This window comes from Lepidothrix coronata, unplaced genomic scaffold (genome assembly GCF_001604755.1).
Source record: "Lepidothrix coronata isolate B3197 unplaced genomic scaffold, Lepidothrix_coronata-1.0 Scaffold28, whole genome shotgun sequence".
Classification (NCBI taxonomy): domain Eukaryota; kingdom Metazoa; phylum Chordata; class Aves; order Passeriformes; family Pipridae; genus Lepidothrix; species Lepidothrix coronata.
The window spans coordinates 2994184-3133751 of record NW_016690208.1 but is presented as its reverse complement, the minus strand read 5'-3'; the positions used below and the strand labels follow the sequence as shown (position 1 = coordinate 3133751).

General features: G+C 46.9%; 6 protein-coding genes across 15 annotated transcripts in view; 3 read left to right on the top strand and 3 right to left on the bottom strand.

Moving 5' to 3' along the window:
- The window catches only part of DDX31 (DEAD-box helicase 31), a 47056-nt gene extending 33391 nt beyond the window's left edge, over positions 1 to 13665 (top strand). For 2 of the 3 annotated variants that reach the window (XM_017810009.1, XM_017810010.1), the window contains exons 19-20: positions 4596 to 4776; positions 13307 to 13665. In XM_017810009.1, coding sequence (XP_017665498.1) covers positions 4596 to 4776; positions 13307 to 13445 — 320 coding nt within the window. In that variant the 3' untranslated portion in view covers positions 13446 to 13665. The remainder of the gene's footprint in view (positions 1 to 4595; positions 4777 to 13306) is intronic. The other variant, XR_001873994.1, reaches the window with a different exon arrangement.
- Positions 13666 to 19711: 6046 nt separating this feature from the next.
- On the bottom strand, positions 19712 to 27202 carry BARHL1 (BarH like homeobox 1). Of its 3 annotated transcripts, none has more exons than XM_017809938.1 (4): positions 26985 to 27202; positions 24929 to 25652; positions 21542 to 21764; positions 19712 to 20006 (listed from the first exon to the last, which is right to left on the bottom strand). In XM_017809938.1, the coding sequence occupies exons 2-4, from the start codon at positions 25377 to 25379 to the stop codon at positions 19712 to 19714; spliced, it is 969 nt and encodes a 322-aa protein (XP_017665427.1). In that variant the 5' UTR covers positions 25380 to 25652; positions 26985 to 27202. The 3 variants fall into 3 exon arrangements, with proteins under 3 accessions (XP_017665427.1, XP_017665426.1, XP_017665425.1); XM_017809937.1 differs by lacking the exon at positions 26985 to 27202 and adding an exon at positions 26035 to 26565; XM_017809936.1 differs by lacking the exon at positions 26985 to 27202 and having other exon boundaries at positions 24929 to 25983.
- A 3879-nt stretch (positions 27203 to 31081) lies between these two features.
- On the bottom strand, positions 31082 to 91308 carry CFAP77 (cilia and flagella associated protein 77). The gene is made up of 6 exons (XM_017809940.1): positions 90895 to 91308; positions 55489 to 55588; positions 54719 to 54947; positions 42473 to 42575; positions 41234 to 41329; positions 31082 to 31298 (listed from the first exon to the last, which is right to left on the bottom strand). The coding sequence occupies exons 1-6, from the start codon at positions 91018 to 91020 to the stop codon at positions 31230 to 31232; spliced, it is 723 nt and encodes a 240-aa protein (XP_017665429.1). The 5' UTR covers positions 91021 to 91308; the 3' UTR covers positions 31082 to 31229.
- A 347-nt stretch (positions 91309 to 91655) lies between these two features.
- Positions 91656 to 100715, top strand: TTF1 (transcription termination factor 1). Its single transcript, XM_017810376.1, has 12 exons — positions 91656 to 91760; positions 92092 to 92191; positions 92370 to 93249; positions 94041 to 94291; positions 94651 to 94836; positions 96228 to 96306; positions 96577 to 96707; positions 97222 to 97450; positions 97732 to 97821; positions 98029 to 98094; positions 98683 to 98768; positions 99165 to 100715. The coding sequence occupies exons 2-12, from the start codon at positions 92122 to 92124 to the stop codon at positions 99323 to 99325; spliced, it is 2229 nt and encodes a 742-aa protein (XP_017665865.1). The 5' UTR covers positions 91656 to 91760; positions 92092 to 92121; the 3' UTR covers positions 99326 to 100715.
- A 2626-nt stretch (positions 100716 to 103341) lies between these two features.
- On the top strand, positions 103342 to 132170 carry SETX (senataxin). 6 transcript variants are annotated; one of them, XM_017810218.1, is made up of 26 exons: positions 103342 to 103363; positions 104490 to 104677; positions 105807 to 105987; positions 107713 to 107923; positions 108118 to 108227; positions 108470 to 108689; positions 108975 to 109094; positions 110105 to 110276; positions 110545 to 110635; positions 111516 to 115745; positions 116577 to 116676; positions 117131 to 117307; positions 117940 to 118169; positions 118660 to 118827; positions 119368 to 119524; positions 120374 to 120475; positions 120741 to 120850; positions 121468 to 121539; positions 122385 to 122534; positions 123021 to 123128; positions 123828 to 124015; positions 124644 to 124736; positions 125354 to 125518; positions 125988 to 126125; positions 128482 to 128569; positions 129033 to 132170. In XM_017810218.1, the coding sequence occupies exons 3-26, from the start codon at positions 105808 to 105810 to the stop codon at positions 130038 to 130040; spliced, it is 8388 nt and encodes a 2795-aa protein (XP_017665707.1). In that variant the 5' UTR covers positions 103342 to 103363; positions 104490 to 104677; position 105807; the 3' UTR covers positions 130041 to 132170. The 6 variants fall into 6 exon arrangements, with proteins under 6 accessions (XP_017665707.1, XP_017665705.1, XP_017665708.1 ...); XM_017810216.1 differs by lacking the exon at positions 103342 to 103363 and adding an exon at positions 103426 to 103567; XM_017810215.1 differs by lacking the exon at positions 103342 to 103363 and adding an exon at positions 103824 to 104073.
- Positions 132171 to 137601: 5431 nt separating this feature from the next.
- The window catches only part of NTNG2 (netrin G2), a 47782-nt gene continuing 45815 nt past the window's right edge, over positions 137602 to 139568 (bottom strand). The window contains exons 7-8 of the mRNA XM_017810220.1: positions 139059 to 139193; positions 137602 to 138750 (exon numbers count right to left, since the gene is read on the bottom strand). Of these exons, the coding sequence (XP_017665709.1) occupies positions 138527 to 138750; positions 139059 to 139193 (359 nt within the window). The 3' untranslated portion in view covers positions 137602 to 138526. The remainder of the gene's footprint in view (positions 138751 to 139058; positions 139194 to 139568) is intronic.

Genomic DNA, 139568 nt, shown 5'->3' with positions numbered 1-139568 from the left:
AGTGTAAGACTCTTCCCTTCTGCCTCTCAGTTTGGAAAATTCAGAGGAAAGTATATATGAGAGAAAGATGAAAAACTTGCCAGGGATGTGGTAGGAAAATAGACACTGAACAGTCGCCAGAGAGGAGCCAAAAAGGTGGTGCAGGGTGGGCACCCCTTTTCCATGTGCTGTTGTGTTTGGAGTGGGTGCACCTGAGAACTTGAGAGCTGCTGTGAGGGGAATATGGAAACCCCAAAGCTCCTTGGCAATTACTTGGAATTTGAGTTATTGAGACGAGTCCACAAAACACAAACTCTTTATGTGCGAGACTAAACCACTCTTGCTCACAATATTTAGGACCAGAGCCTTTCCCCTTTTTTGAATCTCCTCTTCCCACATGTCTCCCTTCCTGATTGTTTTCTTTTTTACCTCATTTGTCGCTTTGATCTGAGTCAAATTCTCCTCTCTCAGCTTGTGTAGAAGTCCTGTCATGTCAGTTCTGCAGCATTTCCAGTTGAGAGGGGTCCTGTTGAGATGGGTTTTAATGGTCTGCATCATTTCTGTTTACCATTCTGTATGCACATGCATACAGGTCTGGTGCAGGTGTACCACGTGTGCTAAACTACTTAAATCACTCTCTAAGGGGTCCAAAACCAAATGGGGAAATTGGCCTTTGAGCTGTACAATGTCTGGAGAAACTGGAGAAGGGGAGACTTTCCAAGATAAAAAAATTATCTGGAGTCCTGAGAAGTGATTGTTCAAGAGGTCAAAGGTGCTGTTTTTTCCTGAGTGTTGTACTAACTTATTAGGTGATGACATGGAATAATTAAAGCAGCTACTGGGACTGCCTGCTTACCCCAAATTAATCTGCAATGCTTTTAATGATGTGAGGCTGTGCTGATGGGCAAAGTATTTGAAATTCTACTGTTTCTTTCTTTGCTCTCTCCCTGCCACTGCAAGTCACTGGGCTGATTTCTCACCCCACCTCCAGCTGCTGCAGTGCTGATTTTAGTCCCTTGGGATTTTGAAACACCTTTTTCCTACAGTGAAAGTGTTGGAGACTTGCTACACAAGCAGCTTGCACCCATTTTCAGGTGTGTTGTTCTACTTGCCTGGTGCAATTACTTTTATAGCTTTTAAATCCACAGTCTCAAAGCATGTGGCTAATATGATCACAGTCCTTCATTCTGCCTGGATGAGCTTCTTGCTGCTCTCCTGGGATTTCATATACCCCATGCAAACTTCTAACCTGAGATGTCTGTGACAGGGACAACCACTGTGGTCCCACCTAGAAAACCTCAGTGGTTTCTCTCTACACAGAGAGTGTCACTGTGTGTGCACACACCCACCCACTCACACTTGTTGCTGAGCTCAGCATTAATAACTTCTTGAGCCACAGACAAGAAGTGCAGAGAACACATCAGGAAATGCTGAAATGGTGTGCATCCCATTTATCTTGTAGAGGAGCACTCCACCTCTTTTTCCAACTCTGCTATCTACATATGCAAATTTTCCACTGCTGAGTGGCTTCCATAAGCCCCCTCTTCCTCCCCTCTGAGCCAGGCATCATGAATAATTAACATGGCAGCTGGCTTTTGCTTTCATGGCAGACAATCAATTGGAAACTGTGCCAGAGATGCATTTGTTTCTCTCTCTTTTCCTGCTTTTCCCCATTTTCTGACCCAGTCAATGTTAATAAGCAGTGTTTGCTCTGCAGCCCTGCTTTCAAAAGGCGAGTGGCTCCCTGCCCGCTCTCCCCTTCTGGCTCGGGGTCCCGTGGTTTTCCCACTCAAATGGAATGGTTCAGTGAAGGTGCTGCCCTTCAGACTTGATTGACTGATCAGCAGCAGTGAGGTGGGTGGGAGGAGGGCTCTGGCTGGGCCCTGGCTACTTGAAGGATGAATTGATCAAGTGTGGAGCCCCTTTTGGGAAGTGGGGGATTCTCGTCCGAAGGGTTGTGTGGTGACAGGCGCTTCCTTTTGGAGCTGTGGGGACAGACAGAGCTCAGGAGACTGTGATCCTTTGTGCTCCTGAGAGTGCAGAAAGGGTAAGGAAGCAAACCCTGCCATCCTCCTCCACGTTTCCCAATTTTACAGCCAATAGTTGAGCATTTTGCCTCCTCCTTTCTGTCCTCAGCACCCGTGTGTGGAGAGGGACAGCAGAGTTGCAGGATTCCACTGCTGGGGCACAGTGCCTGAATCCATGACGGGTTTGGGGCATTCTTCCCTCCTGTTCCCACTCCAGCAAAGTGCCTCCTGGTTTATCCTGTGGCTGAGGCTGTGCCCTGGGGCCAGTGCTGGGAGCTCTCACCTGGGAACACAGGGAACAGGTTATGTCACCTGTCTCACTTTCATATCTCATTACCCTCTTGTCCCCTGGTTAAAAGAACAACAAACCAACCCATCTAAACCCCCATCATATATAGCACCTTTTTTTTTTCTTTTTTCCTCTGACTTTCCACACTTCCATTTCCTGTAGAAAGATGGGGATGCACAGGTGGAAAGGACTAATCTAAATCCATTCTCTTATATGAGCCCAAGTCTGAATCCCACCCCAAGCCAGTATATGTTACCTTAGACTCATGTTGGTGTGGCAAAAACTGTAACAGCTCAGGCAGTTTGCTCCTATGACTTTCAAGATGAGGAATCCTTTACATGAATTATGGCCTGACCAGCACTGTTACCAGTCTTTGTGAGTTGTTTTTATAAAGCTCTGTCTCTTTGATCACAAAATCATAAAAGAATTTGAACTTTAAAAAAAAAAAAAAAGCTTTTAGTATCTGGCCACTCTAATTGCACATAAAAGCCAGAAAACATGACTCTGACAACACTGAGAGGTCTAAAGACCTGATAGTAAAGATTTTCACATCTGCAAAGGTCTTCATTTTAGTCTCGTGGGTGCTGTAATGAACATCAGCAGCTCTGAGCTCCTGGGGAGTGAAGCAGTTTTCTGGGCTGGGGTTTTGACCTGTTGGTTCAGCTCTGGGTTAGTGTCCTGCAGCATTCCCTGACTCAGAGCTGAGTCTGGCAGATGCCTGTCAGGACTTTTTGGGAAGAGGGGGGCCTTTGACACTTTGATTATTTAACTGATCTGGGGAGTTGGTACCAGCAGCCTTTCCTCTCTGCACAGCTGTGGGAGCTGAGCTCAGCCTTCATAATAACAGGATCTGTAGTATCCACCATTCCAGATGCTGTGAGACAGAGCTGTACTGGCTCCGATGGGACTGAATTCAGAGCGGGAGCAAGTTCCTATTGTTCCTTTTGAAGAGTTACACCTTCTCACAGGTGAATTTGACCAATAACTTTATGAAAAAAAGCAGCAGAATAGGGGTTTTTGAAGGCACTTGAGCTACTTTATAAGCCCTCAGCAGGATGGCCTTCAGAAGAGACACCGAGACAGAGTGTTTGGAATTTAGCATTCTCTTTTTTGGGAAAACACAGGTCTCTTGGTGCTCGGGTGCCTCTGAAAGAGGAGTTTTGTGAAATTGGGAAGAAGGTACAAAAAACTCAATCTTTTCTTCCCATCGATTGGGAAAAGGAGTTCGCTTTGCTCAGTAAACAGAGCTTTGATGGATTCCCTGGGTCCTTCCAGGAGCTGATCTGCTAAAATGACATTTTTATTACTGTTCATAAACTCCAATCTCCGGCTGCTGCCAAGAGATTAGACATAAGCTGTGGGCAAACTTGCTGGTCTGGTGGCTCAACGGGCAAGGGCAGGAGAGGTGAGAGTTTAGAGCTTGCTGCTGCCAGGAGTGAGAGGGAGAGAAAGAGGCAGGTGCTGGTTGGAGTGAGGGCTTGGGGGGGACACAGGAGGTTTAGCAAGCAGGGGAGCAGCAGGGGATTGAAGGGAGGCATTTTCTGAGCTGTAGAGTTTCCTTGCTGGAAGTCCCTCTATTCCCAGAGCAGAGGGGACAGCCTGGGTGGAGTGAGCGTTCCGGGGAGGAGCAGAGGTAGTGCTCATATTAGTGGATGATTGTCTTTAGAGCAATGAGCCCTGAGGGGAAGGGCATTACAGGAGTATAAAGATGTGAAGGGAAATTTGCGCACAGTTCTATTATTTTTCCCTTTTGAGAAGGTGAGCTCTGTTCTCAGTGTGCTGATGAGTCAGGAAATCCATCCGGCTCTCAGATATTTATAAGGGACTAGCTGGTAACTGGTGAAAAATGCATGGACTACTGGGACTCTAATATCAGAGGAGCCTTCCTGTGCCATTTCCATGCTTCTCTTTCCCTCTCTTCATCCCTGTATCTCTGTTCCCTCTCTCCCCTCCTCTGTAGCCATTCATTGTCAATGACTCTTATGAGACGAGCTACAAACATCACCTTCTTGGGCTGAAGGGGCCTCCTTGCAGGAGGCAAACCCAATGCAATTTAATGTGCCTTTGTTTCAGTTCCTGACACCTCTCCAGCACCCACACATTCTCCTTTTGGGATTGTACTATTACTATGCAACCTTCACAGATTTTTAACATGCCAGCCTTTCCTACCAGCTGCTGACCAGAAGGTGTCCCAAAGGACAAGACCGATGTCCCTTCAGCTGGAACAGCTGAATCTTTAAGTGTATATATATAAAAATGCAGCAGCAAACAGAATTCACCCTTTTTTTTCTTCCCCTCAGCACTGCAGTCTTTCCTTTGTGCCTATACCACCTACCCCAGGAACCTCAAGCACATCTTCCACATCAAGTCTCTCCACCTGGGTCACGTGGCCAAGAGCTTTGGCCTGAGAGATGCCCCCCAGAACCTGACTGCTCTTCCAGCTGCAGGCTCAAAGAAGAAAACCAAGCCAAGACCAAAAAGGTGAGCCAAGCTGAGCTGGTTCCTGAGCCAGGGAACACCACATGACACACTGTGGTGTGCTTTGCTCCTCAAGGTGGATTCCTGGTGCCTGCTCCAGGACTCGAGTGTAAATCAAAAGGCAGATCTGCTGGTAGAAATGATCCTTCTACAAACCTGTGCTTTGCTCCCTGTAGATTTAAGTAGTTCTGGCAAAAGCATTTCTGCAAAATCATGTGAGATCTTCTCCCAGGAAGAGTCTGCAGCAAACTTGGGAGTTAGAGCTCCGTCCCCTCTGGTGTGTGCACCAGGGATGTTCCTGGGTAATCCTATTCTCTGTAAGGAATTGGAGACTCCCTGATGGAGGAGCAGAGCCCTAAATCCTTTTCTGTGCTTGAAAGGGAGCTGAAGATGCTCAGTACATCTGATCCTGGCTACTCTGGGTTGGTTCCACAGGACAGATAATCCTGATATTACAATGTTAAGGACATGCTCTCTTCCCTCAATGGCAGGGTGGGAACCTCTGGCTTGCCAGTAAAATCACTGCACTAATTCAAAGGGGGATAATATTTTTTCTTTATCAGCATCAATTGTGACTCTTTCCATGTAATTGTTGCTACAAACTCTGTTAGCAAACCTTAGCTGTGCAATTAAAGCACTAATCCACATAATTGTTCCTGGGCTGGTCACATCTCCTGCACATGTACGTATCTTGTGGAAAAAAAAATGCAAGGGGAAGGGATTTTAAAATAAAAAGTTGGAGCCTGCATTGTCCTGCTTTCAGAAGCCACCAGGGACAGGCCACTGCTCTGCCTCCTGCTCCAGCTGACCCTCCTCAGCAGATGGGCAACAGGATGGGAATGCCCCTGTGAGCAGGGGATTTAACGGAGCTTTATTTCGGGAAGAATAGCCTGATTAGCTGATAAAGAGCATGTAAGATGGTATGGGGTGGGCTTTGATGTCTTGCTGGCCCAGCAGGGTGTCAAGCTATGACTGACAGTAGCGTGTCACAGGATTACTTGGGCTGTAACAATGCCGCTCTCTGTTCCTGTGATGTTGCTACTCTGTTAGAGCTACTTTTTCCCTTGTTACAAACCTCTTTTAGACTCGGGTTCCTCCTCCCCAAGTCTTCATCCCATTATAGCACAGACAAGCTCAAGATACAGTAGGTAGTTTATGCACAGGATGTGTGGGGTTGGGGGATGTGGAGGTGTTGGAACAAATGGTCTGAGAGTGATTTGAAAGCTCATTTGCACGTGGATCATATAATTGCAGCTCAGGGAAAGTGGGCAGACTTTGCTCAGGTTTGTCACGGCTCAAGCTCCAGATTTCAAATCCAGGAGCATCTGGAAAGTTAAGACCCTGCAGAAGCAGCCAAAGTTGTGATGTGCAACAATTGTTCCTGCCTGTGAAACTTGTTTCTAATCAGCTTTCTCCGTGTGTGCTTAAAAAATTAAATAAAGAGAGAGGACAAATTAGTATTTATAGGATAGTTTAGAGAAAGTGAATATAGATTGATATTCAGTCTCCACTGGCACAAATCCAAGATAGTGCTGTTAACTTAGAGAATTGCTTTTGATTTCACACTGACAGAGCAGAAAGCAAAATTCAGCCTGCCATTTAGAAGACAAATGGGTTTTAGTTGTAAAATGCAAGGCTTGAAATTATAACAGCACAGTCTCAGAGCAATCTTTTTAATTATATTTCTCACGTGATACTGTGAGTGCCGGTTGTCATATTACACATTGTCTCCCAACACCCGATACTTGTTTTTGATCAGGCTGCTCACTAAAGCCTCATCTCTCAGCACCTGCCTAGAGAATAAAGAACAGGCAGTCCAGGGTGAAAGTGGGGTAAAGGCAGTCGTTAAGTGTTTCCTTAAGAGGACAAAGAAAACTTTTCATTTCTTTTGAAGTCTCCTTTTGTGCTTCACGCCTCCTTGGAGAGCCTGCTTGGGGAAGGTGAGACAGCGAGAGGGAGCAGCCAGGTGTGTGATGTTTCAGTGCTGAAATGTGGGAGCAGCCCTCTCCTGAATGCCCATGTAAACTTCCATGTATTTTTTAAAGCTCTTTGTGCAAACCAGCTGTCCCCTTTGCCGCGGTGGGTCTTGCAAAACCCGATCTGAAGAAGGAAAAAAAAATAACCGCTCGCGACGTTTGTGAAAGTCGAAATGCTGTGTTTAGGTGAGAGAGGAGCACACGAACCAGATACTGTATATTGAGTTACAGTACATCAGCTTAGTAAGTGTCTGGGCTCATGCTTTTACTGCAGGGTGGATGCAAGGAAGCTGATCCCACTTCCATTGAGGGATTAGCTGTCCCTCCTCGCTGCGGAGGAGCAGCGTGCCGAGGAAGTCCTGACATGCCAGATAGACATGTCTTTTGACTCCCTCACAATGCAGATGCCAAAGACCTACTGCCATTCCACCATGCATCCCTGTGCTACTCAAGTCTTTTGCATTTTGGATCAGTGGGCTTTTATGGGCTTCTGTGGCGACTGATGGTCTGTTTTCTCCTTTTGAACTCAGGAAGCCCAGTGTGTGCCCCCAGAGGGTTCCACTGCAATGAGGAGTTGCAACTTAATTTGCCTTCTTTGTGAGTTCAAGCCATTACAAAGAAAGAGACGAATCTTTAAGTTCAGTAGAATCTGTGAAACTCCTTGCTAGAGGAATCTCTGATGCCAGAAATGCTCAAAAAGATTGAGTTTAACATATTAGCTGCTACAGCACATGCAGAAAGTGATATAAAAACTAAGGTGAAAATCCCCTCATGCTTCAGAGCTTAAGTCCAACACAACTAAAATGGGATCAAGAAAAGGTGTCCAGGGTGCTTCTCCAAGGTATCCAGTTTAAGGGCATTTATGTACATTGTTATTACAGTGCCATTGCTCTGAATATGGAGGTCAGCATGCCCTGAAGGTTTTGGCTGCAAGATCATTGTTTTAATTCATTCTTCAGCATTTAGTGGTCAGATAGAATTAGACAACTCCTGGGAAATACACCTTGTAACCCTGTGTGTCCTCCTTTGCATGGCCAAGGCAGCAAAGGGTGAAAGCTCGTAGCCTTTTATCTTCTCTCCCATCTCATATCCTTGATTCCACTTTTGAACATCTTGGCACTGACAATTATGGAAAGACTAATACAGGGCTTGTGACTCAAGGCTGCAGCTGGGCCTCCCTGAACAACAATTGTCTAATCATTAGAAGCAGTTTGCCTGCCAGTTTTTACCTGCACATTTAGAGCTTTCTTAATATCACTTAATTAGTCAAAATGCAAGTTTGGAATTTTGCCCACTGGGAATTTCTCTTGGTTTGGGCATTCTGCTCTAGAAAGCCAGACTGGAGCTCAGGTAAGAGTGTGTATCCATGGGCTGGAGTGCAGATGGATCCAAAAATTAGAGTAAGAGACGTGGCTGCTGCGAAAGGAAACATCACCATCACTCTTCATTAGGGCAGTTCAGGGACACAGATGAGTCCTGTTTACCACATCATGATGTTATAAAAAAGTCCTGTTATGGAATTAAAGTTTCATAGTTGTAAAATCCATCTGATTGTTATCTGCACACTGCAGTGCCCTTTATTACTGTCCTGTTCCACCGTGGCCACAGCACAGAGCCTTTGTTCCATCTCTGAGCAAGCAAATAGTGCTGGAAAACCTCTGTGCTGTGTGGTATGCACCAAAAATTACCTCTCTGCAATTGAAATATATTCTGTCCTTTAGGCTGGGAAAGAGCCTGACAGAAACAAGAATCCTGGGAGGTTTCCCAACCTTCCAGTGCTGCTTTTCTTTTTCCATGGGGTGACAGCCAAGGGATGGTAGTGAAAGTGAAACTGGGGGTTTGTCCCTTTGTAGCTGAAATACAGTTGACTTCAGTAGGGTGAGGTGGGCTTTGCTGTTCAGCACACCCTGGCATGAAGGCCACCCTGCTCTGGGTGTTGTGGAACAGGCTTGGTGCTCATTCTGGCTGGGTAATAATTTTCCTCGATCTTCTCAAGCATCTGCATCAGCTGGGAACAGAGGACCTGGGCCATCTGTTGACCTGTCGAGAGCAGTGTAGGATTGCTGATGGATTTCTTGCCCCCACTCTGCAAAAACAACAGCAGAAAAACCAACCCAAACAGGGTTGCATTGGCTGCAGATGGTTCATCCAACACTATAAGTAGAAAAAGCAGGTGTTGCAGCAGCCTTGGCCCAGAGGTAACCCAGCTCTGCTGCTGGCACGGTGTCAAAGAGCTGTTGGAGATGCTGTCAGGCAGATTGATAGTGCAATCCAGGTTGAAATGTTTTCTGATAAATGAAACAGCCCACTCCTGTCTCCTCCAAAGACACACCATGAGCTCTGGGGCCGTGCGTCACAACTTCCTACTCCTTGTCCCTCAGCTGGAGCAACTGGGGAGCCTTTGGTTGCTGCAGATGCTGGGAGTTGGTTAAAGGTCACCACACTTGCTGCACTGCATTGCAGCAGCATTTCACACAGCTCAAGACAAAGGAACAGGCAGCAGTGCCAACCAAGTTGAGGGAGACACCTCTAACAAGCTCACTCACCACCGAGGTAAAAAGACGAGCAGAGGCGTCTTCTGAGCCAGCAGATGAAACCCAAGGAACCCTTCATGTATATGTGCCACTACTGTGGCATGAAGGAGTTTTTGGCTTGGAGATCAGCTTGTCATTCAGTTCTCTAATGAGGCAGATGTGCCAGTGAGACACACGTATTGGGATTTTGAAAAGAACTTGAAAAATGGTGTCATACTTCTCCCTTTTCTTGTTGTTACTTGGTCCCTGCCCACTAAAAGGTTTGAGTCTCCATATCCAGGATTGTGGTTTGCATATTGTAACAAATGCATTCCAACTAAATCAGGTGAAGCCTGATCATCCTTATGATCTGCTCAGGAATGCTTGGGAGATAAGGGGGATGTTAAATAGAAACAGAACAGTTTGTGTGTGCTGTTCTTCGTCTTTCCTCTGTGCCTTGGAGCTGTCCACAGCCTCTCAGCTTTGTGGAAAACATCCTCAGGGCTTAGTTCAGTGTGTTTGGTTTTTTTCTTTGCCACAGTACAGTCTCTGTTACTCCACTGTCTTGTTGTTGGTGGCTGTGGAATTCAGTGGATGGTACATTTGGAACTCACAAAGCCATCAATCACCCAAGGTGTGTGGAAGTCACAAACTGAGTGTTAAGGTGATGCCTGTAAGTTGGGTGGGACTTCTGTGGTCAGTTGGTATCGTGTAGCAGAGCAGGAAACAGTTGGAGACAACAGAGAGGATTTCATACTCATCACCTGTGCTGTTTTCACCCCTTGTGGGTTTTGGTTTGGTTTTTTTTTTTTTTATGATGTGAAGAAAGATTTACTGCAAATCTCTTCTGAGATAATTCTGTATTTAGCAAGATTCACGAGTTTCTCATCTTTAAAGAGTAAATAAATTCATTCCTCCAATTTTCTGGAGGAGGACAGGAGGACAGAGCTTTTTTTTACCATTAAAACTCTGTCTCTGACCTGGTCTTTTCCAGACTTTCAGGATCTAACAAAGTCATCTGGGGACAATTTCTCTGTTGTCTCTCTGCTGAGGGTCTTGCTACCACCTTTTGTGAGGTTGCAGCTTAATTACAGATGTGCTCAGGCAGCTCTAAACCGAGTTATGACTGTTTCTGTCTCATTTACCCCCAGTTAATAAAACTCAATATTCTCTCATCTACGTGAACACTCCCTTCTCCTTTAAGCACTGCTGAAATCATGGCACTGTAGCACTTTGGGATGGGTCAGTCATCAGAGAATCTTTTTTGCCCTGTGACTTCCCAGTAGCTGCACCACCCAATTCAGTGCGATTCCCCCCTCCCAAACATTGCTGTGTTTGGAGGGAGGGATTTAAAGGGTGGGGATTTCTCTGCCCGTTATCAGCATGATGTGTTCTCATTAGGGCTCAATATGATACCTAGACATGAGATCACAGACAGAGATGCTGACAATCCATGTGTTTATCCAGTGATGGGAACATGGGTTCTGTCTCTGTTGCAAATGCATCTTACATTTGCAGCCTTTCTGTGAAGCTTTTTGCCACAGTATCCAGTGTCACCACACAGCTCTCCTGCATTACCATCACTCCAGCCTTCAGGAGCAGGGAAAACCCAGCCATCCCGGGTTAGGAGGTGGGAGAAGAGACATGGAAGCCAAAGAGATTAAATACTTTGCCCAGGGATGCTCAGGGGGTGAGTAGTAGGGTCTCCCTCTGTTCTCCTGGGCTTTGTCTCACCTTTCCTCACCAGTGTTATCTGGAAGGCTCTGGCAGAGCCCCAGAGACTGTCACCAGCTGAGCAGAGAGGGGAATTTACAGGTTTACAACAGGAATCAGGATCCAGCCAGGACTCCTGACCTGGTGCCCTGGCTCCACACTCTTCCTGGTGTGCTGTCACTGCAGGCTGTTGCTGTTGCCTGTAGCTCTTCCATCTCGTGGTTAAACGGGGCCTTGACAGCTGCTTTTCTTCTCTCAGTGATCAGCACAGGTTCCACAGCACAACTCCATTGATTTTCGTGGCCCCGGGTTAGAGGGAGAAGCCTCCCTTTCCCCTGCATCCCTGCTTTTCTGTGTGCAGCTGATCACCTCAGCAGGGGGTATTGATTTACTAATTGGGCAGCGATTTCACCTGATTGATAATAAAGTGTCGGACAACCCCCCTGCTGAGCTGCAGCTCAGCCTCCGCAGCTACTGGTGGATTCCTTGTCCTTTTGCAGCAGATAGTTCCCTGTTGTTAAGTAAACTGTTGCTTGGTAACCCTGGAATTACTGTAGTTAAAGCTTGGAGACACAACCAGAGTGTCAACCAGGAACTTTATCCAGTGATGGAGGGGCCGAGCAGAGGATACACCTGCCCTGGCAGAGCTGGGCTGGTGCTGTGTGTGCACCCACAGGCTCCCTCTGCACTGCAGCCACTTTTGAGGTGTTTATGTCCTTTTGCCTTGGTTTCTGTGAGTTCAAACCGTGTGGTGGCCGTGGGTCTGATTTCTCTGGCACGTCCAGTCCCCAGCCCTTCTGTGAATGCAGAGCTGGACTGTTTGATTCGTGTGAGAATGGAGGCTGCAGGGAATGTAGCAGTGTCTCTGTATTCCAGGCTTTCTGTTCTAGGGAAAACTTTCTCTGGTAACCATCACACCATCCTTCTTATCATTCTGATCCAGCCTTCCAAACCCACCCCAGCCATGAAACCTACACAGGGATGGAAAACAAGCTGTGGAAAGGGGGCAAGGAAATCCCTCAGACAGCTGAGAGTTTGCTCCCCTTGCCTTCTTCATGTGCTTGGCCTGCTGAATGGGTTGATTTGTTGCTGCAGCCAAAAGTTCTTCCTTCTCCTGCAATCCCCAGCATGGCTTTGGACACCTGAAGGAATTATGAGGCAGTGCTATAAGGTGTCAACCTTTAAGACTGCTGAGGTCCCTGTGTTGTCACCAGAGCATTCTGGTGTGGATGTGGGGCTGCTCTTCAACCCTCTGGTGTTTAGAGGGAGAGACTGATTTCTGTTCACTTCTCTGAGATCTGTTACAGGTCCTTTTGAGGACCAGCTGCTCAGAGAGGTGCACCCTGGAAGTGTCCAAGGCCAGGTTGGGCTGGGCTCTGGTTGGACCTGGTCTAGTGGAAGGTGTCCCTGCCCATGGCAGGAGGTTGAAACTGGATGATCTTTAAAGTCCCTTCCAACCCAAACCATTCTGTGATTCTGTGTCTATAAAGAGGAGAGTGTCCAATACCTGTGGACACCCACTGTGTCCAGGAACATGGGAACATGGTAAGGAACAACAGGTCCTGCACCCAAGAGATCACAGGTTAGATAAGTGAGGGCAAAAGCAGCAACCAGGACCAGATTTGCCCAAGGTTATGGATCAGGACAGTGGCAGAACTCGTGGTGGAAAAATGCTGAGTGGGTCTTTATATTTATAGCTGGCAGTTCAGGGCTACAGAGAGATCCATGTTGGAGTTCAGGGGATGGGCTGAATGCAGCTACCCTTGCAAAAGGCAGTCTCTGGAGGGGTGGCTGTGAGGTGCCTGTGATGGCTGCAGGACACTGCAAGGAAAGACTCTGTTGGGTTGAGACTCCTGACATTTTCTTTTTTTTTCCCTTGTTTGCTTTCCCTTGTTTTCAAGCTCTGGATTTCAGCTCTGTTTATAAAGTGTTTCCATTGTTCAGTGTCATGAGGCTGTTAGGTTTTTTTATTATTCTTATAATTTTCAAACTGCTGTGTCACCTAATTCATCAGCCTTCAGCTCACAACCCTTCCCTCCTTCTCCCCGCCGCCCCTGCAAGAGCATTTGTACAGAACAAAGGCTTGCTTTTAAAAACGGCGTGATATTTTGCCACCTTTGTGAAAACCTGTCACAACAATATCTAATTTTGCATGAGACAGAATTTCAAATCAAGCCTGGAGAAGAGGAAGCTGTTCCTTCGCTAATGCGCAAATGTCACTTTTCTTCGGCGCCGCTCCAGTCGGTCCCACCCAGCGGGGAGAAGGGAATCATCTAATCCCTCTGCTCTTCCCTCTGCTCTTCCCTCTGCTCTTCCCTCTGCTCTTCCCAGGTCTGACCTGCTCAAGAAGACCCACGGCAAACGTCGCCTTGCCGAGATCCTGCGCTCTGAATATTCCAGTGGGATGGACACCAAGGTCAGGAGGAAGAAAAAGCGGAGGAAACCTGGCAACCAGCAGATTCCAACATAAGCCAGGACCTCCCAGCCATTGGCTGTAAAACCTGCTTGAGTGCCTCAGCCGGGGGGCAGGGTGACCTGCCAAACCAACTGAGGAGTGTTTCAATTTATCAGGCAAATGTGGGAGGGATCTGGGGCCCGTGGCCTCCTCCCCTTCATTCCATAGGTCCAAGTGGAATCGAATCCAGGCGTGTCCTGTTGTACTGCTGCAATTAAACGTGGCCTCCTGAAGATGTGCCGTGTTTCTAAGGTGTTTTTTTTATTTTTTTGCAAGAAAAATAATTTTAAAAAAGGTTAAATATGGTTTTCAGAGAAACGTGATGCCTGTGTAACATAAGAGTGAGACGACTGTGGTCACACAGGAGGTGCTTTTCTGTTTAAAGACCTGCAGAAACGCTCCACAATCCCTTCACTTGCTATTTTGAGCCTGGTTAACAGTCGTGGCAGGGGAGCACGTTGAAGAGGAGAGGGGAGGCTGCCCCTTCCCTGTCACTGTAAGGGGGCACTTTGCTCCTGGCTGAGGTAACAAAGCCACATTGCTGCATGTTCTCTCCTGTCCTCTGTGCACTGGGGCAACGTCTGTCCCTGGGCAGGAATTTGCCACCTGTAATGAGGCCGGTGGTGGGATTGTGGAGAAATGACACGTGGTCCCTTTGGGACGGGGCTCGTGGGCACGAAACTTCATGTCAAAACTTCATGTCGGGCGTTCCCAAACTCCTGAGTTTGGGAACAAACGTCACTCTGGGAAGGAGCCGGTGTGGAATCCAGCAATCTCCAAACTTCTCCTTGCCCTGCAGCGCATTGTCACACCTAATTATAGAATGCAGAGGGTGTATGGAATGTTTCACCTCTCTGAACATTAAAGATTTGCAGGCTCTTGCCAGTAGTAACCCAGCCTTTTGGGGTTCTCTGCCTTGCCTGGGCCTATTTGGAGCACATCCCAAGCTAATGGATTTCTCTTCTTGCTTTTCCCATTTGCCTTCCATCCTGTTCTCCTCAGAGAACTGGGACACTGAGAAAAGGGATGCAGGGTGGCCCCAAATGTGCTGAGACTGGTGCTTGTTCACCATTGCCCAGTGTGTGAAATGGAACCCAAACTCCCCTTGGAACTGATGAGGTGTTGGGGAGAGCAGGTGCCCCCAAAATCCTGCACTTCCAAACTCCCCCAGGTGAGCACCCACCTCCCTCTCCCTGAGTTCCTCACTCTGCTCCTTCCAGCACCTCCTGTAATACACACACCAAGCAGTGCACAGGAGAAAACACTGCAAACCCTGCCAAAACACAACTCCTGCTACCTGCATGTGTCTTCCTTGAGAGGGATGAGGAAGGGCAGCCCACCTGTGCCCCAAGCCAGGCATGTCTAATGCAGAAGCAGAAAGTGCTCCAACAGTGGCAATTTCAGATGTCAGAAGGAAGAAACTACTGAAAAAGGAGTATAAGCAGATGAAAATGATGCCTGCTTTGTGAATGCAGAATTGAGGGCACCTACTTTGGGCTGTAGTGAGTCATACAAAGGATTGTAGGAGAGAAGCCATCAGCCCCAAAGTATTTAATTTCTGAAGTGGATGTAACTTTTTAGAACCAGAATTTTTTTTCCTCCCAGCGAATTATCAAACACACTGATTTCACTGTGATACTCTTTTGAACACTTCAGAAAGAAGCTAAGAGGGCTCCAGTATCAAATTAACCATGATTTTGCAGAGAGAATGAAGTTACCAACATTTATTAGATTAAAATAAAATAACAACAAATCTCACCTGATTTTGTTATGAAGACTATTTGGAAGAGCAATCAGATTTTAAGGCAAATGTCAACTTAAACAGAAAAGAAACGCCTGAGGATGAAAATGACTCAGAGTGATGCAGGGAGTGCAAGTTTGGGAATGATCTTGTGCATAAGGGGAAAATATGTGACCTTCTCCTGGCTGACTGTCACGTAGGAATTAATAGGGGCTATTGGCAAATTGATAACGGTAGGAATAAAGGCCAACAGCACATGGGTGAGAGACATCAGGAAATCTCATTGCTGCCTGCATTAACTGGGCATGGAATGTTACAAACATGATGAATAATGTGATTTTTAAAAAAGGTAGAATGCCTTTTTCTTTCAGCTTCACCATCTTTTAGCAGATAGTGCTGGATTACTGGTGTGATTAAGGGAAGGGAGAGGAGGAGATTGTTAAATATGAAAGAAAAGATGTTAAAAGGTACATACATGCACCTGGAGTTAAGCTGAGTTTGCCTGTAATAAACTTGAAGGCTGATGTGCAAAATGTGTTTGAATTGTGGCTGGGTGGGCAGAATTTGATTCCTTGTTTACACTTGGGCAGCTCTAGATTGGCTCTGAGGTGGCTTTACCCCTGTGCACCACTCGATTCAGGAAGAACCTGGTAGGTTTGGAGTTACTTTGTACTCAAATCACCTCTAAATTGAGGCAGGGCAGGGTGTGGTCCTTGTGGTGGGGCAGGGCTTGGGTTGCTGTTGGGTTCCATCACTGCATCACCTGCAGACCATCACCTGCAGCAGGAACAGGGTGTTGTGGGTGCAAAGGCTCCCAGGTCCTCTGAGCACCCAAATGCCAGAGGAGCTGCTGGTGGATTCCTGTGGCGTGGAGCAGGTGGATGTCACCTTGAACTGCTCCTGGATTTGTCCCCTCCTGCTCTGAGGTACGTGGTGGGCGTTGCAGGGGGCTTGGTTGGGTGGGAGCTCCCCTGGGAGGGGAGATGAGATGAGCTGTGGGCAGTGTTTGGTGGGATTGCAGCTTTGTTGGGCTGTATGGGTGTTGGCTTTGGTCAGGTTTGCTTTCTTGTCTGCATTGTGGTGGGTGGCAGGGGCCTTCCTGCCCTGCAGCCTGAGGTTTCTGTGTTTGGTCTGGAAATGATGGCACTCTGGAGCTTTTCTGTAAAGCTGCCTGTGAGTCAGACCTGGGCTCAGTTTGGGTTTGCCTTCCTTGTTGGTCCATTCCCTGCTCTCACACCCAGAGTCCTGCCTCTCCCAGGAGATGTTCCTGTGCACTTTCTCAGCTCTCTTCTGGCTCTTTGTCCTTTACCTGTAGAAGGAACCCACATCCTCCTCTCCTCTGCAACGGGAGCATCTTGAGTTCACACTTCAAGGCTTTGGAGTAGGAAAAAGCAAGGAGGTTACCTTGGGACAAGGGTCACAGTTAAACACCCACTCCCAGGGTGTAGGTCAGACACAAGACATAGCTCCATAACTAAGCAGGGTAGAAAGCAACAGAACCTCCTGCTTACAATTTGCTTTCTCCACAAACCTGGGAAGAGGGCAGGAAAAGCACCTGTGTTCTGGGCTTTCCATTCTGACATAGCTTTGTTTGGTGTTCAGAAGAAGCCATGAAATATCTTGGCTAGAAACAGTTCAGATTTCAATGAATTTGTGTGTTGGCATGTTCAGCAGAGCAGCTTTTGTTCTCTCTCTGTTCCAAGGGTGGTGGTCCTGGTTAAAGCTCTGTCAGGAGGGGAGGAAGGTGGACCTTGAGCTGGGTAAAAGCCCAGAAGGAGTTTGAGAGCCAGGATTGCGTTTGGTCCTGGCAAACCCACTGCACTATCTGGTCTGTGTGTTGGATCCAGAGCCTGACAAACCAACCACCAGCAGCCTGTCTGTTGGACTTTGTACCCTGGGAGAAGTCAGTGGAGCAGAACTGGTGCAATGCTCCAAAGGTTTCCTTCGTGGCACTGGTGCTCCTTCTCAGCTGTGCCATTTTTACTGCTTCATCTAATTTCAACCCAGCACAGCCTGTCCCACGCCTGAGGCCTTGCCAGGATTGTGCCTGGCACTGCCCTCTAGGAACAAGTAGTTTCCAGCCTGGTCAGGGGCTGCTGTAGGTACAGGACCAGTGCTGGTGGGTTCTGCTGTAGGACAACAGGTCTTATCTCAGTCCCTGGAGGTGAGGTTGGTCCTTCAGTGACTTTCGAGGCTGCTGAGATCCTCCCACACGAGATGCTGTTCGTGTGGCAAGTGCAGTGCTCTCTGAGAGCCTGTGGTGTCTTCCCTAAACTGATTTATCTCAAAGCTTGCCTTGCGTGACTCTGCTATGAGATCTCCCTGGAAGCGACAGCTCCAGCCCTCACTTCCCCTCTGCTTTTTCTTTCCCAGCCAGACATGGCACAGCCATTCCCCCTTCCCAGAGAGGAGGTTTCCTCAGGGCTCTGCCCTGCTCTCTCCTTCCATCCTTGTAACACGAGCCGGACTCTGTCGCTGTGTTACAGCGTTGGCTCAGTCCCGCCGGTACAGGGGAGTTTCCAGCTCCTTCCAGATGTGAAATGGCAAATTTAAATATTGCAATTACAAACTTGTAACGAAGCCTTGTACTTCATTAATGTAAGAGGAGGAATCTGCTATGGCTACAAGGACAATTAAATATTAGAGAATGTCTTTGATTCACATTCCTGCTGTGTAAATGGGAGGAAGGTTGCTGTATGCTCCTTGCCTGCGCGCTCACAAAATGAAAAGCACACCCACTGCAAGTTGTCCTTTGATAGATTTTTAATATGATTTTAAAGAGTTTTGTTTGGCCTCATTCTTATTCAATGAGATTAATTTAAAGCACTTATCCCCTGGGTTTAAGTCAATCCATGTAGGATTTGGGACGGGGGGTTGTTGCCCGGGGAGGGGGTTGTTTGCAGGCCTCTCTGAAAGACTCCTTTCCCACTTCATTAACCGTGAGCTGGGAGCGACCCCCCTTCCTCCTCCTCCTCCTCGCCCAGCCGAGGCCCGGGGATTTACCAAACTCCCCCATTCACATGCAAAGGACCAGCACCGTCCACAAAGGCCGGGGGCTCTTTCCCCCAGGCGTGGCTGTGCATTTGGCCGAGCCGACAATCCCCCTCCCCGCGGGGCTCGGGGGGTGCCGGGGCAAAGCCCCCGGGACGGAGCCGGGCCGGGGGCACCGGGCTGGGACCCGGCCCCGGGGAGGGCGATCTGTAGGGCCGGTGGGTGCCGGGGGGGGATGCTCCGCAGACAGGCGGGCCGGGGGAAGCGGAGGGGCCGGGGGAGCGGCCGGGGGGACCCGCAGCCCATCTGTCGGCTCCCCGAGCCGAGGAGCCGCTGCCCGGCTGTCCCGGGGACCAGCTGCCGGGCCCGCTGGCCGCGGCCAGATGAGCGACACTTTTAAAGGGTGGAAACAATCCATTTTGCAAAGCGATCATTTAAAGCACTTAGGCAATTATACACTTAAGATTAGCGTCATTAATTCGCTATCGCCGCGCCGGGCAGCAGCGCCCCGGTGCCCCCCGACGGCCCCGCGGCCGGTCGGTCCCGCATACCGGCACTGGGGACACCGGGGGGACACCGGGACCCGGGGAGGGGGGCGAACCCTGCCATGGGAGGTGGGAAAACTCCTCTTTGCTCTTCCCTTTTCCCCTCGGCGGCGGCGGCGGCTGCTCCGCCAGAGCAAACAAGCGGGAGGGGAAGAAGGGGCCGGCGGAGGCGAGACCCGTTTGTTTGTAAAGAAGTTTTATTTCCACATTTAAAAAAGGGGGGAGCGGGAGCGGCCGCGGCGCCCCGAGCACCCCCCCCACCGCGCCCCCCGCCCGGCCGGGCCGGCCCCGGGATACAGACTGACAAGAATCACTTACACAAATACGCCCTCAGGGTTCACAAATAAATAATTCATATACATTTTGCACCGTATTTACATTCCACCGCGCTTTCCCCCCCCCTTTTTTTTTTTTTTTTTTTTTTTTTTTTTTTTTTTTTTTTTTTTTTTTTTTTTTTTAATTTTAAGTTACGGACGTCCCAAAGTCTCGCTGGGGCCGTCAGCCCGGGCCCCACCGCGGCCCTTCCCGGATGGTGCCCCGGGGTCAGGGAGCCGGGGAAAGCGGGGAGGGGGCTCCCCGGAGCCGTCCGTGGCAGGTGTGGCTCGGTCCCCCCCGACAGTTCCTGGGGAGGGGGCAGAGAGGCAAAGCCCCCACGGAGCATCCGCCTCCCCCCGTGCTCCAGGCGCCGTCCCACGCCGGGGTGGGGGGACCCACAGCGGCCCCGCTGCCCTTCGGGGGCACAAGGGGGTAAAAAGGCGGCGAGTGCCCCGCGGGGTTGGGGGGCAGCTCCGCCGGCTCCGTCCTGCCAAGCCTGCCCTTGCTTCTTGCATTCTTTATATATATTTTAAAAAAGGAAGGGGAGGTCTCATTTATATTTATATATATATATATATATTCGGGGATGAGCGGGAGTCTGTCGCTTGCTCGCGGCCCCAGAGGTGGGGTGGTCCCCTCCAGCCCCCCGGCCCGGTGGGTGCCGGGGGCGTCTCCCGGGCGGCCGGGGCTCACCGGGGCTGCGCAGCCCGGGGCAGGACGCCGGGCAGCGGGGGCAGGGGCGGCGGGGGCTCGCTGCCGCCCTGCAGTCCGTGGATGAGGATGCGGGGCACCAAGGGTCTCTGTAGGGCGGGGGGCGGCGCGCTGGGTCCGCGGTACAGGTAGAGGGCGGCGCCGGGGTCCAGGTTGGAGACCAAACTCTGCGGGTAGAAGTAGGGCGAGGGGAACATCCTCTGGAGGGCCGAGTAGTTACCGGCCTCGGCCAGCAGCTCCAGGCCCACCGCCGTCTGCCGTTTCCACTTGGTCCTGGGGGGGACAAGTCGAGACAGGGGGTCAAGGAGGGAGGGATGCTCCCAAAGCCGCTCCCGAGCTCTTTTTACCCTTTGCATGCCCCCTTTCCCCGGACTCTGCTCTCCTTGTGCATCCCCGCTCCCACCGCTGGCTCCCAGGGCCAGACTTCCTTGTGCGGCAGGCACGGGATGCAGACCCCAATAATCGGAGCAGGGGGCTTATCTCCCTGCTGTTCCCACCGCGGCGGCCCGGCGTGAGCGCCCACGGAGCCTTCCCGGAGCCACCGGAGCCACAGCCCGGCTGGGATCCACGGGCGGGGCGTAAATCGCGGCGATATAAATCGCGACCATCATTTCAGTCCCTTCCTGGGGGTGTAAGTTCCAGACTGTCACACGACCCGCCGGGGATCCTCTCCCCTCAGTCCCGCGGGTGCTGCGGCCACCGCAATGCCCCGGCCCGATCCGCCGCCCGGGGCTCCGGGACCCCCTCCCCGGGCCGGGGCTGCCGGGGCCGGGCCGGGCCCCTCGGGGGGCTGCGAGGGTCCCGCAGGGGGACACGAGTGGGGCAGCGTCCCGGGGCATTCGTTTGCGGCATATATATGTCTCTCTGTATATACCTACATATATATATATATATATATATATACGCACACACGTATATATTTTATATATGCACACATACGTACATAGGGTATGTGTGCATGTGTGTATATATATATTTGTGTGTGTGTGAGTGCCGGATCTCGTGGAGAAGCCCCGGCCCCGGGATCTCGCCCACGTCGGGGCCGCCGGCGGGCCGGGTTGGCCAGGGAAGGGGGCTGGGGGCACCAGCTCGGCTCCGGCGCGTCCTTGCGGGAGGGATTTTGGGAGCGGAGAGGTGATCACACAGCCCCCAGCGCCCCCAAACACCCCCAAATCACCGACGTGGGGGGATCTTTGCAGATGGCGAAGCGGGACTGGAAATGACGGGGAGGGAGGGTCAAACCCCGGGGTGAGCGGGGGGACAGTGTGGGGGCTGCAGCCGGGGGTCCCTCGTTTGGAGGCGGTGGCAGTGGTCGGGGCTCGGGTTGTCCCGATAAACCCACTGAAGCCACCACACGTCTCCAGCCCTTTTACAGATTTGTCGCTGAAGCGCTAAACCTATTTCCACCAGTAAATTATTCATCATAATAATAATTGTGTAATTACTGTAAAGGGTGTTAATTATTGATGCCCAAAGCAGTAATTGGTATCTATTATTAATGGGCCGATGTGTTATGCTGTTGTGTTTAGCTGGAAGCCCGGTCCTGCCTCCTCGCCTTGCCGGGGCTGGGGGCACGGATTGCCCCCCACCCCCCGCCCTGCCCCAGCATCGCTTTTCTCCTCTTGACTTTGGGGTAAAAGTCCCCGGGGGAGGCGGGGACGGGACGGACATGGCACCTCTCCTGGTGCCAGGAGGGACGGGGTGGTTGTGGGGTGCAAGAGCCCTGCCCGGTTTGTGGGTGCGGGGCCGGGGAGAGGGGCAGGGTGGGATCCCGGCGCTGCGGGCAGGAGGGAACGGTGCATTTTTACCTTCTGTTCTGGTACCACGTTTTCACCTGCGTGTCGGTGAGGTTGAGGGAGGCGGCCAGTTCCATCCTGTCCTGCACGCTCAGGTATTTTTGCCTCTCGAAGCTGCGCTCCAGCTGGGCCAGCTGATGGTCGGTGAAGGCGGTGCGGGCTTTGCGCGGCTTTTTCAGCCGCACCGGGGGGCTGTCCCGGGAGCTGGAGATCTCTCGGTCCCCTTCTTCTTTCACTGAGCCGAGAGGGAGGAAGAGAGGCCAGGTCAGGGCAGGAATGGAAATACCCTCAAAAGAAGGGGGTAGCCCCCTGCAGCCGTGAGTCAGGGGCTCAGGTCCGAGTCGGGCTCACGGCACATTTGCTCTGTAACCTCGAAAATTTTAATCTTGGGGGGGACTCGGGGGGTCTCCCCGAACCGGGCCCGGCCTTTCCCCTTCCCGAGGGCCTGGGAGCGGGGCCAGAGCGCCGGGATGTGCCGAGGAGACCCCCGGCCCGGCCCCGCCGCCCTCCTGCCCAGACCCCCCCTTATCCCCTTCACTCCTCATTTCTCACGGGGCAGGGCCCTCCTCTGAGTTTATTCTCCCAAACCCAACAGATTTCTCGATGCTTGGATAATTTTTATTTCCTTTTTTTTCTTTCTCTCTCTCTCTCTTTTTTTTTTTTCTTTTTTAAACCGAAAACAAAACCAACCAAAACTAAAAATTTTTAAGTCCACATTTTTTGGAGGGGAATGTCGCTGGATTGATCCTGCTTTTCCCCTCCGCAGAGAAGCCTCCGTCCTCCCGGGGCACGGAACAAACCTCCCTTCTCCAGGGCGCACAACGAAATACTGGGGAAGGGACTCCGCCAGCCCCTGCCCGGGTTGTTATTTATCTTAAAAAATGCCGAATGAGAGGGGCTGGCGGTGGTTCGTTGGCGCTGTCGGTACCCACGCGCCGGCGGAGCGACGCGGGAACTTACGCCACAAAATGTTAGTAGGTGATGGAAAAATTATCGAGCAGAAATAAAAATAAAAGGGGAAAAATAAACCCCTGTTTGTGCGCGCCTTCTCCACTCTCCTGGAGGAGATTATGGAGCAAAAAGGCTCGGTTTATACAAATCGGCGGCGTTTGGTTGTTTTGTTTTTTTTTTTTTTCACAGGGGTTTATGTTAAATTTGCTGGTGGCGGGGGTGAGCAGGGACAGGGCTGCAGCCGAACGCGAGCTGATTTCTCTCTGTAGGAAGACAATAATCCGGTTAATTGAGCCACCGGGGAGCGAAACCCTTCAACCAGAAATCCCGGCTCTGGCCGAGCAGGCAGAGCCCGAGCCGGGGACGAGCCTTAAGCGGGGAGATTCGGCCCCAGATCACGGGAAAGAGGCAGCGCCGGGACCGGGTAGGGGAAGAGGGGCGGCCCCGCTCCCTCCCGGGAACGGCCCCAAAGTTTGTGCGGAGTTTTTCCGCGGAGTAAAGCGGGTCAGGCCTCGAGCATCCCGAGACGGCAAATCCCCCCCGGCCCCCGGGCTGATCCTCGGCTCCTAAAAAAGTTCCTGCTTTCCAAAGGGCTGCAGGAACGGCGGCAGCGGCTTCCCCAGCCGGTTCGGATCTTTCCCTGGCTATTCATAGCTTTAAAAAAAAAATTATACATCTCTCTCTATATATAAATATATATTATGGATTTTTCGGCATTTTGGCCGCTGCGGGTTAGGCCTGGCCCCGCAGCTCCTTCGCGGAATAAATCAGGGGCGTTTTGTCCCAGGAAAGGCTATTTCCAAAGCAGCAAAAAAATGATCGTGCTGGAAGCGAGGACCTTCACCCGCTCCCCCATTAATGCAGGGATTTCCCTCTGATTCAAGCTGTGTTTCCCCCCCCATTTAAATTGTAGTTTTTTTCCCCCATTTAATCTGTTTTCCCCTCTCGTTTAGGCCATTTTTTCCTCCACGATTAAAGCGGTGTTTTCCCCGCAACTTAAAGGATTTCTTCCCCCCATTTCAGCGGCGTTTGCAGCGTGGCCGTGGCAGGGACAGCAGAGGAGCCAAGCGTCAACGGGGAACGGCCCCCCCCAAATCCATCCCCCCCTGCCCGGGCTCGGCCGGCTCTGGGGGATGCGGAGAACCCGCTTTTCTTCCCCCCCGCCCGCCGCCGCTTCTTTCGCGTCTCGGCGATTTGGGGGAAGGGGAGAGGAGCTGAAGAAATTTGGGGCGGATGTAGGAGGTGAAAACAAACCACCAAGGTGGGAATCGCAGCTGCTTTCAACGCCGGCCCTGCGGAGCAGCGGGGCCGATGATTCCTCCCGGGGCACTTCCAGCCCCGGCACCGACCCCGGGCTCCGTCCTTCGTTTGGAGCGAAAATCCCCTTGCGATGCCCAGAGGTTTTCGCCGCCTTTTGAGGCTCCTTTGGGCGAGTATTTTTTCCTCCATGAACCGGATTTCAGCCCAGCCTCTCCAGGCGGGCCAAGGGTGCATTTGCAGCCAGGACAGGGCTCAGCGCCTCCTTCGCTTTTTTCTGCCAAGCCCCCCAAATCCATCGGCCCTGCAAGGTGCCATCGCCTCCCCTTTCTCCCCCCAGCTGGGTACCCTCGCCTTCCCCTCTCCAACAGCCGGCGAACACTTTTCCTGGGTAAAAGTTTGCAGGAGTGGTGGGGGTGCGATGGGCGAAAGCACCTGGGATAAACCGCTCCGGGGGGCGAGGACCGACCCCAACCCTCCCGTGCTGTTCCTGTGCCTCTCCCTGCCCCGGCTGCCGCAGGGGAAGGCCGGGAAGGGGCTGCGAGGGGCCCGGGAGGCCGAAGCCCCCGGCCTGGGGCGAGCAGCGGCCGCATCCATCCCCAGCCCCGCCGTGGATGCAGCCCGGGGCTCCCTGTCTGTCGTGCTCTGTTTTGAACCATCCCCAAAATAATAACGCAAATAATACATCGAATCAAACCCCGCCGACTGGCTTGTTCGTTTCTCAGCGGAGCGGGGGAAATACCTGGCGAAGTCGTGATCATTTTATTATCGTTTTCTTCCTTTTTTTTTTTCCTCCTTTTTTTTTTTTTTTTTTTTTTTGTTTGTTTATTTTTTTTTCCCAGGCAGAAATCCGTCTCCGGTTCTCCTCTCCCATATCCCCGCGGGTAGGAACGAAACGAGCCGGATCTTTCCCGCGGAAAACAGCCCGGCGGATCCCCCGGGCGCGTTTGAGGAAGCGCCGATCGCCCCAACCCCTTCCACCGGGCCGAGCCCCACCGAGCCCCGAACCCCAAGTTTTCCCAAGTTGGTGCCGACCCCGTGGTCGTTTCGGGGGCGATCGATACCGCGACCCCCCCCCATCAGCGGGGCCGGTTCCGCAGCGAGATCCCGGAGCACCGGGAGACCCCCGGGCCGCCCGAGGCTTTGGGTCAGGGCCGCCCTACAAAGCCCAGCGGGGTGAGCGGCTCTTACCTTTGTACTCCGAGTCCGAGGAGGAGCTGCTGGTGTTTTTTTCCATTTTCTCCCTAAAATCCTCGCCGGGCTTGGTGGGCATCCTGCCCGCCGGCTCCTGCCCACCGTGAGGTCCATTGGTGCTGGAGTAAGGCGCGCAGGCGGCCAGGGGCTTGCAGTCGGCCAGGATGTCTCTGATGAGGAAGGAGGAGGTGACGGTCCGGGACTGGGAGGGAGCCGAGACCTGCCCCGGCTGGAGATGCGCATCCAGGCCCGGCCGCGGCACCGCCGCCTCCAGGCACTCGCGGCCCGGCGAGCGGGGCGAGGGGCACCCGCTGCTGCCCTCGGAGCGGGGGCTCAGCTCCAGCGGGGACCGGCCGTCGCCCACCAGCGGGTCCCCCTTGGGCACGGCCGGGCTGCCGGCTCGGTGGGAGAGGATGGAGTCGATCCCAAACCCGGTGGAGCCCTCCATGGCCCCCGCGAGGTGCCGGCGCTCACACGGGCATTGGCGGGGAGGGCGCGGCGGAAGCGGTTTGATAATGATAATTAACAATAACGGGAGGGGGGGAAGGAAAAAAAAAAGAAGGCAAAAAAATAGAAATAATTTAAAAAAAAAAAAAAGGTGAAAAGGAAAAAAAAAAAATGAGCAAAGTTCAGTCTGGGATCCGGGCAACAATTGCTGCAAGGCTCTCCGAGGCGCCGCGCGTTAGATCCAAGGCTGCTCCGTCTTCAGCATCGCGCCCAGCTGCACTCACAGACAGACAGACAGGAGAGGGGGGGGAGAGGGAGGCAGAGTCAAACTTTGGCCGCGAAGGGGGTGGGGTGAGGGGGGACGGACCCCAACCTCACCCGGGGTCCCGGCCACCCCACCCGTGCCCGGAGCCGCGGCGGCGCGGGGCTGGGGGGCAGCCCGGGGGGCTCCCAGCCGGAGGTGGGGAGGCAGCGATCGATAGTGGAGGCTTCGCAGCGCCTTAACCACTTAATGATCCAGAAATCAATGGGGAAGGGCGAGGGGAGGGCGGAGGGGGTGGCCAGCCGTCGGGGCCGCCGCGGCGCCCCCCCTTCCCCGCCAGCACCTCGGACACCGGCGGGGGGGAGAACCGGAGTGACTCCGGAGCCTTCAGCACCTCGGACGGAGCCCGCGAGCCGGAGTCGCTCCGGAGCCGGAGGCGCCTTCAGCACCTCGGACAGCGGCGGGAGCGCCGCGCCCTCCCCGGGGGGGGAACGGGGGGAAATGGGGAGAAAACCTGAACTTGGGCCGCTCCGGCTGGGGGACCCCGGCACCCCCCACCCAACCCGTGGGAACGCGCCCATTGGCCGCCGGGCGTTTTGGGGGATGTCACTCCCCAGCAGGCGACACCTCGGAGCTTGATTAACGGGAATTAATTGCCGCCCGCGTCCCCGCGCTTTCCGGGCGGTTTCCGCCCTCTTTTGCCGTCATTATCCCGCTGATAGGGCTCGTAATGGGATGATTAGCCGCGGAAGGGGCGGGGGGGGGAGGCTAGTAGGTTGGGTGGGTTGTCGAGGGGTTGCTGTTTTCTGCTCGCCTCCCCCCGCAGCTAGCCGATCTGCAGGTCCCTCTCAGGCAGGGAAAGTTTTGCTGGGCGTTAAAATAATAATTAAAAAAAAAAAGAGAAAAAAAAAAATTAAAGGAAAAGGGAAAGCATCGAAACCCTCCCCAGGCTCCCAGCACAGGGGCGGCTGCTCTGAGCCCGAGGTGAGCCTCAGAGCTGCGAATTTCGTTGAATGCTCTCGAAATCGGTTGTGACCGAGCAGAGAGATCCGCGAGGCCGCCGGGCAGCCGCCTCCTTAGCCCAGCGCTGCCCGAGCGGCGAGGACCGGGCACCGCTCTGCCCGCTCTCCCAGCGCCCAGCGGCGGTACCTACTGGTGCCACTGGGAAGGGGCCGCACTCAGGGTGGATTTTTCCTGCCGTCAGTCCCGTTTTAAATAAAAGCCCGATAGCCCCAGCCCGTTTCTCCCAGAGACACCAAGTTTCCTCCCTCCCGTCCCGTCGGGGGGTTTTGCCGTTGTTGGTCTCCCAGGCTGGAGAGGGACCGGCTCCCGCAGGATTCCCACCTTCCTCCCGGTCAGACCGGCTCCTGCCTCCTCGAGGGTTTATTTAGGGGCTTTTCCCGCGGGCAAACCCTTCGCCGCGGAGACGAGGAAAATGTCCACACCCGGGCGTGTGAGGCTGTGCCACTTTAAAGCGATGCCGCCGGTTATTTCTCAAATACTCGATTTCTTCCGTTCGCCACCTTCCCGGCCAGTCAGCTGCATCTTGTCCATCTTCCAAAGCCGCCCTTGGCCGGCAGCTTGGAGGCGACCAGCGAGGGGAGAGCCCCCCCTCGGGAAGCCCGGCTGCCAGCTGTCGGGCAGCGGCGCAGGCAGGGCCCCCAGCACCTCCTGCCCTCGGCCCTGCAGGCTCGGGGCCGGCTGGGATCGGGGCAGCGGAACAAAAGAACCTCAGAGGAGGACAAGCCCAGGAACAAAATCAGCGTCAGCCCCGGTCCCAGCCTGCCCCCACCTCGGGGATGCAACACGGCCGTGCCGGGCACTGCCCGTCCTTCCTGTCCCTCCCTGCGCAAAGGATTCCTGCTGCTGCTCTGCCCTGTCTCCCTCCCATCACAGCGGTGCTGCTCCAGCACCTGGGGCTGGAGGCCAGGCTGAAGGGTCCTGGTCTGTCCAGGGGCAGTTTTGCAGCATCCACTACCCATAAGGCCGGGCCAAATGTCACTTGGAGCTGGACCAGAGCGATGGATGTGCACAAACTGGTCCCGGTGAGAAATGAGGGTGAGACTCTGATGGGGTTTCCCAGCTCTTTGCAGTGTTTGTGTTGGTTCTTGGGCTCTGGCAGCCTCCCTGTCCCTATCCAACCAGGAGATCCCATTTGGGATGGAGATTGGCAGTGGGACCAGGAGCAGCACTGAGGTCATGTTTGGAACCGGAAAATGGAGCGGGGCTGGGAGTGGGTTTAGAATCAGGATTTGGATCAGCCATGCAGGGACAGGTTGGGGCTGGTGAGTTTGTTGCTGTATTTCCTGCTCTTGAATAAAGCACCTGCCTTCAAATAAGCACGAGGAAGTTTCCAGATCAGACCAACTTCCTGATGCTGTGCAAGATTTTGGAGGGGGGACGTGAGCTCATCCCTGAGCAGGTGCTGCATTGTGCCATCCCCAGCCAAGGCCCTGGAGATAGAGACTGTCACTCCTAGGCCACACTTGGAGCTCCCAGCAGCTACAGATGCACTTGCTACTCATGTTCTAATGTCAGTGTGGCTGACATTAATATTATTCTTACTATTCTTACTATTAAAGTTATTGTTATTGTTGTTTCAGAATTAGCCCCCCCCAGGAAGAAACGTGCCTCACTCTGCCTATATGTGGTGTCCCCCCCTGTCACCAGACACTGGACAAGAGGGGTTCAAATTATTTGTCTGTAGCTCCCAGCACAGGTAGGAAATCCTGTGTACAGACCACTGACTGGTCTGTATGTGGAGCAGATCCCCACATTTTCAGTTCCCTCCTCACAAGCCCCACTCACACCCCAGGGTTGGATCCAGGACTTTGGCAGCTTTGGGAGCTTCCTTGCATCCCACCTTGCTGGGAGATGCTGATGGACATGGCCAGGCTCTCCTAGGACCTGTTCCCAGTGTGGGTTTGGCCCTGAGGCCACGGGACAGGGCTGATCCAGGTGTTCCCAGAGGCTTGGGCTGCGGGACACCTCCACAGCTGGGCCAGGGGCTGGAGGGCACGGACTGCTGAGCTGGGATGATGATTAGTAAGAGCTATTTGAGAAATATCTGCCAGTGAAGCACGGCCCGGTGTCCTGCAAGGGTCTGGCTTTGGGAGGAATTCCCAGGAGGCTCTGCTGCACTGGATTTCTCACCGAACCCCAGCTGGGTGCTCGGAAAAGCCGTGCCCAGCAGGCGCCGGGAGGGACGCTCAGCAGCGACAGGCACCGGTGGGATGCTCCGGTAACGAAACGAACGCACTTCCATGGGAGGGAGAGAGGAGGGTTCGGGGTGGCGGGAAACGGCAGGAAAGGGGGGGACATTCAGCCGGGGGGGCCGCAGTGCCGGGGAGGAGCCGGGCCCGCGGCGGGGAAGCTGCAGCAGCGGTAAAACCCCGTTACCGGTGGGTGTCACTGCAGGACAAGGAGCGTCGGGGGCGGCGAGAGGGGGGTCGGGACCCCGCACCGGGTTCCGCCGGCACGGGGGGAGCGGGGAGGACACGCCGGCTCACGGCTGGGTTGGGTCGGGGGCAGCCCGGGGGGGTCCCCCACGGGGGGGTGCGGGCGGTGCCGACGCCCCTCGCTCCCCCCGGGCAGCCCCCCCGAGCTGTGAGACTCGGGGCATTTGGGGCACCGCCTTGTCCCAGGATTTCGGGGCGCAGCGGGGCAGGTCTGTCCGCTGCAACCCCCACTGGGAGGCGTCTCCTTCTGAACGTGGCTGGTGCTTTTTTGGGTTTCTGGTCTCTTTTTCTGGCTTCTTCCTCTCCTGACCCAGCAGGTTCACAGGGGCTTGGCTCACACGTGTTGTGTGACAGCCCTTTCCAGCCAGGCAGGACTCTGCTTCCTTCCCTGTGTGCATCCCAAGGACCTGAGTGGTTGGTGCAGGTGGACACAGATGCTGTGGCTGGACCAAGAGCTGGATGTGGCTCCCACCAGGCAAACCTTGTGCCTGGGCTTCTCACACACTTGTAAACAGTGTCATTTTTAGCAAGATAAGTATTTAAGGGCTGGCTTCCTCCCTCCCTGGGGAGGTGGGAAAGGTCCTTGGTTAATAATCCTCCTCTGCCAGCATTGCAAACCCTGCTGTTATCCTCCTCGTTATTTTAGATGGGGTTTATTTAAAGGCCTGTACTAAAAAGAGGCAACCACATCCCAGGATTTCCCCGGTCTGAAGCAGGTGATTTTGTTCCTCCTTCAGCTCAGGTGTGGGCAGGGTGGAGTTTGTTATGGCTCCTTCCTTATATAAAGGGCAGGTTGGGGCACAAGTTCCCCCTGAGGAGGGGATGTGGGAGATGCTGAAGCAGCTGGTGGGGAGCCTTCCTTGTCCTGGGAGAGGTAAGAGAATCTGCCCAAGCAGTTTACTTTGTTCTTTCATCTTGAGTGATACAGTTTAATGTTATGAAGAACTTTTCTCTTTGAGGTTTGGTCTTAAAAGTTTGGCTGGAAATCCAGTGGGCAATGAGCCCTTGGCTCAACATGAATTCTTTATGTCCTTTGGCTGCTGGTGGGTCTATGTAGGAGGGCTGGGCTAGTCCTAGTGCTGAGGTGTGAGAGGTAGAATTCTGGGCACATGCACCCTCCAACTGCTTGTTCCCAGCCCTTTCCTGAGCTGGGGATGCAGTTGGGCCTGCCCAGGGCAGCAGATTTCACCTCTCAGAGTGTGGCTCAGAACATACCTGAGCTCTCCAAGTGCCAGTGGGATGATGGATGTGAAAACTGAAAGCTAATTTGACTTAGATAGCTGGTACAATCTGAGCTCTAACAGTAGATGTGAGAGGCAGACTACACAAGAGTAATTAATTATTCCTGTAGCAATAATGGAGAGGCACAGTTAAAGTAATCACTCTTATTACCAAGTGGTGTTGCCTTGAGGTGAAATGCTCTGTTGGGAGGAGATGGATTCCAGATGTGCTGGTAACTGAGCCTCTGCTGTCACCTGTGGGTGACCAAGCTGGGGTTTGGGTGCTGTGATGTCGAGTTGTTGTTGGAGTTTGAGTTTGTTCAGCAAGTGCTTGAAGAGGCTCAGCCCTGAGGGACATGAGACACCAGCAGCTCTTGGAGGGTGAGTGTGGAGCTGGCTGGAGTCACCTTCAAGTGGAGGCTTTTCTCTGTGGTGAGGCCTCAGTTTGGCAGAGTGGTTAAAGCAGGTGTTTGGATTCCTTCACACAGGCAAGGGCTTTGCTGCATCAGGCAGTGATTTGGCAAAGAAATGAGGAGGACTGATGGAGTATGAGATACTCTAGATTTGATATCGACTGCATTTAATGTAATTGTTCAGAACCAGCAGTGAAGGAAACTGCCCTGCTTTCCCTGTGGGGCTGTGCTGGTTGAACACTGCCCTGCTCCTGGGGTACCCTGGGCACGATGAGAACAGTGGTGTTCAGACTAAGGTGCTGTGCCCTTGACATGAAGCAATGAATAGGCTGAGACAGAATCATTCCTGTTATATTTGTGCTTTATTTGGCTGTATCTGCATTAGCATAACTCTGTAAAACCTGAGAGAAAGTCTGTGTGGGGTCACAGGGCAGTGCCCAGCACGGTCCGTGATGGGTGGGTGCTCTGGGGAAGGGCAGCACCTCTGGCAGGCACTTCTCAACGGGAGGCACTGAGTGCCTTTTCACGAGCTTCAGGGTCTGGAAAAGTACTGAGATGAGGCTCAGCCTATGAGGGAAGGAGCAGAGAGAGGATTGGTTACAGCCAGCAGTCAGCCACCAAAAGTAGGTTGTAGCACAGAGAGGGAAGAGACTGCAGATTGCACGAGGGGTTTTGTCTGATTGGAAAACGTTGCTCCAGCTCAAGTTAAACACTTAACCTGTTTAAAATGAGGAGTAGTTTTCTGATTGACTTCAGGAGGTTCTTATCCCGCTCTAGTAACAAAACTCTGTAGTCTTACTATGGTGTGTTTGTTGTCCGACACTTTCAAAGGCTGGCAACGCCCTAAGGTGGACCCTGAAATAAATATGACTCGTTTTCTACAACACAGGACTTGTGTCCTTCACTGAGGGGGCAGGGTGGGCTCAGAGCTCTCAGTGAAGACACTGTTGGGATCAGGATCTGGCTGACAAACACAGAAGCAGCATCTCCCCAGGAATCACCTTCGAGGTGGGGAGAGGGTGAAAAAATGCCCATGACAACAAACAAAGGGGGAGAAAGGTCCCAGGGCTGTTTGGTGTGAGCAGTGGGGCTCACACACAGCACCCCTGCACGGGAGATGCAGCTATTGAGATGTGTCTTCCTGCAGGGAGTGGGTTTGCCATGGGCTTTACCTGCCCCAGCCCAACTCCCTGTGCCATACGTGTGCCTCGTGTGGATGTGCTGAGCTGCCTCCCGCTTCCCCCACCCTGCTCAGGTTGGCTGGATGTCAGGTTTTGCATATGTAAAAATACAGAGCAGTCTTTGCCCTGAAAAGCTTGCAAGTGATCTCATTAATCAAGACAAACAAAGCGTATTTAGCTATTCCCCCTCTCTGGAGGAAGGCGTTCAGGTACTTAAATATGCATTTGAGTGCCTAACTTCAGACAGCTGTTTCTGGATGTTTTTGCTTTCTCACAAGTAGCAGCAGTGACATAACCCCTCTCTGGGAGGGAAAGGTGGGAGAGGCAGAACCAAGGGCTGCTAAAAGAGGTGGGTAGCCCCGGGGAGCTGGCAGGAACAATCCCTGGCTGTTCCAACTCCAACCTCCCATTAAAGATGCACACGTTTTTCCCCTCAGAGCTGGGATTGTTGGAAAAACCCAGTGCTCACAAGTAAGGACAGTTGAGCTGCTTCTCTGGGATGTGCCTCTGCCTTTCTGTTGTGCTCCCTTACCCACCAGTGCTGGGAACTGGGCAGAGAGAATTTTCTGCCTGGGACTGGGTTGAAGCCACAGGAAAGGACTCCAAACTTGGTACAAAGCTACGGGGTGAGAAATGTCACACTGAGCCACAACTGGCAGTGATTAAAATTAGCAGAGCCTTGACAAAGTTGTGAGGGATTCCAGCTCCTGCCCTCAGCATGAGTGAGTGGGAAGCACCAGGTGTAGGACAGGGACAAGTGCTATTTTAAAAAATGAGAAACCCTCTCATAATGAAGGCCAGTAATTAGAGCCCAGATAAGGGTGTCCCTGGGTCAAAGGTCTTATTATGACAGAGACTGGTCTTGAGAAGTCAATGCCAGTGATGAATCCTCATCTCGGATTCTTCTAATTCATATTTTAAATGATGAACCCAAAGGTACTTCCTGATGATTTTTGCCATTACTCTGATGTGGTAGTGGATTGTTATGTCAGGATTTTGTCTGAATCATGGATTTGGAGCATTGGCTGTAGCAGGACAGGAATATAGTTTGTAGGTAAAAGCTGGGTGGTTTTCCTTGCAGATGATGGAGCTGCAATGGGCTTCAGCTGCTGATGAGGAGCAATGTTTTTGCTGCTGCTCATTGCATTCGTTACTGACAAATGAAAACTTGCAGGACCCTTGGAGCTGGGATGTCATATCTGTGTTTGCTTCAAAGAATTAGAGGTGCAACAAAAAATACCACTCCTAAAACTTAAGTATGTATTTGGGGGGTATTTTAATTTGGGTTTCTTAGTTATGGAGGATAAATTAAAGCAGGTATGTCAATGGAGGGCTCAGAAATCGCATATGAGATGCAGACATGCTGAGTTGGTGCAGTGGGAAGGCAGAGCTCCCCTGATGGCAGCAAACCCCAGAGACTGACCAGGGTTTTGTGGGTGCTGTGGGTGTTGGGTTTGTCCATGTTGAGGTTGGTGCTGGGGTGTGTGTGCTGTAGGTGCTGGGCACTGTGAACACCCTTGGGTGCTCAGTAAGCTCAGCTCATGTGGGAGGAGTTTTAGTTAATAGGATTTAATGGACTGTGATGACTTGTAGGAGCTGTTGAGGAAGAACCCATGAAAGGGGCTGAAGCAAGTTAGAAGCAGCACCAGGCTGTCCCCCTGCCCTGGAGGGATCCACACTGGGCTGCAGGGAGATGCAGCTTTACCTGCTCCTCTCCCAGCACCTGCCTGGCTCTGCCCACCTGCTCACAGGCAGCTCCCCAGCCTCGCACGATTTTTCACTTTAACACCAAAGCTGCACCGGGGCTCAGCCTGGTTTTTCCATCATCCATTTGATCGAATCCTTTTAGCGGGTGACAAAACACTTTGCTGAGCTCTCTTTACGGGAAACCAATCCCTATTTTTTTTTTCAAAACCTCCCTCATTTACAGGAGTCTAACAAATCCTGGGCCTTTAAAGTCTTATCCTGTTTGTGGGTTTGGTTGTTGGTTTGTTGGTTTTCTTTTTTCTTTTTTTTGTTTTCCCCCAAAACAACACAAATCTGTAGATTTTTTTTTTTTTTTCCAAGGAGGGGGGAGGAAGGAGTAAAATAAACAATGCAGAGGGGGGAGTAGGGTGTTCAGGGCGTGCACACCGCGCCGAGCATCCCCCTCGCACAGACAAAAAACCCGCGCGCATCGGGATGCAAATGATTTTTCCCGTGAAGCTATCACTTGTAAAGCTTGACAGAAAATAATGAGAAACACTAAATCTTTTATAAGGTCAACACTCAAGCAGCTGTCAAACAAGAAAAGAATTTAGCGAAAGATCCGCGAAAACTTCCATCGCCTCATTAAATCCAACAGGGCCGGGGCCCGGCGTGGTGAGGAGGCACCGGGGCGCCTCCGTTTTGTGTCAGTAATTTGCGGCGGAGGAAGAGGGAAGACGAAACAGCCAACGCCGAAGGGGCCTTGGGGGAGGCTGGGGAATCGTTAGTGCGCCAGGAGCGGCCTCGGCTCCTAATTGGAAGCATTGGGCATTATCAACGGAGGATTTGCCTCGGCTCCCTGACAGCTCTCTAGGCCTGGAATGATAGCCCACTTGTCAGTGTAAAAGACCATTAAAAACAAACCATTTTGATTTAATTGGAGGCGGTGTGCTGGGGGCCCAGGTGAGGCGCTTCATCAGCCGATGTTGGCTGCTGATGCCTTTTTCCCCCTGTATTGATGGCTTTTTTCTTTTCCTCCCCTCCCTTTCAAAAACTGTCTAGGAAAGAGAAAGAGGTGCTGAAAGATCCTTCACAGCCGCATCGAGAGCGGCTTTCAATAGGGTTGTCAACAAATGCCATGACAAGTTAGAGAGAGGCAGGTACTTTTAAAACAGACGTTATTCTGTCCAAGATGAGCTGTGCTCAGAGGTGAGCGTTGGATTATTAGGGTTACAAATACTGTGGCTTTTCCTGCCACTGGCACGCTTAACTGGCTTAATGAATGGGGTTGATTTTTCTCTCCCCACCTTTCTAAGAACAGAGGGGAATGCAGGACAAGGGAGCCTGGGCTAAATGATCCTTATTTGCTTCAAGGCCAAGAAGGTTTCAAACAGTGCTCAGCAATTTTTGGCTGCCGTATTTTAAAAGTCCCATGGAGATTTGGGATTTTGTTTCTTTTTTTTCTTCCTGAAAATAATGTCCACAGATATTTGCTGGAGTTCACTGGTCACTTGGTCTGGGCAACAGTATGAGGAAAGGAGAATTAACCCACTAGAGCTGTAACCTGGCACGTGCCCCTGGTGTTTTTGGTCAGACCAGAGCCGGCAGCTTTCACCTCATGTGCTTGAGATCTGCATCCTGACCCTTCTCGTGCCAGGCAAGAGTTTTACTTAAAGTTGTCTCTTGATAAATAGCATCTCTGCAGAAGTCAGAACAGGTCCACAAATGAAATCCCAAACCCATTTCAGAAGTGTTTCTGTGGATTTGTGTAGGAAGTAGGTAGCACTGAAAGCAATGGTAGGTGCTCACCTGTAACCCAACACTGTGTGTGTGGTTTTACTCTGCTACAAGCCATGAAGCTGTGAGCACCCAAATCTGTTCCTTTACAGCAGAATATCTGTATTACAGCAATGGGAACTGGTTGCCAAGAGTTTTCCTTGTGCTGCCTTTGGATGCTGGGGCTTGGATGTAGGTGGAGCCTGCCCTGGAGAGGGTCCAGGCTGTAAGGCTGCACAAGGAGGGTGGTGTTTGGTTGTGTCAATCAGGAGATGAAAATGGCAGAGGGAGACACAAGAAAGGGCTGAGCAAGGCAGGTAATGGTTTTAATTGAGAGGGTCGATTTAGGTGAGATATAAGAAGCGTGATTGTGTTTGGATTTTTTTGGTTTTTTCTTTTTTTTTTTTTTGCAATGAGAGTGTTGAAATATTGGCACAGGTTGCCCAGAGAGGTGGTGGATGCCCTGGAAGCATTCAAGGTCAGGCTGGATGAGGCTCTGAGAAACATGATCTATTGAAGATGACCCTGCTCACTGCAGGGGGGTTGTACCAGATGTCCCTTAAAGGTCCCTTCAAACCCTGAACTATTCTATAGCAGAGGGCAGCACTAGGGTGGAAGGGAGAGGTTGAGTGTCCAGGGCTGAACCATCTTCATGCTTTGCTGTGATTTGAGCAGTTTTATTGCTGGAAGCTTCAGCTATCAGGCAAACCAAGGAAACCTCCAGAATGTGCAAGGAAACGTAGTGATGGCAAGAGAGCCCAGAGCCTGCAGTTAGTCCTGGAATGGCTGCAGTGTGGGAGGTGACATCTCTGCTCTGGTCCCAGAGGAGATGTGCAGGGATCATAGTCAGGCCTGAGTCTCTGCTGCCCATTTGGAACCCTGAAGGGTGTTGGGCTCTTTCTGCATTGTGCCTGCTGCAAGCCAGTGATGCTGGTTTGGATTGTCACTGCAGGGCTGGGACCCACCAACTCTTGTCACCTGTGCCACTGAACAGCCATCTGGTGACACTGATTTTAATTTTTTTTGGTCAGCCAAAATTCCAGCTGAAGGGAGGTTTGATCTGGTACTATGGTGGAACGAACTCATTGCTTTATTTTTTTTAAGCACTACTTAGGCCCCAGGAGAAAAGTTACAAAAATAATCAAAGTCCAGGAAGTTTTTCTGCCCTCAAAGCCAGGAGGACCAATGCTGTATCTGAACAGCCAGCCCACCCTGTGCTGTGTGCATCAAGCCCAGGTTATTTAAACAGAATCTATGACTTTTCTGACAACAGCTGCAAGATTACATGAGCTGTGCTTGTCAGTTCAGCTCTGTAGACAAAAATAGAGGTAAGGCATTAAAAAAAAATGTGGAACACTTCTGTGTGTACGCGTTAAACCTCCACTGTTAATTCTGACGAAGGATCAGGCTGCGAGCAGATATCGGATCCCCGGTGAGAATCAAATTCCGGAGCCCAGAATTTTTTGCCGCAAAGTTTATGCGGTGGGGATTCCTCTAATTACTTTCAGTGGAAATTTACCTGACAGAGCTTTCCCAGGTAACGCGAAGGCAGATGCGGGAGAGCCGCTCAGCCGCTGACAGAGCCTTTGATTTTGTGCCAGGTTGCAAATTAAGTCTTTTGCCAAGGTACCCGAACACTTGCTCGTCAATGGCTTATCGCTTATTCATAGCGCGCACCCAGCGCCGCGCGTTTCATCTGCTCGGGGAGGCAGTGCTGGTGACAAAAGCCTTGTCCAAAGTTGCTGCATTTTTCTTCCCTCCCCCCTGTTTGGTCAAGGAAACGACCCACCTCAGTGTCTGTGCAAGCTGGAATTCTCTAATGAGCAAAGGGGAAGGCCTGGTGTGTCCGTGACGTGGTGCACGGAGGTGTTTTGACACACGGGTGGGTTCTGTCCTACAGCGCTGCTGTGGGAGGTGTTGGTACCTGAATCCTTCTGGATTGACTTGACAGAGCCCTGGAAATCTATCACAGAGTGGCCAGCACTGCCCTACTGGTTTGGGTAGTGTAGTGGGTTGACCTTGGCTGGACACCAAGTGCCCACCCAGCCCCTCGATCACTCCCCTTCCCAGGCAAAGCTGCTCTGGGGAAATGAATTCCATCTCAGCCAGACCCAGTACAGGCAGTGACCATCAAACGTGCAGATGGAGGTAACTGGAGCCTCACCCCATGCTGGTACAGCCATGGCTGTGGGGATGCTGCATTTTGGTAGCAACATCCTTTCCAGAGTTTGTTTGACACCAAGGATACTGTTCTGCCTGAGCCAGCAAGTGAGGAGTGACACAGGGATGGGACACATCCCATGAATATGGGGAACAGGAGTATTTAAGGCTGAGAGAATTGGGATTGTTCAGTCTGGGAAAGAGAAGGCTTTGGGCTGACCTGATTGCAACCTTCCAGTACCAGTGAGGGAACTTACAGGAAAGATGGGGCAAGACTGTTTACAGGACATGTAGTGACAGGACAAGGGGAAATGGTTTCAAATTGAAAGAGTAGGTTTAGATTAGATATTAGGAAAAAATTGCTCACTCTGAGGGTGGTAAGGCCCTGGCACAGGTGTTCCATCCCTGGAAGTGTGGCTGTCCCATCCCTGGAAGTGTCCAAGGCCAGGTTGGAAGGGGCTCTGAACAACCTGGTCTAGTGGAAGGTGTCCCTGCCCATGGCAGGGGAGTAGAAACAAGATGATCTTTGAGGTCCCTTCCAACCCAAACTATGCTATGATTTATGTCCATGCTGAGTGCCCAAGAGTACAGTCCCTAGGGAATGTAGTCCCTCATCTACAAATAAATTAAGTTTTGGTGCACAGTCCCAGCCATGTTGGCAAAACCTGAGCCCAGGAATCATCACTGCAGGCAGAGCAAGGCAGAGGCTGTTTGCTTTGGGGGATGACTGAGGAAGAGAAGGGCATTAGAAGCATCTTGCTGAGGGTAGTAAGGAGTTAATTTGTTTGGTTTTGTTAAAACAATATAAAAAATAATTTAAAAAACCCCACTACAACACTTTCCCTAATGAACTGCCCATCAGGAGATGACTGGCTCCCTGTGACCTGTCTGTCTTGGTGAGCTGGGGGGCCCAGGGGACCACGGGTTGGTCCTCCAGAGCGGAACAGGAGCGATCACCCAGTGTGGGAGAGCCTGTGAACCACCCGGTTAGCTTAATAGTGTGGGCCATTATTCTAAAGCAGTGGGGCTGAAACCTAAATCCAAATGAAAATATAGTCAATTTGTCTGTACTTTACTGACTGAATGGCTATGTAATGCCATGCAGCTCTGGCAAGGCAGGGAGCAAGCAGAGGCAATTAGTGGGGAGGGAAAAGCTCCTTTGTTTTGTTCTCTTCCACTTCCTGGGCAAGCTCTAGCAAGGTGCCAGGAAAGAGTCTTGGAGGGACTGAATGGAAAGTCCAGTTTAAGAGCCAGTAGTGACATCCATGCCCAGTTTCTGCAGCTCTTTGTAAGGGGTCAGGATGGGAGTAGAAAAATCTTCCTTGTTGATTTTTATGGGTCCAAAGGAACAAAGTCTCACCTTCCTGCTGCTGCCTGTTTTGGGTTATAAACCACCTAGGTGGCTGGGTGCTCTGCACTGCTCCCCTCAGGCCCAGAGCAGGCCAGACTTAAAGGTATGACACCAGATGATGGGGTGAGTGTGACAAGAAAGGACAAGTGGCTTGAGAACATCACACTCCTGCAGCTCACCCCAGCCTCAGGTCACATGGAAATAAAGTTCAAAGTGGGGCTGTGCTCAGGGCAATGGAGTCTCTGAATATTCTTGTCCAGGGTTTGGAGTATTTCCCAGGTCATGAGAGTTTTCTGTACTGGCCAGAGCAGGACAATATCACTGAAGGCTGGTAGGAAATAATATGCAGTTGGAGTCTGCTAACAAGCTTTCTGTAAAGTGGTATTTTTGTAGTTGCTTTTCCTACTTTTTTTGCACAGTAGGATGAGGGTGTTAGATGGATTAAAGACAGTGTTTTGGTTTATTGTCACCTTTGTAAAGAAGGGACTGACATTGACTTTAGGAGTCCCTGGGTTTGGTTGAAGGGTTAGGCCAGCCTGCTTTCAAGACCATTCTACCACCTTTTGTAGAACCCATCTTTACACTGGTAGTTAAATAACTGTTCAGTGGCCATCAAGTGTCTTTGAGAATCAACTTTCTCTGGGTTGTTGCTGCTTTTATATGGAGAAGCATTTATGGATGTATGAAGTTATTTTTCCATGGAGGAAGCCATGCACTGAAAGTCAAGTGAGTAACAAATTCCCTGATCCAAGTTCTATCGTGGGCTGTGCCTGTTTAGATCTGCAGCTGGGGAAAGGCAAACCTTCCAGGTTCATGTAATGAGAAAGGAGGAATACAGAAATCTGCAGAGGCTGTGCAAAATGAGCTGTCCCTCCTCTCTGGATGCTGCTCCTGCGAAGGCAGGGAAGAGGAGAGGAAGAAGAAAGGCACAAAGAAGAAAAGACTCTGAGGTCTGAGAACTGTGGCTGGGGGAGGAACCCAACCACAGCCATGGATGAAACAAAAGGCAAAGCACGAAGCAGAACACAGGCTGAAAAATGAACAGTGATGGAAAGGTCTGGGGTGAGAGGAGCTCTAAAGAGGAGGCTTGCCCCAGTATCTCGTGTGACTTCCACAATCTGTTTAACAGCGATCGGTCATGTTCTCTCGCTGACACTCGCCGCAGCAGCAGCTCCGAGCTGACAGGCAGTGGGGATAAATGATTACTGACATATGCTAATCGGACAGTCTGAGACAGGACAGAAGAGGAATACATCAAGGTGCTGCAAAACACATTTCTTGGGCAAAACTCCCCAACTTGTACGAGTAAATCAGCTTCAGGAAGTCACGAGGCTTCTTGGTTGTTTTAAACCGCGGTTAAAAATCGGCAGCGTGGCAAAAAAAAGTAACCCCATCAGAACAAGGGCTGGGGTGGGGAGCTCAGAGGCTCTTTGCAGTGGTGTCTGTCAATGCCAGGTATGATTTTGGCCACGTAAATTCCCTGCAGGGTTTCAGTGCTTTCATTTTCTGGTGCCTCCTTTCCATTCCACTTGCCCAGCTCTTTCCCCTTCCTCCCTAAAATGCCCCCTAGCTCTTCACTTGGAGTTTCCCTGTAATTTACACCACAGATAAAGGTAACAGAACTCAAACAAGCACCCCAGAGCACAGCAGGTTGCACAGATGAATTCAGGGAGGTGTTTAGATCCCAGTGCTGGAACAAGAAACCTTCACCTTGGCTCTTATTTGGATCAATTAAAGGAAGTGTCATGCACATCTACAACCTGGCCAGACCCTTTGCTTAGTCTCAGGATAAATATTGTCAATCAGGCAGTTTAGAGAGGTATCAAGAGTGCAGCTTTCTGGAAAGCTGTAATTCTTGGGTGGGAAAGCCTCCTGAAACATCTGGTGTGGTTTGAATGAGTTGTGGTGAGAGCTGATGAAATGTCAGGGTACCAAAATGCAGGTGTGACTGTCCTGTTTGTGTAGGGCCATTGTGGGGACACCAGCAGAGAACAAAGGCCACCCCTGTTCTAACAGTGATACATAAAAAGATGCTCCTCATCTCCTTGTGAGTGAAAGTGCACACAAGTTAGAAAATAAGTTAGCTGGACAACTGCTGCCTCTCTTCCAGGGCTTATGGCTGGCAAAAAAATCCTACCCTAAAGTGCAAAAAGGGCTGATGTTTGAACCCATTTGGGACCACTTTAAGGTTTGGGTCTCAGGGAGCTCTGAGCTAAGAGCCTCATTGGATGTTATTGGGACATGTGGGCTAGAAGGTGTCCCTGAGTTCACTCAAGTGCTTGTAGAGCCCAGAAAAGTCGAGTTTAGCCAGGGGGTGGGTTGTGGTGGGATGTCAGAGTGTTCCATACCTTCTCAAAGCGGGCTGGGTGCCAGAAGGACTCCTCCTTGACGGGGGGCGGGTGCGTGCGCAGGTACGTGGTGCGATTGCCACGCACCTGGTCCAGCTGAAAGCAAAGGGAAACAACAACGAGCTCAAACGGCTGCACAGCCACAGCAGCAGCCTGGTGTCATGCACTGCAGGGACACTGGGGTGGACAAGGCTAAAAGTCACTTTGGCCTGATGACCACAAGTACCTGATGTGGGCAGTTTTTCGTGCCCGTGCAGCTGATACTGGTATTAAAATGTAATGATGAGGAAAACATGAGCAGCTGTCAGCTCTCAGTGCCTGCTTTATACAGCATCCCAGGGAGATGGCCACTTCCCGCAGGAAGGCCTGTGCCCTGAGCTACAGCAGTGGCTCACCACCAGCTGGGAAAGCCACTTCCACCACCCCCACCATGGTGGGGTTTGCTGGTGTGTGTTGCTCTCTGATTAATTGCAGCTCACAGTGCTTGATAGTCCCAGCACAAGCCAGTGCAGGTACCTGGTGAATGTTTTGGCCACTGCATGAAACCCTGGGGAGTCTGTCTGCTCTGTGGTCTAGGATGTAGGTTTGTGTTGCTTAGCTCAGTAACTGGTGGCTGCAGGCTTTGGGAACTTGGTGGAGAAAACTTAGGGACTAAAAACATCAGTCATTAATAGATAAAGTAGGGATGCACTTTCCAACATCCCAGGCTGGTGTATTCATAAAGGAGCTGCTAATTAAGGATACTGTTTTCCTGCACTTCAACTATAAAGCATAGTTTGTGATGGCAGTAAGCCCATTGAAATTGGTCATTACCATATTAGCTTGACTCTTCTTTGAGCCATTAACTAATAAAACAGTCATTGGCTGCTTTTAAATGATATTACAATGTTGGTGTGTTTAACAACCCAGTGTTATACTCCAACAACTGCTGTGGGTGCTGCCATCAACCACACCATGCCAGGAGCAGGGCTGGTCCTTCCAACATTTACTGGCTGTCCTCTTGTTGTGGCCACTGTCACAGGTAACCTGAGCAGAGCTGATGCTGCCCAAAGGACAGTTCAAGGGGCTCCTGGCATGGGATGCTCACCTTTGTTAGGCTTCATCAGCCTTTCAGTAGTCAGGGAGGATGTTTTCCCAGCTGAGAGCCCTCCCCATCCATCGAGGGGTAGGGCAGTGGGGGGTTCTGCCCAGTAGCAGTGCAGTGCACAGCAAGGGGAAGCATTGCTGCAGTATTATCACCTTTTTCTTTTCGATTTTCTGGACTCTTGTCCGGGCTCTCTGGTGCTCCATCCACATCTCCTTGTATCTGTGTTGGATGATGTCATAAATGGGAGTGGAAGGCCTGGAAAACATTGAAAAGACAACAATATAATCTCCAGGGGTAATGCCTCTCTTTACCTCCCCGTGCTGGTTCACATCTCTGCTCCTGGAAAGTGTTACTGGTGAGAACAAGAACAAAGCCTTGCACTGGGAAAGGCTTTTTCTTCCTCAAGAAATCTCAAACCCACATTCATTTGCAGTTAACACACCACAACCTGCACACACTTGGGCACAATATCTATTTTTGCATAACCTTTTACAGCAGTTCTGTCCAGACCCTGGTGTGCTGGAAGGACCACGGAGCACCACAGACTTCAGCTCAGCCTTGGGCTGGGTTTTGGTGTTGCCACCCTGGAGCTCAGAGGAGCAGCTCTGGCTGGATCCCCTCCAGTGGAGGAACCACTGGGTGCAAAGTGTGTTTTACTAAGATGACACTGCTTTTGCTATTAAAATCTCTCTCATGTTTGCACCAAAGGCTGCAAACAGATGCAATGATGGATTGGGTGAGAGGAGTAAGTGCTGTCCTAAGCAATCTGAATAGGGATAAAAATGGACCCAATGCAGATGGTCAGGTGTCTGCAGCAGAAAGCAGAGCTGAAATGCTGAGCCCTGGGTTAGTTCCTGAGCAGCACAGATCAGATATATTTGGCCCTTGAAACAGGGTTCCAGGGAGCAAGGGTGAGACAGGAGTGGAGAGGAGCTGCAGATGACTATGTTTCTAGAAAAACAGGAAAAAAAGGCAGTGGCTTATTGGCCAGTGTCCCATTTAGCTGCTCTGAGCTGGCATTAACCTGACCAGCTTGTGGCAGAGCTGCAGCCTGAAATTGTTGAGCCTTGCTCCTTGCAAGTGAGGATACTTTAACTTCATCAGCCAGTGTGGGAGGCAGAGCTGGCAGTGGCAGCAGCAGGACTCCTGCCTTGAGGACAGCGTATCAGTTATTGCCGTGGTCCTGCTGCTCTTCTTTTCCCCCAGAAGCAAACACTTGAAGGTGATGGAGGACCTCGATCTCAAGTTTTATGGGTCCTTGTCCTTGCACACCTTGCTGAGGAGGGACTTTGCTGATCTCAGCAGCAGCCGATGACTGTGGAGCTCCCACCTGTGGCCTGCAGTGCCTTCAGCTGCAGCTCCCATAACAGGGACAGTGCTTTCCCTGCCTGTCCGGACCAACTGCAAGGCACTGGGGATTTGGGATAACTTCTGGGCCACCAGTTCCACCAGAAGGTCTTTTTCTGCAAAGAGCCCATGAGCCACAGAGTGAGCTGGTGCTTTGTGGCTCTTGGCAGGAGTGGGTCCAAAATTGACAGCCGCCAGCTTTTAGCAGCCTGGAGAATCCGTGATGATCACAGAGGGCACCAGCAGCGCGTATGCAAATAGTAACTTTTCTGTTTCTTGTTCCTTCACCCCTGTGGTGACTTTTATTACTTAATTATTGCACACCACATGCTTCAAAACAGCCTAATCTATGGTCGTGTTTTCTAATGATACTAGATGTGCAATCCAGCAATATACATCCCAAGGGGGCATTCATATCAGAGGAGACATCCTTCTGCAGACCTCCTGTTTCATAGATCACATGCTGCAGGGCTTTTCAAGCCTTTGCTTACAAATCAGCTCTGCTGCTCCAGACAGTTATCTGGAGACACCCGGTGCCAAAGGCGACACTGACATTTACCCTTTGTCCCCTCTTCTTCCCCCTCCTTCCCTTCTATTTTGGCGTTTCACACCGATCAGAGCTGGGCAAGATATTTAGAAAGGTTAAAAGATGTGGTGAACCTGCAGTCAAGTGTCTTATTGTCTGTGTGGGGTCTCCAGTCTCATTGTGTGGTGTAAATTTTGGTATTCCTGACACATGGTGAGCATTGCACATGAGCTTCTCTCCTCCTGCCCCTTTGCTCTCCAAGGCAGGAGCCTTCCTGGTGTGCAGGAGTAGCAGGGAGGGATGCAGGAAAGCACCGAGCCTTTGTAGTCCTTGATTATTGATTTTTGTGGAAGTTGAATGGGTTTTCACATCTCTATGGAGGTGACTTTTACCTTCTCCAGTGGACCAGCCAGTTGGTGACTGATTAGTCCGCAGCTGGCTTGTAAGTAAATGCTTGAAAGGACACATTTGGGTTGATGCTCTTCAGAGGTCCTTCCCTGCCGTGTGATTAATCGCATTTAAGTCCCGATCCAGCAAAGTATAGAGTCATGCCTGGAATGGTACACGCATGAACTGCCTCTGAAATCGGCGGGAATGACTCGTGTGCTCAGTTATCCACGTCAGCTCTGGTGGGGCTGCAGGACATGAGGCTTCATCTGGCTTTTCCTGCCTCCTTTGAGAGAAGCACTGAGAGAGTGGGGAAGAGCAGGGGATATCAGGTAACACACTTTGACTGAGGTTACTGGAGGAATTCCAGTGAGGCAGCTTTTCCTTTGTAGGTCAAACCCTGATCTCATAGGAGTGGACGGGGAGTTTGGCCCTGATATTGGTGTGACACTTGGCAGGGTGACAGCCCTTATTTGCAGCTTATTTGGCCTTTGGGAAAATGTGCTTTCACCTCAGTGTTACTTAAGGACAGGAATGAAGGGCTTGTGTGCTCCATTCCCTTTTGTCACCCTGCCCAGATGTCACTCCTGAACTGGGAGGATTTTACTGTGGGGAGAGCAGGGGAAGCATCTGCTGAAAATGCTTATTGCAGATTAAAATCCATCTCATCCAGAGTAACTCAGATCTCCTTGTTTTGGCACAAGCACCCTGCCACAGAAAGGAAAGGCAAAGTAGTTCTGATAGGATGTAACAAATTATTTATAATTATAGAAAAAAAAATCCTCAGCTGCTTCCTTTTATAGTCAAATAGTTGGAGCCACTTCTAATGTTGACATTTCCTAAATATTTTAAAATTTATCTGTGCACATTTTCGAAACTATTATCCCTGAAACAGTTCCTGTCTCTTTAATAGAATCTCTCTAATTTACTTTCAAGAGTCAGGGTACAGACCTATTTTCAACTGAAATGACAAGCACCTGCTAACTTGGTTATACAATGTGGAATGCCAGTCTGCCAGAAATCTCCTGGAAAAGAAGCTGCAGCCTCCTAATAGGCTATTTTACTGTGAAAACAATGTTAAAAAGTATAATAAAGTATTAACAATATTAAAATAAAACAGTGTAGGCCTTAAATGAGCTACAAACTAGTTAAATCTATTCTATTCAATATGAGCCTTCAGTGCTTTGCAGCTGATACCTCAGAGCTGGGATTTATCTAAAATGAAGGCACCAGGGACATGCAAGAGAAATGGTAATTATAATTTGCAAACATTAGGCTGACACTTTTCTGTGTATGTGTGTATAAATTCTGACAGCTGTGATTGGTGCCATGCCAAATAGTGCTCCACCACCCTGGGAAAGGCTCAGTTTCTGGCAGGCCATCCTCCGAGCAGCAGCTCATTAAAACTTTGGAGAAGGAGAAGTTGCCGAAAACAGGAAGGCGTCAGAACCATCTGAGGGATTTTTGGTACACGCTTGTTGAAAGGTGTTTGAGAAGAGAGCCTTGGGTCTGACAAACTGGAATTTTAGTACGCCTCTCCGTTCACAGTGGGGCAAAATAATTGGTCATCAGTGACTACTAATTTGGTTTAGTAGCCAGAGGCATTTTTTTTCTTCCCAGAAAATCAATGACAGTGCCGAGGTCTGTTCAGCGTGATTCAGCTCAAGACGGGTCCTCATTTAGCTCTTGATGCTTCTTCCACTGGAGACAGCTATTTTGTTAAAATGAAATTAAAATCTATCTATAATGCGCAGCTCAGGGAGTAGCACCCGTCAACGCCATGCTGCTCTTGGGGTTTCAAGGTTGTCAGTCTCCCCTCAAACTTATTTTCAAAGGTTTATATATCAACTGATAACGAAAAAAAAAAGGTACTTGGGAAAAGCGGATACAAAGGACTTTGCTCAGGAAGGAGGTTTATAGCATCTTGAAAGGTGCAATCAATTTGATTGCTAAGTTGTGTTGTAAAAGGGTAAAAACTTGACTTGTGATTGCTTTCTTCTTGTGTAATTCAAAAGCAGAGGGGCTTGTAAATATTTCAGTGCCAGCTCCAGCCCGTGGATTTTCCGGGTGGCTCTCCAGCCGGGGCAGGCAGCTCCCGCAGCGCTTTTCCCGCTGCTGGTCAGGACGTGCTCGGGCGGGGAGCGGGGCAGGGAGCAGAGGACAATGTGCACAGGCAGCGGCTCCCCGGCGGCCGCGCAGCTGTTTGGGCTGTGCCGAAAACGCTGCTCCGATTTCAGCGGCAGCTTAGAGGCAGCAGGATCTGGCCCTGCAAAGGTGCTTATGCAACAGATAAATCACAGAATGGAATTTGTCTGCAGTCCTGATGTTAAAACCGTGTTGCCGCACCACTGCCTATCCCGAAACTTTAACCCTTTCTTGAAAGGTTAATGACGTTTCAGGGGGGTTTAGTCCTTGCTGGTGTCCTTCCATCTAAGACGTGCTTTTGCTGCACAGCCAGGATGTGGCTTTGGGGTCTTCAGTCCTCAGGGGAGGCGGTTGCAGGGGCACCACCTTTGTATTCCTTTCTAGTGTACCTCATGCAGGGGAGGGTTTGTCCCGTGATAGCTGTGTCCCTACAGAGATCTCCCCGTGGCTCCTGGACAGGCCAGCAGAAGCAGTTCCCACCAGCAAAGGGTCGTTTCTTGTGGAATCATTAGGGTTGGAAAAGACCTCCAAGATCAAGTCTAACTAGTTTCTTGTTGGGAAGCAGTTTGGTGTCCAGCATCTCTTTGGTCAGATTATCTTCAGCAAATAAAGCACAAGCTGGGGGGTCTGTGACTCTGCTCGGGGCCTTGGGTACCCCCAAAGCAGGCAGCAGTGAGACATTAGTGCTGATCTCCCTCTGCCCTGAAAGGGGGCTGAGAGCACAGGAAGATTCTGCTTACAGCTCCCTTGTCCTGGTATATTGTCTCCCTTCCTCCCTGGTTACTGATGGGCTGGAGGTAGCCATCTATCTCCCATTAATTTGTCTCCGTGTAGCCCAGCAGGAAGCTGGGGTGTGATTACAGCTCTGGCCCTCGTGCGAGAGCCGGCACGGCCCCGGCATCCCCCTGCAAACTGCCTGGCTCTGCCTCGCCTTAATTGTTCCCCTTTGGCCAGTGGACCTGTCTCCTCTAACAAGGGCTGCGAGGAGGGCCGAGGTAATTGAAGCACTTAGCCACACTCCCCAGCACTGCCTCCTGCAGCTAATTAGGAAAGAGGGCCGCTGGGCTCTTCATTATTTCTTTTAATTGTTTGTGGGTTTTGCATAAGGGTGAATGGCAGAAGAGGGATGTGCAGTTAGCGGTGAATTCTTGACTTTGAAATTTGTATAAAAGGTCACTTACAATTTGTTAACGTTTTTCACAGGGGTGAATTCAATTAGCGGCTCTGAAGTCCCCACACACACTGTGTTTGTGAGGAGAGGGAGAGACGGCAAAACACGCTGGGTGTGAGTCTAAAGGCTCTTCATTTTCCTAAGAAGCCTGTAGACTATAAAGTTATACACCCCTTACAGCTTTATGGTCCTCTAAATAGGTCCTGGCAATAAACCCATGGAGAGGCCCAAAAGATCATTTCCAAATGATCTCCACTTGTCCTCACTTTCCATTAACCACTGAAGAAAATAACAAGAGAAAAATTGGTAGAGAACACTCAGGGACCAATTTTTTTTTGCAGTCTTTGGGCTGGCAAAACTCTCAGTTGCAACAGTGGGTCTTCCACCCGTGTGGCAGCTGCGGGATCTGTGCTGCCAAGGCACTGATTACTCTGAATTTCCAAAGCTTCTTTACAATCCTTGTAATTTGGGTGAGGAAATAACAATATAAATTATTTCGCCGTGGGCAGCCAATGAGGCAGTGGCTTCTTCTAAGTGTCAGAGGATCTGTTATTTTGCTCCAAGGGCTCGTATGTGTAGAACAGTAAAAAGAATAAAATCCATTGTAAACATGCACTTTAGAAGATTTATCAGATGCTCAGAGCTGTACTTAGGAGTACACATGGATACAAGAGCACCAATTTGCCTTACTGTTCCCTCCCAGGCCGAGTGAGATGTTTACTTGCAACAGTCCTAAATGCACATGTGGAAACGTGTGTCTTGCAGTGAAGATACCAAGCCAGCTTTTACCCTTTAAATAACTGGCTTTACAAGCTGAAATTTCTGTGTTAGCATTGATTTTTGGGGTTGGAGATACCTTTTGGCTGACTCAGTTGAAGATTACGTAGGGTTATCTTCAACATATTTGTCTACAGGCTGGAACTCTGCTGTTACTCTCTGAGAAACTCAGGTGGGACGTGATTCTGGGACAGAGCTGTTCTGCCTGGGGTCTCAATCCATGGCTGAGAGTGAACAGTGCTCAGTCTGCAGCCACCAACAAATGCAAAACGTCCCAATGAGTGAAAAAACCAGGGAAAAAACCCTCCAATGCTGAGCAAAATAAATCAAAGAGCAAGGTCTTCCCCTTGACCTCCATCCCATGCTTGAATCTCTCTGGATGGGTGGGAACATGACTTTGTTTGAAAGGAGAAGATGTCAATGAGGGCTGAAAAGCTTTGCTTTCACAAAAAGGATTCGGTGGTTATTCCCCCCTGACCCAGGTTTTCATTGCACAGGCAGCAAAAGCAGAAGTTGCTAAAGGAAAAAATCCACTTGTGGCAAGAAGTAGTTTTTAGATGGTAAAAGTTTTGAAAGAATTTTTTCAGCCAGCTGTAATCAATGGAGATAAACCCACAGAAAACAGCCAGTCTGTGTGAGAGAGTAAATTACTTTCCTATTCAGCGTAAATTGGTAATAAGGGATCTAAATCTCTGTTCTTTAGATCTTTTTTTTTCCCAGCTCTGTGGCTGACGGGCAGGACCCAAACCTTATGCCAAACCATGACTTGCCTGTTTATTTTCTCTTAAGCTGTGAACCTGAAGTAGTCAGAAACTGTTATAACTGCAGTAAATAACTACACTGGAGGAGAATCAGCGTCTTCATGGGGCACTCAGGAGTTTTTGAAGGGCGTAACAGGTTTTTCTGCCCAACCAGAAGCTGCAGCCACCGGGGCACGAGGCAGCAAGATAGTGATGAGAGCACATACCCAGCCTGGAACATTTCCAGTGGAAGAAAACTATTCTTGAAATAGAAATTCTTATCTTAGCAATGTGAGAATGGTGGCAGAGACACAAAGTGCCTTTCACTGTGGAATTGGATAGGATATGTAATTATCCGAGCTGATGGGAGTCCTGTATTTTTTAACTTGGTTGCGTTTTTCTGGCGCTGTCATCCTGACAGTGATTCCAGTCACTATGTCACATTTTTACAACTTGTTTTGTCAGTGCTCAGATATTTCTTTTTCTAAAAGTTTTGTTTGCCCTAATCCTTAGGATTTTAATGGCTTTACACTCTCTTTGTTTGGCTTCTAGTGCTCGTGGGTCAGATGTGGGCTTGCTGTGATATTAAACTTTCTTTCCTGTCCAGCTTTTCCTGGTGGGTTCTTTCCAGGAACACCCTCTGCTTTTCAACATCATACCTTTGCAGCTGGTCTATATCTAGATTAGCTTTTTTTTCAGGGCCATGTATTAATGACCTGAAATGTTCTCTAAGTGTCTCAAAAATAAACCTACCAGTGCATTACGTGTGCTGAAGACATGCTGGAAATACCTCAGCACCTTTGGGCAGCTTTCTAAACTTTGTTCTGTGTGAAAACATCATAGGTGGAAAGACCACTTGCTAAGCAGAGCATGAACTTTGAAACCTTCCTTTTTGGGCAAGGTGAAAGATTAGGACAATTGCAAATGATACAAATTAAAGAGGCGGTATTAGATAATTGATGCCCTTGGCCAATTGTAACGATTCAAAGAGAGATTGCAATGACCAAATGCTTTAGGGAGGCAAGTTTGCTGCAGGAACATGGTGAAAGCAGCTGCCAAAGAATTAAGACCAATTTTAGAGAATGGGAGGTGGAATGGAGGGAGGAGATGAAGATAGAAGGAAAATGGGATGTAAAATTCGGGAAAGGGACAACTGAAGCGAAGGCAGACAGTGGGGGGGACCCGGCAGGAGCCATGGGGATGACAGAGTGCCAGGGAAATCCTGCCAGCACACCCAAGGTCAGCCCAACCTACAGGCCAACTGCCAAGTGGATGGCAGCACGTGGGAGGCAGGGTTATGGCCATGCAGGGTTGGAAGGAGGTCCAGGTGCAGGATGGCAGAGAGTGGCACGTCTGTGCAGTCCTTGTGTCCAGGAATAGGTTCTGGGACACAGTGGGAAGACTTAGGGAACTTACTAAGAGATGAATGAAAGCTTTTCTCTCAAAGCAGTGTTGGGCAGTGTGTTCATGCTGAGGGTGCACTCTGCTTGCTCCTGGGGAGAGAATTTGTGCTTGGGGTATCAACTGTGTGCTGGTGTTGTTTTGGCTTCAAACTCCTTGTATGACCTTGCACAAATCAATATAATCTAAAATCTGGCTATAGACAGCATCCACATCTTTGTGGTTACTTCTATTTCCAAAAGCTGTTCATTTAATGTTGGCTAATTTCAGTGAAATTCAATCAGAAAAGGTGGTCAGGAGGATAAATGTGGGTCTGGACATTGACTGGGGTTTCCAATGCACCTTGAATGACAGGCTGTATTGACACCAGTGAAGCTCCTGGAAGTCTTCATAGACCCTTTGTGTCTTTAGGTCTCCACTATCATCAAACCCCAGCCCTCTCAGTGCCCTCCATCCTCCCCCTTGTAAAACAAGGTCATTATTGCAAAGAGTGTGGGGTTGAATAACCTGCCAGTAGCGCTGTGTTGTGGGGTTATTTTGAATGAAGGGACCTGGGATTTAGGGCCAGGAGGACAGCAACCCTCATCTGCACACATCTTATAGCTCTGTAATGTCATGCACAGAGCATGAGGATGGGGTTTAGCTCCTGGAGGGGAGGTGTTGCCAATGATGGGCATTTTGGTTGGAAGACAAACCTGTAGACCTGCTTGTGTGTTGTTAGCCCGGCACCTCCATTCAGTGGCCATGTGCTCTCTTGCAAATTGTGGCTTGCACGAGGCAGCTCTGGTAGAGATCAGAAGCTGGAGTGTGAATTGGGGGAGGCTGACTGGAGGGTGCCCCTTGGGGGAGGCTGGGACCCCACCACATCCTCGTTACCGCTGACCTTGGCACGAGCACTGCCTGCTGATGGATCGGCTCCGGAGCTGGACAAGACCCTGGGGAACCACTGCATTATCTATTATCGTCCCATCAGTGCCTCCCCTGACCCCTCCCAGCTCCGAATGCCACAGGCATCAGGGAAGGAATAAATCTCTGTCTGAGACTGAGAGAGGGAAGGGAGCGAGAGCAGGAAAAAGGAGAGATGAAAAATGTCCTTTTTATGACTCTCACAACAAAGCTGGCCACATGATTCGTAGCAAACATTACTCTGGGAAAAGGGAGGGAGAGAATGGGGAGGGGGGAATCAGCAAAAAGCAGAGCTGCTTCTCTCCCCTGGAAGATGCCCACGGGGAATTAATAGAGGGGTATGGGTGACCTTTGAAGGTAAATATCCCAGGAAAAGAAAGGAAAGAGACCTCAGAGCTTCAGAAAGCCCACTCTGTCTGAGGCTGCCTGGTGAAATGCTCCATGCAGCACACGTCCACCGTGAGGGGAAAACACAGGCACAAGTGCTGTGCTGTGCTAGGGGGAGCAGCAGGGCCAGCCCGTGATTAATAAGGCACTAATAGCAACCGCAGCACTTGTGCTCGTTTCTGTTTGGGATGATCCAGGAGAGCTCGTACGTGTGAGCCTGGGGAGGACTCCTGACCTTGGTGTCTTTAGGAGACAGAAGCCTTTAGCAGCACAGCCTGAGCCTGGGGCTGAGCAAGGGCTGGAGATAAGTTGGCAGGGTTTGAGAAGCCCCTCGTGCATCACCCCCTGACCACAGACGCCTTCCTGTGGCAGCTGCTGAGTTATTTGGGTTCTAAGCCCTGCGCTGCTGTTCCCGGGGGGGGCAGCCCAGCCCCTGCAATTCCCACGGTGTGGGAGAGCCACAGCAGGGCTGTGGGTGCAGACTGGGAGGGTTTGCACTGGTGTTCTGGGGCTGTCCCAGAGCACCACTGGCATCAGGAAGGGTGTCTCCAGCTGCTCCCAGTGCAGTGGGAAAGCACCTTTGCTCTCTGCCCTTCTTGGCCATGTTGTCTGTGCTGTGGGCTGGGGAATGACGGGCAGGCTCTGTTCTTGCTGGAAAACTTCACTGCACCTGAGAAGTTTATCCAAGCTGTTATTTCTAACAGGCATGGAGTGCTTGGAGTCATGGAAAGAGACCATACACCACTGGTTTTTTCTTCTGCCCCCAGACAAGCACATGCCTCAGGTGGAAGTGCCTTCCCAGTGAGCAGCACTAAGAACACAGTCCTACAGGGCTTAGAGTCCAAACCCAACTTAAATCCATTGACAACCAAGTCATTTTTAGCAAGACAGGTCTTGCTGAACCTGGGGAGCTGTTACTAGGGATGAGCTCAGGCTGGGGAGTGCTCACCAGAGCTCGTTTCTTTAACTGGCCAGTCATGGAAAAGTGTGTTAAACTCCCACTTTTACCAAAATGGCTGTAACAGCTCCTTGGTAATCCCAGTAATTTGATTTTATCTATAACGTGCTTTTAAAGTAAAGGGATAAATACAATCAGTCTGCATAAAAGGTAGCTATTAAGGAGCAGGCTAGTTGTACAATAATAACTTTAAATTAAAAGCCCTTTCTCACTACTTCTGCTGTTGTGGGGTCTGCACATTTTCCTTAAAACTTTTGAAACGTGCCCAGGCTTCTTACAGGCAGCCATTTAACCTCCGTTTATGAAGAAATAAAGCAAAATTGATGTTGATTTTGGTCTACATTGGGGGATACTTTTGCAACATAAAAGCCCTTTTGCCTGCAATTTGCAGAGCAGCCCTGTCACATTGGTGAGGGCTGATACTGATAAAGATAAAGCTTTATAGCTGGGGCATTTGCAGCTAACAGCAAGCTAATGCTACATTTTCATTTTGATGCAATTAATGTTAATGTCTGCTACGAAAATTGTCATTAAATACCATTTTAAAATCCATTCAATTTGCATATGCAAAGGCCATTTACTATCATGTAAAATACACGGTGCCGTTCATCATGTCTTTTCTCTAGAATTTGTAGCTGTTATTTTTCTGGTAGTGATTATTATCTAGCTCTTAAAATGAAACCTAATGTCTGGTCCAGACCTGCACAGAGCAAGAAAAAGCCTCTGTGCTCCAGCAGAAGCAGGACTTTCAGAGCCTTTGAGCGCTGGTTTGTGCTGGAGTCCACTGGCTCTTTCAGCCTGCTGTGCTCTGCAGCTGCCCCTGAGTGAAGCCTTAAACATCCTTCTGCAGTGCAAGGGATGGATGGGCAGGATTATGCCCTTCTGGAGGGGCTGCTGGAGGGTCAGCTTGTACCAGCTCCCCTCCAGCCATTGGGAAGGGAGCCCAAGGAAGCAGAAGGGAGCAGTGAAAAACCTTCTTTCCTCTATTCTGCTTCACTACCAGTTTCTGCCCCATGCAGGGTGATGAACAAGTGGGAGAGAGTGGGATAAAGAGCTTGAACTGATCCTTAACTCCACCAGAGCATTTCAACCAGTGCAGACAAGTAGAAATGCCGTTGCCCTGATTTTTTGACCCTGGGAAGCCATTTTTCTGGCTTATAACTCTTCATATTCCCTGAACTTACAGGGTTGGCATTGAACGTATTTTTAAGAGGTTCCAAGCCCTTAATGCCACAGGTGAAATGGGGCTGTCTTGTGGCATGTATGATAGATTTAGGTAGTTGATTATCAGACAGAAGTGTAATCAGACATGGAAGTTGTCATGTGGAAAGGGGGGGGGGATATGCCCAACCCCTCTCCCAGTGCAACCTCCAATAACAGGTGGTTATCAGTGTTTAGAGAACCTTTGTGGGGCATCCTGACCATGTTTCATCTGGGAAGCAGCAGCTGTGTCTCTTTCTGTAATTCTTATTCTCCTTTAACTTTTAACCCTATCCAGTGCTCCCCAGAAGTGATCTGTGACCCAGCAGCAGCCTATGCAGGTTCAGGGCACTTGTGTTTTGGGGACTGTGCTAGCTGGGATGTGGGAGAGATGTAGATGTGAGGGTAGGAAGGGATAACTTCATTCTGAGAAGGGCCCCAAGTCTTCCTTACCGTGCTGGCCTGCCGAAAGTCATGTCTGGGATTTTGGGAACCCAACTGAGGAATCTGTTCTCATCTTTTAACCGAATGTCCATGAACTTGTAGTAGAGCCCGAACTCACGGGCTGTGGTACAACCGGCCTTCACGGCCCCGCGGTCCATGGTGAGGAAGTCCCGGGGCATGATCTTTTTCCCGGGGCCCAGGGACTTCCTGGGCTTTATTGAGTCCCAGTGGCCTATGGCTGGAAGGAAACAGGAGAGGCATCTCAGTTAGCTCCTCTTTGGGAAAGGAGGCTGATGTCCGTGCACCGTGCACGAGGGCCCTGTGTGGCCAAGATGCATTTTGTCACGGCTTCACTGTGCAGTGAACTTCATATCCTGTCCCACTGCATTTCATATGGGGACACCTCCCATCTGAAGTGGATGTCTTCTCACCCTCCACCCTGGCTTGCTCAGGAGGCCTGATTTCAGAGGGAAATTGTCCCTGAGAGCACAAAGTAGGAGCTCTAACAGAGTTCTGACAGTGGCCAGGTGAATCACCCTTTGCAAGTGCCACACCCCTCTCTGCCTGGGCTCTGTGTGAGCCTCCCAAAGTTTCCAATATGATAGAGAAACTTTATTGGTCACCAGGCAGTTTGTGTGATATTAATGAAAGTGGGTAAATGTTGGAGTTGTGCACCTCCACCCTGATGAGAAGTATTGGAGAGCCTTGGGAATGGGAGGATAGTCCCTGCTAGCATTAGGACCTTGTTGCAGGTCTGTATTTTAGTGGCAGTGTCCTACCTTCAGCAACTCCTCCATCTCTCTTGTGCACATACATCCCATAGGTAAAGTCAAGGCCTGGCAGGGAGTAGCAGTTTCGCAGAGGTTTCCCCACTTCATGCTGCAGAAAAGTGAAGTTAAAAGAGAAGCATAAAGAGTTTTTCTGATAAGATAAAGCCTCTGAAAATAAAAGTTTGTAACAGAACATGGCCACAAGTACCAGGAGTGGCTGTGGCTCCCCTTGGCAGGGGTTTGAATCTCACTGCACAAGCACAGTGCAGAAGGAGCTGAAGCCTCTAAGGGATGCTGAATTTCACACAAGTTTGTAGCTGAGTTATAAAGCAACCCAGTCTTGCTGGAAGTAGGGGTCCTGACTCAATATATATGAATTTGAAATATTCTTGTTTGGTTAATGTCTTGATTGGCTGGGATGTCCAGCTGTGGTGTCTGCTGGGGAGACTGAAGCTAGTCTTTACTTTATTTTGAGTTATTTTATTTCCAAGTTGTGCATCCTTCTAGAAAACTGCCATAAACTTCCCCAGGCACAATCACATGGCAGCTCCTGCCTGGGAATAATCAAGACACAAGGCATGTTACAGGAGGAGGATAAGGGGGATGAAGAAGGGACAGCAGAGCCTGGGCTTATAGCATAGAACTTGAGCTCAATAACCTCATTTCTATTTAGTTTTAAAATGAACTCTTCCCCAGCCCATGTGTGTCCCAGCCTGGTGGTGTCTGTGGGATTAACTGACCTCCCCTCACCCCTTTTGTCTTTCCCCTCCCATTTCCATGGTGAAGTCACTGCAGGATGTATGTGTCTTGAAACCTTATTGCTGCTTGAAAGAGAGGCTGTGGAGGAGGGAAGGGAAGGGGTGGGAACCTGGCAGCAGCTTTGGTCTGTGTGTCCCTGCAAGGGAAAGCTGGAGCAGGGTCAGGCAGCAAGTCCCCAGGAGCCCTGAGGGCCTTGTGTGGGTGCCTTGGGACAGGTTATTTTCCATGGGAAGGGTTTTAGAGGAGCTGGGGTGTTGTAGGTGTTGGCAGGTCTTGTTGGGAGAATGAAAGTGCTGAAATACTACTCTAGTGCTTCTCATTGAACACCAACACTGAGATGACCATTACTACACTCCAGGGTGAACGCTCTGTGGATCTGGAGGTGCTGAATCAAAGGCAGACCAAGTGAAAAGAGACTGCAAATGAACCACCTCCAGCTTCCCACTCTGGCAGGCTGAGGCTGTACAGCAGGGATAAGGGACCCAGCTTACTGGAGCTGCTTGTGTAGGAACATCATCCAAACCCAAATTTACATTCTGCTCCCAGTCAGCACTGTGCAAACCCTGGCCAGGTTTGCACACCTCAGTTCAGGCATCACCCTCAGTTCAGGCAAAACTCTCACTGATCCAGTTTTGCCTGGAGAGTGAGGGTTAATAACCCCTGCCCAAAACAGGCACCTTTCCAGAGGGCTCTGTCTTGAGCTCTCTAGAATTTGCTCATAATTCCTCAAACTTTTTCACCTGGAGACATTTCTTTGTGCACTCATTTTGGGGTTTCTCAGCTCCTGTCTCTATATGTAGCTACACAAGCCCTAAAAGCACACGGTGGCTGTGGCACTGGGATCCTCATCAGTGTGTCCAGGGGGGAGATGGTGGTGCCTTGATCATGGTGTGACAACAGGTCTGCTCCTCTGCAGAGCCTGGCAAGCTGGCTGCCAGCTTTGCCAGTTTGGGATCACTGGGATCATTGGCTCTGCACACCAGTACAGGGATTCTTTCAAGTAAATCTGGGGTCTTACTTCTCAGGTCTGGGAGGGAGGTGCTTCATCTTGTTCCTGTTAAATCCACACACTTGTGACACTATAAAGCAGGTGTGGTATCCCCATGACTCTCAGGAGCACAAGTCCACCAGAAAATGAGTTCTCTGGACTTGCTAAGATCCTTTGGTAGGCTCAAAACCCCCATGAGGCTCCTTGCCCTGCGCAAAAATACAGATCCTTTGTTGCCAACAGACCTCTTTGAAAGCCATCCTGTCAGCTACCTGGTGCAACCTGTGCATGACATGGCTGCATTTCCCTGGCTGCCTGTGGCAGAGGAAGGGACTGTCCCTTGCAGGTGTGTCCAGCACTGAGCACGAGGGGAGTGAGAGTGTTTTTAGTGCTGCCACGAGTGAACTGCCACCCCGGCAGCGCTGAGCCATATGTGCCCGCTGCGTGTGAGTCGGGAGCTCACGCACAGCACACAAACCTCTGCCAGGGATGATGAAGTGGCTTTCATTGCTGATCTATTTCCCCTGTATTTACAGCTATTTTTAGATTGGTTGTCACTGGTGTCCGAGGGAAATGGTGTAACGTTCCTCAGGCGCGTGAGAAAAGGCTTTTTCCAGGGATCATGTTCCGATACGGGATCAGTTAAGTGAGGTCAGAAATCTGCGATGATGGCAAAGGTGTGGCAGATGGGAGAAAATTGCTGAGAAACTGCAGGAAAGGAGAGAGGTTTGTAACCTATGGCAAAGCTGCTTCCAGACCCTCGAATGCAGAACTGTGTAGAATGAAAGAAATTATGGAATTTAAAGAGTCCCTTTTGTAGAGCACCTGAAGTTAACACAGTTGGGTGTTTACTCCGTCACAAAATGAGTGCATGCTGTTTCCTTTTATGATCAGGTGGCATTTTACAGTCACTTTGCACTGAATAAATAAAGCTGAAGGTGCTGGATAATTAATTAAAAAAAAAATCTGGTCCAATATGTTGAACATGGAGAGAATCTGTGCCTGAATCAAAATCAACGAACTCAGAGGACTCTGGTTGCCTGCCAACATCTTTTACCTACAAAAGAAGGGGAAGGATGTAGCAGGAATGAATCTTGCTTGGTGTAATCCAAGATTACAGCCTTTCTCATTCATAAATTAACAAAATGCTGTTTCCAGCTCATGAGCTGGTTTCATTTGTTTGTCCTGGGGCATTATAGGTGTGCTCTGTCATAAAGCAGTGGGGAGAGCGAGCCAAAGTTGATGCAGAAGGTCCTTTTTTCTCCCCCAGCTCCAGCACCGTTCCCTGTGTTCAGGTTTAGGCTGTCACAAAGCTGCTTGGCTGGAATACAGATCTGTCTGACAGCTGTGCCCATCAGTAGACAACTTCATTAAACCTCATTAAGATGTAATTTCTCTGCCTTATTTCCCACCTCTTGGCTCTAATTAAAACCGTCTCTCTCTGCATCCCAGGCGGTCCTAATTTTCTCTGGGTACCTTCTGCAAGTTTTCTCCCTTTACGACCTCAGTGAGGAAAATCCAGCATCCTAAATGCTGTTTATCCAGCCTGTTTGGAAAGGACAACTCTAGACTTTTTCCTGAAGCATTCCCAGAGCACCCAGCAGAGATAACACCTCCTCCCAGGGCTGCAGGAGATGTGCACTGAGGCTTTGTTTGCTCTCTCCAACTGTCTTTAGGGACCTGGCTAATCCATCCTTTCCCCTTGGACACGATGATTTTCGTGGTTGAACCGGGTGTGTCTGGACTGGGTTTGGAGGGTGCCATGCTCGGACTGGCCCCAGCACAGTGCTGGGGGTGTTTGATCACTGGGGATACCTTGGTTGGCTGAAAAGCAAGAAGTGTTGGGTGTATCAGGATATCCCTGACTTTTCCCAGGTAGTTTCTGATTTCTGCAGCCACGGGCTTGAGCCCTGGATTTGTATCTGAGTGTTGGAAAATGTTTGCTGTGAAGGAAGAGAAGGAGTCTGTTTGTGAGAGTGGATGCATTGTAAAGGTGTAAGGAAGCACAAAACCTTTCAGGTTTTGTTGCAAGACATATTTGTGTTTCATCCCCTGCTATTTATGGCCCAGTGACACACATTGCATCAATTTTCTACAGACGACTGAGACTGAGAGGGGTTGGAGATGTGTTTGTGCAGAGGTACAGCGAGAGACAGGCATGGATTTTTAATCCCTGCCTCTGCAGCCCTTCACTGAGAGGAAATACTGGGCAAATCCATGAATCAGCCAGGGCTGCCCCAACCCCTCCTCTCTGGCTCTGTGGCCACCTGCAAACTCTGCGCCGGTGCCTTTTCATCCTGCCAGGCCCTGCCTCCCTCCCACCTTCTGTTCCCCTTTTCATGACACCCCCTTGTACAGTAAAGCCTCCCGTCACGCTGCCATTACTATTATTATTGCAGATTTACTGCACTTGCAGAGTGAAGTGATTGCAGTGACAAGGCCCAGCATTTTTCCCTCCTTCCCCCCGCGACAGCTTGAAATCAAGCCCTTCATTTGCATTTACATGATCTTGCTGTGCAGCTTATGAGATCGGGAGATTTATTTGCTACTTAGCTTGATGTTTGATTACACTCTAAGAAGGCAGTGAGCTACAAAGTGCAGGGATACATCAGAACTGAGCTACTGAAAGCCTCTGGGGGACAGTAACTCAACATCAGGTTTAGGTAGATGAGAAAGGGAATGTTCAGTGTTTTGAGAAAGGCAAATTTGATGAGATTTTTTTTTTTTGGTTGTTGTTTTTTGTTAAGGGTGGAGGGAAAACTTTCCCTCTCTCACAAAAAAAACCAAAACAGGAAAACAAGAATGTTGTTATAAAAACACACCTGAAAACCTGGATTTGTTAGTGCAGAAGAAATCCTAACAGGGGCTGGTGGCTGCTGGGCTGCCTGCTGCTAACTGGTTGTAACTTCCACCTCCAAGAAGATTATTAATAATAAGTTGGCAGTTGTCTTCAAAGCTTTTCATAAGCATTAAAGGTCAAAGTCAAAGGAAGTTTTGCTTGATGGACCACCACAAAATCTGTCTCTGATTTATTAAGCTTCAAAACACTCCACTGAGCATTAATCCTCTGTAATAGTGGGGAAACCGAGGCAGGGAATTAGTGTGACCATGTAGGACAGCAAAGGGAATGGAGTTTGGACTGAGGAGAGAAGCAGACCATTCCTAATAGTCACTGAGTTCAGAGTGGGAGACCAAATTATTACAGTGTCCCACAGCAGTGTGAGATTATTCCAGAGAAAAGGGTGATGGTTGGGCAAACTGCTGCCCTTGGAGTCTGGAATGGCAAAGCTCGAGGATCTTGCTGTGAGTTTAACTCCTTCATATTTGCATCATTACAAATGCTCCAGACAGGGTAGACAACACTGCTAACCCAGAGTATGTCTACACGTGCAATCTGTGCTAATCAGTGCTCCTGACTGACCTGCACCGGGAGCTGTAGCCTTATTAGATACCAACCTTTGAGTGTCAGGTCTAAGTTTGAAAGGTTTTGCCCTCTGAAAGCTACGTTTTGTGCAATGCTGGCAGTGGAGGATGGGTTGGATAGGGCAGGTAGAGAAGGCAGATGGCACTTCCAGCCCAGGATCTCCCTTCCCAACCCCAGGCACCATCTTCCCTGCTCACAACAGGGCTGTAACACCCACAACCAAAGGCCACACATGTGTCCCCAGCACAGAAACCCCCATCTAGGGAAGGCACTGTCTGATACAGCCACTTCGTGTGCGAACTGTTTGCACTCAGCTTTTAGTCTTGAAAATTGCCCTGAGATATGCTATTACAATTAATCATTAAAGACTTAAGAAAGAGTATACCCCATTACATAAAAGACTCCAGCGATGATCTTTATCCAACTTGTAAAATGGGCAGACTTGATGCGACTGAATAATTTTCCTCTCATCTGCACAAAATCATGAATGCAAGTCAGACTTTGAGCCTGAAGTGAACACTGCGAGACCAGCTTATAATTACCAAAACAGAAAAAAAGAACAGCGTTTTCTAATGAATGACAAGCCACTAGGTGGAAATCTAATTTGGTCTAATTAAGCAGCCTTTGTGAGGATTTGTCTTTAGATGAAAAGAGGGAGCCAAAGAGATCTAAATGCAAATGAACTCTATCATTTTGGTTTTAAAGGGCCAGGCACATAGGAAAGTATTTGCGTACACAACACTTTCGTTTGTCTTCATGGGTGTATTCACCTTCTGGTTTTCCATTGAAAAATCCTGTTTGCCCCAAAATTCTGGCACTCTGAATAGTAGCCTTTATTGAGTTAGAAGATAATGTGCCATTAGAGGAACAATTTTAGCAGTAGTGTATTGCAGCTGTTAAAATTGCCTTTCTCCGTAACAGGGCTGCTCCTTTCTGCTGTTTGAAAATGGGCTTGGAAAAAAAAAAAAAAAGGGGATATTTTTTGCGAAGGAGTCAGATCCCAAGTCTGTCGCTGTCGATGTGTGGCACCGAATAACTCTCAGGTCTTTGGGGGCACCTGCTGGACCCTGAGCTCCTCCTCGGCGCCTCCGTGTCAGGATGAATTACTTCAGCATTGATAAATCACCAACACCTTGCCCAGTTGTGCTATTTCTGCTGATTCTGCCGACAGTCTCCACGCTGGGAGCAGGCAGCCCAGGTACAGCCCCAAAGGCTGAGACTCACCGAGGTGTTTGACTATAATTGAGATGGAAATATTGAAAACGATCTTCTCCTGCTCTATTAAATCTGCTCCTGCCTTTAAGATAAATTTGAGTCTGTGTAAGGTTTTGTGCCAGCGCTGAAGGTCAGAGAAGCACATGTGTTTCTGTAGAGGGTGTCACAGCTTGTGAAGTTCACATCAGCCCCTGCCTGCTCACAGCCCTGGAGAACAAACAGGGTCTGTAGTCAGAAGACAAAGTCCCTGGCAGGAGGGATGGGTTACTTGGGCTAAACGAAGATGGGGGCAGTTTACAGCTATCACTAGACTGAGGTTTTACCTATGTATGATTTTTCTTGAGCTACAACCACCATTTACCTCTAAGAGACAGAATGAACATGGGATAGATTTGAGGACATGTAGGGACAATGGCAAAGAGGTTTGGTGCAGCATGGGGTGGAGCAGCTGAAAGGAGAGACACTTCTCCGAGTCCTTGCTCTCCCTATGGGCAACAAAAAGGGGGAAATGGAGGCATGGACGGACAGATCAGGGTGGGAAAATCAGTGGAATAATTCTGTCTTTGATGTGGCAGCAGTTTTGGAAGCTTTGGGGGTAATGTGGGCAAAATAGTCAATAGTAACTTGGCCAAAAAAAGCTGTTTTACCATCTTTGCAGTTGACTGCCCAGAGAAATGAGGGGCATCCAGAGAGGAGCTGGAAAGGCTGTAGTGGGGTTATTTCCCAGAGAACCACAGCACTGGGCATACCTGCTGTACTGCAAACCCTGAAGTCAAACTCTGATGTTGGCTTCAGTGGGAGCACCAGGTTTAGCTGAGATGGGGTGTGGACTGTTTGAGGATGAGAGAGGACATGCTCTAAATGTTAAAGAGAACGGACAGTGCTGTTTGATTTATTTTTTTTTTTAAAGGTTCTGTCCGTTTCAAGCAGTTTTGACCTTTTCTTTGTGTTTCATCCTTAATAGTATCTGTTCTTTGAACCTCTCCATCTGCTACTTCAAGAAAAATCCCCTTATGTTCTCGAGGCCAGATGTTGGCCCAGATTATGTCCAGAACAACTCAGCTCAGTGAAGCTGCTGTTTACACCATGTAACTCACTGCTGCTCCTTCAGCTCCAGTTTTTATTCAACCCTCCTGCTTTTCTTTGGGTGCTGTAGAACATGTTAAGCTAAATGCTGCCAGCATAGCATCCATATGAGCCACAGTGACATTAAAGGAGTTGAATTCAAGTGAGAATTTGACTGTGGGCCTTTCTGAGCAGACTGAATATGGCCACATTTCCTGTACAGTAAAATAGTTCCCCAGCAGCACAGACCTCTGATTCTTAGGCTAAATTAAATCCCTGGCTGCAAAATGAGATACTGGCTGCCTTGAGAGCTACCTGTTATTTCAAAGAAGAATTTGTCTGAAGTCAATACACTTGTGGTACCTCCTAGAACAAAATTCAAATATTTTACACAAGGAGACAACTTGTTAAATTCAGGCAAGCCTCTGGTTCAGGAATCTCTGGGCTTTCACTCAAGGAGAAACTCTAATCTCTGATCACAGATGCAGGAACTTACCAACTTCAGTCACCTCATGTACAGAATAATCTCCGTTTTCATTAGAGAATAGATCAAGTTTTTGCTGTTAAAAAAAGGATGCTGTTTCTTTAATGTAATAAAACCTCAGCAGGACAGAACGTCTTTACTAGACTATCCCCCACTATTCCCACAAGAAATCAAATATAATCCTATTTAAGGAGCTTTAAATAATTTTGAGCTTTCATATTGACTTATTAAAATGCAGCTTAAAAAATGCCTTCCTTGCAATCCCTTTACAAGGGTCAGGGATATAAAATTTGAAGAAATATGATTAGTAGATCAGTTGGAAAGATATGCGGCAGCTTCCAATTTTATTATTTAAAATGCCCTTTTAGAAGAAAAGGTGATTCTGTAAAAAGTGGCACCATCTCCCTGAAGGAATCTAGTCCTCGGGTTTCCAGTCTGATCTCCTGCATTCTGCACTCAACACTTCTGCCAGGTTTTTCTTAGACCTGAAGAGCCTTCGCAGCTGGGACAGAAGAGCTGCTTTCTGTGTCCTCATAGCCCAGCAAAATTGAGGCTTATCAGGCTCAAGCACAGAATAAGCCAATAGCACCTGTGGCCATTCCTTGCCTGGTGCAGAAGACAAAGTGATAATAGAGAAGCAAATATGCCCCAGAGGACAAAGCCACTGCAGAGCTGTGACCACAGGTACAGTCTGGCCCCCAGAGCCTTTCTTTTAGCACCTGGAAACTTGGAGAGATGAAGAGCTGTAAACTTTCAGGTGTTGCTTGGAGAGGGATGAATCCCTTTTTTTTTAGTTTCCAAACATTATGTGTTGGAATAGAAAATTATAGGATGAAACAGGGGTCCTGCTGTGCTGACTTGAACTCTCTGCAGGGTGAACTGCATCTCCAGGCAACGGCTGCAAACTCCACCTGAGTCCTGAGGGGCCCAGGCAGAAATCTCCTTCCAACAGATTTCAGTCCAGTTGCCCATGTTCATTCCTGCTGACTTCAGAGGAACTGCAGTTCCCCTGGGATCAGCAGGGTTGCAGGGATGTAAATGATGAGACGATTTGACCCCCGCTCTTGAAGTGTATTAAATACAAGGAAGACCCAAATTGTGCTGTCAGTTAGGCAGGACTCCCATTTAGCACAGGGGGCCTTGTGCTAATGCAGGAATCTGCCTGAATCATTTGCTCTGTCCTACAGCAAAATGTATTCAACATGCTGGAATTTAACTGCAAAACCTGGTGAGCAAAATCACACCCTGCCCATTACACTTACAGCCAGTTACTGTGAAATCCTAATGTGTCAGACTTTCTCTGGGAAATCAGGTAGCTAATAACTTTACTCCTGCCTAAGGCTGGACTTTGGTCAAGGCTGTCAAGGCTTCTATGATTTTCCTGTGTTTCTGAAAAAAATATCCATGATTTTGACATGCTGGGAGCTTCTGTGTGTGAGCAAGGAGAGAGCTGGAACAGCTGAATTCCCTGGGAGCTGCAGTGCTCAACCCAGGGTGCTCTGCAAGATAAACACCAAAGGGTCCTGAGCCCACCAGGGTCTCTGTCTTCAGCTCCTGAGCAAGCCTGGCAGTCAAATGTGTTTAACCCCTGGCAGGATCTTGCCCAGAGTTTTTTCCTGTGGCAGAAGAAGCAGCAGTGACACCAATAGCAAGACCATCAAGCCCTGGAGGAAACCCTTAATCCTCCAAGAAAGACTTATGAGGTTTTTCCCTGCCCTTTCTTCCTAATTTTCTACGTTTATGACAATAATTGTGAGACTGGGCTGAAATAGCACTGGGAAGTTGTTGCCAATAGTTAAAAACTATTATTGCCCATGGGTCAATCTTATTAATGGTGCTAAAAACACAGTGAAAGTTATTTGGCTTACAATTTAATGCCTGTATTCTCCAAGATATGTATTTCTAAAATCCTGCATCTGACTCCCTCATTGCTCTCCCCACCAAATTCTCTCAATATAATTCCAGCTCTGCTTTGTTCTACCATTTTTCTCTCCCCAGTCCCATATTTTTTGGAAAGGGTAGAACATAAGGGGTTGGATGCTGCTCAGGTGATGTACACGTGGAGCCCAATTTCTTTCAAAGGGGCGACCTTCTGAGGCAACCAAGAGTTGGCTCAAAAAAGTCACTTCATAATTGCATCATATTTGCTAAATCAGATATTTTATGTGCTTAAGAATTCTCTATGTTCCCTTCATGTTCAGCCATTCCGAAAGGCTCCTGCTCTGCTGGAGTTCTGACCCATATTTTCCCTGCTGCAGTCCAAATTTGGTCGCTGAAAGGTAAAGGGGAAAAAAAAAAAATCTCTTGTCTCATCACATCTCTTCCCAACCCCTGTTCAGCTGCTGTGGTATTTTCCTTCATTATGCTGCTGCCTCAGACTGTAAACCTCTCTAATTTCCTACATCGCAGCTATTTATTTAAATGCTAACTCGCATTATGAAGTGATAATCCACAAGCGCAGGAGATAATTTATGAAGCATTTAAATTAAGAGGAGCAGCTAATTGGGAGCATGTGTCTTATAAGCCTTGCTAACACCAGAAAACTACAAATTAGGGAGAAAATGGAAGATATTTTTGTCTTGCCTTTTTCTTTTGTAATGCACTGAGGAAAAATATTACCATACATCACACAAACAGGGCTGCTCACCGAAGTCTTCTGTTGTTCCTTTCGTAGTTAGTCCAACACACAACGCTCTCGTTATTACAAATTCCTCATTATAACACACAAAATAATCTCTGCTCTCAGAGAAGGTGGAACGAGGTGGGGTTTTCTGTCTCCAAATAAAGCAGAATAAATTTTCCAGGAAAGGTCCCCTTCTCAGCTACAGGCATTAATTTAAAAGAGCAAAGACTCCCTTGTTATATAGGGATGTTAAAGTGCATTTAATTTAGGGCTGCACCACGCTGTAAGAGTTTTATAGGTTTCTGTTGAAATGAGAATGAGCATAAATGGCTGTGAATCAGGGAAAAGCAAATGTGCCACGGCCTCAAGGCTGAGGGGATGCATTTTTGGATGCTCTGTTCAGATTTTGACACCAAAGTCACAAACTTTTTGTTTTCACTGCAGCTTTGTGGTAGTTTATTCATTAAAAAACTAATATTGACCTGAATCTGAATAGCAATGTGCCCCATGCTGTGTAATTCCCAGGATACAGCTGTATGCCAGAGACACTAAATGCTGCTGGGCTGGGCTGATGGGGAAGGGTTTGACACCCAGGCCAGGACATTAACATTGGGAAAGATGATAATTATCCCCAGTTTGAGGTTCACAATCCTGCACCAGATTCCCTGGGAGACTGCTGCCTCAGAGGGGAGGGTGCAAGGCTGGGTGTCCTCAGGAGACTTTTCCCTGCAAGTGTAAGGCCCCTTTGGTTGGTTGTTGGTGGGTTTTTTTGGGTGTTGGTGCTTTGATCAGAGGAAACATCTGGGATGTTCCCCCACAGGAGCAAGAGGGTTTCTCTGCACTCCCCAAAGCATCCCAGGCATCCAGAGGATTGCATTAACACAGTTCAGAGGGAACTCATGGCACATGGAGCATGGAGCTGACAGTAAGGACCACCTTAATATACAGCCCTCTGCCAGCCTTCAGCAACTTTAGTTTTCAGTACAGCTGAGTGAGGTCTTTAGTCAGGAATCCTCCTTTACCAGGCAACCAGTTCATGTGGGTCCCTTGTGTGGCTGCTCGAGACAGATTTGCTGTTAGAGTAAAATATTGTGTGCACTCCCTGCCTTGCAGGGGGCTTGGGAACCACAGCGAGGTCCTTGGATGGAGGAGGCTCTGGAAGTGTGTGTTTGAATTCAAGCCCTATCTATACATGACTGCATATGTGTGCACTGCATGTCTAGAAAATACCTCCCTTTAATCTTTGCTTTCCTGTTCCTGCTCTTACAACCCCCCCCATTACGTCTGTCCTGCCAAAAGCAGTCAGCAAACAGGCTCTGGCATTATTGGAGTTGCTCCTTGATTCGAAGGAAACCATAAATCTGAAACTTCAATCATATCTTTATGATCATTCAGCAAACAGAGATGGAGGATTTATTCAACATGGGATAGCAAAGGGGAAACTGCAGGGGGTTATTGCAGGAGATATTGGTTTAGCTAAGGCAGAACTGCTCCCTCGGGCCTCTCTAGGGCCGAGCCAATGAACAATGGCACCAATGACAATAACAAGGCAATTATGGGGAAGAGGGTGAGGAGGGGTAATGCTTTGTTAAAGATAGAGGTAAGATTCCAGCATGGTGTCTCTTTTGTGTGCTTTCGGAACTAAAGGATGGTGTGTCTGCCCGGGGTGGTCTGATTAGGAGCTGGTGATCCTAAAAACACAGCAAGTGCTTCAAATGCCTGTAGCTTGCATGTGATTGTGATGCTCTTAGGAGGTTATGAAGATTTCCTCCCTAATTAAATAGGGCTGGCAGTGGGTTCCCCTAATCCATGTTGCACTCCAGGGCAGGAGATAAGTACATAAAGCTCTGCTGACAGAGGTTTGTCTCTCTGGCTCTGTGATGACGTTGGGTTTTCTGCATTTAGAACTAACCTTTATTCCCAGGAGGGGACTCAGGGGGTCTCCTCTTGCTGGGAAGACGCTCAGACCTTCACCCAAGTGGGCCACAGTGTCGTGCCACAAAGAAAGACTGGTTTTGACATTGCTCAGTGACCTGGTGCCCAGCCTTGCACTGCTCCCATTTCATATTCTAGATGATTTTTTTTTTTAATTACTGTAGTCAAGTTTCAAAATGCTGACTAGAGAGAGATGCTCAATCCTTAGGTTTCAAACACAAAGATTTCTGAGCACCATAAGCAGGTGTGTCTGCACCTGCTCTCATGGGGGGCAAACTGGGGCAGTGCTGGAGGGGCTGCTCCTGTGGGACCCCCCAACTTCAACCTCGGGGTCAGCCTTGGCCACGGGCCTCCAGCAACAAAGTTTCCTGAGCACCAAATGGGAACACAAAAGCTTTGGCACAAAGGGGTGGAAACGTTCATGGGCGAACTGGATCCTGCCACTGCTGCCAATGGATGGGACCTGCATGGAATTAGCACCTTGCCAGGGGGCAGGAGACAAATGTCTCTCTTTTTAAAAAAAAAAAAATAAAAAGATGCCACGGTGCAAAAGCAGGAACTAAGCGATCCATCCCCACCTGTCCTGCCTCCCCTCCTCTTCTTCTGGCAATTTTTCCTCCTCTCCTTTCCCTTGCGTGCCCCTGAGCGGTTTGTTTTTGCCGGCAGAAGGAAGCTTGAAATATTGCGAGGGGGTGCAGGCAGCGCTCCCTGTGGCCCTGCCCCTGATGGCAGGAATGCAGACATAAAATAACCCAGCGCCATCCGTAACCTGTCGCCAAAGCCCCTGTACGAGGTGAGAGTTTTCCTCCCTGCCGTGGCTGTTAGCTGCAATGTATTTCTCCCTGCACTAAGCACCGTCTTTCCCAGGGCTGCATTACAATGATTTATAAACCCCATTTCTGGGGAAAACTAATAGATCAAAGTGAGGAGAAGGAAAAGGAGACATGAAGCAGCTGGAAGAAGATATTGAAGCATGAAACAAAAACAGAAATGAAAAAGTAGTTTGTGGCACTAGTGAGTTGTTCTGTGCTGCACTTCTATTATTGAAAAATAATAGGGGGAAATCTGTATTTTAATCCATTTTTTTAAGAGACGTTCAAGTAATCTGAAAAGCTCTTCCTAGAGCCAGCTTGCTTTTGTGTGTTTGTGCAACTCTTACAGAACCAAACACTTATTTTGCTGTTTAGCCTTTCCCTGTCTATTCTCATGTCATTTTCAGACTTTCCATGTTTTAAGCAGCATCCAGATTTTCTAACAGGGTAACAGAAAGCATTGCATGGAGGACTGATGCTCATCTGGACCTGAACCTGGGATGTGCTTGTTCCTGAGCTGAGACTCGGTCAGGTTTTACAAAGGGACACCAAGGACTGAGGTCAGGGTGGCCAGTGAGATGCTCTGCCTTTGTTTCTGTTTCCTGTCCTGCACAGCAGAAATGAATGGATGAGATTCATCGTACAATTCAAGTTAAAACCTGACTGAACTGAGCCAGGAGTGCAGACCAACGCTCCTCTCTTAGTTTTACGATGATTAATGCATTAGTGTTTGTAAGAGCTTTGGCAGTACGGAGCTAATTGGGCTTTTGCGTGTGTTCTGCTTGTCTGGTTCAGCCACCAGACATCCCTGACTTCAAACGTAGGCAGGGGTGGAGAATTATTATGAAAATAACCATAATCCTTGTGGAGCACTTCACATATTCACGGGGCTGCACAAACCTTCTGCCTGCAATTTCCCCATGTAGTGCAGATGTAAGTGCAAACGTTACACACAACTGATGAAATGTGTTGAATAGGACAAACAGCAGATTTGACAGAAAACAGACACGTGTGGCAAGACCACAGGGGCTTTTCTAAGAACTTGTACAGAGCCATGAGATGGAAGCTGAGGAATTATCCCCAGGCACGTTCCAGACTTGTCTGAGGTTTGTAGGTTTCCATTCAAAGTATTTTTCTGTGTTCCTGTTGTTTGTTTAAATTTTCACTCTCCCTGGCAATTTTCTGTTGCCAGTTAATTCTGCAGTGCTGTGCTCACTTTAGGCTGGCTGGGTTGCCTTGGTCCCTGAATTTCTGTTGCATCCTTTGGTGTTGGTGAAAGTGTTCCTGGGGGACAGGAGATGCAGGGGGATGCTCATGGATGTGCATAAATGATACTTCTCACGGATAACACAGGAAACAAGCACGTGTTGAACACAATTGTGTGCCTGCTCTGCACAAGGAAGGTGTGTGTTTGTTCCCACAGAGGAGCAGTGGTGTATTTTCCTTTTGGTGAATTGTAAAAACATGGCCTGGAGAAGGCACATCCAGGATGGTATTGAGTCTCCAACATCCATGATGTGATCTTCTTTCAGCTGCATGTCATGACTATTGATGAGAGAGCTAAACATTGCTACTTTCAAGATCAACAGCCCATTCAATCAGTCTTGTGAGTCTCTTCCACCTTGAGATATTCTATAATCCTCATGGCCAAGCTTGATTTTGGCTCAGGGCTTTGATCAGTAAGAGCTGGGGGAGTTAAAATGAAAATACAACTCTTTTATTTTGCTCGTGCCCTGTGTGAGGCAGCCTATGAACCTCTTAAAAAATGCTTCAAACAAGAGAGGTCATCTTGCTAAGATGTTCAGCCCCCTCCTTCCTTTGGCAAACACATCTCTGCTGGGCCATGAGCGTGGTGCTGGTGTCAGAGCTGGTCCTTGGCATGGTGGCACACATGGCAGAGGCCCTGTTATTTTACTGCATGGATCCATTGTGCTCTGAGCAGAGCCTAATGCAGCTGTCTCTTCCACAGACCTTGCTCTGGTAGCTGCTGACTGCATCCCCTATTACAGCAGGCAGAAAAAGCTGCCCGTGCTCTAATAGCTATTGTAACCCTCCTAAAACTATGACAACATCCTTCTTCTGACTCCCCATAGCCCAGCCAGTCTTTACTCTTCTTCTCTTTCCTGTCTGCAGAGAGAGCTGGCAGGATGAAAGACAGCCAGGAAGGCAGGGAGAGCTGAATGTGGACTAAGAGCTGCCAGAGGAATATGAGAAGAGAATTTTGCCCTATAAGCTTTAATAAGGTGGTGGGTTAAGAGAAATGCAGCTGGGGAGAAAAATGGGGAATGTTCTCTCTCCAAATGGGCACTGCTTCAGTTTGTAAAAACACCAGGGATTCCCCATGTGGCTTAATTTATTATTTTCCCACTCGTTAAATGCCAAAACAATAAAGCAAAATCTATTGTTAGCTTTAAAATGCAGGTGATTTGCATATGGCTGTGATAGTCCTACTGCTGCCTTTATTTAAACTCAGTAAGCTGAGGTACCTTTAAAAATTATGACTTGTTTTACATTTAATATACTGAACTATGTTAACATAATATTAAGGGGCTGACTTCACAGCTTAATTGCTGATCACGTAGAAGGCAGCTTCAGCAGCAGCATTAGTCTGGCAGTGCTGCATGGCCTGATCTGAGCAGCTGGAAGAGCAGCCTGCACAAAGGGGCTGGGAGCTGCTCCTTCCCTCCCTGAGAGCACCCCGGAAACCTGGAGTCCTTTTTACTCCACTCTTGGTTTACTCCCTTGGGTTGGAAGGTGTTTGGCTCCCTGTTGCACAGCAGAGGCTGCAAAATACATACAGGACATAACTGTACCTGCACAAAGCAGCACTGGCTTGTTTCCCCATTCAGTAAGGTTTTACAGAGGGGAAGGAATGCACCATTTCCTGGCAGAGCTGGGCACACACCGCACTTCCCAGCCCTGGGTCTCCAAGGTTGCTGTAGATTGTGCAATTCTAATGTTGCTGTTGTATCTTCTCGTTTCCTTCCTCCCTTCTTTGACCCTTGCTCGTGTCAGGCTGAATGCAAAGAGGGCAGGTGTGGGAATGGGAGCCAGGTCCAGACTCTTAACCTCTCCTTGAATCCAGAGCCCCTCTGACAGCATTTTGGTCGATACAGTTGGCTGAGGCTGCCCGTGGCTGCCGGGGAAGGGTGAATTGCTGCACTTTCCTTTACACCCTCTGTATTTGCAGCACACTGAACTCCTGGACCAGCACTCAACAGCAGGGCATCACCTTTAAGAAGGCAGCTCCTGCAACTGGCTGACTTGTCCTTGATCCCCAAATCTCCAGCAGGAAAGTGGCACGTGGTGCTCCCCTTCTTGTACAGTGTCAGAAACTTAATTAGGATCCAAACACTGCCCCAAGATGTGTCCAAAATAAGAGACACTCATAGGCTTTTCAGGAGCTGAAAAGGCAACCAAGCATTACCCTGTGTGACTTCCACACATGGCTAAAATATCAAGTTCTGGACTCCTTAAAAAAATTGCCTTTTTCTCAGTTAAAAAAGCATAAAATTTAGAGAGATGTACATACCAAATTCTAGCCCTCTATGATTTAAAAGAGCAAAGTTATAGGCCCCTGAAAATTGAGGTTTATAACAGAAGCCCTGGCAAACCCTTAACTACAGAGAAGCTACCAGGCATTGCAACAATAATTGGGAAGGGAGGGAAAAAAAATCACCCCGTGTTTTTCAGTGCTTAGCTAAGAAATACAACAAGAGAGTTTATTGCTTGCAAAACACAGCTGCACTGCCTCAAATTGGATGGAAAAACGAACCCTGATAATTTATTATACCCCTAAAGTCACAAGAATGTACCCATAAATTACTTTTTTGGAGGGGGAGGGAAGTGGTACCACTGTAGTCCATTCTGCACAACCTACTTATTAGTATCATAATTTATTATTATTATGCCCTGCTGCAAATAGAGAGGCAGATAAAACTCAAATCTATTAAAACAACCGCTCCACTTTCTCTGAGCCACTGAGGGACACCATTCCAAAGGAAATGAGATAAATTACTAAGACAAATGTATGAGCCTTGCATTAGAACACGTAGCTTGTATATATGCAAGAGGAGGAGGATAATTCAAGCAAAAAAGAGTCCTGTTAAGTTTTACCATTCAGGATTCAACACAGAGGGATTGGAATAACATCAAGTGGTCAATTAAATGTTTCTAATGTATAGATTTTTTTTTCCCCCAAAGATCCTGTGTGTTAACTTGGAATGAATGTGCAATGATGAAATAACTGCCCTGCTTCTATTGCAAAATACTTGGATCAGCAGGTATTTAAAAATGTGCTTTATCCAGCTATTGTGAGTAGACACTGTACTGATAAGTCTGAAAATTATACTGATAGAATATATATATACATATATACATACACACATATATCTAAGGGGTGCTGATTAATTGCAAAGCTGATTTGAATTTAAGGTTGGTGAAAGACCTTTTGTTGCAGCCCCAGAAGGGCAAAGTGGCAGAGCCAAAGGTGCCATTATAAAGTTCACCACGTGCCTCAACTAATGGGTTTCAAATATGTCCACAGGAATTTTGTGTTATTTTTCCTTCATTTGTTTTTGGAGCAGCAGTTTTTAATGCTGTCCTCCCCTTCTCTGCTATAGGGATGGATTAGCAGGAATGATAATTGTACTGGGAGGGTTATTGCTCAATTGCCCTCTTCAGGATGTGGTTATTGCAAAGTCAGGATGAGTTTGGTGCTCTTGGCCATAGTCACTGGGGTATAAATGGAGCCCTGATTCTGGAAGGTGCTGTTCCAGAATGGTTTTGGGTACAATAACTGCCAGGTCTGAGGATAAACCTGGCAGCAATCTTCTTTTACACAGCCAATTTGTGGGTTTCAGGGTTATTTTTTTTAAAAAGCAAAACGCTACAAATGTGATACAAGTTCATCTGGACTTTTCTGAGTAGCATAAGAGTTGTGCAGGTTTAGGTGGCTTCACTTTTATGAATGCTGGGGATTCTCAGGGCAGGGTATGAGAGACACAAAGCCAGGAAGCCTTGATGGTCCACAAAGTAAACAAACTTAATGAGAAGAAAAGAGTCAGCAATCATTTCATCTCCCCTACAAATCCTGCTGCTCTGGCTGGGAAAACCAGCCAGGCCACGCAGTGAGACACCAAAACTTTGTGCTACAGAGGGTGGGGGAACAGGAGGGACTGGTGAGGAAGGAAATGAGGCACCTTCTCACCCTGATGCTGAAGATTTTGGTGTTTACAGACTGCTGGTGGCCTGTAGCAATCTCTCCATCAGATCACTCTTGTACACTTTCAGCAACTGTGTGTGTGTGTCCACGTCTCTCCTGAATGTTTCTCCACTCCTTTTCATATTCCATGTATTTGCCCTTTTTCTGTGGGGATTATTCTTCATAATGATGGTGGTACTTGGAGTGGAAAATGGAAGGTATATAAAATTATTTACTTTCTGAGCTAAAAGGTACATGAAATACACTGATAAAGCTACATTTGACATTGCTCCAGGTTTGGGCTTGGACATTTCTGCTCCTGCAACTTATCTAATTGTTTCTGTAAGAACACAAGGGAAGAGAACACAAGAACTTGTTCCACCTTCATTTGAATGTCAGTTGCCAAATCCAGCAATTTTGCCTTTTCCTTTCTGGGCCTTTGCTCAGATCCTAGATCTCAAAATTCCCAGGGAAAGCCAAATTTCCACTCTTCAAATGACATGCTGTCATGCTTTGTAAGGATATTTCCTTCAGAGGTGGCATTTGCCTCTCTGGGAAAGTGCAGGGCTACTTCTTGGGCTCTCTTGGCAGTTTTTCCTCCCACCTTTGCCTTTTCCACAGGGAAATGTTCCATCTGCATGGCCTGGTAGTTTCTAGTATTTAGTTTGGTATCTGGTTACCTTCCTCCTGAGGTTTTGGCACTGCCCTTTTACAAGGGCAAGGAGTGCCCTTTTACAAGGAAGGCAAAGAGTGGCTCTGACACGAGCCTAAAATGTGGTGCTTGGTTTCTACTGTATATTGATATTCAGCTTTTTCATAAGAGAAAACTGTAGTTTCCCTGCATTAGAAGCTGTGGATAAATTCCTGCTATTTTACAACTTCACAGAGAAGCCCCAGGGCTGGCTGTGGCTCTGTTAGATTTTAGCAGCAGTGAACAAGGTGCTTTTCTCTGAGCAACAGCTGCCTTTCTAACAGTGGACCCTGAAAGGCTGCTCAGAACAGAGGCTCTGGGATTCTTTAGCTACTGCTGACCCACAAATATTGCCTGGAAGCCATGGGATGATGCCATCTCCAATGAAAACATGAAATCCAGCATCACCATCAGATGAAAAATAAGAACAATAGTATTTCTAGGGGGGTTGTATTGATCAGATGGACAACAGAAGCACATCCTTGTGGGAATGAGAGACACTGCATGGGTGATGTTCACCTGCCTTTTTCACGTGGTGTAGGAACCCCTCTATGTAAAAGAACTGTGATTGGGTTTGTGCACTACAGGTGATGTTGGGCAGCCCTTTCTCAAGCTTGGGTAGAATTCTGGAGAGATAAAAGAAGTGCTGCATGTACTGAGAGGAAGGGTTAGAGCCTGGCACCCCCAAATCAGAGCCATCTCTGATGCCAGGCTGCACAGGGAGAGGGCACGTGCCTGAAGAGGTCAGCCAGGAATATGGAAAACTTGATCTCAGAGAGCCATTTTGTGTTGCTCTAGGATCCATGTTACTGTTAAAGCCACGTTTCCAAGCCAGTATTCCCTGTCCAAAAGGGAAGGGGGTGATAGGAGCCTGAGCAGAGCAAGGATAGTGAAATTTTAAAGTATTATGACACACATACATTTAATATTACATCACATGTAAGGGAACAAGCACATATGATTGCAATATTACAAGATGAATATAGGTCCTACGACGTTAAATTTAGTGCCTTGTGATTGATGATCCTTTGTTTCCAGGTTTTCCTTTATGTATATATTATTTCTGTAGGATAAGCATCTTAGCAGCTGGAAGAAACATACAACTTTTTTTATTTTCTAGCATGTAATTTCTGTTTGATTCACAGCTAATAAATAGGTCATCTTGTACTTTTGAAATGCCAACATGCAGTAATTCAGTGAAATGGAGACTCTACATTAAAAAGCTGTCAACCTCAGTGCAATTTTCCTGCACCCTACGCTCCAGAAAGATACCTTGTCACTCATGGTTCAGCTCTGTTTTCCTGAAATATCTCTTCTTCTGCATAAATAATGAATATAGTTGCATGAAAATATCTAGCACAATGTCTGTTCTTCCTCCTACTCTAAGGAGCTGCAGTACAGCCTCTGTATTTATTGGCTGATCTCCCCAACAAATCTTACTGAAATCACAGGTGTGGTAATAGCGTGGCCCCCTCCCAGCTGCAGGCAGGTGTTCTCTGTGCTCACCCCATCCTTCCCCTCCTGGCTGAAGGCAGGGAAATGCTGCCTCAAAGAAAGCCTTGCTGTTTAGTGCTTCTCAAAATGTAAAGGCTACACAACACAGAATAATTTAAAACACTTACTTTGCTTTTAAGCTCTCTCCGTTTCTAATGTGTTATGCAGGTCTCGCACAGAAAAAGTATCAGCCTGAAGCAGATCCCAATTAGGAGTATTTAATTCTATTCTTTTAAAAAAGCTGGATATAAACCCCATTACATTACTAAGCCTGTCTCCTAATTCATGTGATCTGAAACACACAATTTACTGGATTTTTATGGCTTTCTTCTGGTAGCTCATTAGAGGTGACACGAGGATGGCAAAACCTGGTTCTGTGCCTCTGATTTCCACCACAAGCAGAGGAGCTGGGCTGCCCTGTTTACTCACAGACTTAAGGCCAGGAGGAGTCCTCCAGTTTTCTATTCTGATCTATAAAATCACGGTGCTTCCAAGGGATCTCACCTCTTGAGCCAGTTTCCAGATGCAAGGCAGGGCAATTTCTGCAGTGCTGATTTCTGGGTATTTATAACCCACCATCACAGTGCACAGACAAAATTTCCAGCCAAAGATTGGGTCCTGCAGGTGTTACTCACATGAATGGTTTCCCCTGACCCCAAGTTCGATAATGTGATGTCAGGCAGGGGCAATTTCAGTGAAACTGGACCGGCTCAAACCACGAAAAATTCGGTGGTGCCTTTTGTGGGTTTGAATTGGCAGAAAGTTGAAGCTTGCAAGATATAAACCCTGTAAAAATGGGAAAAGCGGGGTGTGCCAACCCCCTGTGAACTGGGTTTTACAAGGGATAAAGCTGCTGAACCCTCACAGTGAGGTCCAAAAGCAATTTAAATCTCTTCCCCTCTCTCCCTGCTCCCAATTTCTCCATCCCAGTTGTTGTTAGATGCATCAGCTGAGAAGGAGAGTTAGAGAGTGACACTAATAAGGAGGGCTCAGACGCACTAAGAGTATTAAAAGGTTAGGTCATGGTGTGTTCTATTAAACAGAATATTAATTGAATTCTTGACATCTGAGGTGAACTGTGACATGCTCATGGGATAAATATTGCATTTAACAGAGCATCATGACCTAAAGCTCTAAATACTATTGAGCATCAGTGCCAATCCCTCACAATAGATCTTGGCCTCAGTCCTCGGGGTACGGATGCTCCCTTGGAGTTTTGGAAGCTTGAGCTTAAAAACAGGTTTCACATTTCTTGTTTCTGGTCTCAGTTAAGTCCAAAATTGCTTCTTCCATCTCAAGGAAGACCTTTGGTTACAGGCTCTTAATAAAGAGCTGGAACTGGACGTTTCAAATGCCACGTGTTACAACCTATTGGACACGGTTCAAGAAAGGTTGAGAGAAAATTTCTCCACCTCTACCCCCACACCGTAAAGAAGATTAAAACATTAAAAAGACCAATTAAAAATAGGGAATCTCATGGCAACATTTTCATTAACCCTCCCCGGTTCTTCTTTCTGTCTCATTAGTCGTCACAGGGAGAGGAAGGATCATTTTAATTAGCAGCATTGTAAAGCTTTATTTAAGGCAACTGCCCCTCCTGCTGCTCTCTGGATTACCCTGACGGCTTATAAATACAATACCAAATCATTAACAGCCAAAAACAACACTGCTGAAGGGTTTGGAAGAAAGAAGATCCACTATGGTCAATGTTTAGGGCTCTTTAACAATGTCCTTTCTCCTTATTCAGGCATAATTCAAGCGTAATATTGGGCTTTACAAAACAACTCAATATCCTCTTACAGCAAAGCCCTTTCTAGCTGAGGATACCATGTGTTCAACTTTCTTCCCCTTTGTTTTCATGGCAGTGAAAGCACAGAACCACATCTGATGGGATAGACACGGTAGATAAGGTCACAGGTTTTCCAGCATCCCAATTGAGAATTACTTGTAAAATTCCCAAATTAAAGGGACTGCAGCCTGCTAACAACCTTGTAGGAGGGAGGTGGGCAACAAGGCCCCAACTGGGGGAGGCTGATGGAGCATTGTAGAAAGAGGTTCTTGAGAGTTTAGAAAGAAAACAAAGCGAGGGCCCACATTTCATGGAGAGGAAATTGCTTTTCCCAATTCTCGCTTGCTGAATTTCACATTTTTGCAGGAATTAGCCCGAAGGGTCTGTTCTGGTAAGAAACCTTCAGCCAGTGTTTCCAGCCAGCAGTTTCCATAGCTGGGAGTGCAGCCCAGAGCACAGGTCCATGCAGAAGAGGTATTTGCCTCCCTCCTACCCGTGAATGACCCCACTGCACTGCCCAGGCTTATTTTCAAACTAGTTTGAGTCACTGCAGTCAGGGGTTAGATGCAAACCAAGATCTCTCACCCCCTTGCAGGATCCTGAATCAGAGATGTATTAATGGAACCAAACAGATCCTAAGTACCCCAAACAGATCCTAAGTACCCCAATACTTGGGAAGATCTGAACTTGCCTCCCAGCCCCTGGATATTTCACAGTCCTGCACATGAACAGAACATTTTCATTCTGGACCACACTGCAGGATCTCCCTCTTTTGTGTCCAGCAGAACAGTGATGAAAACATCACATTTTTAAAGAAGTAAGCTGCACAAAATGTCCTCCTTGCCAAGAAGCCACAACTCTATTAGGATCATTAGGACTCTATTAGGATTATTAGAACTATTAGGAGTCCCCATTTGGATCCGTGGCCTACTTTCCCTGACCTGAATATTTAACTATGGATTCCTCAGCACACCTGGGTGCTGCAACCTCTAATTGTTCATCACTGTCCAGCCAAGGCAGCTCAGTCTTTCCCTTGGAGCAAACTATTAGCTACACGTGGGAGTTTAAGTGCTGTGAATACTAAAAGGTGGAGTTTTTATGTTGGGATCACAGTCAGGATTTTATTCTTCAAAGTCATAACATGCCACAGCTGAAAGTTGCTGCTGAGTTGCCACGTTGCATTGAGGTGTATTAACCACCTAATTCTTCCACTTTATTGCTTGACAAAAAGAAAACCAGACCAGAGGACAAAAACTCTTAACATTGAAGTCTGAAAATACCAAGTTCATCTCCCCCTGAAAGCAAGCTCGCCCTGACTTCAGCTGGAGCACTGAGCAGAATGTGGAGCTAATATTGGTTTCTGTAAAAAAAGGTGCACATTCCTTAAGAAAGGTTTGAAAATTATTCTGAATGCTTGATGTTACCTATGTGAACTATTTAAAGTAATAACAAAAAGGAAGACAGTAATGATATATCACTGAATGATTAATGTCTTTCTATATAGAGTTTATTTTATATTAAGTCAAGGTCTGTGTCTGTGGAGGTTTGCAGGGAGAGGTGATATCTTTTATGGAAGTAATTGCTATGTGTCAGACTGTCACAAATGTAAGGGAATTAGAAACAAGTAAAATATTTCCAGTTAAAAAAAAACAAAAAGGAGGAGGGGAACATCAGAGTTTGGTGTTTGGGACTGACCAGAACCTCTGTCTCCATCTCAGCTCCGAGAGGCTGAGCAGGTCACAGACCTGAGCTACTGTCATCCAAGGCCACCATCCAAACTGGGGGTCACAGACCTGAGCTACTGTCACCCAAGGCCACCATCCAAACTGGGGGTCACAGACCTGAGCTACTGTCACCCAAGGCCACCATCCAAACTGGGGCAGCCTCACAGAGGCCAGAGCACTGCCAGGCCTGAGCAGGAGAACTGCAGCTTCAAGGGATCTCAGTCTCCAGAGATCACAGATGCTCAACTCACTTAAAACCAGACAGTGAAAAATAGTCTGAGTAACAGTCATTGTAAAAGTTTATATAGGAGTTGCTTTGTTTTCTATTTAAAGCTGCACTGTATTTTTCTTGTAATACATTTTTAATGACTTATAAGGCCTAGTTATTTATTCTCCTGAAGCCAAATGCTTTCTCTACCCTGATAATGCAAGGGAGTGAGCTTTGCACAGCAGAGCTCCCAGGGAGATGCCTGGATCTGCTCCCTGCACTGGCAGCAGGCTGGGGGACCCCACATGGCCCTGGGGACCCCCACAGCACCCAAGGCACTGCTGCCCAGGCACCCCCAGCCTGCAGCTCCCCACTGCCTGTCTGCACAGGGACTGCCTGTGCAGGGCCCTCTCTGGGCCAGAATACTTTCAAATTAGTAATTATTCTATCTGCACACAAGGGAGCATGTTTTTATGGTTATTTTGCTTTACTTTTCTTAATCCAAAATTAACTTTAGTTAAAAAACAACCCCCAAACCTGCAGTGCCATGTAGGCAGTGGCCCCTTCCATCTATGTGTTGAAATGTTGAGTAGAATGCACAACAGGCCAAAATAAGCAGAAGATGGGACTCTTTGAAATGGCAGCTTTTTGCATGAAATATAATTAATCTGCTAAACCAGCATCCATCCCTAAGCACAAATGCTGATTGCCTCATGATGAGTCTAACCAGAATGGTATTAACTCTACTGTTCTTTCTAAATTGTTATATACCCAATATTTTCTTTTGACTCTTCTTTATATTTAGATTAATAACTATGTAATCACTTCATTAGTTTATTTAGATTATGTTATTTTAGGAAATGATTGTTTAGATCAGCCCTGTCCTTCCCATCTAACTGTGCCTTCCCAGAATTGAGTAATATCTGAGGAAACCAATTAATTGCAACTCGCCTGCTATAATGGGGTCTGCTCTACAATGTGGCAAAGCCTAATGGAGTTTTAATTTCCCCGTGGTGAGTCAACATTTGCTTAAAGAGAGGACACTGTTAGAGCAAACCACTGCCTGAGAGAGAAGTCTGTGAGGCTGCTCAGGCATCCTGGGGCTTTGGTGAGGGTAAAATTCACAGTGGGGTGCAGCTGGGGCATCAGAGATCCTCCAATTCCCACCACAGGCTGAAGTTTCCTGTGGACTTGCAGAACATGCCCTATATGGGCTCCCAGGCTGCACCTCCCAACCTTGCAGGGATCCTGGGGGCTAAAATGAATTTGTCACCCACTGAAGGTTTGACAGCCCTTTTTAATGCATGGTCTTCCTTAGGAAACATTTATTTAACTGTCTTGGGTCCTGCCTATGCAGTTGCACCAGCAAGTCCTTGTCGTGGAGCAGAAGCCCATTGTGGTGAGGGGCTGGCAGAAACAAAACCTCATCCCTAAGGAACCTGCTGTGAGACACACGGGACAGCAGAATTTACAATGAGATTTTTCCATTAATTGGCTTGTTCAGAGTATTTAGTACTGCCAGAAGTTACATTTGGGATTCTGGGGGGGGGGGAGGCAAAGCACCCAGAGCCCTTTGAAATGCCCCTGGTCCCTCCCTGGCTCAGGCCCTGAGCCCCTTCCCAAAGCTCAGCCTACACTGTTGACTAATGACTGTTTTGCTTGGCAAACACTGACAAACTTCTCAAGTCGGTCTGATCTGCCTTCCCCAATCATCTGACAGCTTAAAAGGTTTGAAACAAAGCTACATTATGATGCAACCAAATTCAGCAGCATCTGATTAACAAAAAGGAGGCCACAGCTACCTGACAGCAGCCGGTGGTTATTTTTTTATTTCTAAAACAAACTGATGGCCTCAAACATTCATACATGTTTTTATTTTTTTGTTTAAATGTCTCATTTCCAGGTTTGTTTTTCTTTTGGATCGTGCGGGGAAATAAAGTTTTGCAATTCTTCTTCTCATAATAAGTCTGTCCAAAAATGATGCTGCTCGTTGTGTTGAAAGATGGTTTCATTTTCTACTCAAAATTGGTATGAAAAATTTGCCTTGCCAAATGAACATTGTATACTGAACTTGTCAAATCCTCTCTCCTGACACAAATAAAAGATAACATTGGGTGGCAGCATGTAAAACAGCACTGACAAGACAGCTAGGATGGAAGCAAAGAAATGCATATTTTTCTCTTTCTCTCTTCCAGAGCAGGGAATGGGAATGATCCAGGTGAGCTGGCGTGTTACATCTAAAGACTTAACAAGCCATTTCAAGGCAGATTCTAAGAAGAACATAAGCGATTCCATTTCTGATTAGCAAAATCATGACAAAAGTTTCAACTTTTTTCCAGGCAACCAAGAAAGATGCTAAGTAGGAAGAGTGGCTGGATAAAAGGAGGAATTCAGTTAAAAGTTCCCAGCTCTGCTGTGTAGGCTGGAAGGACTACTCCTAGCACTGCTGAAAATTATTCCAAATATATTTAAAAATAAATAAGGTAATTATAGCATTTTCATTAGATGTGCAGTCTCACCATGTAAGTGATTTTTTTTTTCTTATTAAAATTGTTGATTGAAGGCTGTTAGCTGTTTATCAGCCCAAAATTACATTTCTTTTCTCCTAGGGGTTGCCTCTTAAAAAAAAAAAAAATCACAACAACTGCATAGTTAGAAACAAGAAAAGACTCCTAAAACTGCAGTTTCTGTTTGGGGGGGGTGGGAGGCAGGAATACAAGCATGAAACACAGATTGCACCTTCAAATCCCTGATGGCATCACGCTTCTTTGTTCTGCTAAGAAAAATTAACCTCAATCTCGGCTCAAGGTCCCCCGATTGATTATCATAGTCATTTAAATACTGTAATCTCATTTTCAGCATCAGGGAAAGGGAGCGAAAAGAAGAAAAAGAGAAAGAGGTGGGGAAGCGAGGGGGAGAGAAAGAGAAAACAGAATAAATTATCTGACAAAAGGAAAAAAGGGCCTTTCTGCTTACGGAGCCTATTTCAGATCCTTCCACTTGATTGGAAAAGTTGATGAAGTTTAAATGAAGCAGAATTAGAGGCTCAGGCCACTGAGTATTGACAGGGGCCCATGGAAGAATGTGCAATTCAATAGGCCTGATTTCTGTGGAAAACAGGGGAAAGGCCTAAATGGTATAATCTTCAATCAAATCTAACATCGACACTGACAAGGCAGGGTAATGAGATAGGCCAGATCAGGCATGTTGGTTAAAGAAATTAATCCCTCTCGCTGCACCAAGAGTTCAGCTTTGATGCCCATTGTGGAGAGCCCCAGCCCAGCCTATCTAAATGCTAACTAACCACGGGTGTGATCTGGGACTGTGCTTTTCAGCGCTGGGGCTAAGCTGGGAATGATTTTAGCTCCCTGACTATGGCAGAGGTGGGATTGCAGCCCCTCTCCGCGGCTCCGGGAGCGGTGGGACAGAGCCTGGCAAGGCTGAGGGATGGAGCTTGTGTGGGGAAACTTGGGTTTGGGTTAGAGCAGGGCTTTAACACCCCATAATACGTGGTCATTAGTGGAGCTACAGTCTCCTCCTGACCATCCCGTTGGCATCTCCTGGGAGCTGGAAGGGTGATGGAGACAGCAAATGTTGGGAAGTTGAAAAGCTGCAAACAAAGGGGCTCTTCTACCTGGGTGAGCAGCCCGAAGCTCCTCATAAAAACCAGTGATATTTTTCAGGCTACTTTGCTCTTTACAAGGTTCACTGTGTTTGCTTTACTGATTTTTATTCCCCCAGCCTGGGAGTTACACTATTATTTTTAATCAGGTTTCACTTGTAAGATTTTTAGGCACAAATCCTGTGTTGGTTTGCTTAAACAAATCAAACTAGAGGTATTTCCCTTGATATTGAAGTTTTCTTAAAGGCTGTTGTTGGAAATCTAGTAATAAGAGTCCCACTTCCATTTATCTATGCTACTTCAAACAAATGTGAGTAGAAAAGTCAATGTAATTTATTTTATAAAATACAAATGGTTAAAAAGGAAAATATTCTCAGAAATGCAGGTTCTATCTAATCTGTACAATGTGAGCAGCCAAGCAAGAACAAAACAATCCCTGCTAGATGACAAAGGCTTCTCAAATTCAATAATTAGGCATAAGAGCAGCTCTAAGAATTTGCATGGAAAGCAATCTGCCCTTGGGGAAAGTGAGGCTAAAAACTTGCAAAAATGAGGAGCTGAAAATGTTGGTCCCTGTGATTGCCGAGGACGGGCTCCGTTTGCTCTGTGTTCTGCCAGGCAGCACTCAAAAAGGAGGGGAATGATTGTGGGGAAGGTAAAAATAAAGAGCTTTTCACCTTTTCCTTGGGCAGCTGCCCCGCAGTTGCCTGTCTAACACCCTCCTGTCCAGGACTGTCCTCACTGAGCCCCCACCAGCCTTTCCTGTGCTCAGGGCACTTTCTGGTGCCTCTTCCAGAGAAGGAGGGGTATTTATTGGTGGTGGAGTGGGAAGCTGAGGATGGAGAGGAAAGAGGGGAGAGCTGTTCCTGTGCTCTTACAGGTTTTAGCTGGGTCTCTGGTGCTGCTCTCAGTCTGCTGGGATTGGTGTCCCTGGAGAAGGGTTGGTGGGTTAAGGTCATATTAGCGGGATTTGGAATATTCCTGACTTGGTCTGAAAATAATCTCTTGCCTTAGTGTGGCTCAAGGCCAGCACTATAAACTGCTGGGGGCTCTCCCCCAAAGTTTCTTAAATCTTTCAGATAATAAAGCCTAAGTTTTAGGTTCATCATAAAAATTTATATCCTGCTGCAGCTCTGGGTGCACTGTGAATGTATGGACCCATTTGTGAGCCTTTTTCATTTTAGTTTTTTCCCTATTCTGCCCTCATTCTCTCATCCTTTGGCTTAATTTTTGCTTTTACATCACCACCAAATGAGGCAAGAGGCTGTACAGATGTTCTGTGCTATGACAATGCTGCCATTAGGGTCATAATGCAACAATTTGGTCTAACCATTATTATCGTTCTGGCTGACTTCAATAATGCACTTTTAAATCAAAGAGCCTTTGAAGCTTTATTTCCATTGTATTAGACAAATAAACATAGAAGATTTTCACGAACATAAAAGGCATTCACCTTGTAACGTTTCTGGGCTTATTAGTCTCACCAATTTGCATTGTTTTGTTCACATAAAGGATCAAAATGCCCTTTTGCTTGATTTTGCATCCTGCATGTGGATCTTGGGGGTGAGCAGCTCTGAATGCCTGGTGCTGCTGGTGCTGTCCCTCTGCCTGCTGAATCACAGCTGGCAGTGTGCAGCCCAAGTCCTGTGTTCAAATAACCAGGAGTAAAAAAAACACTCCTTTCGCTCATGCAGAATGTTTATTTGCCTCTTGGAAATACCTTATTTATTTCAGTGGTGTCTGTGCAAAATATGGGAGGGCACTAAAGCTCATAAGGAGTTTAATTTTTAGTGTACCAAATAATTCATTTAAAAATCTTAAATGAGTTCATGCTGAGAAGAAAACCCTTAGAAGTCGGAGCATTGGAAAGAAAGCTCAGAACCAAACCTAATGATTATTTGACTAACCAGCCCTTCATTAGCTTATTTCTCTAATGAATTATTGAGCTCTACAATGTAGACATTTCAGAATACATTTTTAAAAGCACAACACTGGTCTTAGATTGCAAAAATATAATGGTACAAGTGATATAATAATAATAGTAATAAGCACACAAAATGCTGCCTAAACACTAATTAAACCTCAGTGTCCCCAAGCAGGAAGCACAGAAGGCAGGATGCTCAGCACATGCAGCGATTTGAGGTAAATAGTATAATTAACAGCAAATAAGACAACCTTATTGCAAATGCAGCTCAAGGCACTTGTGGCCACTCTGCTCTGTGTTGTGGGGGTTCTTTACCTGAGCAGACAAACTAAAACCTGGTCTCTGACCAAATTTTCAACAGATATATTGATTCCAAACAGCTGAGAGCAGGTTTAGGTTAGGAGAGGAAACAGAGTTATTTAAATCATCAAAGCTAACACCTGAGGGAAGTTATCTAAATATTCTGGAAGCTGCCTCATAGAGTTGTGATGCCAGAAGCAGAGCTGGGCCACATGGAAGCAGCTCTGAGATCTTGGCTGTGGCTGAAGGCCCAGATCACTGGAGGAGAGCAGGGATAACGGGATCTGACATCCCTGCCTGGGCTGTCTCAGCTCACTCAGAGCCTGGGTGCCCTGTGGAAAGGCAATGATTTTGCTCCTGTCAGTGCCAGCCCTCACACAGACACTACCCCTGCACATTTCTGATGGCACATCCAGCCCTCTCTGAGCATCCAGCCGTGGGGGTATTTTTAAGGAAGCCTCTGTTTTAGCACCTTCCCTTCCTGCCCAGGTCAGCAATCCTTGCACAAAGGTGGGTGAGGATTACACAGGTGAGTGGTGCCTCCTGGTTCTGCCCTGGGAAAGGGCTTGGAAAGATGGGAGTGTGGTTCTGGGTTCACCTTGGCTCCTCGGCAGGCCGTTGCAAGAAAAGCTAAAGAAGATGAGTGGATTTGGAGAGAATGTTTAAAAAAAAACACCTCACAGGAAGGTGAGGGATAAAGTTTAAAGACTGAACACAACGGTCAGATGTAAAAGCCCCACTGCAGCCACAGTGCAGGTTTATTAATAATGCTTCAGCTCCAGAGTGATGGAAAACCTGCCCTTTCAGTAATTACTGTTTGCAAGAGATGTTTGTGATGATGCAGTTTACAGCTCCAAGTTCTAACATTCTTTTTCACACCGTGCATTTGTCCATGTTTGTCTCTTGCTTAATTACAGCTTTTTTTCCCCTTTTTTCACGATGTGACACAATTTTAGTTTGATCAAATGTCCCTGCTTGCTTTTGTAGTGTCCATCCTGTGGTTCATTCCAGAAACCGAAATGATTTTGCAACAACTTTCAGCAGTGCCTTGTTCTGTGGCAGAAATACTTCAAGAGGAGTGAGAGGAAAAACCAAAGCCTGGTGAGTGATTTCTACCTTTACCTGGTACCCACTTAGGGAGTGGAGTCCTGTGGCCACCTGGTTAGTGCCCTGTTTTTACCCCCACCCTCCCTGAGAATGGAGCAGCTCCTGGGGGAGCCCAGGGAGAGCTCTCCTGTGCCTCCTCTTCCTCCACAAAAAGGGCAGTTCACTCTCCCTGGTTTAGCGAATCCTTCCTCTGCTGGGATTACTGGACCCTCGTGTGCCAGTTCCTGTGGTTTTGTGAGCTTTTTTTGATCGTATATTCTTCTTCTGGAGATTGTAGCCACTGAAATTTTATTGCTGGAGTCCTGTGGCTTTTGTTCAGTCCTATTTGGAAAAAAGAAAAAATTCTAGCCCTAAGGGCCAGAGAGGGAAGCTTAGGAAAATGAATCCTAAATGGCCTGGCATTCAAACCACATCAGTTTTCATGTAAATAATCAGCTTTTAAAACAAGTATTGCACATTCCAGCAGTTCTATTTGTTAAATCTCTGTCTCTCCTGCAGCCTGGACTGAGACCTGGTGCCAGCCTTTCCCGTGCTCTCACCATCCTCCTCTTCCTCCTCAGAACTGCCAGTTCTGAAACAACTTTTTCCATGTTGAGAGCTGCTGTGGGGGCTCTGAAGGTGAGTCAGGTGCCTCTCTCTCTGAGATCATATCCTTGAGAGCAGTTCCCTGCCTTCTGCATGTCCTGGGCCTCCACTTAAACAGGTAGGAGGATGCTTTGGCACATGGGGCTGAATTCTCCATTTACCTTCACACCCCAGGGATATGTCTGATTTCACACTGGTGACACAATGACTTTGGAACTTATTTATGCCATGTTATCCAGAAGATCTCCATATGAATGTCACCAAACTTCTATGGACAACTTTTTCTGTAGTTCCTGTTGAGCATGCCGGGGGTTAAGTGTGGTAAGCTCTTTATTTCCTTCCCAGAGCTGGTTTATTTTTGTAACACAGGAATTTTCTGTAAGTTTGTACTGGGAAAGTGCTTGGCTAAGGCTTTTATTGGTGAAAACAAACAAAAAATGCTTCGCTCAGTTTTTCACTGGCATCAGTAGATGAAATACTTTCCTCAGTTTTATGCTGCAAGCAAATATATATATTGATAACTAATTTAACTCCTTGATTAATTAAAACACATCATACATTCTAGCAGAGAAAAATTAGAGCATTTATCCCTAGAAGTCTTGATGTGAGAAGATGATGGTTTTAGTCTGTGATAGCCAGTGTGTGTGGACACATCCTGGTGGGATGGGGCTGGGCAGAGCCAGAAACAGTCTGGGCAGTGGTCTCGTTTGGATATGTGATGCCACATTTAGAAGATAAATAAAAGAACTGGGAGAGAAAGCAGCAGATCCTGTTGTTGGCTGCTGCAAAGTGGGGGTATGTCACACTTTCACCAAGGTTTTGGGGACCAAGTGTCCCATCCATCACTCCTGGGCCTCAGGTTCCTGTGTATTTGCTGTCCAGAGGACCTGAATGGCAGCTGCTGGAGCTGTGTGTTCCTCATGCCCTCCCTCAGCTGCCAGCAGCACTTGTCCAAGCAGCAGTTGTCTCAAAACCTTTTGTCCCTTTCTTCTAAACCATCTCTGTGTCCTTGGTTTTCAGGTGGCCCTGCACAGTGTGAGGGCTGGGACCTGCTGGCCAGCCTCTCCAAAATGCCATGTCCCCAGGGCTCACCTGAGGGAAAAGAGGCTCCAGACTGCAGCTGGAAGCAGGAGATGTGGCAGAGGGCTGATGCTATAAGTGTGCCAGTGCCAGTGTGTGCACCAGTGAGGGGGACTGGCCAAGTGCCAGTGTTCACCCAGTCAAATGCCATCCCTTCCCTGTCACCTCCTGGCAGTGAAGGACACCCTGGTAAATCCAGCATTTGCTGGGGCACAGCACAGTGTGGGAAGGCAGCTGGCAGGGGGGCAGCAGTTTGCTGCCACAAACTTTACAACAGAACCTACCATGAGATGAAATTACTGCTGGTACCAAGAGTAAAACCATCCCTGGTAACAGCCCAGTTGCTCCATGCTCAAGGATTCCATCAGGTGGATGAAAATCTCCTTACATCCCTACCAGCAGGCACCCCCCTGGCAAGGAAGCCCTGAGAGAACAGGAATTGTCCAGGATGCTAAAATCTAACACTATTTTTTTTCCCCAAAAAAACTTGCTCTAATTTTAGTTTTACCTGGCCACAGAGCAGAAATCCAGATTGGAAGGGACCTTAAAGTTCATCCAGTTCCACCCCCTGCCATGGGCAGGGACACCTTCCACTAGCCCAGGTTGCTCCAAGCCCCATCCAACCTGGTCTTGGACACTTCCAGGGATCCAGGGGCAGCCACAGCTTCTCTGGGCAACCTGTGCCAGGGCCTCACCACCCTCACAGGGAAGAGTTTCCTCCTGGTATCTGATCTAACCCTGCCCTCTGTGAGTTTGAAGCCATTCCCCCTTGTCCTGTCACTACAAGCCCTTGTAAATAGTCTCCCTCCAGTGTTATAATTCTCCCAGTGTTCCATTTGTGGAGCTGGGATTCACGGTGCTGACGGGTGGTTTATACATATTGCAATTTAAGGAATGTAAATAAGTAGAATCGACCCAAGCCCTTCAATTATGCCTTCGCATACCTGAAATGCCATATAATTACATGTTTTTCTGATGCATATTCAGGCATTACCTACAAGGGTATTTACCAACACCCTTTGCTGAGAAAGGCAGATCAGTTTGGAGGGATGAGGAAGGTGTGGGGCTGCCTCCATCCCGAGGAGGTTCACATTCTGTGTCACACCAGCTCTTTCTAGGGGGCAACTAGGTGAGAAATCACCCCTTATTCCACATTTAAACAAAGACACTTCCCATCAGATTTACAGGATCCAGAGGAAAAGAAAGAAAGTAGAAGTTATGGATTTGAACAAGTGAAGCTGCTTTTGAGTTCTGATGCAAAGCCTGCTTTTCTTTTTTTCTCTGCCTGATATAATTTCCAAACATATTTTTAGAGTTTCATGAGAAAGCAAGAAAAGTTATTCAACGTTGCAAAGACTAAAATTTTCAGCGATATTCCAAACTTTTTATGGCCGACTTCCAAGCCGGGGTGCGATTACCGAGGGAGCTCAAGAGCTGAACTCCGCGGTTAAAGTGTCACCGCTGGCTGCGTTGGGAAAACAAGGCTTTGGAGCAGAACCTCGGCAGGGAAAGGACCAAAGAGCAGCCGGTCCAGCTGCACCCGCCGTGTCCCCCGGCCCGGAGGGCTCGGGGCTCGTTCCCTGCTGGGGACCGGGCTGGGAGCGCTGGTTCGGGCACGAAGCTGTTCCGCGAGTGCCATCCAGGGGACGGGAGCTGCACTTTCAGCTGCTGCTCGGTCCGGGGCAGGCGGGGTTAAAGCGGGACCTGCGGTGGGTTGTGGAGGTCGAGGAGGAGGAACCAGCCGAAGGGAGATGCCTAAAACTTCGTAAGGCCCGCCCCGAGCTCGGCCGGTGGGCAGGGCGGGGATACAAGTTGAGAAGTGTCAGGAGTTTGAGAAGGGACCAGAGCCTCTACAGCAGGGCTGGAAATCCTAATTACAGAATCCTTAAGGTTGGAAAAGCCCTCCAAGATCATCGAGTCCAACCTTTGACCAACATTGTCAACCAGACCGGAGCACTGAGTGCCATGTCCAGCCATTCCTTGGACACCTCCAGGGATGGAGACCCCCCCACCTCCCTGGGCAGCCCCTTCCAGTGCTGGTGGTATTTAGGTGCAGTTTGTGTGCCACCCTCCTCTGCCTCACCTTCTGTGGGGGATGAAGAGCCACCTCAGTGACATCCCAGTCCCTGTCCCCAAGCTCCCCAAACTGTGGGACCACAGACTGGGAAAACCCCCGACCCTCAGAGGGAGAACTCTGTACCCGTCGCCCTCTGGGACCACCGGGACTTTGAAACACGAAGGAGCAGCGAGGAAACCAAATTTCCCCTCCCGTTTTCAACTTTAAGGGGAACCTTTTCCGCTGAGGAGCTGCCTCGGGGACCGTGACCCCCACCCCCTCCTGCCCTCCCGGGGGTCCCGTTCGCAGTGGGGTCGCGGGGCTCACCTTGATGATGAGCGGGTTTTCGAACATGCTGAGCCGGATCACCCCGAGCCGCTCGTTCTCGGTGCCCGGGCCCGCCTCGGCCAAGGTCATGGGCCGCCGCCGGGGCCCCGCCTTGCCCCCCGCCATGGCCGGGGGGCTCTCGGGGGTCCCTGTTCACGGGGGTCTCCTGGCGGTGCCGGTCCGGGAGTCTCGGTGGTCCCGGTGCCGGTCCCGAGGCTCTCTTGCCAGTCCTGGTCCCCGTCCCGGTCCCGGGGATTGTCTCTGCAGTCCCAGTCTCGGTCCCGGTGTGTCTCTCTCTCTGCACTCCTGGTCCCGGGGGGTCGGTCCCGGTCCCGGGGGTTCTGTCCCGGTCCCGGTCCCGGTCCCACCGATCGCGGGGCGCGCGCGGCGTCGTCCGTCTCCCGGGCAACGGGCGGTGCGCCGCTCTGACGGGTCCGGCCGGGGGCCCTTCCGCCGAGGGGAACGGAAGATCCGGCGGCCGCGGGGCGCGGGGGGGACGGCGGCGCGGGCGGACCCCACGTGTAGGTGGCGGGGCCGGAGCCGGGCCGGGGGGTCTGAGGGTCCATGAGGGGTTTTGGGGGTTCCTGAGGGGCTGCGGGGTCCTGGCGCTGCCGACAACGCCTTGGGTGCGTGTCCACGGTAGTCCCAGGACGGCGGAGGGGAGCGGCGGGGCCCTGCCCTCGGCCGGGCCTACGGGCGGGTTTATAGGTAAACGGGCGCTGTGAGGAGCTGTGTGTGAGCGGTTCGGTGTCTGCCCACAGGGCCTTCGCCAGCCGGTGATGCCCGGCGCCGGCCAGCGCTGCAGACTGCCCTGGGGCTGCGAAATTCAAGGGCTCGCGTTGCGAACGTGACGCGAGTGTTGCTCCGTAAGTACTTTTTCTGTGTGCTGGATGTGGAAAACGTGCTGAAAATCCTTCGTGCCTGCTCTGTGTAACTGTGTTCTTCAGGAATTGCCGTGTGCTGGGACAGAGCCGGCAGGGCTGAGCTCGACATGGGGCGGTTTGAGCGCGGGCAGAACCCGTCAGAAGCTTCTAATTAGAGAATTGGATTTAGTGCTGATTAGTCTGATATTTCTCTGTTAATTTTAACTTGTTGCTGCTTCAGTGCTGAAAGCAGAGTTGAACAAAACAGTCTGACGGTGCTTAGTTACTCAAAATCAAACTACTAGTTATTAAAGTGTGTATTTTGCTGTTCCAGGAAGGCACTTTCAGGCTGAGTCCAGCTGTGATGCACATCTGTTCCACAAAGAAGGTGTCAGTTTTTCATAGGCACTCTGCAAAACCAGCTGGTTTGAAAAGTGAGTGTTTTTATTTGATGTTCCTAAGATAAAATGGAGCATTTAATTTTTAAAGTTTTGGGTGAGTTCTGTGCTTTTTGTTGGTTTTTTTTTTGGGGGGGAGGGCTTTGTACTGTTTAACGTGTGTCATGGTAAATAAATTACAACGCTCCAATAAAGCTCTTGTCTTTTATTTAAGAAAAAATGAAAGGAATGGCATGTACAGATGATTTTCAAGGCCAGGATTTCCTCAAGAAGAGGAAGAAGAAGAAGAGAAAACAAAAGGAGTGCAACGACCAACATGGGAATGATGGGAGTGGGGAAGACCCGGAGCTCGGCCGAGCTTCTCCTCTGCTGTTTGAAAACGGAGGAGCACAGGGTGGGGAGGGCAGCCAGAAGGAGAAGAAAAAAGCCCAAAACAAGGGTGAGAAGCAGCAGGCTTCCATAGCTGATTATTGTGTGAGAGTAGACCAGGAAATTACCAATGGAACTGGAGTGGAGGCTTCCCAGAAGAAGAGAAGGAAGCAGGAATGCAGTGAGAGCACGGACGAGCAGAGCGATGTCACCTGTGTGTTGGTGAACCAGCACAGCCCTGGGGGCTGCCAGGGCAGCACTCTGGATTATGTGTACATTAAAAAAAACCCCAAGAAGCAAAAGAAAAAAGCAAAGCTGCCTGAAGCGGGCGAGGAGCGTGAGGGGCCTCCCTCCCAAAGACCCAGCGAAAACAGCAGGGAGAAACCCAGGAAGAAGAAGAAGAAAAAAAGGAGAGGCAGCAGTGCCCAGGGTGGGCAGGAGGACACAGATGGAGCTGCTGACCAGGCATTGTTGTCATCTCCAGGGCAAAACAGGCCAGTGGGGGACAAAGGGCAGCCTTTACCTGCCCAGAAGAGGCAGAGGCACGAGGATGGTGACTCCGATGCTGCTTCTGCCACGAGCGAGCCCTCAGTGGAGGTACCTGCTGATTTTTCCACACCCTGTAAAGCACCTGATCGAGCTCAGAAAACTCCAGGACGTGCTAAAAAAGCAATTAAAAGCAGTGCTTTTGTCATGGAAGAAAGTTCTTCAGAGTCAGATGAGATGTAAGTTTAGGAGTTATTTTTGGTTGTTTTTTTTTTCCTTCTCTAACCCCCCAAATGTGGGTTTTTTGATGTTATTTGGGTCCACAGATTTTTCTTCGTTCTGTTTTGTATATATTTTAAAGAAAAACTTAGCATATTGAGATGTTAGAGACCTACTTTAAAAGCTTCTTTATCTTATGGAAGTACAATAACAATTTATAAGAATGCACTACTGTAGCCTTCAGTGTGGGCTTTTTCCTCCCTTCTAAAACCTGTAGATATAGAAATAATTTAAGTTCAAGCAATTCATATTTAGTAAAAAAAAAGAGGGGAGGAGGAAAAAGGGAGTTTGTGTGTTAAATTTGGTATTTATAGTGAACATGTGCATTTTAACCAAGCAACTAGTAAGGTCACCTAAAGAATTTAATGTTTTGTGCAGACAAATGTTCTTGTAAGTAGCTCTTGATGCTTTTACAGTGTCAAGAACCCACAATAAGTGCACTAGTAAGGGACAGATGGAAAAAAATCTGTGTGCCAGTGGTACCAAGAGACACTATTTCTTCAGTATGTCCAAGGGTGAGAGCTTTGTGGATTTTCTAAACCTCAGAAAGCTCTTTGACTATTGTAAGTATAGAAATTTGATAATAAATTATATGTGTGTTAAGAGGTTGGAAATATAAGAGGGTGGATGTGTGAAGTGTTCCTTTAATGAATGGGCACGTTCATTCTTTTAGTGGTAGAGATGCTAAGAAAAATCTCTGGTTTGGTGTTCTAGTGGTGTATTTATGTCTGGTTTTGTTTTTAAATATCAGGACCCCAGACCCCTCAGCATCAAATAACAAGAAGAACCAGAACAGTTCCTTTGCTGAGATGGCAGCCTCTGATGAGGTGAGTCTGGATGATGATGAACACCTGGACTCTCTCACGTCTTCATTTGTGGATTTGGATACTGCCAGGGAAGAATTGAAAGAGTTTATTCCTCATGTGAAGAATATCTCAGACACTTCCATCAGGAAGATGGCTGGAAGAGACCTGGCAAGGTTTAAACAGTTTAAAAAACAAGGTGAGCTCCCTAAAATACTGTTGCAGCGAGGAAGGACTGTGCTTGTGTTTTGACAGAGGGAAAACAGTTATTTGTATCATGCCTGTTGCATCCACAGAGTGATTCACTTCATTCCAACTGACATATTTTCTGTTTCTCTGTTTTGTAGCACCTACTTTCTAATTGTTAAGTTACAGTCCAAACTGTGTGTGTAAATTACTGGTTTGTCTCTTGCAATTTTCTTTTTTCCCCTTTGTATTTGTTGATCTCTTGTTAAATCTGAGCTAAAACCTGAAACATATAAAAGATGATGCTTGAGGTTTGACTTGGTTTTTTTTGTGGATTTTTTGTGGTTTTTTTTTTACCTTTGTGTATTTTAGGCATGGCTGTCAAGTTTGGCAGATTTACCCAGAAGGAAAACGATCAAATCCGGAAAAATGTTGAGGAGTTCTTATCCATCAGTGGGATAGACAGTGCTGAGAAACTCCTGTTCACTTTCAGGTATCCAGAAGATAAAGAAACAATCAATCGCCTCAAGGCAAAGCATCAGTTCTGTGAGAAAATTTGTAAGTATTTTATTTCCTTCTCAAACAGCTGAATGTTCCATTCCACAGCCTGGTGATACCATGATATATTTTTTTAAACTAATTTTTATTGAAAGGCACTGATATTACTGAATTTGGTCAAAAAAGGGGCATGCTGGTGAGATGATGTTGTTGATAAGAAGAGAACATGATACTGTGAAGATTATCTGGTCTCAGGTAGGAAGAGTTCAGAGATAAAATATCAAGACCAGTAACACTTAAAGAGCTTCAAACTTTTATATTTAGGCTTTATGGCTTCAGGTGCATTATTTGCTGGGCAGTAATTAAGGTTATTAATGGCAGCTGTGGTTGATTTAAGTCCTGTCTGGAATTGTGAACTGTTCTTAGAGCACATAAATAGGTGGCAGGTGCAGGACTGAGTGAGGGCAGAAACTTGAGAAAGGATGACTTCAGCCAAACAGTCAGTTTTCCAAGACTTGAGGAAAACAGAATTCTTATGGCTATGATTCTGTTTGTAGGAGGAGCATCTCTTTTTTTTTTTTTCCCCCCCCCTCTTTACTCATTTTATTGGGCTTTTCTTGGCTAGAAAACATTCAGACTTCACCTGGCAAACGTGTTCATTGTGTAACATCTCTGCTGAATCTGCTCAGGCCACTTTCTCAGGGGCTTCATTCTGTGAATTCATGCAGGCAAGGCAGAGTAAATGGCAACTTGTAATGGATTGGGATTTAAGGGTCAAAGAGGCTACAGATTTGTTCCTCTCTGATTGTTTCACACACACAGGTCCCTCTGCACTGTCACATTCGCCCAACGTTGATTTCTGTTCCAGTCTGGGAGTTTGCTCCTTGTCTGGGAAAACTTGGCAGGAAGTCACAGCAGTGTTATGTGACTTGCAGTCACCTCTCCTGGGCAGTGTTCACCAAGGTTGGCACGTGTTCCCAAAAACTGGATCTTCCCTTCAGCAGAGATCTTCACTGGTTTTGCTGGCCTGCCTTTCCCAGCTGAAATACTCTGTGTGCAGAAGGACAGTGTCTCATCAGCCTCCTCACTGGTGGCTGTCTCATGTCTCTCTATGAACAGGAGTATTCACTATGTCAGTTAAATTTTAATTACACCTGGATCAAATGCACAGCCAGTCCACAGAGTTTGTAGCTCGTGAGGAGCAGGTTTGTGCCTGAGAGTTCAGAAGTTCGGTGTCTGATACTCACCCACACATGTGCAGGCACCTACACAATTTTTTACCAGAGTACATTCTCTTGAGGGGAGAGAATTTGTTGTTGGCAGCACAGTCATGAAAATGTGTGGTGTTGGGTTTGGGTTTTGTTTTGCCATTTTTTTTTTTTTAATTTTTTTTTTAAAGTGGCCTCACCACTGCAAGAAATGTTTCTTAAAAATGATCCTTTACCTTCTAGCTGAGGGCATACCCCGACCCTGGAGGCTGATATATTACAGAGCAAGGAAGATGTTTGACCCAAATAATTATAAAGGAAGGTAAGGGAATAATTTAAGGGTTTCTGAATGCTCATGTTGGTTATTTTTGCATTAAAAAATTATATAAAAGAAGATTATCTTTGCCATTTGTGCCAGTTACTGTGTCTTAATGGACAGGTCATTTTTCTGACTAGCCCTTACTGATTCCTCTCTTCTAAAATGTGACTTGAAGTGGTAGTGATGAGTAAGATTGATCACCTGTAGAGGTTACAGCTCTTTTAAAAGATTGAAATGGTTTGGATTTACAGCAGTGCCCATTTCCTCAACCAGGTACACTAAGGAAGAGAAAGAACAATTAAAGAAGTATCAGGCCATGCATGGCAATGACTGGAAGAAGATTTCTGAGCTGATGTCCCGTTCTAACCTCTCAGTTGCTATGAAATTCTCTGAAATCAAGTCAGGTATGTAATTTTAAGAAAAGCCATTAATTTTGTGTAATGCAATTTGAGAGGTTATATTAGAACTGTATGTTTTATGTACCCTACACATGAAGAAAAAGTCCCTCAAGTGTGTGGGTGTTTTAAAAATTAATATTTATTTTGCAGTGGTGGTCCTTTTCTTCAGACTACTGGTTGCATTTTCATATGGAAGGGATAAGAACAGTCTCTGATAGAAAAGGGAAAAGAAGTGGAACAAATACAACTCTTTATTAAACAGAACTGACATACAAATAGATGCCTTCACAGGGAGGGCAGAAGGAGTTTGGCAGGCAGGTTTTAAAAACTAGGGATCAGACTGTTCTTTAGTGATTAGGCTGAACTCTCAACTCTGGTATGGAGAGGAGTTTCTAGGAGGTGTGTTAAGAAGCTGGTCTGTAAATAATAACAAAGCAAAGTGAAACACTTGCTCTTTTGCCTTTTTCCCTAATCCATTATGATAAATTATGCCTCAATCTGGTGTTTTTTTCAATTTTAGCTATTAATTACGGTCCTTGGACAAAGGAAGAGATCCAGAAGTTAAAGCATGCAGTGAAGGAGGTGATGAGGAAAAAACTGGAAATGGATGATGGAAGTTCTCCTTCCTCACTGGAACAGTCAAACAGGGATCTCTGGGTTGACCGTGAGAAACTGTGCCAGCAACTCCCATGGACTGAGATTGAAACCAAAGTGGGAAGTCGATACTGGAGGCAATGTAAACAGAAATGGTAAGGGTTTGTGCTCACCTGAGATAATCAGATGTGTTCTGGGGAGTATTTCTTCTGTGTTCTGTGCTGTCATGATCATTTGGTAGGACATGTAATAGATTGTAGACCACAGAAGAGGTGTTGCAAATGTGTCTGAGACAAATAACTCTTTGCTAGCTGGGGTAGGTTTTCTTTTTGCTGTGATAGCAAAGCCTGATTTCTCCCTCTCTGTGACAGCAGTAGCATCTTGATGATTGGAATTTCTTGAAATGATAGAAACCTGTTTCTGTGTGTTTTCAAAGGAATTCAATTTTAGTAAAGAAGATGTCCAAAGGGCAGACGTTACATAGATGGATCAAGGGAGTACAGAACAAGATCACTCTTATTAAAAGGTACAGTTCAGAGGCACTGGGATGTTGGTTCTGAGCTGGTTTATAAAAGCTTGCAGGGGGAGAACAGCCTGCTTGCAGCTCGATATGTGTTTTGCAACCATTCTTACTCTGGACTAAATGTCCTGTGCCTTCTGACTTGGGGGAGCTGGGGGCACTGAATTATGGCTTGAATTCTGCCTGCAAACTGTTCCTGTCTTACATTCACAGGCTGTATGAAATGAAAGTGGAGGATGCCAATGAAGTAAACTGGGAAGAACTCGGTGATGCTATTGGGTAAACCTTTTCCCCCTCTTTTTATGGACAGAAAGGGTAGTTGAAGCAGATGAATCAAAGTTCTTAGAGCTCTATAACCACAGCATATGTTCAGTTTGACAACATACAGTTGTATATCCTGGCATATCACTGAGCAGGAAACCATCCCTACAGGATCTGAAACTTGCTTTTAACCACATCAGGAAACTCTTGGCATTCCAAATATTGTGTTGTGTATCTGTGCTTCCAAGTGCTTCCCAACAAATGGGAAAAAGGGATGATTATAGGCTGGTGTAATACAATATAAAAAGTTGTCTTCCAAATAAAGGAGTGTTGCATATGAAGTTACCAGTCCTGTAAATGCTGAACTTCCCCTTTTTCCACATACTTTGTTTCATTTACTGTGTGTGATGGCACGGTGCAGGTTCTTACCTTCAAGGAGAATTGCTGTCTTGAAAACCTGCTTTAATTACAATTTGAATTCCATCCTTTCTACCTAAAGCTAAGCTATTTTTTGACTGGCATCACTCATGAATGGATAACTCAGTAACAACCAAGCTTTGTGACAGTTCCTTGCACCACTGATTCTTTGACCTCTTCTCTTTGCAGAGATGTCCCTACAACCTATCTTCAAGTACAGTTTTATAGGCTAAAAGTCTCCTTTGTCCCTTCTTGGCAAAAAAAGACTTTTTCTGGTCAGTATCCCAGCTGTTTGTATATACTCCTTAAGGTTTTTGCTTGAATCTAATAAAGAATGCTTATTCTAGTTGAATTTTCTCCTATGTCTCTTACCCCTAATTGGCTAAAATCTTGGGCTTTATACTTATTTTACTGAATTTTTTTTTTTTTTATAACTTTCAATGTCATCTTTGTGCAGTGCATGTGAGCCTCTTTTTAACACCTTGGCTTTAAAAGTTTTATGACTGTGCATTTTAATTTATCTTTGCATGTTTGTGTGTAGTGGTGTTCCTGCAGCCACAGTGATCAGAACAGCACAGACATTTTGTGCATTTAACACAACGTTATTTCTGTCTGTGAGGTCCTGTTCCCTAATAGATCCAATTAAAACTAATTTTTCTTTTTTCCCCTAGAAATTATGGATTTTCTGTTTCAATACAAGCTCCCAGAATTAGAAGAAAAGTTAAGAAAAAAGCAGTGGAAGCACCTTGGTTCTGGTGATTTATCAGCCAGTCAGGAGAAAAAGGCTTTCCGATTCAGTGACATTTTTGACTCCAGTGAAGAGAGTGATTAATGGACTGTCCTAAAAGCAACTCCTAATTTGCATTTTTAACTGCAGATGGATCTGGTTGAGAGTGGGTGCAGCTCAACAACTGCAGGTACACAGGCTGTGGAGTGATGGGAAAAGTCAAGATGGGCACGTCTGATTTTCTTTTTTCATATTGAAGACTGAGTTCAACAGAGCTTTTGTGCTACTTTTTATTACTTTCATTTAGCTCTGGTTTTAGAAACCCTCATTGTTTTTTAAATACAATTTTTTCACTGCTTTGTTTCCTGTGAAGTTGAAAACTACTCTTTTCCCTTTATGAATAAACTTGGTTTTCAGAACTTTATTTTTCTTTATTTAAAATTCATGAAATTGGAAAAAGGTTTTCAATTTGGTTTTAAATCTCTGTAATAACCAATCCTTAAGACATCTGTGCTGATGGAAACAGCACAACTTTCAACTTGTTTTTTTTAGAGGTGTATCTTGTTCTTAAAAGCACCTAATTTTATTTTTGATGTAGACTTACACTTTTCTCAACCCTCCTAGATAAAAAGGATATTTGTCCATTTCTGTTCATAATTGTAATCTCATTTCATGCTAAAACCAAACCAGTGCATTTGAAATGTTTTTGTTAATATTTGGAATATAGACACAAAACAGACAGTGTAAATATATATATACATGTGCATACACATACTTTTATTGTGTCAAGGATAATTTCTACATTTTAATATGAAAATTGAGCAATAAGATGGAGTTTCTACTCATGGCTTTGTATGATATTTTTATCTCTCTGCCCAGAGTGATTATTTGTAAATTGACTGTGAAAAAAAACCCCCAAAAATATCTTACTGTGTAAAGTGTTTGTATGGCTTGTTTATATTTCCCATGCACTGTTTTAGAAAATAATGCAAGAAGACTCAGGCTCTGCTTTTCGAGGGTCATTTTGATAAATTCTTTAATAATTGTTACTGAAAATCCAGAACTTTCAGTGGCTTGAAATAAAGGCCTTGTTGGAGGGTCTGGAATGTGACTTGTAGCAAAGGATTTTAAAGGAGAACTTGCCATATTTAACTGTGTCTGGCTTTAGTCTCTCTCAAGATAGTGGGATTTTTGTGGGACAGGCAGGACACCCCCTGTCATCAGCCACTGGTACAAGGGTAAGTTTTCCAGCCAAGACATGAAGTAGGGCAGAGGGGAAGAAAACACACACCAGTTCTTCTCTTGTTTTATGGGTTTGAAGGTAAAAAGCTGCAAAACTTGAACTTTTACATCTAACCAGTTTGTGTTTTTCAAGGATTTTTTTTTCCCTGGAATATGGAAATCTCTGAATTGTCTGCAGGCTGGAGCACAAACAACTGTCTCGTTGTAGAGTTTATAGAGTAGATATCACAGAAATAAACTTCTACCTCCATAATGAGATTTATTTTATTCTTTGCTTTAAAGGAAAACTGTTGTGGATGAGTGGAATGCACCTCACTCAAAAAAGAGAAGCAGCAATATGTTTTACTGAGGTAAATTCAGTAGAATTCAGAGTTTAACAGTGGTTTATCAAGATTCAGTAAGTTTGATGGCAAAGTTCACCTTATTAATTACTGCCACCTTATTAATTACTGCATGGAAGAGACATACAAAGGAAAATTGAGTTAGAACCAAGGTAGAATGACTCACAAAGAGTCTGGAGACACAAAGGGTAAGAAAGACCCTCCTGTTGAGTCATGAGGTTCAGAATGGACCCTTTGAGGGGGTCTCAGAGAGGAGTCTGGGTGCAGCTGGATCCAGGCTTAGTCCCACACATGGTCAGTGGTTTATATATGTAAAATTTATAATTAATACTGAGTAGCCCCATGGATTAGTAATGTTTCTTTCCTGCTAATCCTGTAGGTGTCACTCAACCAAGGATCTCTCAGAGTAAGGGATCTCTCATCTTCGGGCAATGAAGGATCTCAGAAGAGGAATCTCAAACCTTGAGAGGTTTCCCTGCTCCAGGGAGTCACCCACCCACCCTGCCCTTCAGTCTCATTAGGGTGAGATAGCTGTCAGTAGTATAGACAACACAGCTGTCTTTGTTTTAGCTCTGCTATCTCATTCTCTACTTTCATTATCTTGCACATTTGGGCTTCAAAACCACCTTCCAAAATATTTTTCCGAGGCACTTTCCCTCCCTTGGCCATGAGCCAGGAGCATTCCAGCTCACAGCATCACTGCAGGACATGAGGCCTGTTGCTGCATCACAGAAACTCCTAAAAGAAGGCTTCCTGATACTTGTTAAAAGCAGTTTTTCTGCAACATGTAAGTCAGGGCAGGTACTGTAAATTTGAAGCCATCACTGCACTGGCTGCTTTGGGAAAACACCTGAGAAAAGAGTGTGTCTGTCCCTGGGAGTGGAGTAAGGAAACTCCTTACCTGCATCTCCTTAGATAAAATGGGTGTAATCCATTTGCAAGTCTTTGCAGGAGGAGAGCAGTTGTTCATTGTTTCCCAGGTGCTGAATAATGGCACGAGGAAGCAGCTTTTCCCTTTGCCATCCTCTTACCCAGGCCCATGGGAACACAGGCATAGGAAGGCAGTTGTTTCACATGGATATTTAAATATTATTGCTAACAGCCAACTCTGCAGAGGTTTAAAAAAAACCCAAACAGACTTCACAGAAGGCCGAGGGAAATAACATTGACAAAGCTTTGTGTATCAGGCTGCATTATAAATAAGAGCATGACAGATCCTTCAAGTGTAGAAAGCACTTGAAAAAGCACCTAAAAACTTGGGTGTTTCAAGCAGATGTGTCTCTTCAAGCATTTTCCTGACGCGTTCATGGCCTGAGTGGTGTTACAGCAGAAAACTCAGCTGTGTGGTGTTATCAAAGGCAGAGACAGGTGAGTTCCAAGGGTTGTGTTTGCAGCAGAGACACACTTCAAAGCTGAGGAGCATTATGGTGGCAGCAGCTGGAGATCAAACAGGGACTTGCCTTTTTTCACCCCCTGCACCTGTAAGGTCTTAAACAAGGATCACACAATCATCACAGAATATGCTGAGTTGGGAGGACCCACAAAGACCATCGAGTCTGAAAGAGAGCTGTTAAATATTGTATACTGAAAAGCTGCTGAATCCTGTATATTCCCAATTAAGCCTGGATTTATTAGCATGGATAACTTTAAAGTTTTAATTTTTAAGATTTTAATAAACTAACACTTAAATAGAAAATAGTTAATAAAGAACTAGCGTAGAATTATTTTAAGCCAAAGTTATGTATACTTCTAATGTAATAAGAACCTTGCATTTTTGGTTAACTTGCTGAGAATTTTCTAACTTTTAGATAATGGATATAGTTTTTGCAACTGGGAAAAAACACATAACTGTTGCAAGTAAATAGGATGTATCTCTTCAAATGGACAAGTAACCAATCAGCATTTGACATTCAAGGTTGGGAAGTAATTCATCCAAGATAAAAAAGCTACATCATACAAAGGATTTTTATGGACTAGAAACCAAAGATTTATATAGTGAGGAGGCGTAGAAAGGCGGGATTTAACATGAATATGTAAAGACCTTAGAAAATATAATGCTTTTGCTTTTGTAATTTCCTTGGAGGCATTTATGGAGGACTATCCCCAATGGTTCTCCAGCGCTGTCAATAAAAAGGAATGCTGCTCAACATTGATCAACTCTGGTGTTGAGTGAGTTTCTTTAAATCCAAACAAGAATCACAGAATACGCTGAGTTGGAAGGGACCCACAAGGATCATCGAGTCCGAGTCCTGCACAGGACCATGCCCAAGGAGTTCATGGAAGGAGAGTGACCCCTGTTTGCTGTCTGAGAGCCCCCCAGGCTGTGGGGTGGTGTCACCCCTGTGACCCGGAGGGTCAGAGGCGCTCCTGGAGCTCAGTGGCTTCATCCCCCAGCCCCAGGAGGAGCCAGGCCTGAGCAGGGCCCAGCCCTTTTCCTGCCTGCTGTGGGATGCGCACGAAGCGGCACGAGGGGTATCCGTGAGCGGCTTCCATTGCATCAGAAACCCCCGCGCCCCCAGGGTCATCCCTGCAGGCAGCTGGAGCCGGCCGTGCCTTTGGGGTGGGATTTTATTATTCCAGTACTTATTTAATTCTACCCTGGAGGGCTCCAGCGCCTCTCGCACCCTCCTTTCCCGCCCCTCAGCGTCTCCCCGCTGGCCCTTTAAGGCCCCTCCCGCTGGACGAGGCGAGCGCCCGCTTCCGACTGCGCCCGGAAACGTGGGGAGCGGCGGCCTCGGGGCGGCACCGCCGGGACGGGACCGGGGTGAGATGAGGGGGGGAGAGAGCGGGAGCGGGACCGCCCGCCCGGTGCTGCGCTGCCGCCCGTGCCCGCGCTGCCGCCCGCGCTGCCCCGGCGCGCCCTCGGCCCGGGTCCCTCACGCCGCCTCAGCGCCGCGCCGGGCCGGCCCCGCTTGGCGGGAAGGGGTTGGCGGGCCCCGGGGGCAGCTGGCGGGGGGCGCACGGGGCGCTGCGGGGGTCGGAGGCGGGGTTGGGGTTGGAGTTGGGGTTGGGGTTGGGGTTGCTCCAACCGCGAAACCGAAAGTGCTGTCGGGGCTCGGGCGGTCGGTGCGCGGGGGCCGGGGCTCCTCAGCCGGTGCAGGGAGTCGGTAGCGGCGTTACGGGGGAAGGTGCTGCTCGCAGCGCGGGTTCGTGCGTGTCTGTTGAAGCAGTTTCCTTGCTTAACGTGCACAGATAAATATTTACACCTTTTCTCGGCAAAGCGAGTGTTGTCTTACCCGCCCTGGAAGGACAGAAGGGATTCATTTGCAGGTCGTTCTTATCGCTTCATGGAATGCATTCGGTAGAACCCGTGTTGTTCTAAATGCCAAAGCAGTTCTGATGTGCGGTGATTTACTGCCTGTAAAGAGGTTGGAGCAAGGTGGGGGTCGGCCTGTTCTCCCCCGCAGTGAGTGGCAGGGGAGGACACGGCCTCCAGCTGTACCAGAGGGTGTTCGGGTTGGATATCAGGAAGAATTTGTTCTCAGAAAGTGTTTCTGAACGTTGGAAGGGGCTGCCCAGGGAGGCGGTGGAGTCACCATCCTTGGAGCTGTTCAAGAACAGTACCACTTGGAGCTGGTACTGGGTGCTCTAGTCTGATTGATAAGGCAGTGATTGCCAGAGATCTCAGAGGTCTTTTCTAATTGATTCTGTGATTCAGTGGTTTGATTTCTGTTTTGCTGCTGTAGATCCTTGAAATACCACTGAGACTTGGTCACCAGGGGATGGATTGCTGAGGACACTGCTCTGCTGTGCTGCACTCAGGGCATGGATGGCTGAAGGGCTCACCCACCTTTCCTGCCTGCAGAGCAGTGCTGTTCTCCTTCCCACCATGTGACTGGCACACCTGCACGGCAAAGAGCTTCCCTTTCCAAAGGTAAAGGCCATGGAGGTAATTGTTGGGATTTTCCCAGGGTATATGTATGTTTGAGGACTATGGTTTGGCTTTATCCAGCTTTCTTTGTTATGCTTAATAAGAAAGGCAGTTACCATCTTCCCTTTTATACACTTAGTTCAAGTGTTTGTGCTTTTTCAGCCTTCCAGTATCTGAAGGGGCCTACAGTGAAGCTGGAGAGGGACTCTCCATCAGGAACTGTAGTGATAAGACAAGGGGGAATGGGTTCACGCTGACAGAGGGCAGGGTTAGATTAGATATGAGGAAGAAATTTTTCCCTCTCAGGGTGGTGAGGCCCTGGCACAGGTTTCCCAGAGAAGCTGTGGCTGCCCCATCCCTGGGAGGTGTCCAAGGCCAGGTTGGACAGGGCTTGGAGCAACCTGGGCTAGTGGAAGGTGTCCCTGCCCATGGCAGGGGGTGGAATGACGTGGTCTTTTAAGGTCCCTTCCAACCCAAACCATTCTGTGATTCCAGTGTTCTGCTGAATTTTTCAGACCAGCAGGGTCTGAGATGACTCTGCTGCTGCTTAGTGAAAAACTTCTGTTTTTAGAGGAAGCAATCTGTGGTGAGAATTCTGTCGCACTTTGTAACTCTTACAGTAATGAAGACAGCAAAGTTCTGCCTAAATATCCCCTGCTTGTGACAGCAGGGATTTGTTGACCTATAAATTTTAGCAGGAGATTAAGGAAAAAAGCTAATTAAATTCTGTACTGCTAGACCTAGATTCCACAGTCACCTGTAAAATAATATCAAGACCCTTAGCATTGTAGTTCTGGAAACTGTGTTATTTGTGGGTGAGGAGATTTTTTTTTTTTGTATGTACAATGAATTTTCACTCATTATTTCATAATTTGCAAATTTGACTTCTCTTTGGTGCTCTACACTTACTGTTTGCTGTTCCCCAGGCATTTCTCTGTGATGTTCCTTTAATGCTTTAATCTGTTTAACTGCCTGCACCTGTGTATATATATGGAAGAACACCTACTAACCAACCACAGAAATCCTGAAGCTCATCACACCTTGAAAATTAGGTGCTGTTGTGGCTGCAAGGAAACATTTTGCCCCTTCTAGTCCTTGGACTTTGTTAATTCCTCTTTTTTCCCACTCCCAGAATGAGCACATGCCGATGGTGCACCCCGAGTGGTCCTGACACCACCGAGTTCCTGAAGCACTATGCCACTGAACAGCTGTCCCAGGAGGAGTTTGAGGGATCCAATGATGATCTCTCTTACTGCCTGGAGTGTGTGGTTGAATATCACAAGGCAAGGGAAGAATGTCCAAGGTTGCATAAGGTAATTAAGGGATTAATTAAGAGGCTTCTGCGTTCCAGCCTCAGTGTAGGGGGAGTTTTACACCGGGGTTGTGTTTTATTGGTTTTTGGGAATAGGGTGTGTTGATTTTTAACTGTCCTCTTTTTATGTGGAGCTGTAAACAGCTGATTGTTAAGTGAAGACCCTCTTTGTTACAGAGCAATTTAAATTTAGCAGTAGAATGGCTAAGGCTTCGTAAGAGAGTAGGCCTAGAAGGCAACACTCCAAAGTAGTGTGTTAGCAACCTTGTTTGTGAGCATGGAATGTGCTGAAGAAGTAGAAACAATAATCAAAGGATTTAGTCAAGCATGTATATAATGATTTGTTACCTTAGACGTGGTAAGGGTCTGTAAATAGTCTCTAGGAGTAAGACAACCTAAGCAGATTTATGAATAGAGTAGATGATTATCAATTGTTATCAGTATGAAGTGTGAGCTTGTTTGTAACTAAATGTAACTGTTTTGCTGTGGAAACTACACGTAAACTTGTTTGTGTAAAAGTATAAAAGCTGAACTGAGAATGAAGGTCTTCGGAACCCTGACTTGGGATGCTAGTCCTCAGGTTCCCGGGCCCCGAATAAAGCCCTGCATAAACCGGCACTCTGTTGGTTTGTGTCTTTGTTACGGGCAACATCTTGTTTTGCATGTATTCAAATCAGCAAGAACTAAAACAGTAGTGGGAAATTGCTGACTAGACAGTATGGCTTGGACTTTATTCATGCTGAGGTGCTTTGTCATGTGAAACAAAGAACATCTGCCAGACTAACATGTCTGCAGTGTTTATTTTCCTTTCCTTTTTTTTGTTTGCTTTCACTTCTCACTTGTAGTTTTCTACTGTGCTTGAGTTTCAGAGGCCAGACCTTGCAAGTCGGTGAGACCCTGCAATTAAAAACAATCAGAAAAGTTTGAAAGCTCTTAATTTTTTATTAGAAGTATTTTGTAATTCTCCCTCACTAATATCCAGTTTTATAGTTTTGGAAAGCTTGTTTTTCCCTTTTGTGCCTGTGTTTGTGAAGTGCATATTTGTAGCTAACTGATCATAATACAGGTGTCTAAAACATTGTTCTTTAGATTAGTCAGCAAGATTTCTCTGGAGTGCAGTCCCATCTGACTGGAAATAAGTGGAGTGTCTGAACTACAGAAAGTTCCTTTCTGTGTCCATTAACTGCAGGGAATAAACTTGGTTTCTAGTTGAGGTTTGGAGCAGTTACTTAAGATGAATAATGTTAAGTGAGCAAATCCCATATCCAGAAAGTCAGTTGGTCTGTTTGCATTATTTATGTTCTTTTCCTTCTATTAATTGCAAAATCCGTGAGAAGGCAATGTGATAAAATTGCTTTTCCTGTCTTCCTAAATATGATATTTTTCTGTACCATGTCCTTATGTATATTCTGTATATTGTGTATGCATATTGGCCAGTGGCCTGAAATAATCATTGAAATACGAATATTTAGCAGAATTATAAAATTGCTTCTGGTTTGAAGGCTACTCTTTTAAAAATGATAACCAGAAGTGAGAGTTTTGTGGTTTGCACAATTGAATTCCGTGCCAAAGCTTTGGTGTTTTGCGCCGCGCTTAGAAAGAAGCTTTTCAAAATGAAGTCTTAAACTTTGGAGGTTCAATTAAAGTGTCTGCACGTGTTAATAAACGTCCTGAATGACTGTCTTCACAAATGCACTTTGATTAGTTGTTTTTCCCCACTGAATAGGACCTGTGGGACTTGGAAACCGCCCGTCTTGTTGCCCACATGGAGAAATCCATGCAGGAAGAAACGGGGGAGGACGATGAGTTGTTTCTGGTGGATGAGAATGGAGAGACTCGGCTGTCTGGTTATGTGGGCCCTGATTTTGAGAATAACCTGCGTGTACCCCTTCTAGAAATACTGAAATATCCATATCTGCTGCTGCATGAGAGAGTCAGTAAGTATCTGATCATACACCCTTGGAGGGAATGGTATTGTTTCTAATGAAGAGGGTGCAAATAACAAATAGTAGTTAAGCCAGAATATCAGTGTGTATGTATATATCTTCTCTGTTTAGTTTGACACTAAGTAGTTTATTTTTTTGTGAGCCTATAGATTAGTCCTTACTGTAGCTGTGTCTTACCCTTTTAGGTGAGCTGTGTGTAGAAGTGCTCTGTAGGATGGAACTCGGCCACGATGCCTTTCAGGTCTTTGAAAAATACCCAGGAATTTATCTCTTTTTGGTGCACCCCAATGAGGTGGTAAGTTCCTTTTTCTCTTCTGCTGAATTCCAGTGAATCCTGGTTTCATGCACCATGTTAATACCGAGTGCTGTATAGTGAGCCTGGTTTTAAGATTATTTCGGAGAAAGAGTTATTTTTAATTATTCTCTTAGTAAAAATATGCCTTTGTCCCATTTTTAGTAGCGATGATAATCTTACAGAATTGTGATTTTTATTTGTTCTTTTTTATTAATACATAACTTTTTAATTTCAATCCTTAGATTCGCCGATGGGCCATCCTGACAGCAAGGAATTTAGGGAAGGTTGACAGGGATGATTACTATGACTTAGAGGAAGTGCTGACTTGTTTGTTCAAAGTTATTGAGCTGGGGCTTTTTGAGAATCCAGATATTTACAGCTCTTCAATGTATGAAAAGGGTAAACTCATCCTTCTGCCAGCTCATTTGTATGATACGAGCAACTACAAGAACTATTGGCTGGGTGAGTATTTGTGATCAGAAGTGAATTTGTGGAATCTCTCACATTTGTAAGCACTTCTTTCAGGTCAGAGCACTACAATTTCACAGGTGCTTTGTCAAATGGAGAATTGAATGTTGCACACTTGCAGTAGTGAGGTTGTGTTTAATTAGTTTCATATTGCTGCTCATCTCTTGTTCTCAGGTGTTTCACTGGTAATGGCATTTGGAAAATTGTTCCTGGATTTGGTGAAAATTTGAACAAATTCTTGCAAATATGCAGACAGGTTGCTTCCTTTTTCTTCTCTAGGGATTTGCATGTTGCTGTCAGTGCTGGAAGAACAAGCTATGGACTCTTTGTTACTGGGCCCAGACAAACAGAATGATTTCATGCAGTCCATACTTCACACTATGGAGAAAGAAGCAGCTGGTAACTAATTTTGATACTCAGATAAAGACAATTCACAGCCTATTTTTCTTCTTTATCAAACAAGAAAGTTTGATAAGTTCTTAGTAGTGTAATGATGAGGTGATTTTAACTGAGGTTTATGTATCTTCTGGAAGGTGAACAATATTTGAGCACTACTGACAAGTGCTGAAAAATGACATTCAGAGTCTGAAGTGGAGGAGGGATGGCAGTGCTTTGCCTGAGGCTGGCTAAGAGATTTTGAGAGGACAAATCTGTAATTTCTATAATTATTTTCATTTAATGTACAGGCTGCACGTGCATCCGGAATGCACATTTTGTTGTGGCATGAAATTAGAATTTCGAATCCTAAAGTGAAGAAATACCTTTTGAATTGCTGCAGCTTGCCTTAAAATTTGACTCTTCCATCTGTCTATTTGAGGGATCCCCTTTTGCAGCTGGAAATTTAGACTTATAATTTAGATTAGCAGCCCTTGGGTAGTTCTTGTAGGTCACGTGCCATGGCATTGTCTAGGAGTGGCACATGAGCCCAAGAGCAGGACTGCCTCTTAAATTACTAAATCTCTATAAAGTGTGTTTATTAAGGATACATTATCTTATATGGAGGAGGAGGAGGAATGCACTTGAAGGAAAACCAATTGTATAAATGTGAAGTATAAATTGTCACAGCTGTGTAAGTTGTGCCACTTCTTAGCACAGCCCAGCAAAAATCAGTGTGAAAGAATCCCTTTCATAGAGTTGAGAAGTATTTATATTATTTAATATTAGCAATGAGCATCTAGGTTCCTGTTGATTTAAGGCTGCCTAAGGAGCAGTGTCTCTGTACAGGTGAACTTGACTTTTTTCATCCTTTTTCCAGATTAAAAAGAATAGTTGCAACTTACCAGAATACTTCTTTTTGTATTGATATTTAAGAAAAACCAGTGAAAACCAACTACTTTCATTTTCAGCTGAGTCTGAGAATGTCCAGGACTTGCATTTCAACTGTCCCCACTGTTGCTGTTGTATTTCAGATGATTCTGCTGACCCCTTCTGGCCTGCCCTGCATTGTTTCATGGTTATTTTGGATCAGCTGGGATCTAAAGTTTGGGGTCAGCTTATTGATCCTGTCCAAGCCTTTCAAACCATTATCAACAGTGAGAGCTACAAAAGTGAAATTAAAAATATACGGAATAGCTTTATGAGGTCAGTGTTGTTAAGAGAATAGAACAGTTGTATGACTTTAATACCTGGTTAGAGGAGAACTTGATCTTGGATTTCTTGTCAGTGCTGCTGTAACTTGTGTTGGGGGGGGAGGGAAATGGCAAGTAAAAGATGTTTGCAACTTCAAACAGTGAAAAGTTGAAGTAGGTCCCCTAAAATAGTGAGGTTCTTTCAGTAAGTGCTCACTACGTTTTGGCAACTCTGATGCCTGTTACACTTGTTAGGATTTTTTTTCTGTGTTTCTTTTTAGGACAAAATCTGAACCAGAGTCAGACTACGGTGATGACATGGTTACTTGCAGTCAGATTGTGTATAATTACAACACAGAAAAGCCTCAAAAGGTATTAAACCATTATTTTATTTTCCCATTCTTTGAACTGTGGTCGCTGAGTGACATTATCAGTTTAAAACCATCTGTAGAATAGGAAAGGGGGGAGACAGTATTTGATATTTTTTCTTTATAACACTTCTAATAGAAACAGAGTACGTCACTGTTGTGTTAAATAGCAGCCACTCTGGTCACTTCTTGCTTAGCTGGTACTTTCAGGGTGTAGGAGGAAAGAAGAACATATTTGAGTTAGAGGCAGAGATGGCATTAAAGCCCTAAAATTCATGTCAACGCTGAAATATTGTTACCTCAATGAAAATGCTGAACTCAATTTAAAAAAAAAAAAAAAGGAGCTGATCATGGTGTTGTATTTTACTTTTTGTTTCTGAGTATTCTGAACTAATATATTGATTTTGGAGTAATGAGGTAGTTTGCTGTACTTTCAAATGTTAGGCAGTGCTCCAAAATGGCACCATTTTTTCTTGTTACAAAGCAGATTAAACATTTGTGAATGTGCTTGTCTTGATGTCGATGTGTTGTATTTATGGAATGCCTCTTAAAGGCTTTAAACGTGTATTTGATTATCTGAGGTTAAGTTATGTCAGCATAGCAGTGTCTTTGGAGAGTTCACAAAGATTTTTAAAGGAACTACTACTTCACCTTGACTTCACAGATTACATTTTAGGAAAATAGTTCCTTATACATGTGTTCGGTCTTTATTTTTTGCATTTTTTAAGTTTCAGTTTTGCTTTATGTTGGGACATAAGAGGTGTTAACATTTAATGAACATACATTTGAAAAAAAGTAACTTATGGCTAGAAAAAAAGCTGCCCTGTTAAGCTGTGCAGATGTGCATGTCAGTGAGGGTGATGTGTGGTGGCTTTGTTTTCCAGGACTCTGGCTGGAAGGCTGCCATCTGTCCAGAGTACTGCCCCAAAATGTATGAAGATATGCAAACACTGGCTAGCGTGCTTCAGTCTGACCTGGGCAAAGCCATGCGTGTCCATCCCAGCACGTTCCTCTGGTTCATCCCTTTTGTTCAGTCCCTCATGGATCTCAAGGAGTTGGGTGTGGCCTACATAGTAGAGGTCATCCACTACCTGTGCTCGGAAATCAAAGATATTTTCATTGAAAGGCTCCAGCAGTGTGACAAAATCTCTGAGTTTTTCCTCCTCATCTTGGTGTGCATCGTTGAACTCCATAGAAACAAAAAATGCCTGCATTTGCTGTGGATCAGCTCCCAGGAGTGGGTGGAAGCAGTGGTGAGATGTGCTACTCTTCCAGCCAGGGTGTTTACGTGGCGCATGGACAAAACCTCCGGGCCCTGTGGGAAAGGCTCTTCCTCAGGGTCTTTCCAAGCCTCCAGCTCTGTGCAACACGCCTGTGTGCAGCTCATACGGAGCCTTCTCAAGGAGGGCTACCAGATTGGGCAGCAGGCCCTCTGCAAGAGGTACCTGGACAAACTCAACCTCCTCCTGCGAGGAAATCTCTCCATGGGTTGGCAGCTGAACATCCAGGAGACCCAGGGATTACAAACGTGCTTAAAGCAAGTTATAAGGAGTATAAAGGGCAGAGCGTTGAGTGCCTCTGTGGCTGGAGGGAGCAATTCAAACTCTACAGCTTTGCCAACTGTTTCTCTAAAGCTGGAGAAGAATGTGGGTGATAATGGATTCAGGACGAGTGCACATGAGAGAGGTGACCTTCATTCTCCATTTGTCATATCAAAGGAAAGTGGAGATTGTCAAGGGAACCTTTTCCCTAGAAGAAAAAATGCCTGGGAAGAGGAATCTAGAGATGCACCTAGAAGTTCAACATCTTGGACAGCCACAGAAGGCACCTTGATGGATATTAAAAAGGAACCCGATGACTTGGCAGCTCAGGAATTTATCTCTTTGGCAGCAAAACTATGTAGGAAAGTTCAGGAAAATAGGAATCATGACTTTGTGACAGGGAAATGCAATATGGATAATCAGGGCTGTAAGTCAAATGCCCAGCATTCAGATTTCAGAAGAGGCAGAGAGTTGGAAGTCAAAGAGGAAGCAGGACCCTCAACAGTAGGGTATCTGTCTGCTCAAACTCATCTTGGTTCTTCATCTTCAAGGAATGGCAGAAGTATGCAGGAGACAAGTGTAAACAGTGTGTTTCAATCCAGAGTGGTCCCCACTAAACAGGAATCAACAGAAACATCCCTAGATTGCTCTGACTGCCCTAAAAATGGACCTGGTATGCAAGAGAAGGAAGATAACAGTATTTTGCTTTTAGGGATTAATGACACCTCACTGAAAAAGGTATCAACAGAAGAAAAATCAGGTTCATTGTTGAAGGCTGTGTCTAAGAATAACACGGACATGCCAACTTCAGACTGGGAACAGCCTAATTTAAATGACCTGGCTAAATATGACTGTAAACATCAATTTTCAAACACCTTTTGTATGAATAAATTTTCAGCAAATGGCTGTTTTCCCTCTGAAAACAAGAGGGATGTGTCCAACCCTGCTCCTCAGATCAGGCCACTGTCAGTGAAGCATGAATCAAGTGACAGGTTGTTGGAGTTTTCAGAATATTTCAAGAGGGAAAACAGTTCAGAGGGGAAAAAAGAGGATGTTGTGACGATGGTTTCTGAAGATGATACTTTATCAGACTCCCAGGTTGATAGAGAACTCAGTAAATTATCTTTAGCTGCTTATGCCAAAAGTGTCAATTTTCCCTTGGAGTCAAGCCAGGAAAGCTCAGTGTACCATAATCTAAGTGACATTAGGAGGAAAGTGAAAGGTGCTGTAAGATCTTCCAATGAAGGCCAAGGTACCAGGTCTCTCTGTGATGCAGATTCCCCTGGCAATCCAGTCATTATCATTTCAGACTCGTCTGATGAAGAAAAAGGTGTGGATGATAAGGAGGAAACAAAAACCAAGAATGAAAATGTGGGTCCTGCAAAGCTGCCTTCGACTTCCAACAGCGTTTCTGATAGTGATACCAGAATGGAATTAGAATCTCCAGGGCCTCCCTTGTCACTGGATGACTGTGATTCTCAGTACTTTGAGTTTGAAACAGATACTGAGATGTTTTCAGCTTGGCAAGATACTCAAGCCTATGCTATAGAAGCAACCCAGGAGTATAAACAAGATGATGTTTCAACAGCAGTTGAGAGTAGTTCGGATGACTTCCTGACCAGTAGCATAAATGAGTGGGGTTATGATCTGGATTACCTCAGTGATGATACCATGGAAGAAGCAGCAAGCTCAGTAGAAAAGCAGGTAGAAGATATTTCTCATGAAAAAGAAGCTGACGATAAAAAACAGATGACTAATTTGATGTTGCAAGAATCTGTTAGTAAGGAAGATGCAAAAGGGCAGCTGGAGAAACTTGCAGACAAAGGCACTGCTGCTGAAGGCTTCACCCTGGGCTCACCATTGCCTGAACCCAGAGCATCCAAATCTACCATCTCATTGGCTTCAAAGCTGGCCTGGAAGAAAAACACCACAAGCCCCCCGAAGGCCGCGGTGAAATCTAAATTAGCAACAGCCGTTCAGAGGAGTCCCAAAAACCCCGCCGTTAAAACGGCCCAAACCAAAAAACTGCTTCAGAGCACCCCAGAACGTCCTCAGCCTGGCAGGTCAACGCCTGCTGTGGTCCCTCCAAGGAAGGTCCGGCAGCGTCCTGCTCCGACGTCGACGGCGGAGAAGCTGGGGCTGAAGAAGGGCCCCCGCAAAGCCTGTGAGCTGTCGCAGCCCTCCCGGGAGAGCGTCGCGCAGCTGCGCAGCCACGGCAAGGCCGCGGGGAGGGTGGGGGCCGCGCAGAAACTGAGGACCAAACTCATCGACGCTCGGAGTTTGTCTGTGAAACGCAATAAGAAGCTGCTGGCCTGCCAAGACCGGCAGTTCTTAAGGCAGATGAGGCCCAAGAGAAGCGCCAAGGTGAAAAGTCCCGCGGGAAGCTCCGAGAGTAGGAACAAAAAAGGTGCCGGGGTGCGCGTGAAATCCGCGGGACAAAAGCCTCAAAGTTTTGAACTGGCATCTGTTGAAAGCCAAAGAGAGAAAAGAAGAGAGGAAACTGCTGGTCCCTCTGCCAGTGAGAGAAAATTTGAAAGCCTGTCTCTGGAAGAGGGGGCATGTGCCTCTGAAACGCCTGGTTCTTCAGACTGGAACAGAAAATGGGAGGATAACAGTGTGATGGCTCCTGTCCCTATGGATTCAAGTCTCTCTTCCACTGCACTTGGAGATGATAAAGACGAATCTTCAGGAAAAAGTTGTGCTGTCCTGCCTGAGAGTGAGATGAAAACCTCAAAACCAAATGGGTGTAAATCATACGAAAACAATGAAGAAGACGATGATAATCTGTTTTTAACTCAGTTAGATCCCGTGGACATGGAATTATGTTCTCAGGAGGAAAGTTTTGAAGATACTGCTATAGCTAGTAAAACCCCAGAGGAAATGAATGTTGCTGAAAGCCTTCAGCAGAACGAGTCCCCAGCTATTCCAAAATGTCAATACAAAGACTGCATGGAAAAAGTGGAAAACCCAGGAGAGTCCTGCAGTAAACACGCAGCCACCAGCTCAGGAGCAGACCATGTGTTTGCCAAACCTTCTCTCCCGCCTCCCAAAGTAAGAAAGCCTACCACTACCAAGATTTTCAGCTCAGTAAGCTCTTCCCGGAATGCAGCCTTCAGCAAGGACCTGGAAGACATTAAAAAGTTACCACCACCTTCGAAAAGCAAAGTGAACGCGGCGAAACCCGCCGTGGTCAGGCCACCCCTCCCAAAAGTGTACACACCAATAGGAAATCAACCGTGCAAGGCTCCAGCCTCCAGCAACGTACCTCAACCCCAGATCTCTAATAATGTTCTCCAGTCACAAAACAGACAGTATGACAATGCTTTGAATATCTCCAGAGGGTCTGGACGAGGAGCATATTCCTCCTTTCTTGGCGCTCAGCAGCGTGATTACAGTGTTTTTGTTAATCAGGTCCTAAAGTGGACTTACGAAATGTTTGCAAACTTCAGCTGCTTTGGAACTCCAAATAATCTCCTGCAGTCTGTGGTAGCCTCTGTTCCTGTCCAATTTCAGGACTACAATGACTATTTTAATACCTTTTTCCCCTTGATGATGCTGAACGCCTTTGAAACAGTAAGTAGTTTCTACCTTTCAGTTTGGTTGCATCAACCCTGGTAAATTTTACCAAGAGGTTAAAGCCTGGTTTATGTTCTCTGTTTCACCATCTGAAAATGTTCAGATACAGATCAGAGTAGAGGAATGATTTTGGGAAAATAATCTAGACAGTTATGTTTAAGATTGGGCACTACCAGTGTTATTCACCTCAGTGAACTGGTTTTTTTCCCCTGGGTGCAAATCCACAATAACATGTAAAATGAGACACAAAAGAGGTGGTTCCTCTAGAGAATACAAAGCTCAAAGCAGAAATCTTTAAGAAACTGAGATCTTTCAGTGACAGCATTTGTAAAAAGAGGATAAAACCCTACTGTTTTGATTTCTGTTAAGAATTTATGTGAGAGTGCTGGTTAATCCAAGGAGTATTTTTTCCCAAACTTTAATGGTGTATAGTTTAATAACAACAAAACACAGTGTTCCTTTAGTTAATGTCTGAATGCTTTCAAGTTGAGTCATTGCATTACTTCCTCCATTGAAATAAGGTAAAAAATTAAGTCAGTGCCAGAGTAATATTGATATTTTAAGGTGAAAATGCACTTGGGGGAACCCACATTTGTTTTAAAAAGCTTTAAGAAAGTACATTAAATGGGTGAGTGGGGAGGAAGCAATTTTGTTTGCCCTGTGTGTTTATATATAATGTGTATGCTTATGTGAAAAAAAGAACTGGGTAAGATTCTTCATGTATTTACTTGGCAGGCTGGTAGTGTATTTGCCCTTTGAGTCATGATAAGCTTTTCTTCTGATACACTAAACCCTTCAAAGTATTTTTATTTACTTTTCAACATGTAGCTGGCACAAGAGTGGGTAGAAAATCAGAAAGCAAGAGAGAAGAGTTACTGCTTCACCTTGGAGAACTTCTCTGCTGACATGAACACAGCACATTTTACAGGTAAGGATTTTTTTTTTAAATAAAATCTTCTGATTTTCAAGTAGGTGATGCCTTATAGTGAGCTGGCACTTATAGTATGAGGTTTTTTTATTTGCTTTAAATACAGAAAGGATCTTGATTCTGCTATTCTACAGAATGCATGTAACAGAAATGTGTATTTTGCAGGGAATTTGTGTCTTCCCTGTCTCTCATTTGGGACTTTCTTTCAGCTTCTTTTGATAAAGTAGTCCTTGACTTGCTCTGGTTTTATGCAGTGCTATGTTCAGGCTTAAGAATGCAAGATGAGATTAAAATTCTATATAATCCCTTGCTGTAGTCTTTAATAGCTTTAAAAGTTAACAGATGAGTATTACTGAAATCTCTGTAATGTGTTGATTGTAGCATTTCTGGAGTCAGAAAGGAATCGTAACCGTTTTCTTTTCAATGTTCGAATTTCACTGTGTATTTTGGGCAGCTCATTTTCGAGAAGGCGACTTGGCAAGGCAGCTTCATCCAAAGGAGGATGACTTAATCCTTTTGGTGGTCCAGATGGAAAAAGACACCTTTGGGGAAGAAAGTGGGATGGAGAACCACGTGATGAATCACGTTGGGCTCGTGACACGATTTTCTCGTGCGTCTGGTTATACAGCGAGTAAGTACCTGTGGTGGGAATGAGAGTGGGATTCTTCTTGGTGCCATAAAAGACTTCTTCATAGCTGGCTGTTGGTATATCCTGCTTCCCTCAGAGGAAACGGGGTTGTTTTCCCACTCTAGCATGTCTGTTCCATGCTAGAAGCTTTGTAAAAAGTCGGGAACTGAAGCTGCAGACCTTCAGTGTTATTTTCCTAGGGACTTCCTTCAATACAAATGTTAATACTTCATGTAAGAACAGAAGCTAACGATGAGTAGGTGCTCTGCACACATCTTTAGGGAGGGCATTGCCATGAGAGATAAGTGCCATGAACTTCTGTGATGTCACTGACTGACTGAACTTGTCACTGTCTTCTGGAACTGAAATTGTGAATTACCAGGATCACCAAGTATCCAGTACCTGCCTGATTAAAGCAGTGATCTGAGCAGTTTTACAGACCACTGATTTTTTTTTTTTTTTTTTTATGGAGATGGGGAAGTGTTGGGGTTTCTGCAAGAGTTAGTTGTTGGCTCCTTAGCAGAAGAAAGCACCTTGTTCTGGTGAATTAATGGAGTGACTTACTGAAGTTTCTTTCAGTTAACGGTTTGGATATTTGAATTAACAGCTTATTTTTTCTTCCTCTCCTTTACCAGGACAGCAGGAGCAGCACACTGTCTGTCACCTCACTGTGCAAACCAGAGGCAACCTGTCCTTCTGCATCCACAAGCAAGTGAAGTGTGTGGTGGTTGGGTCCCTGGTGACCACACACCGAACCTTCAAAGGTCTGCTGCTGCTGAGCAGGAGTCCCCTGGCCAGACCCATCATAAACCCCTGCTACAATGACTTCTGTCCCAGAGATCTGCCTGTGGCCTCAGGAAGCTCTGTAAGTCCTGCAGCTACAAGGGGGACAGGGTTAACAAAGTGGGCATTTGGACCTTGGGAGTTTTGCAAATCTGGTTGTGGAGGTGACCAAGGGCAAACAGACGAGTTCCAAAGCACTGAGACATTGAGACAACTTTTCAGAGCTGGCTGATTGGGTGGAGAGGAGACTGGACTTGCTCAGGTGCTTTTGCTATATTGACATTGTGCACTTCAAGCAGCTTTCAGTTTTCTTTTTCCTTACTGGAGAAGTGTTCAGGAAATAAGACATAGTATGGAAAAGGTAATGTGAAGATAAGGGTGTGGAGAGTAAACAAACTCTTCTTTGTAACTTTCAGGTCAGGACTGGGTGTGCATCAAGAGCAAACCTAGAATCAAAAGCTTCCCTGCCCTTCCAGCTTTTGAGCTGTAGCAGGAGGGGTGGGGATGTTCTGAAAATACAGGAAAGGTTTGATCAACATTAATTTGTTCTCTTTCCCTGTCTATTCCTTCAGGCTTCTTATGTGAATGAATACAATGAAGATCAAAAGAGAGCCATTGAGACAGCTTATGCCATGCTAAAGCAACATCCAGGGCTTCCCAAGATCTGCCTCATCCATGGGCCACCTGGGACAGGGAAATCAAAAACTATTGTGGGACTTCTGTCTCGTGTTTTGAGAGAAGTAAGTGAACGTGATGTGAAGGTCATGTGCTGGGGTTTGGTTCCTCAATGGAAGTCAGTGATAGCTTAAACTACTTGAAAATGTAGTATTGGTAATTACTGAGGGTGTAATTCACGAAGCTGATGTGATTAAATCTGTGTTGTATAGGGTGGAAAGGTGGAAATAATACCTTTTGGAACACTTATTTTTTAGAACTTAAAATGGAAAAATCAAGAAAACATGCACAATTGTAGTATAAACACCTTTTACATAAAAAAGTAATATTTTGATTTATTAAAGAATGTTTTTTGGCTTGTCCCACTTAATGGTTTTCATATAAGCAGCCAGTAGATTCAAGTACATTATTGAAGGGAATTTATGCAAATAGTATTAATATATTTGACTGCTTGTTCCTCAGTATAAAACATACCTTAAGGGATGTTCAAGTGCCAGAGCCCCCACACTCTGCCTGCTGATTAAATGAACGTACTGTCTGGCTTCTAAATCACAAATGAAACCATCTAAAGAGCACGTTTTGGTTTGTTGTGAATTCCTCTACAGAACACCAGGAATGAGAAAACAGCCCGGAAAAAGAATTCCAGGGTGAAGCCAAACCGTTTTCTGGTCTGTGCCCCATCAAACGCTGCTGTGGATGAGCTCATGAAAAAGATCATCGTGGCCTTTAAGGAAAAGTGCCAGAACAAACAGGAGCCTTTGGGTATGGCTTGTTTCAGAATTCTGTTTTTATGTTAAACAGGCAAAGCCTGAAGGGAGGAACTGAAACGTTTGATTACTCATTGTACTTACATGCTCCTCTGAGCAGCTTTTTCCTCTTGCAGAACGTGACCGGTACATCCTCACACTGTTGTTAATTTTAATGTGCTTTAGTAAAAGGTGTGTTGTGTGTTTCTTTTTAAATAAATTGCACTTTGTTTTTATATAGACAGTGATCTTTTCCTCATGCTGTTGGTTTAAGTTCATCAGTTTTTAAGCACTTAAAGCTTTGAACACAAGGCCATTGCCTTGATTTTGAATAAAGTCGGGCTTTGCTGATCGTGCGGAACAAAGTGGTGAAAGTTTTGACGTGTCAGAGCCTCTCATTTTTCCTCCTCCCAGTTTGTGACTAACACAAAGTAGATGAATTCAGAACAAGGTATTTTGTCTGTGGCAAGGGGAAAAATATCTGTGTTGTAACCAAATGTTAATTTTTATTGACTTACCAACTGCATTTCTTGATGGTACTCAGTAATTGTCTAAATTAGGAGTTCTGTAAGTTTTAGATAAACCTGAGAATAAGATGTAATTCTATTAATTCAAAATAACATTATTAAGTGTTAGCCACCACTAAAACACAGGTAACACCTTTATTTTTTAGAGTCTGGAATTACTGGATTTTTTGTAGCTGCATTTAGATAAGTACAAGCAAATTGTTGAAAACCCCAGATAAGTAGAAAAGGAAAAGCCTTGTTTGATATCCACGATGTTAACATTTTTTTAACTTTCATACCAAAGTGTAGAGATGACTGGAGTAATGTAGAAGTATTTTGACTCTGTTTTTTTTAAACAGGAAATTGTGGTGATATCAAATTAGTGCGACTTGGTGCTGAAAAAGCCATCAACAATGAAGTCCGGGCATTTAGCCTGGATAAGCAAGTGGAACACAGAATGAGTAAGTAACATGCAAATCAGACTTTCCCTCAGTCTTCTTTAAGAACTTGATGATGTTTTACACGTGGGACTACGTGTCCTGTAAGAAGGAAGATTCTTCTCCAGGAGTATTGCAGCAAAGCATCATTTTTCTCAGTCTTAGTGGGAAGGTGGCAGTTTATATATGGGCAGTTTGCTCTTAAAAGTTTCATATCCATGGCCGAGAGCAAGAGTTATTGTGACAGCTTTTCTGTTCCTCCTGTAACTTGTCCTTTGGTTTGTGACAGAACGAAAACCAGGGGACTCTGACCAGGATGTTCAGAAGAAAAAAGCAGCTCTGGATCAGAAGCTGGACATGCTGTCCCGGCAGCGTGCCATGCACAGATGTGAGAGAGAGGTAGCAAGATAACTTTTAATCCTGTTTGTAGAATTGAAAGCATAAAGAACTACTTTATGTCACCTCTGAGCAGTAACTGTAAAAGGGATTGAAGAACTTTGCATCAGGGATTTTTTTTTTTGTTTATTTATGCCAGTGTTTTCCACTGGTTGCTCATGCCACTTGTTGCTCCAGTGTTCAGTTTGGTTCTGTCACCTTTAGTTTTTAATGTAACCATATTTATAAATCTTAATGGCTTAATTTGATTGTATACTTCAAAGCTCTGGTTTTTGTTTCACTGGAAATAGTAAGAGACCTTGTGACCTGAGATTTTTGGAATATGTGTTGCACTTGAACTTTCCCACTTTTTTTTGTTTAAAAATTGGGAAATTCTGCTCAAATTACAGATTTCTGATGGTGAACCATTTCCCAGTTGCACAGAAATGTAAAAGATAGTATTGTGTGTTGCAAAACCTAAATATGTTGACAACTTTGCAAGAAACTGCTCGACTTCTTTGGACACATCTGATATTAAAAGTCAATCTGAGCAAGTCTAAATGTAGGGTATGGGAGGAAAGAAGAAATATGGGAAATGGGTGGTATTAAAGGTGGTTTCTCTTTATTTTTTCCCCATCTAGAGTCAAATGTTAGATGAAGAGATTGCCAGACTTGCAAAGGAGAGACAAGAACTTGCTTCTCAGCAAAAGGAGGTAGGAATTTATCTTTAAGGCAACTCTTTATTAAACTTCAGCTGATGTATTTATATACTTGGCATCCTTTAATTGTGGTGGAATTTGGTTTTGATGTAGTTGGGAATATTTATAAAGTAAAGAAAAGGTTAAAAGCTAAGTAAGTTATGGACAAGCAGGTGTGAAATCTGGGTGTGTGCTCTGGCTGGGAAAAAAAAGAGCAACAAACAGAAAAGCCAAACAGGAATATTCACTGTTAAAATTAAGGGTGAATTTTAAACAAAATGTAACATGTTTGACAAATAAGGTAATAAAAATGTGCATGTCCTCATGTTCTAGGATGTATCTTCATCCACACTCCCATACAGTCCTGCTGGAATTGAGATACTCTTAAATGTTTCTGAGTAAAGCAACAGCTGGAGGGTTTTCTGTGTGTTTGTAGATCTGAAAGGGGAAACAGGCACTGATAGCAAAATCAGTAATTAATGTGAAGTAGCATGAACAATGAGATGAATGAAGATTCCTCTAATGAATATATGCTGACCCTTAATGGTCTTGGAGGCTTGGAGTTACAAATAGGATGGCAAACTAAACTCTGCTCTCAGTTAGTGTGTTTAGATTGCATAGCTATAGAAAGGAGCTTTTCTTTCCAGTTTGCCACCCTCAATGGCACTGACCTGTAATTTCAAGTGAAGGGAACACTTCAGTTAAATAAACTTGTGACTTTCATTTGTCATAACGGAGACAGTTCCACTGGGATGGTGCATCACCCACGAGCTGGTTGGCAATTAGACCTGTCCAGGCAGTTCACAGTTGCTCTGAGGAGGTTACAGAAAGCTAAAAGAGGTGTTCTGTTGTACTTGAAGGTTCGTGGGCGCTCCCAGAAGGTCCAGACAGACATCATCCTGGAGTCTGACATCATCTGCTGCACCCTGAGCACCAGTGGAGGGAGTCTGCTGGAATCGGCTTTTGCACGGCAAGGCCACGACCCCTTCAGCTGTGTCATCGTGGATGAGGTCAGAGGAGCTTTTTGGGACTCCAGTGTTCTAGCTCTGCTTGAGCTACTTGTAGTTGTTTGGCTGCTGGTGGAATATATTGTGGGTTTCCTGCCCCATCCCCACCTTTTAACTGGCACCCAGCCAGTCCTGCTGTGTAGAACCATGAGGAGAAAGAATGACTTTTAATTGCCTCTTTTGCTGACTTGTTTGGTGCTTTGATGGCAGGCAGCTTTTATTTGAAAATCATGGCTAAAGTGTGGTTCTTGCTGTAGAGATTTCCAGATGGTTTGGTTATATTTATATCTGTTTGGAGAGCTCTGCAAATGCAATAATAAAATAAATCTGGTTGCAGTTTTTAACTAGGGAAAAGTCCTTCTTTTTCCTTTTTTTTTTTTTTTTAAGAAGACTTAAAGCATGTAAGTTATCTGGCTGTGTTACAGGAAATTTAACATACTTCCCTCCTTTGCTTACAACTACTTTTTGTCCTGTCTGCATTTACAAAAGGCAGGGCAGTCCTGTGAGGTGGAGACACTGATTCCACTGATCCATCGCTGTAATAAACTCGTCCTTGTTGGAGATCCCAAACAGCTCCCTCCTACTGTGAAATCAGTAGTAAGTGTTCAAACTATACCCTTTTTTCCTTGCTGTGTAGTTTAAGAATCTAAGAATATTTATAGAAAATATAATTTAAGAATATTTATAGAAAATATTTAAAGGAGGGGAAAAGAGGCATTTCATTGTGGCAATAGAAACTTCAAGTGGGTTGTGAGGGATGTTGTGGCAGGCTGGTATCTTATTTTGGGAGCTTCAGTGTCACGTTCCTTAAGGAAGGGAGGATGAAGACTACCTGTTTGTATGGACACTTCCTTACCCTACAGGTGTGTTCTGAGGGTGAACATATAGGAGCACTTCCTTGTATCCAACACTGGACTGTTTTAAACACCTGCTGAAGAAAAGAGAGGAAAACAGACTGGCTTCCTTAGAGGAATAAATTCTCTAGAGGCTTGTTTAATGAGATCTCACCTGGAAGACTTTGCTTTTCATTACTGATGTTTTTAAAATGTTACCATGTCGTGACTCACAAAGGAAAGTTGCCTTGCTAAAGACAGAAATTCACATTCATGCAGGTTGACCTTTACTGCAGTAGTAAGACTAACACACATGAAAAATTGAAGTGTGAGTAGTTGCCATTTTGCCAGCGATTCAGAAGAAAACGAATAGCTTTCATTTCAAAAAAAACCCAACCGAATTCCTCTTTGTAATTTGGGACCTAATTCCCCAGCAGTCAGTGTCCTGTTCTCCCTCTGGCAGAAAGCTCAGCAGTATGGCTACGACCAGTCCTTGATGGCACGTCTGCAGAGGCTCCTGGAGGAGCAAGTGCAGAGGAACGTTCTGCGGAGCCTGCCCGTGGTGCAGCTCACTGTGCAGTACAGGATGCACCCTGACATCTGCCTCTTCCCATCCAACTATGTCTATGGCAAAACCCTGAAGACTGCCAAGTGAGTAGCTCTCTGTTTTCCTTTCTATCAAAGATAACTTCTCAGGTCAGGATATTCTTTTAAGTCTAAAAATTCTTGAGGTTGTTGCGGGGGGGGGAAGATGGTTCGTGGGAGAAATTGTGCATTCCATGTCCTGTCGGTGCTGGCTGTGATAGGTGAGTTAACTAGATCCCTTAGAATGGAGCATACAGACTGCCAGGAGCTCATTTTTAGGCCTCAGTATATTTGGGGAGCAGTGGAAGTTAAGGACTCTGGCAGAGGGGGGGAAAGCTGAAAGTTGGAATCAGAGAATTGTTAAGGTTGGAAAAGACCTTTCAAGATCATAGAGTTCAAGTGTCAGCCATGTTCACCATTAAACCATGTCCTCAAGTGCCACAGGATTTTTGAACATTTCTAGGAATGGTGACTCTGTCACTTCCTTGGACAGTTTGTTCCAATGCTTCACAACCCTTTCCCTGAAAAAAAAAATATTCCTATTATTTAATCCAAACCTCCCTTGGTGCAACTTGAGGCCATTTCCTCTCATCCTGGAGAGTTCCTTGTGTTTGATAACCTTGATGTAAATAAATGAAGCATCAGTTGTTAGCATTTCTGTATGGTTACCTAGTGATTAAAATGTTATTTACAGAGCAATAGAAGAGAACAGATGTTCTTCAGACTGGCCATTCCAGCCCTACCTTATTTTTGATGTAGCAGATGGTCGTGAGGAACGAGACTGCGAGTAAGTCCTGCATTTTAATCAGCCAAAGTTCAGATTTTCTGATAATTAATTACCTAGAGAAGGCTTGTCTTCTGTCCTCTCTTGTTCCCAATATACACTAAGTAGCTAGAACTGCATTTTTTTACTTGATTTGATTTAATTTTACAAAAAACAACTGTTGAATGTTTTTGGCTCTTTTTTTTTTTAAATCTGAAACTGGTTTTAATCCTGGTTTGACTTACCTGTAAGATGCCAGTAAGTGCCTTCAGGCTCTGCTAACTCTGTAATAGTTTGAGTTCCTAATTTTTTTTAATCATCAGTGACTTCCCTTTCCCAGGTGCAGGCTGAGGTGATGCCAGGAGGTGGCAGGCTCTGTCCTCCCCTTTGCCTGTTGTGTAAGGAAAGCACAGCTGGGAGGTGCTAAAGGAACATGGAAGTGCAGCCTTTCCCTGCCTGCACTTCTTGTGGTTGGCAGCCCCTCCTCAGAGTCTGTTTACCAAATTCTTGGAGCCTCTGTGTGAAAGAGGCTGCACAAGTTCAAGCCAAGCTGTGACACACAATCCCCCAACAAATTGGGCATTGAATTGGAAAGATCTGTCAAAGGTGTTTCTGTAATGTTTCCATTTTGTCCTGTTCAGCTCTTACAGTAACCCTCGGGAAGTGAAGCTGGTGATGGAATTAATTAGAACAATTAAGGAAAAAAGGAAGGATCTGGGTCTTCGTCGCATTGGAATAATCACCCCTTACAGTGCACAGAAAAAGAGAATTCAAGGTCAGCTGGACAGTGTGTTTAGGAATAACAGGTAAAGAAACCACAAGTTTTCAAATGAGACCTGGCTCTTGCATACTAATCCTTTGTTTATCCTTTTAAAGTAATGGCAAAAACTCTCAAACTTGTCTACTGCTAAAATTTGTGTTTGGCTGTGCCTTCAAAGGGGAAGTGCAACCCTCTTGCTTAAAACAGGCATGGTCTCCTTGTACCATTTCTTAATTATTACCTGTGCACATGCTTTGATTACATTGCTGTTCTGAATAAAGCTGATTTAAAAGACAACCTAAAATTCCAAGCTGTATGGACCAGAACAGCTTTTCAGTAATGATGCTGCTCTCAGAAAAGTAGATTCATCTTTTAGGCTCATACACAGAAGCAGAAATTCACCCTGGGTGGTTTTGACAGAGCATTAAGGACAGTGTTTGGACTCTTTGCATCAGTGAGCTGCTGAAAAACTCAACTAATAGAATTTAAGAGCTTGCTAATTCTTTCTTCAACAGCCCAGGAGAAGTGGACACAGTGGATGCGTTCCAGGGTCGAGAGAAGGATTGTATCATAGTGTCCTGTGTGCGGGCAAACAGCTCTGAGGGGTCAGCTCTGACACATGTCCAGGCAAACAGCACCAAAGGATCCATTGGGTACGTGTCCTGCACTGAATTGCAAGTTACATTTCCAATGACACTCTGGATAAAGTTGCATTTTTGATAGGACCAGTGAGAATGTTACAGAGAACAAGTCACTTCTACCAGTCAGTGAATTAAAGGGCATGAATTCATGTTACTGGTTTGGGATCTCAGAACAGAAGGGACAGGGAAATGCTGGTGTTCTGCTCTCTGCTCCTTGCTGATCTGTTTGCATGGCTCCCTTAGCCCTTCACTTTTTGGGCTTGGCAGGATTGGCCTTGGGGTCTTGGCTCTGTGCATTGATTCTGCAGCAGTTACTGTTCCTGTAGCTTTTGGTACATGTTGTAACTTTCTGAACACTGATCTCTCAAAATGTGACTGCTGTCCTGTTAGTACAGCATTCTGTCTGTGAAAATATGGGTAACTAGTTATATATGTCACTTGGAACGTGATGTAGCCGAGCTGGATCTGAGATTTGTAGATGAATGTCCTTGTCTTTTGAGTAAAGGGCAAATTTGCAGGAATCTTGATTCAAGAGCACAGATTTGTTCATTTTATATGTTGCTTTTTCTGTCTGAAACAGAAGGAACTAAACACTGAATGTGCTATTTAACCCCAGAGCACTACAGCAGTTGCTGATTTGTTTCTGTAACTTGTGGATAATTTTAGTTTAAAAAATGGTGGTGGAAATACAAAATATGCCTTCTTAGAGTTTGCTGTCTTCTAAGTTCAACTACAGAAAGCCTGGTTGCATAAACAGAAATCTTTGTTTCTACATACCAGGTTTCACTAAGCTGCTTATGTTTCTCTGATTGCAAGACAAATGGCTTTTAATTGTGCTGATCCACGTTACTGTGGGAAGAGAAAGAATCCAAATCCTATAGTAAACAACAATAATGCTTTTTGAAGTTTTCTTAATCTGGTTGGATTTGAGTTTGGAAACTGAAGGCATCTGGAACCTGCCAGTTCTTTTGGCTGACACAGGACTTAGCTTCTTTCTGTTCTTTTGGAAGAAAACTTTCCAGCTTACTATAAAAAAATATATGAAGGTTTATACATTCAAGCTTTGCCTTAGCAGCTATAGGTGCTGATGACTTGGATATCTGTGTTTCAGGGTGAGGTGTGATGGGATAAGTTTGCCACACCCTTACCTATGATCTTGTAGCTCAGCAAAGTATTTTGTTCTCCAAGGTTGCTGGTCCAGTGTTAAACTTACTCTGAAAGTAACTTGCAAAGGGAGGAGAAAACGCCAAGAGATGACAATGGATTTTTTTTTTTCCTTTCCTGAGAAAATTATCTTGCTGTCTTTCAATTGTAAAAGCTGTTAAGAATATTTAGTAGTCTTTCAAGATCCCCCCTCTTTTACTTCTCGAGACCTAGAGAATTATAATACCTGTGCTGCTGAATCCTCTCCCCCATCTGCTTCCTGCCTTTCTCACTTTTTTCCTGCACTGTCCAAGTTTTTGGAGGTGACTCTGTGGTTTTTGCAATCTTTATACTGCAGGGGTTGTGAATCTGCTGAAGATGAGTTCTCAGTGCAGTGCCCACAGTGTCAGGCACTGATAGTGAACACACTTAGTTTAAGTTGTACATGGACTTTGATTTGCAGCTGTTGCTTAGTATGGAATAAACTGTGCATTTGGGGAGCTTTTTTTTATTAGATAAGAAATAGTTCATATTTAGTTTCACAAACCTTTTTTTCAGTTTTCATAAGTAAGTCCTAACAGAAATGAACCTTTAAGAATACACTAAGCATTTGCTTAGGTTTCAGTACCTTGGTGATCCCACGAAAACAGAACTAGACACTCTTCATAGTGCAAAACCAGACTTTGTTCTGCAAGAATACACTTTCCACTCTTGAAGCATGACAAAGCAAAAGTCTGCCTTGACGTGCTTCCAGTGCAGGTCACCTTTAAAATAAAATATTCATGTCCAGTGCTCAGTATTTCAGTAGGATATTTTCCCATTAATCATGCCAAATATTGTTAATCTATTTCAGTTCAAGTCAAAAAGAAGCTTAAAGTCTTGATAGGTGAAGTGAGGTTGATGTCCTCGGTACTTTGAGGAACGTTTAAGGAAGCAGTGGTTGGCATTAAGAGGGGATTTGCTCTAAGAAAGGAAACATCAACGGCAAGAGCTGGAAAGAACTGGAATTCCCTTCAAGGGATCAGAGTGGTGAAAGAAAACACAGTTCACGCCAGGCCTTCCATGTAAAGCAGGGCTGCTGCCAGGGGGTCTGGGGCAGGAACTGCTGCCACTGCCTGTGGAACTGCTGCTGCTCATTTCACTGACAATTTTATCTCTTTTTCTCACAACCCCTAAACCCTGTGGAAGGAGTAGCTTAGGAGCTTAGTTTTGTCTTGTCACTCAGGTTCCTGGCGAGTCTTCAGCGCCTGAACGTCACCATCACCCGAGCCAGGTTCAGCCTCTTCATCCTGGGCAGGCTGCAGACCCTCATGGTAGGTGCAGTGTCAGCTGGACAGTCCTCTGTGATCCACCCTCGAGGCAGGGCTGGGAACTAAAACCCATCCTCAAGACTTCTCCCGGGAAGAGAATAAACTTTGTGTCTTAGCCCTTGGTTGCTCTGTCCCGAGGGTGGGGGGTGTGTCCGTTTGCCATTAGAGGGCGATAAAGCCACGTGCCAGTGAGAGAAACCCCTGGAAACAGGGAGTTTGTCATTTTTGGTGCTTCTGCTGGTTCAAAGTACCTTCCCTGTGTTACAGCAGCCAGAGTGTCTGTAGCTGTTTTGCAGCTGAAACATAAGATTCTTCCCTTCCAGAAGGAACATAACAGTGGTTTCCATGACAGTTGTGTCAGGTACCTTGGTTAAAGGGGTTGTTCATCCTCTGACACCTCTGTCCTTCTGTGTTGATTTCTGGCTAATAACTGGGGTTTTTTTCTTTCTTTTTTTTTTTTTTAAAGGAAGATAAAAACTGGAATCACTTGATTCAGGATGCTCAGAAAAGAGGTGCCATTATCAGGACAGCGGAGAAGAACTACAAGAAAGATGCTCTGAAGATTTTGAAGCTCAGGCCAGCAGTGCAGCTCCCAGCCAAAGCAGGGACAATGACAGCTCCTCTGGTGCAGGCTGGTTCTAACAGTGGCAAGAGGGGTGAGCTCACAAATCCTGGGAGCAGCCCACGGGAAGCTGCTGCTGGCCCTGGCCATGCAGTGCCCCAAGGAAGCCGAGGGCCCCCACAGCCTCCAGGGGCTCCAGCTACAGATTCCAGGAGAGGCAGTGCCCCTGCATCCATGGGGACTCCTGCTGGAGATTCCAGGAGGGCCAATGTCCCTGTGCCCGTGGGGACTCCTGCTGCAGATTCCAGGAGGGGCAGTGCCCCTGCTCCCATGGGGGCTCCAGCTACAGACTCCAGGAGGAGCAGTGCCCCTGTATCCATGGGGACTCCTGCTGGAGATTCCAGGAGGGGCAGTGCCCCTGCATCCATGGGGACTCCTGCTGGAGATTCCAGGAGGGCCAATGTCCCTGTGCCTGTGGGGGCTGCAGCACTTCCTGCCAATCCAGAGAAACCACGAGACCCAAGGCTGGCCAGTAGAACTGAGACAAAAGGGAAGGAGCAGGCCTTGAAAGATGGCAGTTGGTCAGCCCAGAGCAATCCAGGATCCACATCACAGCAAGGCCTTAATGCATCCTCAGCTGCCAGGGATCAGATTTCCAGAACAGAAAACCTCGGGAAGGCCCAGCAAACAACAGGACAGTGCAATGTGCTTTCCACATCTTACACAGCTCAGCACCAGGGTGACAGGAGAGGGGCTGTGTCTAAAAGTGGTTCAAAACCCCTCAGTGAAGGAGGTCAAAGCAATAGCAGTGAGGGGAACAAGGACTGTCGTGGTTTAACCAGGAGACCATCAGAGGAACCACTAGAGAGCACAGAATCAGGCACTACCAAGCGAAGAAAGATCTTTCATTGACTTCACTGTTGGCTCATCACTGGAAAGTGTATTCCCAGATTTCTGTCTAGCAAGGACTGTATTTTAAATTATTCAGCACACCTGGAACTCCCTCCTGTCGATACCACTACTCTCAGTAGATGTTTTTCCCTTCCTGTCCCTGGTTGTGAAGGGACTTTATACCTGACAGGTGGGAGCTTTGAGGTTTGGGAAAGAGAAGTTGGGCAGCTGAATTGCTTGGAAGAGCAGTGAATTTTGTCATCTAGGAAGCTAAGGTTGTAAATGTTTAACAGTGTATATTTGTACAGTATACAGAATTATTTTAAGATTTAATTTGGCAAATATGTAGCTTCTTTTTTCCTTGTGTAAATGCTAATTTCTTAGAGATGTAATTTTTTTATGAAGAACCAGAGCAAAGCGAAAAAACCACCCCCAAATCAAAAAAACCAGCCAGACTTCTTTTTCCCTTTGCACTAATGAGTCTAATTTATTTAATAGCAAAAGTGAATGTTGAAAATGTGGTAGCAGTGGTTCTTCCTCATGCTCCACAAGTGCCTCAGGAAAGACTGAGGCAGATGTACATTGGTTGAATGGAGAGAATTCTACTTATTTTGTATATTTTATTGCCTGTTTTTATAGGAACAGAAGAGTTTTTGTTTGTACAGATGTGCCTTGAGTTTTGCTCTTGCTGCTGCTCCATCAGTTGGAATCCCTTTCCTGCTGCAGTGGCAACACAACCTGCAGATTAAAATCCACAAGGTCTGTTTGTGTCCATGTGAGGAATAATCAGTAGCACTGTGGAATCTTGCTCAAAGATTTGGTTAACAGTTATTGGTAATAACACCTGAGTTTCTTTGTGTGGAGCTTTTTTGAGATCTACAGGGGTAAAAAGGGCAGGTAGTTCTTTCTAGGTGTTATTACTGGATTCTTTCCACTGTGCTGATGAGGAATATACAGCCACTAACAGGGGATGGGGGAAAACCAAACTATTTGTAAGGAAGCCTTCCTCTAATCACAACATCTCCCAATAAAAGTGGAATTATTTCTACTAAGAAGTCCTTTGGGTCACTCTGAAGTATCACTTTTCTTCTTCTGGAGCCATATGTCTGTCTCAGGGAGGGGAAGAGCAACATTTCACCTGCTCAGAATTTTGCATGGAGACAACCTGGGAGTGCAGCACCTTGGGAATGGAGTGGTTGTGGTGTCAGTGCCAGTTGGGTGCACTGGAAGTGTTGGGCCATCTCCCTCTGTGTGTTCAAGTACAGCCTGAAGCAGACAGGGCCCTGCTGTCCCTTGCTCACTGACTGAACCTGTGTCATGCCAGGGGCTTTGCTGAAGCAAAAGAGCCACCAGAATTCTCTTTGCCATCATTTCTAGTTCCAGTTTCTGTCCTGCACTCAGTGATCAGTGTCAGCTTTGCCCCTTTTAACCCTCCCCTGAACTGGTCCATGGGATCCAGTCAAGGGAAACTGGACTTACAGCACTAACCATTGGGTGCTGGTTCACACTGTAACTGCCAGTAAAACATCCTTTAATGCATCCCAGCCTGGAACAAAGGTGCTTTACTGGCAGCAGCTGCACTGTGGGTGTGTTGGGAGGCTTTTAGTTGCCATCTGTGATTGTCCAGCTTGTGCTGTGCAGGACAGAGCATTTCAGTGTAACGGGAGAATCCTTGAGATCCCTGTGAGGTGGGAGCAGCATCTGTGCATTGTCTGGCTTAAATTACTTGTTCTGTTGCAATCTGAGTGGCTTCAGTGAGCCCTGACCACCTCTTGTCAGCAGTGTGTGCTCCTCTCCAGCTGCTGGGGCTCTTGTTGTGAGAGGAGGGAAGGCAGCTGGAGTGAGTCTGACTTTAGTGAACCGGACATTTCGGTCACTCCCACATCACAGGCTCCCTGCCCTGTGTGTTATCTCCCTTTATGTTAATAGGAATATTTAAAAACACTGCCATCTTTCAACCCCCTTGGCTCTTGTTGGCAGGGCTGTGCTGCCCTGCCTGCTGTTTGTACTTAGCACATTAAAAGGCTGCTGCTCTGTGAACCCCACGGCTGGGGAAGCCATTTGGACTGTCTTGATGTAAATAAAGTGAAGCTGGCAACAAAATACAATGAGGAAATGCTTTGCTGGTAATTAAATACAACTTTGTCACAAGAATGTTTCTCAAACTTGTCTTCTAGTTTTCTTTCTCCTCAATCTGCATTTCAGAACGTGTCCTGAGAGAGATACTTGCCCCATGCTGGAAGGAATTTTGTTTTAATATTTCATTTTTATTGTGCTCTCTAATACTTGTGTTTTTTCCGTAAGTCATCTCTGAGGTGTGGTCAATGGCTCAGACCTTTTTGCTGATTTAATCCAAGATTTATCTGACTTAAGCTGTCAGTCTTTCAGCAGTGGCTTATTGCTGCCATATCAGTCTGTATCATTAATGATGTATTTATTAATAAAAAAATCCTTGGGTTGTTGCTCTTAGAACACTTCTCCCTCTTCACATACTGCTCAGAGTAGGTTTGCAGCTGTAATTAACTTTTTTCCCTTTTGTTTTATACCCATAACGTGGAAAACCAAACAAAATCCCATCCAAAGCAGTTTTCTCACTGATTCAAATCTGCAATGGGCAACAAACAGATGAGGTACAATTTTCATATCTTCTCTGCTTTTTCCACTGTGTGTTACAAAGTGCTGAGTAGTGATGGGCAGTCAGTGTGTGAAAACTGTGAGCACAGACTTGCTTTAGTCCATTTATAGTGTCTCAGAACTGGTGGCCATTAGAGGAGGCTGTTCAGTGGTTATTGAGTGTTAAAAGTTGGAAAAATCAGTAAAGAAACATATTCAACACAGCCTCATGTAAAACACTTTATTGGAGGTTGTGCCAAAACCCTTTGGAAGAAGCAGCATCCAGGTTTTTATACAGAGGCTTCCATGCTGCTTCCAAGCTTGGCAGCTTAATTCTCAGTGCAAAGCCAGTCCCCTCTGTGGTCTTGGATATCAGGAAGAAGGGAAAGTCTCTTGTAAGTGTTGGACTACGTTTTGTTCAGGGGATTTTGGGGTGTGGGGTTTTTTTTAAAGTTATTCTTTGTACACAAAATAGGCTTTCCAGTAAAGGTGGAGTATAACTGTGGCTATTCCCTTTTCCTTTAAGGTTTGCTGTAATTGTTTTCCATGTCGTTACTCCCAGTTGTGGAGATATGGGAGCAAACCAGGTGTGTGCAGTGGTGACATCCAGCAGGTACTGTTCTCTGGGAAGTGTCCCTGTGCATGCAGTGGGGTGCTGCCTTACCAGCTGGCTGTGGGACACCAGAGGGAAACCAGCAGTTTGCAGGAGCATTCTCTGCTTGGGGATTGCAGGAGGGAGGTTTTGGCCTCGTGCTGTGGTGGTTTGGGGGGTCTGAGTGGTGCTGAGAGCTGGTGGTGCCACTGGGTTGTGAATGCCAATCACAGGAGCTGTGCCAGGCTCCTGGGAGGACACGAGGCATCAGCCTCTCCTTCCTCCCAGTCTCTACATTCACACTCTGCTGCTGGGAGTACTGGTGGGATAATGAGTTTTTTACAGGGCTGTCTCCTAGAGCAGCTGAGTGCAGTAGCTAATTAGCAACTGGTCTAATGGATGGTGGCACAGGAGCCGGGAGAGAGATGTGCAGGCTGGAAAGGCACTTCCCCTCTTCCCTGTGCTAGCCCATGGAATGGGAACAGCTCCCACCCCTGCTATTTTGATGTGAGAAAGCACAGCTTCCAGAGCAAGACAGAACTTGTGGTGACCAAACTTACTGACTGGGGGTAAACAACATTCTCAGTCAGCATCTGAAAGATAACATGGAACACCAGTAATTTCGGAGCTGATTTTGGGTTTTGGCAGCCACTGAAGAGTGGTGAGATGCTGGGGTTCGCTTTTGTGTGGAGAAGGGAGAACCTGGGATCATCCAACAGTTGGAGCTGGGCTGTTCATTCACAGCCCTGTGGTTGGAGCAATACTGTGGGTAGGGTGAACCACTGTCCTAAAAATGCAGGACGTCCTCTCCCTTCTGCATGAATAAATGATGGATGAAATGCCTGCTGTATTGTAAATGGAATTTATAATGTTAATGATATAATACAGTCTCTTGCCACAACGGGTCCATTCCCAAGTAATATAAAAGGTCTCCTTCCTTGTCTTTTTAAGATGCTTGGAAAGGAGCCCAATGCCTTATTCTTTAGTGCAAATAAATGTGAGCTAAGCAGCCTTGGACATCCAATATCGCTGACACGAGACCTCCTCACCATATGTACCTGTCTGCTCTGGCCTTGGCTAATTTGCCACCAACTCCCAGGAAAAGCATGATGGAAGTGAAGGTGGTTTGAGAGCACATCACATCTGTTTTTGGGAAAATGGAGAAAACCTTATTTTATGGCCCAACAGGCTGCACTGGTGCAGCTGTTCAGTGTCGTCACTGATTTCACTGTTGCATAAAGCAAGAACTCCCTTTGCTACAGAGGAATCCCATCAGTTTCCCCCTCTGTTTTAATCCATGAAGTGATGCAGAATGGGGTCAGGATGGACCTTTTGGAGCCTGGTATTGTTGCTGACCAGGACAAATGGGTGGGTTTAGGCTTTCCTCACACGTTTCACCCTGCAGTGAAACTTGTTACAACACACAGGGAATCAAAATGCCAAAGGAGCCTTTAGGAGGGTCTGAAGCTTTTCTTTGCATCTCAAATCAGGGTGTGGTTTTGTTTTTTTTTTTTTTAGCCATTTTCTATGTGATTGTGGCCAAACTCCAGCTCCCTGCCAGCAGGGCTGAGAAGAGGGGGGATACAGAGCTCTTCAAAACCCAGCTCTGCTCTTGCTTCTGAGCGAGAACACTCAGCTCCTCCTTTATACTTCATTTTATTTACATTTGAGTCTTTTCATGAAAGCCAATTACAGAGCAGAACTGGGAGGTGAGACCGTATATTTTATTCCCACTAAAGTGTTGGTTCTCTCCTCCAGCCTCCGCAGGGCTCCTTAGGAGTCCTTAGGAGTCCTTAGGAGTCACTCCTGCAGATGAGATTTCTGCTCCCTCATCTTTGAAAACCCAAATAACATACCTGGGAAGTGCCAATGGAATTCTTTCCCCCCCCTCCTTCTGTCTCCAGCTCCCAGGGACTCTTGGTTTAACATTTTACATCGGGCAGGTTTTTGTTGCCTTGGGGCTTTTGGTTATTTAGATGTGCTGGTGCTCTAAATAGTTAAAATCAGAGTGGAAATTTGAAGTAAACAAGAAAAATCAAAAGCTCTACTTCTGCTGTTTGGAGAGGTCACTTTTTTGCAGACAGAAGTGTAATTTAAAAACTTTTTCAAGGGAATCAGATGCTGGTGACAGGATTCACATGGAGGCTCTTGAAAGAGTGCAAGTGGCTTTTCTCAGAAAGAGAAGTACCTTTTGGTTAACCTTTCTCCAAGTAAAGCATCAAGCTCATTGGACAACTTCTCCCATTTGGAAGCATTAACTGATGTACAAATGTTTCTATCTTAAAGAAGATGAACTTTGGGATCTGTGGGTACTTGTTGTGATGGTTTCTCTGTGTTATTTCAATAATGCTCAGTTCTCTTTGTGCAGACACCCCTGTGCTAACAGATGTCTGCAGTTAATGGATCTTCAGTGCTGAAGCTTTCAGAAGCTTCAAATTATTTTCTTAAATACCAAATGTAAGTTTTTCTGTGAGAGGTTTTCTTTTCTGTCTTGCAGTGGTTTGTGTTATGTGATTTCAAGTTCTATAGCACGTTGGGACAAGTAAAATGCTGTCCTGATGTCCCACACATGGGGCTGGCTCTGTGTCTGAGCAGGCAGAGCCATGGGAGGGACATCCAAAACTCCCCCCTGCTCACGGCCTTTAGGCCATTTGATTTCTTCTGTGGGGTGGAACATGTGTTTGTTCTTTGCAGTCACTGATTCAGAGGGTTTTGCTTCTGCACGACTGGGAAGAGCCCCAGGATGGTGCCCTTGGTGTGGAGGGTGGGCTTGTGGTTTTGTTCCCCAGCATTTTTCAGGTGTCCTGTGGCACAGCTGCAGGAGGGTTTGTGCTGCAACCTTCTGCTTCTGATGGGAGTCACAGAACCATCCACTGGGCTTTGGTTATAAAGCAGGTCCAGGGCTGAATCTTACTGGTATTCAGGGCTCATAGGGAGGTGGTACCATCTCTGGAGCTGCGTTTGGAAGCCAGTGATGCTTTATTTTAAAAATGTCTAGCTGAAGATGCCCCTGCTCAGTGTAGGGGAGTTGAACTAGGTGACCTTTAAAAGGTCCCTTTCCACTCAAACTGTTCTATGATTCTAAAACCCCAGAGCCAAACAGCCAACACCCAATCAACCAAGAGAAAATCCCCAAACCTCAAAAGGTCTAGTGCAGGGGTCTATTGCCTTCAGCAGTCTTCATTCCTGGGCTGTTCTGAGCTTCATTGTGCCCTTCTTAGGTTATTTTCTGCAGGAATTTGGTGCTGCTGCTTGGCACGTTCCTGCTTGCATTGCAATAAACGTGAATCTGCTGGGAGCAGAGCTTGTCTGGGATATGGCTTTATGAAACAGTAAATTTTCTGATGCTTAATCTAATATTCTAGAGAAAAACACCAGTACAGGGAAAGGAGAATGTTGCTTCACCTTCCAGAAGTGCCATTAGAGATCTTGATCTTGTTATGGTCTTTTCTCTGCTATTACTTGTAAGAACAGTAACATGATGATTTAAATCTGTGGCAGTGAGGAAGTACAAAGAAAAGCAAGTGTTGATACCAACAGAGAGTGTTACAGACAGGGAGGCACTGCTGGGGCCAGCCCACTTCCTCAAGGATCAAATCTCAGCAGGGGGAGTTTAACCCTCTTTTATTTTACGGTGGATTAACTAAGCCCTGTGTCCTGCCTTTGTGATGTTAAATGCTGCTCCAAATGTGCACCAGATTTGTGTTGCTCTTTGAAGTGACAGTGGAGGCTGAAGCCTGGACTGTTTGGAGCTCCTGGGCTGGCTCAGGGAGCATCCTGGAGTTGGGATGGGGACCAAGGGCTGCTCACCTGTCAAGGAAATCCAAATCTTTGGACATGACAACACCAAAGCTCTTGTGTTTGTGACATTCCCATTGTTCTGACTGAGTTACATCATTTCTTGTCTCTGGTTTCTCCTGCCTTTGCTTATGCACTTGGTTGCAAATGCCTCCTCAGATAGGGGCATGTTTGTGAGCCTTAAATAAGTTATCTAGTCCCTGTGATCTCTATACTGAAATTCTAGGCTGACAAAATAAAGAGCATTGTCTGCAAAAGGTGCATCATAGGACCAGCTGGAGGCAGGGGGAGCTGGAATGGGACTGGGACACCTGAGGTCCCCCTGGAGAAGCAGCCCTGGACTAGCCAGCCTTCTCCTGCCACAGACTCATTTGGAAATGGCCTTTCCACACAATACCAGTGCTTAATGCATCACCCAGGCTTTGTTCGTCATCTGCAGTTAGTAGTCTAACCTAGGTTCAGCAAAGTAATTAGGAGAAATAATTAACAGCTCTCAGTGATGAGGCAACCTCTCTCTCCCTCCCCTCTCCCTCACCATGTGGTGCACCTTGGTAGTGACTCAGAAAACACAAGAGGACATTATGAATCAAAAAAATAAGTCTTTACCTGTAATTAACTGTGCACACAAAAAGGAAAACGTGGTGATCAAGCAGCCATTAATAGTTGCTTTACTGGAGGAGAATACACCAGAATCAAATGCTCATGGCAAAATGTCCCTTTAAGTTGTGGTTCTGTTATAACATTTAATCCAAACAAAAATAAGTCTCTACCAAAAAAAGTATTTGAACCGTACACTATTCGGACATGTGTGGATAAGACACTGCACTCCTCACGTACCACGGGCCTCGTGGCCCCTGTGTCCTCCATAAGTGCAAGAAAACAAAACCCAGCAATGAAAATACAAAATCAATGCAGCAACTAGAGTTGTAGGCAACAGTATGTGCGTGGCCCGGCCAGGCCGATGGTGGGATGTGGGACTATGCAGCAGGGATGGACCAGAGTCCCCCCTTCCCTCCCTCCCCTTCCCCTGCCTGTTGTGTCGTGGGGCTCCGGAGTTGTCATGACAGGCTCTTTTGAAACAGGACACTAAGAGGAGGAAAAATAAAAAGAACACCCCAGCCTATACCAAAGTAATGAAAGTAAGAATAAAAAAAATCTCCCTTGGATCGCGGCACTATTTCAGCAGGGCCCCGGCGGCCCCGGCTCACCCTGTGTGGGGCAGGGAAGGAGAGTCCCTGTGCAGAGGGAAGGACGTGCCCACGCCCCTGGCACAGGCTGGTGCAGTCCCCACGCTCCACAGCCGGCTCTGGGCTGGGCCACCCCGGCTGGGCAGGAGCCAGCCCCGGGTTCTCTGCGGATACCTCTGCTGGGAAAGTGGGCCCAAAGTTGTGCAAGTCCTAGCGTGAAGGAAGGCGGAGGAGACGGTGGGGAGAGCCACCCGTTACCTTGGGCTCCCCAGGTCCCTCGGGCGACGTGCCTGGGCTGGGCCCCCCGCCCTGCGGGGTCAGAGGTCCCCCCAGGCGTGCAGCTGCAGGACCAGCACCCCCAGGGCGACTGTGCCGAGGCTGCTGCCCACACCGGGGGCACCATCACAGTCCTTCTTGTCCACTTCACACCTGGACTGCTGGCACAGCACCCCCTTGAAGCCCACGGGGCAGATGCAGCGCTGGTTCTGGTAGCAGGTGCCGCCGTTCTGGCAGAGCAGGAGCTCGTCGTCACAGACGTTGGCTACGAGGCGAGAGGAAGGGATGGAGGGAAGGGTGTGGGTGTTAAACCCCTTGATTGCAGCAGGAACTAGAAGCTTTTAGCTCCTAGCAGTTCAATTATCCAACCCTCATAGTGCTAGAGCACTTCCAAGGCCAGAGGAACACAGTGGGAGGTGCAAACTCCACAGACAAAGCTACGAAGTCGTTTTGGAGTTGGGAGGAATGGCCGGAATCTGCTCACCCTCCACCCTGAGCATCACAGTGCTGAAGACCCCCCTCCTGCCTGGACCCATCCCCACGTCCCCGTGCCTCTCCAGCCCCGGTACTCACGGAAACAGCCCTGTCTCCAGTAGTAGTTGGGCAGGCAGTCGTCGCACTTGGGCCCCGTGGCACCTTCCCTGCATTCACAGTAGCCGGTCTCGTTGCAGCGGTCGTGCATGGAGCCGATCTGGTTGCAGTTACATTCTGGCCAGAGACATTTTGGTCAGAGCCTGCCCTGCCTGGGGCCTCTGTGCATGCCCATTCCCTGAGGGAGGGGTTGGGGACTTTGGAAAAGCCCAGCAATGTGCTACAGGAGGGACATTACAGACCAAGGAAGGACACGGAGGCCTGAGACACCCTGATGGTGCAAAGAGCCATGGGTGCAAAGGCCACCCCTCTTTGGAGCTGAGCCCCTCCTGGCTCAGCAACGCATCTGAATCCAGTTGGAATAATTGTTTTACTGTGAGGGTGGTGAGGCCCTGGCACAGGTTGCCCAGAGAAGCTGTGGCTGCCCCACCCCTGGAAGTGTCCAAGGCCAGGTTGGACAGGGCTTGGAGCAAACTGGGATAGTGGAAGGTG

Bases quoted from the DNA above. Each gene is read 5' to 3' on its own strand.
- BARHL1 (XM_017809938.1), bottom strand. From the start codon at position 25,379: ATGGAGGGCTCCACCGGGTTTGGGATCGACTCCATCCTCTCCCACCGA. The intron at 21,765-24,928 runs GTAAGAGCCGCT...CTCTCGGCTCAG, and splicing joins CTCGGACTCGGAGTACAAAG to TGAAAGAAGAAGGGGACCGA. The intron at 20,007-21,541 runs GTAAAAATGCAC...TGTCCCCCCCAG, and splicing joins ACGTGGTACCAGAACAGAAG to GACCAAGTGGAAACGGCAGA.
- CFAP77 (XM_017809940.1), bottom strand. From the start codon at position 91,020: ATGGCGGGGGGCAAGGCGGGGCCCCGGCGGCGGCCCATGACCTTGGCC. The intron at 55,589-90,894 runs GTGAGCCCCGCG...ACTTTTCTGCAG, and splicing joins AAAACCCGCTCATCATCAAG to CATGAAGTGGGGAAACCTCT. The intron at 54,948-55,488 runs GTAGGACACTGC...GTTTCCTTCCAG, and splicing joins AGATGGAGGAGTTGCTGAAG to CCATAGGCCACTGGGACTCA.
- TTF1 (XM_017810376.1), top strand. From the start codon at position 92,122: ATGCACATCTGTTCCACAAAGAAGGTGTCAGTTTTTCATAGGCACTCT. The intron at 92,192-92,369 runs GTGAGTGTTTTT...CTTTTATTTAAG, and splicing joins AAAACCAGCTGGTTTGAAAA to AAAAAATGAAAGGAATGGCA. The intron at 96,708-97,221 runs GTATGTAATTTT...TTTCAATTTTAG, and splicing joins ATTCTCTGAAATCAAGTCAG to CTATTAATTACGGTCCTTGG.
- SETX (XM_017810218.1), top strand. From the start codon at position 105,808: ATGAGCACATGCCGATGGTGCACCCCGAGTGGTCCTGACACCACCGAG. The intron at 121,540-122,384 runs GTAGGAATTTAT...TTGTACTTGAAG, and splicing joins TTGCTTCTCAGCAAAAGGAG to GTTCGTGGGCGCTCCCAGAA. The intron at 125,519-125,987 runs GTAAAGAAACCA...TTTCTTCAACAG, and splicing joins AGTGTGTTTAGGAATAACAG to CCCAGGAGAAGTGGACACAG.